Source organism: Nomia melanderi, chromosome 2 (genome assembly GCF_051020985.1).
Source record: "Nomia melanderi isolate GNS246 chromosome 2, iyNomMela1, whole genome shotgun sequence".
Taxonomy (NCBI): domain Eukaryota; kingdom Metazoa; phylum Arthropoda; class Insecta; order Hymenoptera; family Halictidae; genus Nomia; species Nomia melanderi.
The window spans coordinates 31,512,591-31,653,996 of record NC_135000.1 but is presented as its reverse complement, the minus strand read 5'-3'; the positions used below and the strand labels follow the sequence as shown (position 1 = coordinate 31,653,996).

Sequence of the window (141,406 nt, the reverse complement as noted above, 5' to 3'; positions counted from 1 at the left end):
GCGTTCTAGAACTCGATATTCGAGTACCGAAATGTCTTTGGTCGATGCGTCATCCCCAGCACCGCGTTATCCTTATCGCGTTCTCGAATCAATCTATTTACGGTCGGGTTTGATCAGATGAAACTTTAATGTGGACCATACGACTTAAACTATACGACGAATACGACGAATCGGGCCCCGCGCGTTACTTGTATCGCCATTACCTTTCAAACAACTTTTCGATCGAATTTATCCAAGACGAAAGAAGGGGCAAGTCGGTCGGTTCGATGATAACGAGCGTACCGTTTCAGCGTTAGCTTTTACAAAGAGAAACAAGAGCTGTGCGTTACGTACGCATCGAAATTTGTATGAATCGTTTGTAATTTGACTCGTTGTTGTAAATACCGTTAATTATCGAGTTTAATAAAGATATTTTTGTGCACTGCTGATCAATACGTAAACTATTTTGCGGCGACGATAGACGGTTTAAGAAAAGTAAGGGAAATTGGACGGGGCGACGACGCGCGGCTCCGTCGCGTAGAATAATTTGCCAAGATTTCATTGTTCGGGAAGAGTGTGTAAACAAGGTAAACGTTTCTTTTTACTTTTGCAGCGGAGAGAAGGGCTCAACTTAATAGAAGTCGTTCGCGAACAGGATTAGTGGGGACCGGCTTACTGGGAAGAGAACTTTCGACGTAAGTATTTCGACGGAATCGCTACTAGGATTACGCGTAACTTCCGCGTGTACCGCGTTATCGGTAGAAAGTCCGAGTAGTCTGTCCAACCGGACAGAAACGGAGCTGCGATACACGGGCTGTAGTGGAGCTCTAGTACCGGCGAGTAGATTCTCGCGTAGAATAATACCTGTGTGTAATCGTGATTGTTGCAGAGAACTTTTAAGCTCGGCATAATCCATGGGATTACCTGTTTCCGTCCTAAACTCGAAACTGTGATGGATCGAATGGTCGTTTATCGTTCGTTCGAAGCGCCTGCGAAACGCGTGCGAAACGATACGCCTGTAGAAAAGAGAATACAGAGACGCGCATACTTTTCCAAGGTGAGAGAAGTCGAGGATCGTTCAGTCTTGTCGGACAAAGTCTTCCCTCTGGCTATTTCAGCGCGAATACTCGAACGACCTTTTAGCGGCACTTTAGCGCCACTTTAGCGTCACTTTAGCGTCATTTTAGCGGCATTGTAGCGATGCGAGACCATTCGACGGACCTTTTCGAAAAGAAAGGTGGCGACAGCAAGTAAGTTTTGTACATTTTGTACATTGTTTAGCAAACGCATCGTTTTCTTCCACCTTCCATCTCTCTCTCTCTCTCTCTCTTTCTGTTAAGACTAGAATCGTTGGTTGGGCGCGATCGCGAAACGATGTATATAGATAAATATATTGATCTAAATTGGTACACGTCTGTATGTACATGCGTATGTATAAATACTAGCACGAATAATCGACGAGACCCGCGAGAGGCGTGGCACGAGTCGCATTTTACATTTTACATTTTACATGGTACGTTTTACGGTACAGCGACTGCGCGCGTTCGATTCGTACGGCTTCTTTTCGACGACGCGTTCGCGCGCCTGCGAATCGATCTCGAACAGGCACGCGCGCACACGCGACAACCTTTCGTCTTCCGAAAGATCCGGATCCGTGTGAAATTCGGAAACGCTCGTACCGATCGGACCACCGAACCGAAGCGTTTGGAATTGCGACTGGAACCAGTGTATCCGAAGAGGTCACGCGGTTCGTTATTTGCGACGGGATCAATTATTCTTTCGATTTTAAAGATCGACGACTGTTTATATTGTATGTAATAACGTTGAGTTTAACAAAGAATTGTATCTATATTGTGAATATGTGATTTTAGATAGCAACAATACATTGCGACCTTTACAATCGACCGTATCGTCTTTCATTTAACAATAGCAAGCCTAAAACTATTATCGGTTCGTACGATCGAATCGAGTTTATTTATTCGTCTTCCTTCCAACCGTTTATCCGTCTATGCATCGTTCGGGGTTTTTCCGAGACGCCCTCGAACTCGAAGAAGCTTCGAGCGATTGAAATACTATGGAAAATTCCATATAGAAAGATGGAATAGGGGGACGCGTTTCGAACAGCCTTCCGTCGAACGTGCCCCGCGGTTCCGATGGAACGGTGCCGGAAGCCGAACGGTTTCGATAATTCCGACGAGACGCGACGCGATACACGGATGCAGACTCGTCGCAAAGATTCCGTTGAAGCGATAGAAAGTTGGCGGATCGATAGGAACGGTCGGCTCGCCGCGCGGCGATCCCGAAGCCCCGCAACGGTTCCATCGATGCCGAGGGGACACGCTCGTTCTGGTTCGTAGCGGCACACCTGCGACGGATCGGCCGACTGGCGCGGAGACAGGCGGGGTCGCGTCGCGCGTCTCTCTCGTATCGTCTCGTATCGTCTCGTATCGTACCGTATCGTACCGTATCGTACCGTATCGTATCGTATCGTATCGTAGCCCGTCGAGTAGAATCGGCTGGTAGTACCTTGCTCGGTGGGACCACCGCGTGTCGCGTGCGTTGGGCGGGCGAGTGCACGGCTATCGGGCAACAGATTTCACGCGCTGGCGACGGTCGTCGAGACACCGTTCGTTCGGAAGGCACGGTGCGCGAGCGTCCGGAACGTCGAAGAGATTTCGGCCGACGAGATCCGTGGAACCGATGGCTCGTCTCACTTATCCGTTGGACTTTGTGCTCGGCAAAGAAAAGGAGTGCACGGTTTTCGAGGAACAACGAGTTCTCGAGCGACTCGGTGCGACGTCGAATCGACGCTGGAATCGCTGGCGGCCGTTGGCGAGGCCGATCGGTCGTATACCCGTGCGATCGTAGTTCGCAGCGAACGATCGGTCGTTGGCGACGTCCACGGTTCGCTGTTCGGTGAACCATCGACGGTACTCTTCGGATGATTTCGCGCACCGACGGTGTCGCGTTCTCGCCGTACGACCGATGCGACGACAACGATACGATGAACGTCCCCATCGTGTCGGGAGACATCGTCGACGAGGATGCCCCGAGACCGCGTTTCATTCGGGTGAGTAATAGCTTGGAACGTTCGCGATCCTCGCGTGGCCCTTGCTTCGCGACGAGTTTCACGGAGGAAAGCGAACGCGTTTCTCGCGAGGACGGTGGTGTACGTAGAATGGTGTGCGACGGAGGTGCGCGCGCGCGCGTGCAGGATCGACGATCGCGTTCGATCCAACGTCGGATCGTCGCGCATCGAGGATTCACCAAACGCCGTTCGAATCTCCGGGTCGCGATCGCGAATCGACCGGTGACCGAACGGACGCGAGATCCCTTCCCTTTCTCGCGAATGGTCGTCGCGCCACGTTACCTTCCGCGCGGCGAATAGCAAAGGTAAACGGATTGGCGATCCGAGTGGACGTGGCCGTTGCGCCGAGCGGACGATCGGATCTCTCTCGGTGGAAGGAAGGCGGCGGCGGCGGCGGCGGCGGCGGCACTCGACTCTCGCTCGCTCGAGCGGGTTCGACGCGAACCGACTCGAACGAGGACGGAGTCGAGCGAGTCGCGACGACGAGAACCGAGGCTCGCCGAGCCGGGGAGAGTGGGGCCCGGTTGGGACGCGAACGATCCGATCGGCCGACCGCGGAGAATCCCCACGGAAGGTGAGCAACCGTTGCGCGATGCTCGGCGTGCGATGCGCACCGATCGACGACACGCTCGACGCTGATCTCTTCGTTCGGCCCGTCCCCCCTGCTCGTCCTCCTCTGCCCCCATCGGTCCTCCGCGGGTCCCTCCTTCGCGCGTTCTCCCTCCTTTCGCGGACGCAACAACACCGTTCCACGGCCCTGGGAATTCCGCTTTCCCGTCGAAAAGAAACGCTCCGCGGAGGAAAGAGGAAACGTCGAACGCCGTGTGCACGGCTGCCGCTCATCCGCGAGGTTCGCGAGGTTCGCGAGGATTCTCAGTGCGAGCAGTGAAACGCGCGACTCGCGTCTTCGGATCGAACTATGCAACCCGAATCGGAACGATGAACCGATCGTCGTGCTCGTCGTCGTGCTCGTCGTCGTCGTCGTGGTCGTCTAGGTCGTGTCGCGAGTGCGATCGCGAGGCCGCGGTCGCTTCGGGTCGCTGGCTCTAACGAATGTCGTTCTTCGAAGCGGTCGGTTTCGAAGACGCGTCCCAGGATTTTGGAGTTTGCCCGCGGCGGACGCAGTTTGCGGAGAGCACGGGAGATCCTCGCGGAAACGGGGCGAACGGCGAACGGTTTATGCGCGTTGACGAGTCCAACGGTAACGTTTCGCCGATCGAATCCACGACGATGTTGATCCTGCCGGATTTAAAATTGCAGGTAAATCGCAAGTAAACGCGTGTCGCGCAGACGTCGCTCGGCGTAGCTTCTTCTGGGACGCGTCGCGCGACCTTTCCAGAACTCGAGGTTCTCGAGATCGCGAGTGCGAGGAAGACGGTGCGCGGCCGTATCCGATGTATCGCTGCGAATTCGGTTGGTAATTCGGTTGGTAATTCGGTTGGTAATTCGGTTGGTAATTCGGTTGGTAATTCGGTTGGTAATTCGGTTGGCAATTCGGTTGGCAATTCGGTTGGTAATTCGGTTGGTAGATCGGAGCGCAGATCGGAGCGCAGATCGGACCGTTTCCTGTTGCAACGCGAGCGTAAGCGGCGTGCCTCGAGCTCGGTAGAGCGTGCCCGGTGCTCTGCTCGATTCGCGAGCACCCCTGGCCGCGCAGCGAACCGACGGTTCCGAATGCGAATACGAAAACCGCGACGCTAGAAGCATTCTATAAGCACGCTAGAAGCACGCTCGATACGCGCTCGATCCCGTTAGGAGGTGCTATCTCGGCGTTCGCTTAAAACTCGGTCTCTCGGATGATCTCGTTCGGCCGCGGGATACGAGTTGCTCGCGCGAAGGTCTTCGACCGCGTTTCCCGCCTGTTCTCGACGCACCGCGGTTCCGCTTCCGTCCCGGCGTCTCGTTCTCGCGCTTCTCCGTCCGCGCGCATCCCGTCGCCTATTCCTTTCGTTTCTCCGGCGAAACGCGCGGCCGCCTCGACGCGGGGATCGAGCGGAGAGTACGGCGCTGCCGGTCAAACTAGAGTCGACCTTCGAATTTCCTGGATACGAGCGCGATACCGACGCGTCGTGCCCAACCGAATAAAGCGGCTCCACGTCCTTCTCCCCACCGCAGGCCGAAACGTTTCCCTCCTTTCACCGAGAGCAAGTTGGCTCCGCAGAATCGGTCCAACTCGCCGCTCGAAGCTTCCTCTCTCTCTCCCTTCCTCCGACTGCGCTAGAGCGGCGTTGCGCGAGAAACATTTCTCATGGTTGTCGATCGCCGAACGGTAATTTCGAAAACTGTCGGCTATATTACGGCCGTTGACCGTTCGGCCGTTCGGCCGTGCGGCCTTAATTATTCGACGAGCGAAAGGTGTCGAATAGTTGGACTCGATAATTTCTAAGCGTCGAAATCGAATCCCTGGGAACCGCGAAGACGCCGCGAAGACGCCGCGAAGACGCCGCGAAGACGCCGCGAAGACGCCGCGCATCCACTCGAAGCGGAACGCGTTTCCCCTGATGCGCCGTGCGTCGGAAAACCGCGAATCCTGTGAGTCGGAACACGGTTACGGTGCGTTCCCGTTTTCCCATTTTCCTATTTTCTCGTCTCACGTCCCTGCTGCCGTCTCGGAAAGCCCGTTAGTCAATCGCCTTCGGTCAACGAAAAAGCGACTTTCCGATTCGCAGCTTCGAGCGGACACGCCGTAGAGAGTGATCGAAGGCGAACGATGCGGCTACGAGACCGAATACTATGTTGAAGTGGACCTGTTACACGCCTCTGACCAAGAATCGCGCATCTCCGTCGAATCCGTCGCTGGACGACCGGGAGAAGAGGACGGACTTTGAAAATGGGACGTCGTCGTCGCCGACGTCGCCGCTGAAGCCGCCGCCATCGCGATTTCCGCGCATAGGAAAAACTTCTCCTTCTCGATCGGAGGACGTAGACGTTATCCGAGAATCCTCGTCGTCGAGAAAATCTCTGGGGGTGAGGAAAACACGAGACACAGTGTGTGCGTATGCTTCCGACTTGTGGACCGGCCCACTGGGGTTGCCAATTCGCCGAGTCGCCAATTCCAAAGAGATCGCCGAATCGCGTCGCGTATTCGTCACCGCGCGGCGTCTCCGTCTTCTCCGCCTCCGGTCGCGTTCCTGTCGCTCTCCAACTTTTCTCTCACGTTTCCTCGTTCCGTCGTGCATCTCGATAAAACAAGTATTCCTACCAGAATCGTTTTACGTGCAGGGCTCCGATCCACGGGTTGCCACTTGCCGGGGCAAGCTGCAGAACAAGCGAAGCAAACTCAACCAAGAGATCAACAAGGAGCTGCGGCTTCGAGCTGGCGCGGAGAATCTGTTCAAGTAAGCGACGCGAACGAACCCCAACACACATTCCCCTTCTTTACGATCGTTTGCCTTTCAGGGCGACCACGAACAGGAAACTACGGGAAACGGTTGCCTTGGAGCTAAGCTTCGTCAACTCGAACTTGCAACTGCTCAAGGAACAGCTCGCCGAGTTGAACAGTTCGGTGGAACTTTACCAGAACGTCGACAGGTCGGTGGTCAAAGGTTAAACCAGCGAAATAACCAAAGAATCGGTTCACGACTCGGCGCCTCTTTCTTTTCAGCGTGGAACCGGCGATGCCGATGATACCCCTGGGATTAAAGGAAACCAAAGATATCGACTTTCGAGATCCATTCAAGGTGAGCGTAACAAGGTCGCCACCGCGCGCCCGTTATTCCAACGCCGGAATCTCCGAATCGTTCCAATGTTCGTCTGGCCGGTGCTCTTCGCCGTACCCGGATCGCTCGGCGATCGTTCTCGAGAAATCCGGATGCTCCGCGGCTGGACCGATCTCCAAGTATTGTCGCATCGTCGTCGAGAATCGTTCTCTGGTCCTCGAGCCACGTTTATCCTCCGCGCCGATCAACTTGCCGCTACGCTCGGAATCTCTCTGGCCGAGAATCGGCAACGGACTCAGCCGCGGCATGGTTATCGCCAACTTACCGTTTATCGCGTTTCTCCGGGCTTCGCTGGCTTCCACCGATACCTCGCAGGGTAAAGTCAGCTGCAATATCTTTCCTTTGATCGCGACCCGAACGTAATCGGGATGCACGTCTACGTGGACGTAATCGGTGTCCAGGTACTTGTACACCGAAACCTCTAAAACCACGACATCGCGTTCCTCGTCGTTCAGCTTGAAGGGCACCTTCGGTTGGTTCACGTTATACGGTTTCCCCTCGGAATTGAACAATTTCGGCTCGTGGACGGTTCGCGGTTCCTTTCTCCGTTCGTTTGCTCGCTCCTCTCTTCGCAAAGCCCGCTCGGCGATCGCTACGCGCTCTTCCGGTGTGTGACGACTAACTCGTTTCCAAAACTGTTCGTTTTCTTGTTCGCCCTCGCTTGTATTCTCCTCCACGTTCCCATCCGAATTGAAAACCTCTGTTCCCGTGTTTCCAGCGCCGATTTCCTTTTCCCTCGTTCTCCTGTACTCGCCGTAACTTCTGACGATCTCTCCCTCGGTCGCCGAGTAAATCTGCAACGCTTTGATGCGATCGGATCTCTCGATGGGCAATCCATCCAGTTCTCTCAACTGCGTCAACGTGGCTATCGCGTAATCCCTGTACCCTGTGTAGTCTGCGCATGGATTCCCCATCAAAAACAGTTGTTCCAAATTCTCGTTGCATCTGTCAGGGAAGAAAGGACGCGATTCAGGCGTGGATGCGAGCGGATTCAAGTGTGAAATTAGCAAACGCAAACGTTCATCGTTTACCTCAACTTCTGGATGCCCCGTAGATCGCCGATAAAGTTCACCGTCAGGTCTAGCTTCTTCAAACTCTCCAGTTGTTCGAGGTTCTCGATATGTTCGATGTTGTTCAATGCTAGATTCAGATACTCGAGACTCTTCAGTCTGCTCAGATTCTCGAGCTTCGCGATCAGGTTGTTTTGCAGCAGCAAAATCTTCAAATCCTTACAGACGCGACCCAGCAGTTCGATTTTCTCGATGTTCTCTTGGTGTAGAGCAATCTCTTCGAGCGTCGCGATGTCGCCTTCGTTGTGCTCGGACCGTTTTCGTATGAGATCGAGCGTGATTCTGGTCATGTCCTCGATATCTTGAAAAATCGTCTCTCGTAGCTCGCGGCAAACGCGAGCGATTCTCCTAGCAAAGTTCTCCCCTAGGTTTACGGTTGCCAAGCAGCGACGATTATCGACTTAACGCGTCGTTCAGTTTCTAAAGCGTTGTTCCGCCATCGTGTTCCGCAGGACTTCATTCTCGAACACTACAGCGAAGATGGAGGAAGATACGAGGAAGCTATCGCGGATCTGATGGAAACCAGACAGGTGAGCGGACTTGGATGCTCGCGCGCGAGCAACGGTGGAGGAATCTTTGGTTATTCGCGAGAACGACGCTTACCTTTCCAGGCGACTCGGACGCCGACCAGAGACGCGGCTGGCATCGCGCTGTTGCTGCGCTACTACAATCAGCTGTACTTTGTCGAGCGTCGATTCTTCCCCCCCGATCGCAGCCTTGGCATCTACTTCGAGTGGTTCGACTCGTTAACGGGAGTGCCAAGCTGCCAGCGAACGGTCGCGTTCGAGAAGGCTTCGGTGCTGTTCAACGCCGGAGCGCTGTACACGCAGTTGGCCGCGAAGCAGGATCGCCGGTCCGCGCGAGGACTGGATCAGGCGATCGACGCGTTCCTCAGAGCCGCCGGTACATTTCGTTACATACACGAAAACTTTACGAACGCGCCAAGCATGGATCTCGGTCCGGACATGCTCGAGATGCTCGTCCAACTGATGCTGGTAACCGCGTCGTCCAATTTCTTAGCAATTTCTCTGCAACTTCTTTGCAATTTCTTCGAACGATTCGAGTTTGCGCCAACGACGAAAACGAAACGATCGATACGCGACCATTGGTGGTTTTCAGGCCCAAGCGAGAGAATGTCTGTTCGAGAAGCTGGAACTTCAGTCGGCCGAGGGGAGAAACGTCGACGTGTCCCTGGATCTAGCGCAGGAAGCATCGCAAGTAAGCGCAGATCGTCGTCGTCGAACGATAGGCGCGCAGCCATCGATCGTTTAACAAGTAAATCCGTCGAGAGTAAAAGTATTTTTATCCGAGACGCTTTCCGATCGCCTAGGTGGCAGCGGTTTACAACGAGGTTCACGGACTGATCTCGCGCGAGCCGGTCCGGGATTACGTTCCGGAGACGTGGATTTCGCTGATTCTGGTGAAACGCGAACATCACTTGGCTCTGGCGCACAAGCACCTCGCGCTCGGTTTGTTCGAGCGTCCGATCGGCGAATGGCGCGCAGAGACCAAGCTCGCGCTCGAGCATGCCCAAAAGAGCGACGGTAAAACGCAGCTGGACGCGAGCGTGCCGCGCGACGAGAACGAGAAGAAAATGTTGGGTGTGTATCGGCGTACAACGCTCGGCGTCTTTCGTTCCGCGTTCGTTCGATAATCGACCGTTTACACAGGAAAAGCGCATCTCAGAGAGGCGCTGGTCCTTCACGAGGAGAGCCAGAGGCTGCAACGGATGTGCAGGGACTTGAAAGCCAAGCAACCGCTGGCCAAGGTCCTGAAAGGTGTACAAGACTCTACCGTTGACAGCTACAACGCCATCGGCGACGAGGAGGATTTCCGAGGGCTGCTGGATCCTCCGGATATCGTTGGTAAGAAGGATCGATCCGAAACTACTGTCCCGAGAATTCCTCGATTCTGTCCCCGCTACTCGCAACGTCGTTCTCTTCGGAAGCAGCTTCCACCAAGTTTCAACTGAACATCACGCATCCGGACTTCGGGCAGCACGGTGTGGACGATCTGTTCAGGTCGTTGGGCCCGGTAGCTATATTCTCGGCCAAAAGACACTGGACCGCGCCACGGCTGATACAGCTCCAGAGGGGTCCCGACGGCGAGGGGTTCGGTTTCAGCGTCCGCGGTGACGCTCCCGTGATCGTCGCGGCGGTGGATCACAACTCGTTGGCCGACGTAAGCAACTCCGCCCCTCCGGTCCCGTCTAATTCCGTAACGTAAGATCGCGTTTCTTTCATTCTGCCGCGTTTCGCCGCTCTTTCAGTTGGGTGGGATGAAGGAAGGCGATTTCATAGTCGGCATCGGCGACAAAGACGTAAAGTGGGCTTCTCACGAACAGGTGGTGCGCCTGATAAAACAATCCGGAGACTTTATCAACTTGAAACTCGTCACGCCGATGGACAGAAATTACTTGAAGGTGAGCGCGACAGCGAGAACGGCGAGACCACGATCGTTCGACTAACGAGATTTACTCGTTCCAGAGGCCGGGCAAGGCCAATCAACAGGATAAAGGAAGCGTCTCCGCGAGCAGCTCTTCCGGCGTCTCCTCCGGCCAGCCGAGTCCCGCCGGGTCCGTCACGACCGCTCACGTGACCAAAAAGTTACCTTGGAATCCGTTCAAGAAATCGACTGCGCAGCGCGACAGCAGGGACCTGACGTTCGATAATGTTATCCTCAGATGATTCGACGACCGTTCGAGACGCGCGCTCTTCTCGGTTCTCCCCTTCTCGGAGAACGAAACGGGACGACGAAAAACGGAAGAGGCAGCTGGGAGGCTCTCCCCCCTTTCTCTCCTTTTTCTCCTTTCTCTCCTTTCGCGTGCGGCCCCAGGCGAGTCCGTTCAACGCGCATCCGCGAAAATCCCCGCGGTACACCCACCGTGTACGGAAAGGATCACGCGTTTTCTTCCGAGACCGACACCGGATTCGACGCATCGCGTTTCGTCGAACGAATGCCAATGAGATACCACGTATATTTACACGTTCGCCGATCGAGTCCGGAAAATCGCCCCCGTTCCGATTCCATTTTCTCCAACTCGATCAACGTTATTCTCCCCGAGTATGCATATGCGTATCCGTATACGCATCTACGCGTAAGTTGTATGCTAATTACATGTTGTTCGAAACGAAACGAAATGTCTCGATTCTTTTCTCGTCGCCCATCCTCCTTGCATCTGAACGATTTTCAAACGAATCGTTCGTTCGATCGACACGCGCGGAGACTGCTCGAGAAAGCGCGGAAGGGTACGGAACATATATCTCTAGTGCAGCCGAAGCGCAACTTTCACCTAGACCGGGAACGTCGCGACACACGATCGATTGCGCAATCGAGCGTATGCAAAGAAACGCTGTAACGCGTAACGCGTAACGCGTAACGCGCGCGACCGTACTGTAGTCCGCAGAGCATATACCGTACACCGTAGACCGTAGCGGAAGCGTTTACAACGTTCGAAAAGTGTGACGAGTACCGAGGTAAGTAAAAGCAAGTCGATCGAGCGGCAATTGCTGGAAGTATCGTGGAAATTTCAGAAAAATCCCGAGTAGACCGTGCAAGGGAAACGATTTTACTCGATTGCACGATCCTTGGGGTAGTCCGAGAGAAGGAGCTGCAGGACGCGCCGCGCAGCCCACCGATTCTCCACCGAAATTCAAGGTCCGAGGTCCTTTCCATTCGGAAGATAGTGAAAAAAACGGGGTACAGCCTCGATAGTCATCGAACCGATCAAAAGTGGAGCCACGGTGAAAGTAACCTGTAAGATTACGAGAAGAAAGTGAATCTTCGATTGGTCGCTGGTTCGTTTCTCGGCCAACCTTTTCGCCCGTATGAAAATCCGAGGATTTCGATCGCGAGCACGATCGTCGCGCGACAGATACGGCCGATTCCTCGAACGAACCGAAAGGCAGAGACCGATAGTTTTCGAAATTGGAATAGTCGCGGTTCGCATCGGGAAAACGATATCGATTCGACGCCAGAAACGGAAGAAAAACGCAAGACACGAGGGGAAGAGTTCTTCCTGCTGCGCGAGCTGTGCAACGAGGCGGTAACACCGGTAAGAGCGACGCGTTAAATTAATTGACCGAGCAAACGAGCTCAAGTTACTTTGCTCAAAGTCGGTCTAGCAGGAGCTCCAGGTTTGTCGACTTGGCCGTATATACGTACGCGTGTACTCGCATGTACGTGTCTGTAGATCCTATACAACGAACATCTTATTCGTTTTCTTCCGACGCGATCCCGATCGAAATTGTGTCAGCTTCGTTCGTGGAGTAAGTAGAACGATCCGAAGGAATGCTCGTTTAAACGAATTCTGTGATTAGACGCGGTTCCGCGAAGTGTGCCGAACGAAGGAAAATCCTGATATTTAGAAGAGAAATGTGAATTTCGAGAATCGCTCGAAACTAACGGGACCCGAAAGGAGACGACCGGCTACACGCGAACAGTGCGAGGCGAAGGAGTGCGCGCGCGCGCGAGTTCGCTCGCCCGCTCGTTCCCTCGCTCGTAATAGAAAGCGCGGCGAAGAATCGCGAGGACAACTGTTCTCTGGCGCGTGCATCGGTGCCGGACTTTCTCTTGGACGACGAATCGTAGAATGGCGTAAGAGAACTCGTCGGGTCTCGTAACCGTCCAGAACTCGCGTGAAATTCGAACGAGCAAAACGAGGACGCGACGTCGATAAAAAGGGAAGAGGGGTCTGAAAACGCGGGCCGCGTCGGCTCCCGGAGAAATTCGAACGACAGTGATCGGTGGTGTTTCGAGGAAGGCGACGGGGCGACGGACCGACGGCCGGCCGAACGGAGAGACGAAGAGGGGCAAATAGGGCAAAGGAACGAGGCACTGCGAGGATGGCCAACTCGGTGGAAGAACACGACTACGGCTGTTCCTTGTCGGAATCGACGAAACTGATCGCTCGGGAAGAGCTGCGGGAGGACGACGCGATCAAGAAACAGGCGTTGGATCAGTTTAGACAGTGGATCGGCAAGCATCCGAATATAAAACGGTGCAGAACCGATGCACCTTTCCTCCTGAGATTTCTCCGAACGAAGAAATTCAGTTTGCCGCTGGCGCAAGAAATGCTCGAACGATATCTGACCATTAGGCAAGTGTACCCGAACTGGTTCCAGAATCTGGACATCGAAGACCCGGATATCGAAGCTATCGTGGACGCCGGCTATTTGATACCGTTGCCTCGGCGAGATCGCCACGGTCGACGCGTGATACTCTCTTGCGCAGGTAAGTATCGGCAGCTACATAGAGACCTTTCGATAGAAATACCCTGCTGACTCGTACACCTTTCCGCTCTGTTTAAGGCCGTTTCGATCCGTACAGATACACTTCCGCGCAAATGGCTCGGGCCCACAGTCTCGTGGTGGAGGCTCTAATGGACGACGAGGAGAATCAGATTCGCGGATACACGCACGTCAACGACGAATCCGGACTGACGATGGGTCATTTGAGCGCCTGGTCTCTCACCGATATACGTAACATGTTGCGATGCATTCAGAACAGTACGCCCATGAGGCACAAGGAAACGCATTTCGTCAATATTCCAAGTTGCGCGAACAAAATCATCGAATTTGCTATCTCGCTGCTAAACGACAAGCTGAAAGCCCGGATCTCGGTACGTCCCTACGTATATTTCCTTCAATCCTTCTTCCGCTATTCGCGTTCGCAAACCGTCTCGAACTTCTCCAATCCGAATAATTTCGTTCTGTTCTCGATCAGGTGCACAAATGCCTCGAAGAATTAAAGGATGCGATCGATCCAACGATTTTACCAAAAGAATACGGCGGAGAAGTTCCGCTCTCCGAAATGATCGGTACGTACATTCTCGTTTCCGCGATATCGTTCGGACTCGCGAGAAACCTATTCACGTCTCGTTCTTACATTTTTTCAGCCGAGTTCAAGAAGAACTTGAGAGCCCAAAGAGACGGAATAAAGGCGCTCGACGACATGTACATAGAAATATCCTCGGACGATTGTCGGTTTTCCTCCAACGACGATTTGAGCGGCATCCCTGGATCGTTTCGAAAATTGGAAGTCGACTGACGGTCTTTCCTTTCGGCGCGTGAATCGATTTCCGTATTCTTCTGTATCCAACGGATCCCCTTCAGTTCCGATTTATCCTAGACACTATAGTCGAACGCGTATCGCGTATTTTCAAGCGATGCACCCGGGATATCTCGTTGCGAGCTACGAGGCCAAAGTTTCCTCTTCTTAAGAATCTTTCGCATCGCGTTCTTTAGGCTACGCACACGCGCGCGTACCAAAAGTATCGGACGTTTCTTCTGCCGGTGGTATTAGTTACCTACGATTCAATAGAAACTTTTACGCTATTTAATCACGCGTATTACCTTAATTACATGTATCTCTGTAAAGTGTAAAGCAGCAACGTGAAAAGAGGTAAAAGAGGTAAAAGAGGTAAAAGAGGTAAAAGAGGTAAAAGAGGTAAAAGAGCGAGTGAAATTTCGACGAAGATGACGACGATCGACAATGTGCTACGAGATAGGGAAGAACACTGCCTGTGAACGGTTTCTAATGATATTATTTCTTTTGAAATCTATACAGAATTCCCTCGGCAACATGAAACGCAGCAACCACACAACACTCTACCGAGATTATTCGCTTCATTGAAATTCGTGGAGACTCACGAAATCGTAATCGCGCAGTAACTCCCTCAAAAGAGCCGTACTCGCTGGCGCTGTAGTGTAGAGACTTCCTGCAATGTACAGAGTGAATTGTCGCTCCATCTTAATCGAGAGTTTAACGAGAGCCGGTGATTCGTTTTGCAATCTTTCCAATATAAACCGTACATCTCCCTACTCACCTATGAAATTTTTTTCGTTATCCTCGTGTAATATCACTTTACAATTCTTCCTATGTACTATTTTAAATCCTAAGCAACGAAAACGCTCATCCGTCTCGTACAAAGTGCTATTCTTTTGCAAGTTCAAGTGCGGCTGCCCACTGAACGGATTGATGAAATCGGCCCAATATCCGATCATCTTTAACTTGGAGCAAATATCGTGCGCCGCCAACACAAACTACCGAGAACAAAGGGAAAGCTGGTTCAACGATTCCGACTGCTCGTCGTCGATTAGAATTAATCGATGAACACTCACGTATTTTGCGACTCTTTCTATTTCCATTTCTCTGCTCCACCTAGACGCTCTACAACCGATTCTCTGACAAATAGTAATTATGGTGAGCTGAGGCGAGCCAGCGTCCAGACATCCAGGAAATAATTCCTCTGTACCTTTTCTCAATAACAATGGACATTCCTGAACGGTGCATTGTAGCTTTGGCCACTTGTCGTTAGCTGTCGACCTACCGGTCCGGCGGGCTGGTCGTTTTTCCAAATAGTCTGTACAAACCCGTTGTTGTTCGTCGTTGTTGGAAAAGTTAAGCATCTGGGTTCTCACCTGAGCTGTGGTGGTTACATCGGACCAGCCAGGTCCGACGCTTCCAGGTAGGTAAAATCGGAATCCTCTAGGAGTTAGCAATTCCCAGTTGGAGTTCATACCAAGTACGGACCCATCCATATCTAAAATCAGCAAGCAAAACGCGAAGGTGTTTCGAACTGTTTGCCGAACCGTATACGGCGTAAGCATTCAAGCCATCTCCTCGATTAGTAACAATATACCATCCAAATTCTCGCCATCCGCTTTCACCATTTTCTGCGTGTTCGTATTTTTATCGCTACGTCGGGAATAACAATTCCTCGACAGGAGATTCAATAATGGATAGTGCTTGACGCTTCTTACACATTTCACAGAAAACATCTGAAAAGAATCACAACACGGAGGTTATGATTGACAAGTTTTTCCAGTACGAACGCCAAACGACTGCTCGTTAGCTTGTTTACTTTCCCATTCGTCGTTACCGTTCAAACGCGATTCACATGCTACACCCAGAATTTCTTTATCGTAAATACTCGTTTTCCGTAGGTTATCTAACTTTTATGTTCCTCCAAAAATCACTCGTACACATATCAAACAATTTGCAATGATACTGATGCAACGTTAACTCTCCGATCTCCAATTGGATTTTAATGCAAACACAGACTTAAGAGACACGCACAGACGTTGCGTCTCGTGGAAATTTTTGGTTAGGGCTTCGGGCTCTCGAGACCCCCGTACCATTTCGGTGTCCCGTTCGATCCTATCGACAGTGCCGACAATACTATATTTTAGGTTTCCCAGTGGATTGGAAGTTACTTTCTCTAACGATTCGTCGATACAAATCTTATTTTATACGATTTATACGTGCGATCATGATTATTAGTTGAGTAGTTTTATAAATGAACAGAGGGTATAGTAGAACAGTGGACAGCGAAATACATTGTACGCACAGTCTGTATGTATCTTGAGTCTGTGCACAAGATATCCAATCTACCTTATCCGCGGTCGGTGCGGTACCCAGAGTATTATCTCTTTAGTCATTCTCTATTTTACCTTCGGTAGGTAAGGTAAGTTAGTTTCAACTATTCTGGATATATTCGTATTGCAAAATTAGAAAAGTTTTCATTTATTTACCATTCACTGTAAAATCTTACGTATCACATTCATAGTACATTAATCGAAAAATGAAAAATGAAAAATGAAAAATGAAAAATTCAAAAACTTTGAACTGTCCGGGAAATACTGTTCGTTTGGTTATTCGTTAATTACGCGGGTAAATGCATGCAGCTTGAATTATTCTCGAGAACGAGAAATAATGATGGACGAAGGACGGTTATCTGTAGCCTCTAGGAACGAACGATTCAAGGGCCGAGGAATCGCGCTAGAAACGAAGGGAGTTTGTTGACACAAGGTTCCAGTAAGGTAATTCAAGGATGGGAATTATCTTCAAGTGCTGCCATAGACACGCTTTCCTTTTTTTCCCACAGAAAGAAACGGGCCGGAGCGTGTCTTCGTTCGACGTGAAATTTATTAATGGGCCTTCGCTGTTCCGGCCTCTTGAAAATTACAGATTTTTTCCAAGAACTCTGGAAATAGTACCGACTCGTAGTCGGTGTACGTACATTGCACTGATTTCTCAATTGCGGTGTTTAACCCTTTTCAATTGCAACAAAGGATTATACTAAAAAATAGTGAAGAAGAGAATCGAATAGATTCGGAATATATCTGTCTTTGAACCGTTTCATTTTATTCTCCTTACACGATGAGTATCTTTTCTCTCACTTAATTATTAATCGAAGTAACATTGTAATAAGATTGCTGAAACTGAATTGACATTTTACAAGACCAACTTTCCACCGATAAATTACGAGTTAATTGGACGTCGCGGTTAATCGACGAGAATGTAAACGATCGAAGGGAAGCTGTCAGAGAACATATTACCGCATAGATTATTTGTTTATTTTCTCGTTCGAGCGTTTCAGGAGAGGCACGGTGAAAAGAAGCGTCGCGTCGCGTCGTCGTAAATTGTGTCGCGTTAAGAACAATGGCGGTAGCTCGGTTCCCGCGTGGTCAGCGTCGAAGATACGTCGAGGCCGCGACGTGATGTTTACCAGAACACACGGATCATCCCTGTCTCAGTATTTAAGTTTTGAACAACAAATAGAAGACGTCGGATAGCGATCCAATTACCCGGTTGTTCGCTACCGATGCCTGCAGCGTTCGTACCCACGGTTATAAATAAGTTGACGCGTAACGCGTTCCATTCTCGCGCAATTAACTCTTCGAATGACTCGTTCTTCTTTCCATTTACATCGTTTCCCCAGCTTCGTTTCGATTTTAGAAAGAAATCTGTTGCATCGATCTAGATACTTTTACGCGAAAATGAATAGAAAACTGTCGCGACCCCTCCTGTCTATTTGGGAAGAGAATCGAGACAGATATTCCCTTTCGCGTAATCGTTTATCGACCGTCGTCCGACAATCGCGATCGCGCCAAAACTTCTTTATTCCGTTAAAAGATCGAAGAATTTCCAGTGATTCCTTTACATGTACCTATACAAGGTAGAAGAAAAATGTATAGATTGCAGGCGTCCCACTGTCCCAGCGACAGGAAAGCGACGCAATACCGTCGAAGAGGGTGGTGCGGTATGGAAGTGAAAAAAATAGTTCCCAGGAAGAAAGCGGACGACCTTATCGAAAACGCGGGCGAAGTTTCTGGCAAATGTGTCTGCGTTTTCGGTTGCAACGTAGGAAATAAAAGGAGGGATGCGCCCGTCTAGACATCCAGATCCACGCAATTGTCTGGGCCCACTCGTGAGAAAACGACGAAAGTCTTCCCAACGCTGTGCGCTCTGCCTACATAAGTGCAGAAACGTTCTGTCGGGCTTGTCTTCTTTCGACACAATGGCCGCACGGTCCCCTGTCGAACACTTGTACGCCTTGTAATTCGCCCGACCCTCGACCCCCGACTTTCCCATTCCTCTTTTTTTCTCCGTCGAGCACGTTTACATTTTACATTTTTTACAGCGCAACGTCGTTGTTGTAAAACATTTGTCGTCGTAACGCGCACTAATCGACGGAGCTTTTGCATTGTTGCCGAATCGGGAACAGGAAGAGGAAGCAATATTTTGAGTCTCGAGTCTTTTGTTCCGGTAGAATGATGTCGATTATCGTGTTTCCGGTTCTGCGGACCAGAACCCGCAGAGATCCAGATGCTTCGATTAGCGTACCCTGCTGTACTTTACAACGATTCTACCTATTTTTTTACGTGACTTAGCGACACCGTTTCATCGGCTGATTTATTATTTCACCGAGACCACAGTGCACAGCATTGAAATCTATTAGGGTAGAATCGAGCAAACGAATACAACGAGGACACTATTTCATGATTACGGGTATACAACTTCTCCGAGTATTCGACTGCCGCGAATGCCACGGATAGATTTTCTCTTCGAAGCGATAAAAGCGAATAACTCGGAACAGTGGACTATTAAGAAACGAAGGGAACGTTGGAAAGCTGCAACCGGGTCGCGTATCGCCGATTCCGTGCAAATTATATGCAACCCGGCGTCTCGGAGTCCGATGACGCGGTGCCCGAGAAAAGGGGGGCAAGAGAGGGAACGGGGAGAAGTCGGAAGACTCCTTCCGGTCGAATCGATACCCGTCGCTCGTCTGTCGGTCCATTGTCCGATCGTTGGTCACGTAGCGAACGGTATAAGCGGTGACAGGGCGCAGATCCTGGAAAAGAGCGCAGAGCCAGCCACCGTGGACGCCATGGGCGGCATTTGACCCCCCACGAGCCTGAAGCAGAAGATACGCCACCGTTGCCACGGGATTTTTCTATAAACTTGTACATGGATAGGCCATCCGACTCCACATGCGGCTATTTAGACGCGAGGCGACGGCACAAAGGGTCCTTTTGTGCCGGGCCAGCGTCGACGGACCCGTGCCTGCAACTGGACACCACATTGCACAACTCGATTCTAATGAAAGTTTCGACTATAACGATATTCCTGTCGCACCTAGGTATGCGCGTACGTACGCGTCTGCGCGAATCCTCGCAGTGGCGCGAAATCGAAAACGGCCACGGAAATAGTGGAAAGGCTGGGCTTTTCTAAAACAGCGCTTTCGGAAATTCTCCAGAAAGACGGAAAGTGCCGGTGCAACGATCCCTAAACGAAGAATTTGTTTAAAAATTGGTCGGCCGTGGACCGCGGCGGCTTCACACGACGCTGGGTCCTCCAGACGCCGGCGGCGCTTTCCCACAATTAAGAAGGCGCCTCGGTATCTCTTGGCGCCTACCATGCACCACACCGTACCCTCGCGGTTCACGCACGCGCCGCTTCTCTGTGATTGTACGTACGTTCAATGAGACTCGCCACGAAATAATAAACACGCGTATCAACCGTGAACGGATTAATCGTGGTTTTCATTCATCCCGATAGCGAGAATTCCCATTCCCAGTGTTTGCCATCCTAAAAAGATGAGCCGTAGAACACCTTCCTCCGCGATGAAATTTTCAAACTATTTCGTCACTTCTATTAATAATATTCTATCATTGAACGATACGTCTATAAAAATAACAAGATCGTTCGCGCAATATGGAGGAGAACGTCGACGAAGAGAAGATAAGAAAACGACGATGGTCGATTGTAAACTTTGTTTCGATTCTTCGCGAACGGTATAAAGATAGTTGTTAGCTGTTGGATTACGTTTATTACCGTGATTAATTTACGAGATCAATGAAACGGCACGTTAGAAGTGCAACATAATGCTGGAGTGTGTCGTAAATGTAAATTGGAAACCTTTGAGTGTCTACTGTAAAAAGACTCTTGGGCTACTAGGGTTAATCGGAGTACCAAAAGAGCGAATGAGTAACTCACTGGTTTTTTACACGGTGGTTATACGATTTACATTCTAAATATCTTCTCGAGATTCTGCTCGACGGCGAGCAACGGTAAAATCTGATTACACATTATTACAACTTTAATAAAACGAGATTTCCTCTTCCATTCGAGATAATTGAAATTAATATTGTAGGGCATGCGTTTTTCATGCGGTGCGAACGATTAGATTAGGGGCGACGAGTCGTGCGAAAAGAAATAGCTGCGCAATCTAGAGAGCGATCGAAAAACTGTCACCTATTATTAAACGGCCTAGCGTAATATGACGTAGCGTGTTGTCCAAATAGTAGATAGGCGCGAAATAGATCGCAAGAGCGCGCATAGAGAACGAGAGAAATATGAAACAGAAGAATTCTGTTCGAAAAGAATGAATCGTCGGCGAGCCGAAAATTTCTGCAAAAATTGAAGCGGAGAGGGCAGGATGCTACCACTTAAAGGAGGCGATTTTTCGAATTCCAACCACAGGCGTCAAGGGTTCCCGGCGCGGCAGTTCAAAATGCGCGTCTGGAGAATGTTACTTTCGACTCGCCGATGTTGCAGAGTAGGAAAAAGGGCCCCCGAGGAACTCGTCCTGGTGCTTTTCACTGAGAAAAATGGATTGTTTTGTTTTCCTTAACGTTCCCGTTCTACGAGCGATCCAGCTCCGAAATCGAAACCCTTCACCGATTCGTGACTGCTGTCGATTCGTATGTATAAAGTCTATTAAAAACGATAAAATAGTAGAAAGTTCGATGGGCGGATCGAGCAGAAGGTTGCGAGTTTGCAGACAGAATAGTCGAAAATACCAGAGAATCGGCAACTGGAGGGGCACAGAAAACTCTGCGATTAAAAGATCAATCGAAGGGATTGCGAATTGATTTGAAGAACGATGTTCGTTAACGATCAAATCCGAGATAATTGAAAGTTAATGCGACGAAGATACGGCCGCGTAAGCTCCACCCTTGCGCTGTACCATTTTCGTCGAGCCAGGAACGAGAGCAGGCTAATAAAATGATAGAAGGCGGTAATCGAGCGGATCACGATTTAATCGCCGGTTTTAGAAGCGTCGTTCGCGGTATGTCTGGATTGGTTCGGTTGTACAGGCATAGGCGGGCCTTCGGTCTCCTCCTCCGCCCCAACGTTAGTCACCGCGTTATGGCCGTCCCAACCTAAAGGCAAAAACCGATTTGCCATCCCGTTAATCGCCTCCTGCTGCACTTCCGATCCTCCTAATTATTACGCGTCGCGAGCTTGCATTCTACTTTTCTCTTTCTTTTTTTCCTCGAGAGCCCGAATCATCCGTCGTATTTCACCCCTTCGCTGCTCTTTTCGAGAACCAACGAACAGAACGTTCCGAATCAAAGACACTTTATCATTTTTCCCTTTTGTTTCTTTGCAGGATAATTAAGAGAAAAACTAGGAATAACTTTGATCGATAGTACATATTCTTGTTAAAGGAAGAAGGTGTTGTGAACCGGATCGGTTCGCGATCAAATGCAAATCGCTACTGCTTCGAGTGTAGATACGTATTTGAAACTTAATAGATTCTGTATCATCTTGTAAAGAGCGGTCTCTACCGAAAACCACGTTTTAGCCGCAAGATTTGCTTGGTCTTAACACAGAGATTCGAAGATTCATCCCCCAGGTTCCCAAAAAATCCCCGAAAAGTCCGAAATCCGTCTCGTCACCACACCTACCAGTGGTCCCAACGAATCCCAAAAGTGACATAGGTCGCGTGGGGGTGAATCAAAGTCTCCAATCAGGCAACCTCGAGCCTCGACCACCCCGTGGAGAGTTGGGTGAGCTGGTAAAAATGTTGGTTCGAAGACGCAGCCAGTGGGCAACGCACAGACACGCGCGCACACGGACGTGGACCGGCCGCGGCGGTGCTCCAGCACCATGAGACCAACACTTGACTCCCTCGGAAGAGCAAGTCACATTACACGTCTGCCCTCCGGCCTGATCGTTCAACCGTGACCATCCCCCAGTTTGACGTTTAACTGTCACGCGGACTTGCCGAAACTAGTCCGAGCGAGTGTCAACGGGGCCGTAACGAGCTCGGTACGGGGTTTTATTGTTCCGACGATACGCGTCCCCCGCGTTTATTACGTTTCGAGTGCGATTCAAGGGCTCGACGAAAAAGATCGTTCAGAATCGATGGAAACTTGAACCGCGACATCGATGGTACTTACCGATGGTGTTTCTGTCAAGTGTTCGTAGAGGTTTTGTGAACTTTCAGGTCATTCGGATTATTTTCAGTTGAATCGCAACACGAGGCTCTGCGAGAGACACTTCGATGTTGCGATTGGAACTTTTTGGCAATTTCAATTTGAATTTGAGAGAGGCCACTTGATCCGAACTGTCCAGGAATCGGTGGACTAAAGAACTACGCGAGTGAATCGAACGAGCGCGGATATTGCTGTCGGATATTTCGAGGACTCCTTGGCTCGTCGACGTTTCAGTAGTTTGATCGTTTATGAAAGTTTCAGTGGACTTTATTGTTCGGAAGATTCGAAAATTATGAGAATGTATTAGAATGTTGCCTTCCTCGATCTCTGGAACGCCGTTCAGCGTCCGCGACATTCTCAGCGAGGATCAGCAGCTAGGCGTCATGGATTCCTACCCCGTCGCTCATCATCAGCACCAGCTGCAACAGCAACACGTTTCTCAAGATTATTACAACTACATTGTACCAGAGAATCAATGGGAATTTGAGAAGTTCAAGGAACAGTCGATGCAGTCTTATCCACATTATCCGGATTTGAATCATGTTCACCAGTTGAATCACGTCGCTCCGCCGTATCAGGAGCCTCCTGTCATAGAGGATGGTAAATAGAGTTATTCTTTAAATTCTCTTGCAGTGGTGTCACGATTGTACGATGATTTTACAGGCAACGTTGTCACATCGAGCAAGACGGAGTTGAGGAAAAGTCAGTCGGGCAAGAGGACGAAGCGGAAGCCAAGGGTGCTCTTCTCTCAGGTAATTTACCAACTATTTCGATGATAATTGTTCAGAGAACAATTATTTGACAGCTTTTTGTCGGTCATTGGAAAATTGGGATTACTTGTTCGAATTGACATTCGTGTAACTACACTTCTAAACGAAACCTCTGTGTTCCAGAGAAATAAAGTATCCTTCTTTTTTTTTCAAAGATTTTCAAATAGAACTATCGACGCGATCTCAAGAGATTCGAATGATTTTTCCAGACGCAAGTCTTCGAACTGGAGCAAAGATTCAAACAGCAAAGATACCTTAGCGCCCCGGAGAGAGAGCTTTTGGCTCAAACGCTGAAGCTCACCAGCACACAGGTGAAAATCTGGTTTCAGAACCGACGATACAAGAACAAACGGGCGAGAATCGAGGACGCGGAGAAACTGCAAGCTCAAAACATGAAGAACCAATCGTTGAAAAAGATCTCTGTCCCCGTGTTGATCAAGGATGGGAAACTAAACCTGCAAGACACTTACAATCCAGCGATGAACCCTTACTGGTCGAACATGAGGCCCGAATTAACGGTAACGATGCAACCCGACTTCCGGATGAACGAAATGCGCGTCAGCCCCGAATTCCGACCAAACAATGGCGACGTGCGAATCGACTCCAACATCAGCCCCGAGTTTAAAGCGGACATCGGTTCGGACATGAGCGGAAAATCGAGTTTAAACGGCGATCTGCAGCCCAGACAGCACATCATCGGCACAGCAGACTACAGGAACAATCTGCCGATCGACTGTCAAAGACAAATCAAAACGGAGTACAAAGACAACGAAGTTTCGCCGTTTCCAGAGATGAAGAACCTCGCGACGGACATGAAACCGATCACCAGCGACGGCAGATCGGTGATGGACGTCTCGAGCAGCGACTACAGCTTCGGCAACTACTTGGCACCGGCTAATTATCAGATGCAGTACGTCAATTACATGGAGCAGGTGCCAATGGAGCAGAATCTTCAACGATTGTGGTAAAATTCACGGAGAAGAGCATCTTGAGACCGACGTATTTAGTGCTTCGAAATTGTGAAGTTGAGTTCGGGGGGTTGTAGACGATAGGGTACGCGGATAGAGAAATCGTTTCAGAGTTGCTGTACAAATCGTTCGGAGAGTTCCGAAAACGTTATTTTTTTTTAATTAACCGACAAGTGTTTTGCTATGTTACCAAATAGATAGCCAAAGAGTAAAGAATAGAATAGCTTTAAGTTAGGCGTAATTACGTAGGTTTAAGGCCGTGCTTTTGGCAGCTGTATTTTCTCTTCTCTCTTTCTCTTTCCCTTTCTCTTTCTTTTTTTAGTTAGGCAAGGTATTCCCTTCGAAATAGCGCCGCTCAAGAGGCCTAGACGGAAATCGCTTCAAGTGGCTTTTGCGGAAACATCGGTCGCCTCGTATATTCCGCAGACCTTGTGTTTCTCATAATTCACTGGCGCCTTTTTTCCGTCGCTCGAAATCTGCTCGGGACGTTCAAGTTGTATTCGGTGCGGTCCGGCGGAAATTACAGCAGATTATTGCGGGTTTATTTCGGAGTGATCGGAAGGATGCGATCTCAGGTGTGAATTTGTATTGTCTTCGACGAACGAGACGGCGCCATTGGTTGCGCCAATGAAACAAATGACAATAAAGTATTAAGTTTACGTGATTTCGAGCCGATTCTTCTTCATGCTTCCGGTAATCGGTGCTTCCTTCCTTTATCACACTTTCTTCTTTTCAAGTTATTTCGTTAGAATTTAACAAGCATCCACTAGATTCGAGGGTGATACCAACAAATTGATTATATACAATTGGAGATCTTCACTTGAGATTTGAGTCTGAAGTATTGATAATTTGAACATCTATTTCATTATTCGAACACGCTTGATCTCGTAACTACACTATAAACTGTATCTCGTAACTAACCGAATAGTGCACCGGTGAGACGTCCAATTGATAAATAAAATGCCGAAAAATCCGCGTCCGAAAGTTCAAGGTGAGGATTTTTCCGCGGTGTCGCGAGAGATAATTCACCGGCGGCGATCCAGATCGATAAAACAAAAATATGGCGAAATGGCATTTATAAATAGGTGAGTTCTGACAGCTTGAGCGAAGCCATGGACGCCTTTTAGGTTATCGCGCGAGCACGACGGGTCATCTGGCAGTCAAGTGCCTTCACATAGACGATCCGCGTCGGTGTAATCGTTGTTCATGGTGCTACTGGTGCCATAAAGGGCCATGGGAACAAGCTGATAAAAATGTCGAAGCCGATATTAGCCCCGGCTCACGTGGTAGTTTCCCATACACACCTTCGAGCAGGCCACCCTCGCGGAGGGAACGGTGTGCACCTGTACGCGTCTGCACGCACCTGCACCCGTGTGCACTTGTTGCTCCGAATCTGTTTCGTTTCTCTGGACGTAATCCAGAAGCTGCACCGCGACGCGCGGTACGCCTTGGAACCGTCGCGTCAATTCTAATCTCGTTTCAGGAAACACCGGAGACTCGATTCTCGGGGAGAGTTTAACAATAATATCATTACCAACCAACCGTTTATCCTTCTGGGAAAACTACAGCGACGATAATCATTTTAGAATGCACAGCCGTGACAAATATCGAAGATCGAAGGGTTCATTTAAATATTCATTACACTACAATTGACAGGGAATTTTCGAGTAACTTGTGAAACGCGCGATTCGCAATGTTAGAGAAGAGGGTAGAATATTTTGGATAAATCGGTTGGATAATCACAGATCCGAATAAACACACCTTGTCGTTCGGCTTAAGAATCGCATCGGTACTCGTGTCGTTGCACCACGCTAAATTCCTTCCAACATCCGGACGTAAGGACGTGTCCTGAAAGCCCCATTAAGGATATCGTGTATTCGCATAATCAATCACGAGGCATTCAACGTTGAAATTCGATCCTATTTGGCTACGAGCGAAAGGGAACTTTATAGGGGCTAGGTGAATCCCCGGAAGGTTGATGCTGTTCAAATAGACACACGCGTGCATATGCATATGCCTTTCTTTTTCATCGCGAGGTTCATTAATCGCGTTGCTTCCATCAGATTTCTTTGGTAACAGTCCTCGAGAAGGTCTTTAAAGGTCTTGCTGGTCAAACGAATCGGAGAAATTGGCGAGTACTTCGAACAACCGTTTCAAATATGCTCGGCGCCTACCGTTATCGATGAAACGTGCCTGTTAGTGGACAATGAATTATGTAACGCCAATTAGAAGAGTATTTATGGTAGGTGCTCCGCGTTCGACGACTGCAAATGAGTTTACTCGACAAACAACCTCTATCCAAGTTGGAGCATGACGTAGTAATGCATGAATGCATGTCAAAGACGTACAGTGTAACGCGTCATAAAGGGGCTAAATATACGCTGATCTTGATGCCGCTGATAATTTCTAAATCTATTTTCAATGCAAACTTTTATCGACTATTTCTTTTTGTAAGAATGTTATACGCATTCTCAAATATTCGTCCAGATCCGTTTGGACATTTTTGCGTGAGTTTGAAAATATTTTAATACTATCGGTGATCGGTAAGACAGTTTCCGGCGATACCGCGCAAAAGGAATCTACATTGTCGAACGACGAGGCGACAGGAGTAAGGGACGCGATATCTACTTTACCCACTGTAGATCCGCCGACGTCTTTATCGACTTTGCGAGATCATCCCCTAACGCACTCTAGGATTAAAATCTAAAGGGAGGACCTCCGCTTCTCGCTTACGTTTGAATTGATCTATTTGTCGCAAGTGTTGCTTTAATTCCGAATATTCCGAATAATCTTGCTTAGATCTACCACTCGATTATTCTCATCGATAGTTCTGAATTGGAATGATTCAGTCGAAGAAAGTCACCCTCCGAAATATCTTCGCTGAACTTGTAAAATGTCGATTGTATAATTTAACCTCCGGAAACGAAAGATGAAACGGATCTTGAATAATCAGAAATAGTAGCACTGTCGTTCACCTTCCGAATCGTCATTACTGCTAGAGCTCGCGGCTACAAACGTCTGAAAATAGTTTCTAATAAACCAGCGAATCCACAAACTACCGGCATCGCGGCAGCACTAAAAGAACAGGAACTCCTGATGTCATTTCTAAACCGCATCAACTTGAATACACTGGAAATTATAGGGGCGACCAATGAAACCCGATAAAGCTTCGCAATCGAGTGCGGAATAAATCGTATACACCACCACGATTTCGATAGGAAATCTTTTTATATTTATTACAATGGACGAAATGAAATAGTTGATCGCTCTTTCGACAAATTAGTCTATAAGAACAATTAAATGTCAACGGCGCGATTACGATTTACTCGTTGAAATAACACAGGAAGCTTTTCAATTAATCTTACAACGAGAATTACAAGGAGATTCATTGAAACGTCGAAGGAACGAACGGCAAAGGAGAAGGTAAACGAAGAGAGGATGAAAGCAGCGATAGAAGAGAGGGAGGAGCAAGAAGAAGAAGAAGAAGAAGTAAATGAGCGAGAGCGGTGGTGGCAGCGTATACTAAGCACTAATATTACATCTCTGGACTGACAGACGTGCGGACTTTAAAACCCAAGACTAACAAACAGTTAGCAGTCATCCGGTCTTCTTGTTTTTATATTCTTATGCCCGCCCATAGAGCACACGCACCGCTCCCGGCTCCTTCGTTACTTTCGTTGTCGTCGTACGCCAGTTCACGAATTTCCTGTCGATCTTCGAGGAACCGGCGGACTAATTTTTACCCTTTGATTCGTGTTCTCGCTCCACGTGACACCGGCAAAAGAACCATCGTTCGAAACGAACGATGCGCGAGTAATATTTCTTCAAGATTCCGAACAGAAGATTTATCGTTTCGAATAAATCTTTCGACCGAATCGCATCCTATCCGTTTCAGAGGTCCGAAACATCGAATACCTCTTCGTTTGGAAATCTAAATATTTCTTTTACGCTACTTTCTATTGCACTTTTGAAATTTTGCAAGTTTGCAATTTCTTCGAAATGAAAGTGATCGACGCACCATCCACAGAAATACCGTAACTCGTTGGTCATCCCTGAAAAGCATTAAAGAAGACGCGCAGGATCGCCAGAGGCAGCGCCCAAACGATCGGAGTAAAAGCCACCGAGTGTTTGGGGAATTTTCTCTGCTCGCGTGTGGAAAAGAGTCGAGGCCCGCCGCAACCGGCCCGTCTATTTATAAAACCGGCTCGCGAAAGAACGATTTTCGTGCGATTATTGTTACGAGGCAGCCCCGTCGAAAGTGGCCGGACGATCGCGGCAGCGAAAGGCCATCGATATTTCCAGCGATTGCTCAGTCCCCCGGCGAAGGGGGTGGGGACGAGAAAAGAAATATCCGAGTGGCGGAATCGAACTCGTAAGAAAGCGAATCGTCGGACCAAGTGCAGCTGAATGAGACGATAAAGCTGCTGGATGCTCGGCGGAGGGGGCGGCTGGTGCGCGGGGCGGTCTCCGGTCTCGTTCGAGGGTAACTGAAATAAGGTATAATTTTCCGCGCCAATTAAGGTCTTTAAGAATTGCGACCAATTGAGCGGGAGGGTCAGGGCTTAGCTTTAGGGGAGAGATGTACCGACATCCCCCTATAATTTATTATTGATTAGATCGAATCGAAGAAAAAGAGGCAGCCGGTAAGACGGGATCGGTGTGGCCGTCTTGAACGTTGCACCCCGTACCGGGCGAGTCTCTCCTTCTTTCCTCTTTCTTCCTCTTTCCGCGGAGCAGCTCGAGCAGTAGGGAAATGGCGGAGGTTTTTCCGGTTCGATTACCCGTCATCCGCTAATTGTCTTCTTCTCGACTGCCGGGGACGCCGAGGAAAGAATCGCCGGTACGCTGCCACTCTGGCAAGAAAAAGAATATTCGAGGTGATTTATCTTCCGGTTGGGTTTCAGCAAATTAAAAGTTTAAAGTTGGAAAATTTGAAGCGATGGGAGGAAATGTGTCGTTTATCGTTTGCTTCCCGAAAAAATGCCAGCTACTGGGTCGCTTGGGCCCAAGAATATCGAGGATTGTCAAGGAACATCGACAGACGACGACGGAGAATAATTTCCACGTCGATATCCGGAACGCGCGAGGCCATCATCGGGTCAAGTGAGGCGCGAGGATCCACGCTCCTGTGGTTCACACTTAATTAAACCGCCATAGGAACTCGGCCGGCAGCACGTGGCGGACAATGCTGCGAGTCTTTAGCGTCGATTGTTATGTAAAGCACACCCTATATATGCACCACGGCAGTTTCCTCTCGACTCGGATACGAGACGAAGTACGTAGAAACTGCTGCCTGCGTCTACGTACCTACCTCACGGCCGGAGCAACTTTTTGAAAGCATTAGACGACGATTCAGAGGGAGCCCGAAAATCGCGATTTTAACTCCTCCCAAAGACCACCCTCGGGCGAACAAGTAGCTCCAAGTAGTCGGAAAGTAAGGGAAACGAGGGAAACGTGTCGCGGGGATGCCGAGTTCTTGCCTTCCTTGACAATGGTGCTGTTGACGCGGAACAACTTTGATTGGTTCGCTGGAAACTTTTAGCTGAGATTGTATCTTGAAACGATAAGCATTGTTTTCGAAGAAGATTATTGATCAATGTTCCTCCCTAATTAGCGTTTCTCGAACACTCTTCTCTTATTCACGATCTTTTGGTAGATTCGAATTGCAAAGCTTTAAACTAGGAATCGTTTCCTGTATCGAAGTTACTTTCGTTCAATAAGTTTGCCCCGGCTACCATTGATCCCCGATACCATTCTTAATTGTTCGATCGAAAATTTCGTCCGAGCCGCAAATCGGGAGTAAATACTTGATCGAAGTAGCACTCCCTGGTGGAAAGGACGCGACGCGTCACGCGCGATACCTGGAAGACGTCTCCTCGCACCCCTTCGCGCGCCCCTTCGAAAAACGCTGAAAGATTCCCACTCCCAGCGGCCGTCGCTCATCGCCTCGACGCGGAAAGCTCCGCTGAACCGTCTATTGGCTCGGTCCGGAAAGCACAGTCGCGGAGAGAGGCGTGGATTGGTCGTAGGGCGAGGCTTGCGTCGTGACGGAAACGTCGCCGGGCGTCGCGGCTCCGACCTGGAGCTCGCGCAAAGCTCCACCTACGCCGCGACCCGCGAAACACGAATTCCTCGCTGATCAACGCTCCCCTCGGACTGCTGGAGGATTCTTCAACGATTCACCGTTTGCGCTAGACGGTTATTTACAGCGGATATTGAACATTTACCGATCAGATGCAGACGCGATTCTTCGAAACTATCCGATAAGAATACATACGTGAATTAAGTATTCAACGGATTTCGATGTATGAAATCGAGTCGCGCGACCAACAGTCGGGTATCTCTTCCGTGCAAACGGAAGGTAAAAAGGACCGCGAAGCGGAAAACGATGAAAATATAGCGATAAACTTGATACGTGTTACGATAGGACTTCGAAGGAGTTAAAAGTGTATAATCGCATGGGTCGAAAGTAGCGTTCCAGAGGACCGGTGGCGCGCCTCGAGCAAGGAGGTCCGTAGGAGACGCGTAACAAACCGCGTCGCGGCCGGCGTGGAAGGAAAGATCGCGGATCGCGGATCGCGACTCGCCGCGACTCGCCGCGACTCGCCGGTTAGTGGAGGGATGTTTCTGGTGGGGGTGGGCCGGCATAGAAGGGGAAGACCACCGGCGCGGAGGGGGTCGGGGGCGGCGAGAGAGGCCACGGTTCAAGTGGCCGCGGGGCCAATTCGAAAAATAAGTCTCCGCGCGCGACAAGCACACTTCACCGAAGCACGCTCGTCGCGGAAGGGCGCGGGCCTCCTCGAGTGCTCGCGGATGACAATTAATAACGGCGGACGGTGCCGGTGTTTCTGCACCGGGCGTAGATTACGCGTACGCGGAAGTTCGCGGCGCGAGTCAGTCGCGCGGTGACTCTGTCGGGACGTGGTTGATCGTGGACCAAACCTTCGGAACTGTTCTGTGTCAAGGATTAAGAGAAACTCGAAGAAACTCGAAGAAACTCGAAGCTGAGCGAGTATCGGTGATACCGTAAGCTTCGAACATGTTCGAGAATCGTGACCGCCCGTTGGTGTAGATCATTGGCAATTGCTCGAGAGGATGGAAGACAGAGTATCGCCGGAGCTGTGAACGTTCAAAGAGTGTAACGGAGATTGTACGCTTCGTCGACGGACTGTTCGCGGTTAGGGTTTCACAGTGTTTCGCGAAGGACATGTCGGGTAGAGACGAGACGATGGAGGACGAGAAGCGCAGCGAAGCCTCGCCGAAGCCCTCTCAGCTGACTCCTTTCAGCATTGCCGATATTTTGAGTCGGAGAACCTTTAGTCAGGAACAACGTTCCTCGGACCTCGAGGAATCGCGAGGGGTGTCTTTCGTCAAGAAATCCCATCGAGAGTACGAGTGTTCGGAGAGCGATCCGAGGGAAGGACACTCGGAGCAGGATCGGAGCCAGTTGCCAAGATTCTCCAGGCTACCGTCACCCGATCTCAGCGTGGCCAGGGAGCTGGATATCTTGACGAGGAATCTCGTCCACGCGAATATCTCGAACTTTCCTACTATTCCACACCTGGCGCAGGGAACCTTCAAACACCTCGAGAGCCTGGGCAACATGGCTGCCTATCAGCCGGCGAAGGACACGAGGGAAGCTTCTCAGAGGCAGCAGGATCAAGCACTGGACATGAGCAAAAATAAATATCTGGGTAAGTCGAGAAATCCTAGTAAACCATTCCGCACCAGTGCTTGGTCCTCGATGTTTCTGCATTCTTGCGAATTACGAAACAGAGAAATCTGACGAAATATCAAGTATAGTTGACGCTAGAACCACCAGACTTCTCGAGACCGATCAACGAAAGTTCAATGATGATTCTCCGACGATCATCCACGAATACGAAAGGTGCGAATGAATCAGCTAAGAATACGCGATGAATCAGTTTCTTTTGGAAAACAGATTGTACGTCTGTCGAGACAGTGCGTCTTATCGGGTGAAACTTGCCCTTTTTTCCACTCTATTAAATTCCTGATTGTATAGTACAATGGCAACATGTAATTAGAACGGTCTCGATTAGATTGATGCCAGTAGATAAGGATGCATTGCCATATAGGTGGTAGATATTAACAGGAATGACTTACTTTTCTTTGGTATCTGAACAGAAACCACTTAGTTCAGATAAGTAACCACTTACGTAGCTCTAGAATTTTTTCATCGGATGTTTACCCAGCTTTTCGCGGGTCGTGCGTACAAATAGCTAGGAAAAAGAATCTTTATTGTATGGCGAGAGTAACGTCATCGAACCTATCGTCTCCGATAGAATTCCCATGTATTTCCTTGGAATTCGCGCGAGTGGTTCGACGACAAGGATTCCCTCTGAAGAGCCTAATTCGCGTTCATACGAGGCACCGGTACCGCACAGACCGAACGGGCAGCAGAACCTAGTCGCGCAACGACGAGAGCCTCGAGATAAGAAGTCTAACTATCGCAAACGATAACTAACCGAAAGCCGACGAGTTAAGCGAGTGACCAGGGCCACTTAGAGCGAAGAATCCGGCCGCTGGACGGCCGAGAGACAGCCTCCCTTCTGGAAGATCGTGTGTCTGCCACGAGGATGTACGCTTAAGAGATCATTTAGGCCCGCTTTCCGTTCCAACAGGCGAGCTTTTCAAGGGTGGGGGGAGTTTTTTTCCAGTTAACCCGAGCGCAGATAACGTGATCGAATGTAATTTTAGTAGCATAAGTGGTGCTCGACCCGGCAGACGTCACAAGTGGCCGGCACTCTACTTCTTGCACTTGTTCCGATCCCCGGGGCCACACTGTTGCGCACTGTCTCGAGCCGGTCGAGGATCCACGGATCGGAAGCAAAAACAAATTTAGATCAAGGCTACGACGGGCACCGATTCCGTGGAAACGCGTCTTTTTCTCCGGCGTCGCGATCGATTCGATTCGGGGATTCTTTCGGATCCGACGGTCGCGGAGGATTTCGGGGTTGAAGCTGGCTGACGAGTCGTATCCGAGAGTGATCGAGTTACCATTAGATTTCACCTTGTTTTCAAGCAATCGATCGCGTTTCGACGAACAATTATTATTACCGATCGAAACCTGTGTACCTTCGATGGCAGATCTTGAAAATTTCACGAACAAGTACATTAAAAATGGTGGGAAAAATAGTTGCTCGAAAACAGCCGGTTACCGGTTGTACGAGAATCGAAAGATTGGAATTTTTCGATTTGAACGTGCAATTTTGTCGGAGAATGGCGGACCTTCGAAAAGGAAAGCACGATTTCCACCCTCTTAACGGGGATGATGATTAGGTCAGTGTCAGATTCGTGAGAGAATCCTGGCGAACCCACAATTAAGCGACTCCCTTGGTACCTTGAACTGGTTCGTCCGCGACAATTTTTCATCGCTCGAGGGTGAGCAGGAGTGGGCACGAGCTGGCACCGTTTCAAGGCTGGCTCGCCGAGCTACGAACCCCCTTTAGCGGCCATCGTTCCTGGGAATATCACTTAATACGGTAATGGACAGGATACCCGGAGCAGCGCGTAATCGGGGCACCACTAGAGTCCCGATGTTTCCTGTTGCCATTAATCTTCAGTCACTTAGAATAGATTTTTCGGGGTTCGTACCTTTCCTAGCTTCCTTCAACATCATTAGGTGTGTACCGGCAGGTATCATCGATTCGAAAGAATCCTTAATTGTATTCAATTGTATTACAATTGTACTGCAATGAGAACTTTCGTCTATGGAAATGATAGAATTGGCTCTAATACGCGTCGCAATTAATAATACTTGACACGTGTACAAAGAATTACCGTGATCTCCTGGAGCAAAGCCGCGGGGTTCGACGATTCGACAAACAACGATTATATTTCATTCGGCCAGTGGTTAAGGCCCATATCAATTTATTTGAGAATCGACGAGCGTCGCTTCAGAAGGTACGAAGGGTCATCTCGGTGTAATCGGAGTGCGGGCAAACGGCACTTGCTCCTCTCGAACACTCTCGATGTAGGACGCGTAGGTTGTTTGACGAGCGTCAGAGGAGGGACGCATTAGCCGGACGAGATGGCATGGAGTTGACGTCGAAAGTGATCAAATATAGATCTCTCTAAATGCTTCGAGCCCCCCCATCAGCTGCTGCCGATAAACATTGACGCAGGACCATGTACGAAATAATTATGATCTCAGCCGGGATCTTCGAAATTCATATTTTTTCCTCGCTGTGTCCCTTCACTTTGAAATCTCTGGGGCTAACTTTGAGATTCTCGAACAAGAGATTTCCTTCGAACAATGACACACCTCATACGACTATCCCGAGGCAATCGTCATAATATTTGAAAGTATTCAACAATCAGCCGTCGTCACCTTGGTATTTCAAACTTTTTCTCTAGACTCTTTCGATCGGCCAGCTCTCGTTCCATTCGATATTCTCAGTTTTCGCATACAAGCGTCGATATTTCCATCGATACTGCTCACTCTCGATGCTATTAAAACGTATTTGAACTTTGGCCGCAAGATTTCTCGATGAAAACCGATTGACCAAAGAACGAAAGGATACCCCGGAATCATTCGAGACACCGATATCTCTCGAACCCGTCGTTTCAGGTCGGACTTGAAATCGCCGAGAGAAACGATTAGCCCAACAACGTTCGCCGAAAGTATTCGCGATTCGCGTAACAATATCGCGTCCCGATTGACGAGGCGGGCAACTTTCGGACGTATCGATGCGTCGAGGAACAAAGTCGCCGGCCGCCAGGCGACCAAGTAGAAAATTTTCGGTCGGATGGGTGGCGCAGGATTGCACTCCGGTGCGACCGGTTAAACTTAGAGAGGAGAATTACCGTGGAACAGGAGCGTAAACATGTCGGAGTAGCGAGTGCACGTGTTAATGTTTGAACGAGACATCAAACGCAGCCGGATCACTCCCTCTCTCTCTCTCTCTCTCTCTTTCTCTCTGCCTCTGCCTCTCTCGTTGTTTCTCTCGGTCGGAGCGCTCGCCGCTTCTATGGCTGTCCGAGGATGGTTACTAGCTCGTTGGTCCACCTCTGGCTGCAATCCCTCTCCGCGAGGCAGCCTAAAACGTTTGATTTACGATCGCGGTAGATCATCGGCTTCCGATCAGGCGGTTTGTTTGCTCGGGAAATTTCGAAAACCGCCAACTTTGCAGCCTCTTTGCGACTCGGGTTTCGAGTGTAAGCTTTCGATAGCCCATAGGCGATCCTGGAGCAACCTTGTACGCGCCGTTTCACCGAAACCTGCGAATTATTATTATTATTAGATCGGTTAGTCGTTTACCTGCGCTTACTAGATTCGAGTTTCCATACAGTATAATAGAATTAATAGATTGCTTTTTGGTTGGGATCGCTGACATTCGCAGAGGACACGGAAGAAGACATGTTCGAGGCGCAGAGCCACGGGCAAAATCTCCAGAGCAGGAAGAAACGGAGCAGAGCAGCGTTTTCCCACGCGCAGGTGTACGAGCTCGAGAGAAGATTCGCGGCGCAGAAATATCTGTCAGGTCCGGAAAGGGCAGATCTCGCTCGAGGGTTGAAGCTGACGGAGACTCAAGTGAAGATTTGGTTTCAAAATAGACGGTAAGACGAACGACAGAGCTCTGAATACCGTGCGACGTCGCTTTTCGAACGATCTGTACCTAGTGATCTAGATTGGAACTCGAATACTTGTTTGAATTCGAATCGTTCAATTTGAATATCTACTCTATTCCATTGTTGATTTGTTAATCGAACGCGAAAGGTTTAATTAAAATGCGAAATCCCCGACTTCGACGAGACTCGATGAGATCCCGATAGCCGCTGCTTCAAGATCGAGTAGCCGAACAAAATTCGATTAACCAGGACGATCTGATTGCAGATACAAGACCAAGAGACGACAGCAGCAGGAGCTCGGCGCGCTGGTTAATTCCGGAAACGCGAGGCGCGTGGCGGTTCGCGTTCTCGTGCATCCGGACGAGCATTTGAGGGGATTGCCACTTCGTGGTTCCGGGCAACTTCCCGGGCAAATGTCGAGCCCGCAGATTCATCCCGCGAACAAAGCGCTCGGCGGTTTCCCGTACTACTGCCTCCCCTATCATCCCCTGCTCTGCCCTCCCCTTCACTCCGGTCATATTCAGGTGCAAAACACGATCGCGCCGGACCTCGATCCCAGCCAGCTCGCGAAGATCAACGACGAGAAATAGACCGTCGAATTTCACCGTACACCCGATAAATACCGGTGATCGAGACACCATTTCTCATCGATCGTTGTTCCGTTCAACGGACCTTCGGATTTTTCTTCTTTTCAAAGGGGCTATAGTTTGCTTTCTTCCCGTTCACTCGAACAATCAAACTTCGTTTCCGCGTTCTTTCCGAACAAACGTTCGGGGAGAATAAGGGAATTAGCAAAATCAAATGTACTCCGTAACAATTAGTCTCGTCGGCTTTTCGTTAAGCGTCATGGTGTAACGAGGGAATGTAAAACCATGCGACATACCTAATCCCTCTTACACCCGACAAACTGTTTAATTGGCCAGGATACCCGATAAGAGAGTATGCGTTACTTACCGTTAGAACCGTTATACTTGCATCGAAGCGACAGTTTCCAACGACATTTTGGCCAATTTAATAAAACGCTCCGTTAAGTTTCTGTTGGATACCTAAGATTAAACTAGTCCATTCGTCCATTTTCGTTTGAATTATCGTTCGTTCGCAGTAGAACGAGATCGAATGGTATCGGAGTGGTTCGGAAGATTACGATCGTTGTTACCGTTCTTCGAGATTGTTTTAGCTAGCGTTGCGATCGAGTACTTACCGGTAACTTCTAGTTGACTACATCTAGCTGCTAGTAATTGTGAAACAATTATTTTCATCCTCTACCGCTTTCGTTTCTTGAACCGAAGAGAAAACTACGCCAGTTCGGGTGACCAGTGTGTGTATTTAATGAAACGCATTCACTGCCAAGGATCTATTGAAATCCCTCTGAATAATGTACTTTGTTCGAATGAAAATTTCGTTGGATCTCGTAAACTGTATGGAAAATTTGGTTGATCGAGAAGCTAGGTAACTCGTTTGTGGCAGTGGATGCGAAGCTAGTCCATTGTAACTCTAGAGCGTATAGAGTCTACACCGTTCGTTTGCCGCAGCCAAAGAACAAACATTATACAAAGTTCGATTTTCGTGTGAAAAATCTAAAAGTTCCAGTCCTCGCATCGAGCATTTGGCGCATAGATGCGCAACCGACGACGACGATGATGCCGTTGTTATCGTAATTAACAGCTATTAATCACTTTTAATCGCACAGCCACTCGGAAATAACGATTCAAAGATCACGGTTATCGATTGTTCTGTCGACGTAGCGTGTCCGGACAACTCGACACCGTCAGCGTATACGTTCGCAATAAAGTTACTTATAAACGTTATCGTAAACTAGGAAGAGGATCGTGTAAATTAGCGTGTAAATAACTGTATAAAATGCAATACGAGTATCGGTGGACGGTCTTCGCTTATTTATTATCGGCCGTGGAATCGCGTCGACGCTATTATCGAGAAATTACCACTGGAACTACCGGACGGATATCGAAACGATCCGTACGAGCATGTTTATTTTGCAATTTATCGCAATCGGTAAATCCATTTGTAAAATTCACTGTTGCGAATTGTAAAAAGTTTCTGAGAAATTCTAAGCAAGTTGGACGAATGAGTTGGTGGTAGTTCCCGTGTCGATAGAAATTGTTTTCCTTTATCAGCGATCGTTAAAAAGAAATCGAAGCGTTCCAGCGCGGCCGCCGTCAACGATCGATCGCGGCGCACGTGCAATAGAAATCAGAGTGCACCGATACTGTTGTACGATTAAGCGTTATTACACTTTTATTATAAGCGAGCGCGCCCGACAGCGATTGTTCCCGCGCGCCCATGTGATGTGAATACAGATCTATGCGATTATGTCAAGTGGTTCATTGAAAAGGGAAATGCGGAATAAATAAAGGAGGGGAAAAAGTCTGGCAAAAAAGAAACAGAAAAAGAAAAGGGAAAAGAAAATGAAAAAGAAAGAGAAAAAGAAAACGCACGCTGTTGTCTTCCTTTTTACCCTTCTCGACGAACGTCTGCGTCACGGCTACGGGGGACCGTAAAAAACTTGACGCGCTTGACCCGGGACATCGCGACGAACAAGTAGTCCTCGTTTTTTTTAGCGTGCGCTCGTGAACGCTATCGCGCGTGAACGACTTATTTCGAACGATTGGAAATTATTTTGAATCGAGTTCTTACGTTAGATTAACGATTAGTTAATTAGTCGAAAGAAGAGATTAGCGATTATTTGGAAGAAACGATTCACGGAAGACGGATGTTGTTTGGATTGCAATTCATAAGAGATAAATCGATTCGAGTGACTCTAAATGGCTCGGTGCCGGGTTTAAAGTGAGTGCATTGGAAGCGTCCATCGAAGATCGCGATCGGTTCAATCGACGTTCCATCAGTCACGATGTGGAACCGACTTTCCCATAAGGGTTTTAATAGCTCCGTCTGGGTGGGCCCGGCAGACATCGGATCTGTTTATTCAGACGCGGAGACGAGCAGACTTAACCGAGGCTCGGGGAAAAAAGGAAAAAGGCTAGATCCGACACTCATCTGTTATAAACAAAGGAGTTACATTATCCTCCGCGGAAGGGTCTTTACGCCTCCACCGCGGTGCACCGGCCCGATCTGCATAAAAAGAAGGGCGCGAAGCGAAGCAAAGCGAAGCGAAGCGAAGCAAAGCGACGCCGACGGAATATCACCCCGCGCACCCTCGACGAAATATCTTACTTCAATTTTACTGCGCTCCACTCTTCTTATCCACGCGGGAAATATCGTTTTTATTCATCTGTTTAGTTTACAGACTCGACGTCTGCATGTTGTTTCACTTGGAAAACCATTTTTTTTTTCTCGAATAGACACATTGAACGAACAACTTGTCCGAAAGATTAATTGTTTTACAGTTTTCATCCCTGTTCGTCCCTTTCCCTGAAATCTTTCAATTACATCTTGATGGACCGGATTATAATCTACAGAGGATAATATGTCGTTCGAACAGCGAATAAATAGAAATTCGAGGGAATCTGGATGCCGGTGTAAATTGCTGGAGCTTCTTTTCTTAAACCGCGTCGATCGATCACCTGGACTTTTCGTTAAGAATGTCCTTTTCGCGAGGAAAACGGAGGCGAAACGGTCGAAGGAAAATATAACTTTCTAATTCTTCCTCTCCTTAAAGTGAACGCTGGCCGCAATTGCCGCGGCGTATTGTTGTTTCAGCAATGAAACGTCGGAGCCAGCGCCGGCAAGAATTCCGGGCAGGATTGGATCGTTCGCCGTTCGTTCTCCCCGCGATCATCAATGACAAAGTTGACTCGCGCGGAACGAGCCGGGATCGGTCGGAAGATGGATTTTATAGTCGTTTCTGCAGTCCATTACTGCTACGTTTATATCATGCTCTAAACATTCGAAAGCCATAATGCTCTCGCGTTAAACGAAGCCTTGTGCTGACAGGCGGTCGTTACTAGTTTCGGGACTAGCAGGGATTACTTGCGGCATCCATTAAGAAATTAACACGGCCCATTGTGCGCGAAGAATAATCAGCCTTCGGTGCGGTGCGAATCGGGTGACCTATTTTTGATGTTCCGCCGTCGCGAATCTTTCGAAATTCTGCACCATTTTCATCTATTTTAATCGCAACGCACGCTATTTCGACCCTACCGCGAACAATAATCCGACATTCTATTTCCCAATAGAAACTAACAACAACTTTCCGATTAACGATTGGGTTTATCGAGAAACAACGATCCACGGATCGACGCGAATAAAGATTATCGCTTCGTCGATATTTCCTTCTTTGACGTCGATTAATGTAATCGACAAATTACACGGTTTTACGCGATCGTAATCTCCTTCCATAGACTATTCCCAGTTGAAGCAACCAGAGGAAATTGCTAATTACTCTCTCGAGCCGCTAACGAACCGTCTCGACAGTATTTTCGAAACGGTTTCGGTCTTTCCGAATTAACATCTGGCCCGGAGAGGGCTCGTCTACTCGCTCCGCGGAGCAGCGCGGCGGGAAACGGTGCGGAGGGGCGAGGACGGGGCCGAACGAGAGGGTTGGACGGGAGGAAGACCCGTTCAGCGCTATTAACAGCTAATGAAAATTAGCTTTCGTCGGTTGATTGAGCGTCAAATCGTCCCTTTCTTGTTTCGGGAGAGAAGTCCGCCACCGGTGTCGTTAGACCGACGTACTCCCGCTCCGAATTGCACTGTCCTCCTCCTCCTCCTCCTCCTCCTACTCTTCCCGTTCCCCTGTTTCCGTCTTTTCCCTTCGCCCTTCTTTTTCCTTTTTCTTTGCTCGGCCATCGTTCCACTGATGGGAAATTCCGGGGGCAAGTGCTCGTCTCTTCGTTCGAAATTGTCCGGGATTTCGTGGCACCGTGGGATTTGCATAAACGCGTGCTTCATCGAAAATGTTCGGCTACCGTTTCCCATTGTCGACGTCCCTCTTCCATAATACGAATTCGATAGAGTTTCGTTCTAATCGACGCGGAAGTATCTATGAAATATCGTCTCTCTTCTTCCAATCGTTCCCTCCTCATTTATTTATTATTTTCGATTTTACTACAACATTCTTTTATATTTCATCATGAAAACTCTCGTGTTATTTTGTACGAGCTTCCTGGGAATTTTCGTTCGTCGCCTCGAAATCGCGGGAGGTACGATTCAGGCACGTTCGAAAGGTTCTCGCCAGGTCGCGGGAAACCGTAACCAGAGGAGAATCTATTTGGCTAGTGGCTGCATACGGGCTATTATCAATTTCGCACGAGCCATTTCCCTTGGCGAATAAAAAAAATTCCCATTTTTCCCCGCGGGGGTGCGCGCCGCCTCTTACAATGGCCGCGAAAAGAGAATTTAAAAGTATAATCCGTCCTGGTCCCTGGCAAATACTTTTTCACCGTCCAACGGTTTCTATCTGTCGAATAGTTTCGTGAAATTTCTACGGAAAAATGGAGACGAAAACTTTACTATAACTCTACGTTAACCACGTAGAAACGCGAAAATCAATAAATTCACGCTTCTTCTTTACCAGCTATAGTTTACGATAAATTAATATCGCAGCGCTATTTCAATGGAGCGCGTCAATGAACTAGAGTTCCAATTTCATCGGAAAATCAAACTTTAAGGACCGATCGACCAGTAATTTTCGGATGTTTCGCAGCTTTTTATTGAAGAACCGAGTGTGCACCGATGGCGATAGAAAGAATCCATCGACGAGAAACCGTATCGCCTCCGAATTCCTAGACTCCGGACATCGCTGCTCTAAAATAATGTCGTCTCCTCGACAGGTGCGATGAAAAGATAAAAGAAAATGTGTTCTCGCGAATAGATTAACGGTTGCGATCCCGTCAGTTTGCATAGAGAAGAAAACTGGAGAGACCGGCCGGCTTCCCGTTCGCTGTCGAAAGGAATCGCAGTCCCCTTTAACCTCTTCAATAGTCCGTGTGACACTCCGGTTCCTAGGTTTCCCTGGCAACCATCCCAATTGAAACGCGTGTCAGAAGTCGGGAGCACGGTGTATAAGAGAGATAAAAAAAGAACGGAAAGGTGAAGGAGGAAAGAAGGAGGGAAAGGTAAAAGAGGTCGTGGCCGGAGAGACGAAAAGTGGCGGCAGAAAATCTCAAACTTGGAACCGGCAATTCGTGTCCGCCTTATGGGCGACGCGTCGCGCTTCGATAAAAGCTTCAGCTTCTGTTTCCATCCATCGGCAGGACACGCAGACCCTGCACACGCCGCTTGCGAGTGGTAAATTCCCTGTCGAACACTTTTAGGAGCCTACCGGGAGGCGATCTGGCGGCAGGAAAAACGCGGTTCGTTATCACTGGCTGATTAAACCGCTAAGACGCTTCTTAGGTGACTCTTCTACTTAATGCCCGATTTCCGCTTCGGAGGCTCTAGAAACGAGGCACGAAAGTATACAATGGATTTTATTCGACGGAGATACGTCGGACGCAAGTTTGTTCTTTCAATTGTCAAGCAAGTATGTGATTTCTCTCACTTTTTCCCGCGATTGTAGTTAAAGTCGTGTCAAGTTACATTCTACATTCTCTCGAATTTTTCGAGCGAGCTTCGTCCAAGAAAGGTGAAACGCGTGGACGGTTTCGAGAGAGAATGCTTTTTCTGCCAGGCGAAACGTTTCCCTTTCGTCCGAGGAATATAGCTGTAGATCGGAAAAAATTGGAATTTCACAGTGCGAGCGGGCGGACAGATCTTCCGCAAAGGTTTGCGAAAGGGTATTTGGGAGGTCTAAATTTGCGGCCGAGCGAGAGGGAATCAGCCGGAGAGCGTACGGATGATCAGGCAAGCAACGATGCTTATCTGCGCGAAGAACTCGCCGGGAACGAACTACGGAGGAAACCATTTCCTCCGCTTTTCCGGCATTTCAAAGAAGCAATTTGCCGATTTTTCGCGGCGAAGCGACGTCGGGGAAAATTGGCGCACGACCGACCAATCAGCGGCGTTTCATGCAGCTCCGCGAGCACGAGTTCAGAAAATTCTTTCGCTCGAATTTCATTTCCTTTTTCCACCGCGCGTCCTTCCGAAAGTCTCCACTTCGCCCCTAATTTCGGCGAATTAAGTGTCGTTCGTTACGGCAATAATCTTTTCACGGTTTCTATAGAGTCAATTAAAAACCAATGCCACCGCCGGACTTCTCCGAGTTCCTTGAACTTTCTTCGAAATACATTCGCTTTGAAATAAATCGAGTTTTCCGTTAGATTCCACCTTGACGAATAAAAACCCGACCAACAATGATCCGACGCACGCGACGTCTCGTACAATTCGCAAAGGAATCGTAATCGAGTCGATCGTAACAGAGAAAAGTTCGATCGACGAGCCGAACGAAGGGGGTCCGTTGGTCGTTCCGGTATCGAGACGAAACCCGATTACGCTTACGATTAGTCGGTGAAAAATCATTCGCCGATAGGTTTCGGTAGGTGGACCGCCTATAAATAGCTCCGAAATTACGGGCCGCGAGGGCTCGCGCGTTCGTTAGACGGTGGCGGTGTTTTAGCGGCCATTTTGGAAAAATAAACGACACCGCGCCGCGTACGAAACAGATGACTCCGGCGGGGCTGCGGATGCCAACTCGTCGGCCGCTGGAGTGACAGCCGCCGCTCACACGATTGTTTTTCAGTTTACGTTAACGTTTCGTTTTCCTTTCGATACGGTCGTTGAACGAGCCACCGTGCTCTCGCCCTTTTACCGCCGAAGCGCGGTTATATCGGGCGCCCGGGGCCCGGGGCCGCTTCCCGCGGAATTATTTGATTTTATGAGAGATCTCCGCTCCTCGCCGCTCAGACGGCGGCCAGACGAGCCAGGCACGCGCGTTTTTGCCACCCCCGGGGGCCGTCCGCCCGGCTAATGCGACAAACGAAATCGCGCGCGACGGACGCGACAACTCGCTGACAGCCGACTTCATTTTCGCTCAACGAGTCGGCGTTTATTGATTCCCGCCTTTTTGCGGCATTAACTCGTCCGACTTGGGAGACAAGTTAACTCGTCGCCCACCCGCGTATTCTTCTCCGCCCTCCGATCATTCCTCATTTTTTCCAGGCATCTCTAGAACCGCGCGTCCCAGATGTACAACGCGTTACAGAGTTTCTCTTTAATTTGACAAAATTTCTTTTCCAATCTTCAATTTCAATTCGGTCATATGCATTTTACGAGACACGTTCATTCGGGAGGTATAGAGAATTACGTTGACCAACCGTGAGATCGAGTAACGTTTGTTGTAACGTAACATGTCACAGCGATACCATTCTTATCGTGTGAGAATATTCAAGTTATTACTTTGCAACGAATAATCGTATATCTTTACGATTGTAACTCTGCGAACTGATTTGAAAATCAAGAACACCATTGCACCAACGGTGGACAACGATCTCGGAGGTTCCTATAATATCAGGTACGGGAGAGGAAGATGTCCGCAACTGTTTTACCATCTGACGATTAGTTCTGACGTACCAACGCTGCGCGTCGAAAGCGATCGAGCCCGGAATCGAACACGGGCCGACTTTTAAACGAATTGACTGCAAGTTCCGATCTTATTCGCGATCATGGGAAAATTTCCAACGTTGCGATTACGAGCTCCCTAATTTTCCAGCCGTCGGTAAGCCGAGTCGCCGTCTTCTTTGGATTTTAAGCATGGTAACCGACTGTTACCGACATCGAAGCGCAAGCCACGTTGGCGGAACGAACCATAGATGGCGAAATAATTACGGCTGATTCTCACCCCTTCGCCCTTGCTACTGGAACGAATCGTAATGGCTCGTAAATCGCAACTTTTTCGTAGACAAACGGTTCTTTTTCTCATTCCCGAACAAGCCAGTGTGAATAATAGAATAATTACCTCCGTGTCCGACAATTAGGCCATCGTGCGGCCATCTTTTTTTCGTTGAAAATATTATTCAGCACAGGGGTCGCTCCGTCCCCGAGCGATCTTTCGCGTAATAATTGCTGTAATAACTAATAACTACTGACGCTTGTAAACTGATTACCATTTTTTCATCGGAACACTGAATCCTCTCGTCGTAAAGTCGAATCTTCATCAACTCGAGCACGCAACGCGGAGGTACAAATTATTTCATTACTGGCCGAAATTTCGCGTTCCGGGATTAACGTTTTAGCGCGTCGCAGCTGTATCGTGTGTCTCCGGCAAAACGAAGAAGAATCACCGGTCACATGTCCATCGTAACGGACGCAAAAAAGGTAACACGCACTTGCCGGTAACTTTTATTTCACGACACGACGAAAAAGCGTACGAAAATTCAGAATTTAGAAGGCCCTGATTTAAAATATCGGATTACGCGTACGATAAAAGCTTGAGATTCAATTTAATAAATAGTCCTTTAATATCCTCGATACTCTTTAATGTTCTTCAAATATTCTTCGGTCTACATGAAAATCGGAATTAAATACTGTTCGTTCGTACATAAATGAATTTTTATCGCGAACGTACACCTACACTCCGTACAAACTCCCTCCCTCCCTTCCAATCGAAAGTGACTCTTACTATCCGAAAAAATAAATTGCGGAGCAACGACTCGACGCTGAAGCTGTCGAGCAATCGTACCAACTTGCATTTCGCTCGACAAGCGACGAAACAATTTCTTTCCTAATCCGCCGGAAATCATCGTCCATCTCTCGGCAATCATATAAGAACCGCTTCGGAAAGCCTCGTATCCAGCGATCCAGAAATTCCACCGTTGAAACAAGAGTGTCCGGGGGACACTCGCGTTCAACTCGCGTTCAACTCGCGTTCAACTCGCGTTCAGCTCGCGTTCAACTCGCAATCGCGAAACTCCCTGTTCGACTGTCACGGAAGATCGATCGAAGGACCGATTCGGGGGAATTATCAAGATATCAATGTCACTTAGAGCTGTAACGAAGACAAAGAACGAAATTAAGAGTCGAGAGAACGAACAGCGTCCGCGAAACCCGCGGGGACAGGAGAACCGGGGAAAGAACGGTGCTGAAGCGAGCCCGGCGAGCGGGGCGGGAGGGCGGGCAATTAAATAATGACCGGTTAGGCGAATTAGCCGGTCGAGGATTAACAAAAAGGTTTCACGCGAGGGCGATCGATCTTGTCACTGTGAATGAGAAGAAGCTGTCCGACTCTCCCGGTAATTACTTCCTTTCGTTAAGCCGCCCCCCGGCCCCCTTGCCGCGCGTCGGTATCCGCGCTGAATCTGCCGCGGTTGAACCGGATCATCGATACGGCCCCGTTCCTCGCCGGCGAGCGGGGCAGCGGGGGGAAGGGGCCCTGTTCGCTCGCACCTCCGGTCCAGGCCACTTCTCGTGCAACCCGCTAATTTTCCTAATAGATTAAGCATCGGAAAGAGGTTGTCATTTCGCTGGCACGCTAAGTGAGCCCGGGCACCGTGCACCATTGTTTCACAAACAAAAGACGGCCGCTTTGCGAGTCATGGCGGCGCTCTTTGAACGCCCCTCGACCAATCGCTGGGAGCCTTTAGCCGAGCGCCGAGTACAAAAGAAACCGGCCCCGGAGATGATTGAGATTTTCTGTCTGGGCCGAACGAGGCCCGTGCGTGTTCCACTTCCTACGGCGCGGAGGGAAACTAGGCGCAGCCTTCGGCAGCATTGGGAAATTTCCAAACTTCGCTTCTACAGTGATTAGGAGATTTTCCAATTTGCAAAATTCTCCAATTTTAACGTTCCATCGAGCTTCTTAATCTTCTCTAAGAGACTCTGAAAGATGTCTCAAAGACTTTGAAATTTCTAATTATCCCATAGGAGGAGTCGACTAGAAACCGAAAGTATAATTTCGAAGGAAAGTGGAGATTCTTCAAGTCCATCGAAGAAGCGTGCCGTCACCTTTTTAAGAGCGCGCAAATACCCAGCGTCCGGATGACGCTCCGTCGCGCCGGATTTTTTTCATGATTTTCATTCGAACGATCGCGGGGAGCTCGTTTTCCGAAGAGCGCGCGATCATCGCCGCCGCAGACCACCCGAAAGAGCAATTCCATCGGCAGCTGGTAAACTTACCGTTCGAAGTGATACACCGGCGGCGCAAAAACCGCGGCACCAACGCGAATCGCGAAAGAAACACAAAGTGAGCGTATTCCAAGCGTGAACCACTTCTTAGCCGTCGGATTAATTAAATACAAAGGGAACGGGCGGCGGTTCCATTCGGTGTCGCAAAAACAGATTCGTTACTCATTCCTGGGAAATGCGGGGAGACAGGAAACCGAGGAGTCGGCAGGCTGAATTTTCGCAGTTTCCTGCGGTGAAGCTTAGTCCGCTAAAAATCATTGCATTCGTAATCGGTCGACGGAGCAAGCGATTACGATATCTGATTTACTGTGCAATAGTGATCGGTACATGTATGTACCTTGTCACACTTCCGACCACCATTTTTACTTTCTTCTCTGCACTGTACAACTGCGCCATCTACCTACATAAACGTAATCTCTTGGAAAATTCGTCAACAAGATATCTCGAGAACTTGTTTCCTTATCCGTATTATTAAAGTCGCGTCAACTATGGAACCAAGGGGAAGAGATTATTCTATGCTCGACGAATAAATTCCGTGAGAATTCCCGGGGACAATTTCAATTAGCTTCATTCCTGGAAGAACCACTGGCCGATTCAATCAAAGCGTTTCTTCGATTCATCCCCTGCCGCGATTCGATCGCCTAAATCTTTCCAGAAATTTGTTGACAATGTCCGAGCAAGAATTGGGCAGCGTCATTGTCGGCCCCTTTGCTCGTCCAGTTTTTCGATCCGGGCCAACGTAGACTTTAAGCGATCTCGGGATTGCTAATTGATTAATCATGATGGCCTGGTCGGCCATTCCCTTTTTTATTCCGTTTTCCCCTTTTCCCTCGGTTCCTATGCCCCCCGTCCCCCACCCCCCCAGGAACCCCTACGCGGACTGCTTCTCGAGAGGGGGCAGTCGAGGACGTCCGAGTAAAAAAGCAGCAACGTGACCGGCGCTTCTCCGCGACGACTCCCTTTTCCTTTTTACCTTCTAATCCACCTCGGAGTTGGTAACCGGATGACGAATTCATGGGATTAACGCGCTCGTCGCCATGACGGTCGATGGTAACCAACTCGGAGCTTTTTTATTCGCGTTCCATCGATCCGCTGGCGTTTTTAATTACGGTTCCTTCTAATAACGCGTCGGAAGATGTTCGTGACTTTCGTCATTTTCGTCGTTTTCTAGGCACGGAATAATTGTTAACGGCAAAGTGGTCGAAACGGTTCGACGATTATGGAATGTGTTTTTTGTATTAGAGAGTTTGTTTGTTCAGCCAAGTATCTTTCACCAAGGGTGGTATTATCAATCATATACTCGCATTCCGCGTAATAATTAACCCCTCACCTTTCTGCAAACTCCTTACGCAACGCCTCGGAGCAGCCTCGCGATTAATAATTTGCTGGACGAAGGAGGATTTCTACGTTCATTAGATGTTTCCGTTCTTGCTCCAGATATTAAATATTAATAGCGGATAAATGGTACTTCCTTTCGACGTACGTACGAAAAAAAAGAAGAAAGTAAACTGTATTCGTATTTATTGAAATCAGTCCGGAATGTCGAGCACGTGTCCGAGTCGGCGCTATAAAAGCTGACGTTAAGAGGTAAAGGAAAGCGATTTCGTTTTATTAAATATCGAGAAAAATTCGATGCATCGAAACGTAGCTGCACGCGCGTTGCATAAAACGCGAATAGAAAAATAAAGATAAACAGGAATCTGGGGAAAATGGTGTATATTCGCGAAACGAGTTGCCGCAGCGGACTGGTTAATACGCGAGAAGAGAATGCGACGCGTCTCTCCTACGAGATTGAATTTTCAATCGGTCGACGAATTTCAACCTGGACGGACAAAGCGGGGCCAACTGAAAAATATTTGGCCCGCGATAAAGAAGGCCGGGCTACCGGGCACGGTTAGCAATAAAACGGCCGGGAACGTGTTAATAGAGGACCGGTCTGGCTCCGCGAGGTAACCGAGAAGAATGGAGGAAATCCGGGTACAAAGGGGCCCGGCGCGGGACCTCCGTGCTCGCAATTTCGCGGTCATCGAGATATACGATTGAATTTCCATCATCGCGGCCCTATTATCGTCTGTTTCACGGGGCCGCGTGTACGCGGGGCGCGAGCTGGTGGCAAACCGAACCCATTTGCATTTTAAATCGGCGCCGAATGCGCGCGAACCCGCCACTCTGCAATTAACTCGATAAGATTTACAACTTCATGCGGCGCGGCTGGGCCTCGCCACCGGTAACCCGTTCGTCCGTCCGTCCATTTCTCCGTTCCTCCGTTCCTCCGTTCCTCCGTTCGTAAGACAAGCTCAAAAACACGGCGTAAAAGCCGATTTCGTCCGTTTGTCATTGAATTTTCGTGGGAGGCGATGTTTAGCGAATATACCAGTCGAATGTGTAAATCGGTGATCGAAAATACACGATCGGAGGGTCGTCTCGGGCAGTCTAGGAGTCGAGGTAATTCCGAGTGAAATCTCGTTAAACTTGTCAAATATTCTACGCGAGCCCCTTTTAATTAATTTTCCTAAATATACTTTAGTTCGTTGTCGGGTATATCGTACGATGCAACGCTTACTCTACGAGTGTATCTCTGTAGAGTTCTGGCGCGAGTGGAATCTTAGAAGAATCGGGGGTGGGAAGAGCAACGCGGAGCGGGCGCGCGCTGATTTATTCCGGCGGTTATTAAAATACAATGTGATCCACCGCGGGATGTTAACGCGACGATGAAAAAGAAGGGGAACGGTTTTCGTGTGTTACGACCGGCGGGGAAGAAGTTTGACGACCGGCTTCGCTGACTCCGACGAGACGGCCGTCTAAAGGGGCGGTGAATTTACGGATGCATAAATCTGACTCCGGCTTCCAAACACGGCTCGACCGTTCCAGCCTCCACTGTTTAGCCCCGCTGGCTACCGTATTCCCATATTATTGGAACTTTATGGTCTATGGAAGATTGTCTATTTGTTTCGAAATCGGCCTCGTACGCGTCCGCGCCGAGGAGGCGGCAGAGGGACAGTGGAACGGGGCCACAGGGGAGCGAAAGGTGGAAGGTGTGCGCGATCATCGGGTTGAGGGACGAATAAAAATCCCGTACAGGTGTCAAAGGGTTCGCGATTCTTCGACTTTGTCATTTCGGATGTGCACCTACTGTTACGGTACACCTGCGACTCGGTCACCGATTTCCTCGCCGATTTCCTCGCCGATTTCCTCGCCGATTTCCTCGCCGATTTCGCAACAGATTCAACCGAATCGCTTTAGCTTTACTTAAGAAGCGAACCTGGCAACTTTTGGTTCAGAGGAGTCGAGAAGATGTAATTTTCTTGAAAATTTCTATTCTATCGATGTTCCGCGAGAAATGCTCTGAAACGGTACAACGTTCGTGGCTGTTGGCATCGAAACAAAGGAACAAGGTGAAACACAATGAAGAAAACGACTGGTTTCGAAATAACGTTGCGACACGGAAACAAAAAAGGTAATCTCCACGCAACACCGATTGCTCCGAACAGCGAACTAATTTAATCCCGTAATAAACACAGAATATAATCCACAGCGTGGTGCGTTAAACATTCAAATACAAAGAAGGAGATATTTAATTTTGACGCCTCGCAAAAAGGACTAATTTATTCGGTTGCGGAGCTCGCAGCGCCGAACGATTTCGCCTTAAGTTTCGTCCGTAATTGGTGGACAGTCGATAAGATTATTCTAAAAAGAATCCCCCCTAACAAAGAATAATTAATCACCAGCGGCGATACCGCGCTGCTTGGATCGCCACGAGGGTGCGGTGCGGTGCGGTGCGGCGCGGTGCGGTGCGGTGCGGTGCGGCGCGGCGAGGCGCGGCGGCGGGGCTAGGGCGCAACAAGAGAAAAATGTTATTTATCGTCTGTATTGATTGGCAAAGATAAAATTCAAATTGAAAATATAATGAAGACGATAATATAAATAATCGCGCAGAGTATAATTTTACAGAGGATGATAATAACTGTCAGCCACTCAGTATAAACTCATTGATGGCTCTTTAATCGAATTAAGAGAAGCGAAAGTTTCGAGAACTCGCTGTTTAAGGAACGATTTGTGCAGATGATCGAGCGTCGTCTGCCACAGAAACCACCGGGTCCCCGACGTGTCGACCGTCCGGTCGGCCGAAAAATCGAGGCGGTAACGGGCAAAGTAACAGCTTCAAGAGCTAATTAAATCAAAGGTTGCCGACGGGGCCCGGTAATAAAAGTAAGAACACGGCTAGGGATATATGCATTATAGGAGGATGCGGCAATCAAATAAAAAGCTTTCAGAACGGAGATAAACACAATAGCCCCGTGGCCCGGTGTTCTTCGACCTGACGGTCTTCCGACCTGTCGTAAAAGAAAAGAGACGAAAAACGAAAGAAAGAAAGCGACCAAGAGAAAAGGAAAGAAAGCGAGGAAGAGAGAAGAAGGAAAAAGGAGGAGATTCGTTTAATTAACGTTGAAAGGGAGGACTCGTGGAATTGATGCGGGATCGGCGCGCGTGATGGAAAAGAAGAAAAATCGCGGGGCCCCGCGTAAGACGGAAATCGATGGGAACCGCGTCGCGGTGACAAAGATGCTCGCCAACGAGCCGCTGTCCCGTGCAATTTCGGTGGCATCGAAATCCCCGGCGGGGCTATTTAGCGATCGTCGCGCTCGTATGCGAAATCGTTTCGATCGTCGCCCCCCGTTCCGCGCGATTGGTCGCCGTTCATTTCGCGAAGCGTCCGGCAACGAGTTCTTAAATTCAATGACGGCGATCCCGCCAAGATTGAACGAGACTTTTGACCCATTCGGGACTAATTCCCTGCGGCCCAACTTTGCGATAATTAGTTTCAAAATTGAATACAGACGACGAACCAACACGATAATACCGTCGACCTATGCGGGGCTCGTCTTCGGCGCGGCGAAAATGAAATTACGACGACGGAATGAAATTTCTAAACATTCGTTGGGCACCTATTGCTTCGTTAATGCTCGGAAGACCAACTTTTCTTTCTACATTCGTGCTTTGAGATTTCTTCGATCGACTGAAAGTTTTTTCTACGGTTTCCCGTGCTTCGCGCACCAGTTGCGAAGCGAACGTGTACGTAGCATTTCCAGTGGTCGACAGCTCTCCCCGCGGGAAAAAAGGGGATAGAAAACTATTGTGACGAAAGGATGGAGAGATCGTGTAGGCGACGCGACGCGAGGCGACGCGAGGCGACGCGACGCGACGGACGGACGAGCCTCGAGAAACTGTCAGGAAGTGTGTCACGGGTTTCGTAAAAACTGTAGAATCTGCTAACGACTTCGGAAGATAGACCCTAATGACAGAAAGCCGGTGAGTTTTAAAGTCCCGCCGAGGACAGAAGAAACCGAATAGGAGTCGCGATCAACGGATCGTCTTCGCGGCCGTTCTCGACGATCGCCGAAAGCGTCTTACGGTCGTTTACCCTCTGCAAACCATTTCCTCGCGCGATCAATCGACTAACCCCTTCGAAACTATCATCAGGGAACCTGTCGATCGTAGGCTACCGAGATTTTTGCGTCCAAGCAGCTCGAAGGAATATCCTCGCTCCGAACACTCGATATTCCGTTTGCACGGTTGTTCGGACAGAGAATGTACGAGACCGTGTAATAATTTTCCGATTAACCTTTTTCTCGATACGCGCATTCGTATTAGTCTTTGAGCTATTTCAGTGAAAATGCTAATTGACAGTGTAATCATCGTAACATAAAGGGTCGTAGAATAATTTCTGTTTGCTGCAAAATAAATTAGATCTGTCGGGGTACGCAGATTTCCAATCACGATAGGAAAAACGGGGATAATTGAAAATCGGCAGGAATGAAAATTACGATCGGAAAACGGTCTTTCCGTCGATCGAAAATGTAATAGTCGCGGTGTAGATTGTTTAAAAAAGGAACAACCAGCGAGGAGGGAGGAGCTGTGCGTCAGAAAAAAATATTTTTTTGCAATGTTGCCATTCTGCTTGGACACTCCCAACGCGCTGCGCCGTTCGCAGGGCCGCACCTGGTGGAGGACGATGGCGCCTGGACGTGGCGGTTCGCGGAACGGAGCTCTTTGCGCGCGTACAGCTTCCAGAATTCCCGTCTCGACCATTTCCGCAGAATCTCGTAGGGGAGCAACGACAAAGCGCCGACCTCCCCGCCAGGCTGGGATCATTTTTGCTCCCCTAAAATTTACTTTAGAGAGTAAAGACCCATCGAACGTCTCAATCGAGTTACGCCATTGAAATTAATATTAAACCTTGAAAAGTATCCTCGAAAACGATTAAAGGAACGTCCAATTTTATAACATGGAAATTACTCGAGGAGTTATTAAAGTTACAGTATTCCCAGTGGTGGGTATTTTCTTTATTTAACGTTGTACCTTGAAACAGGATTCTCGTATTTTATCCCGCACGAGTGACTTTGTAAATTTCGAAAAATATTCAACGCGAGGAAATGAGGATACGTCGTCGAGAGGTGTGTTATATGCAAAGTAGCGATGTTCTAGACGGCGAAAGTGTCGGAGAAGGATCGGGTCAATAGACGATAATTAACCGAGCTCCCAAAAGGAAGCTGATTATACAAATGGCGTTGTTTCCGAAGAAAAGGGCCCTCCCTCGTTCTCTCTCCTACGGAGGCCCGGCCGTCGTCGAGCCTTTTCAACGGGGAATCTGCGACGCTTCGTGGCGCGTATCGACGCCGACAGCAACGTCACGACGTATCTTCTTCGGTCTTCCTGCTTGTTGAACGAGTCCGACGATTACGGGTTCGCCGCGCCCATGTCAAAATACGTCTTCGGTTTCGCCCCGACTAAAAAAAACGACGGGGCAAAAAGCGACGCTTTAACAGTCCGGGGGATCCTCGGATTCCGACACGAGCACCGACAGTTCCACTACACGACCGGACCGCTCTTTCCAAACGTTCCTGTATCATAATACTTTGCGGACATTCTTTGAAATTTTGATTGTAACTTTGCGATACATCGCGGTAAAATGCAACGTCCAATGATAAAAATGACGAGTCCTTCCTGCCGAACCGACTATCAACAAGCCGTCTATCGGCTTTCCATTGGCGTTATTTCGAAATTCTAAATAGCCGACGGTGATCGCAGCCGGTGAAGCAATCGATCAGTCAAAAAACAAACGTGTTAAAGAGGTGTAACCCGGAGAAACGAGAGAGAGTCAGGGGTCAAAGGCTAACGTAGACGCGAGTAGTAGAGGTGGCCAGTGTGAAAGCCGAGGCGAAGAAACGCGAATAAAGACACGCGAGGACGAGGAGAGAGGGAGAGAGAGGGAGAGAGAGAGGGAAAAGAGGATGCCACTCGCGGACTTACGACCCCTCGGCTGACTGCGCGGCACCGGACTAATGATCGAAGAAAGGAGCCGCCTAAACGACCCGTGTCCTCGGGTGTTAGGCACTCCTTTCGGATGGGCCCTCGGATCCACCGGCAGAGTCCAGGGGGTTCCCTCGTTACCGGCTGCCAAAGACGGCCGCGTTTCGCAGGGATGGCTGCAGAACTTCGATCCGCAGATACTCGCGAATCAACTTCTCTTCGAACGGCAATTCTTCCTTGTACTTCTTATCCGTGTACATTGTTCTTCGCGTACTGTTATTTTCTTAGTAAATTCCAAGATTTAGTAATTTAGTTGTTTAATATCGAAAATATTTACCGGTGTTATTCGAAAGTTGTACAGGGTCGATCTCAGCCCGAACGCGTTAAAGGAATCGAAGCGTTGCAACTATTGTCGGGTGACGCCACACAGGTTTCAAAGAACACAGTTCTTCCCGTGGTGCCAAGATGAATTTTGAAAGACCGCAGGTTCTCGATCCCACACCGGTGGGTCCGTCGGAATAAGCCATCGGCTTTCCAGCCGGGTCGGCCACAAAAATTCCCCACCCGTCGCGATTAACCGACACATAAAATAATAGACGCATAATTTTTCATCAAGCTCGTCCTCCTCCCTCGCCCTTCCTTCCTTCCGAGATCAACGCGATCGCCTCGAATTCGAAGTATCCACCTTAATGGCCGAAAATCTGTTCGCCGTTGAGCATAGAAAGTTGCATCGGCGTAATGGTCGTATTATAAATATTTGTAGTAGAAATGAGTAAAACAGCGATCGGATCGGAAAGAATACAGGGCTTCCCATGGAACCGCACAAATCACGAATCGTTAGGACGCGCGGTGACTGGTCGAAGGGTTGCGCGGCTCGCGTTCGAGGGTGGCCGAGGAGGGGGTGAGCAGAGAATAAAGCGGGAGCTCGAGCGGTACAGGTGTATGTATTTACAGGCATACGTCGAACGATTAACCAAACGAGACAAGGGTCTCCCGTATCGAACACTATCTACCCAATATCGAAACATCGCTGAGCGATTTCGTCCGGCGTGTTCGTCTCTCACCTCCGCGGGTCTCTGTCGTCTGAACCCGAAGCCCTACTCCCTCGGTCTTCGTCTTCGCTTCAACGAGACAGGCGTCGAGCGTCCTTCTCCAGCGAACGGTCGACTCTCGGCTCCTCGTCCGGCCAATAGCGGCGACGCATGCGTATTACCAGGGACTGGTCCTCTCCACGGGTTCCATCCCTCCCAGGCCCCCACCACCATTAACTCACGATTACCTCTGTCCTCGTCCGACCCGCGTCTCGCGCATGGCGCGTGTAATTTTCACGTAGCCTCCTCTTCGTCGCTCCGGACTGTCCTCGTCCAGCCGGCCCGGCATCGAATAAGCCCGTCTCCGTCGAGGAGGAACGGCAGCTAAAGGTTCGAGAGAGCGAGCGAGGGAACGCCGGTGCTCCGTCGCGCCAGTGTCGGCGCGGATGAAGGAGAGCGGCACCCTTTGATGTCCAGTTGGGAGCCAATTACACGAGTCACACAGGGCCGCACGCACCGCGTCTCTACCGCACCGAAAATATTATTGCGCCCGCGCCTCATAGATCGATTAAAACCGAGAATTATGATTGTGGCCGCGCGGAACGAAAGCTGGAAAAAAGGAGGGCCGCCGCGGCTATGGGCGCTCCCTCCGGCCCCCTCCGGCCCCCTCCGGCCCACTACGCGGGGAGGGGATTAAGCGCTTAAATTAATTAACGATCGGAGAGTCCCGAGGCCGGCACGGAAGCAGATGGAAGTCGGAATCGATTCGTGGATTACCGCTCGGGTACAGACGCGACCGTCGGATTCGAACTCTGGATTCGGCGTCGGGTCTCGTCGACCGTGGGCCCGGTTAACCCGCTCGTTTCGCCCGTTCGCCCGTTCGCCCGGTCGCCCGGTTGTTTTCGAATGTTTTATCGGCCCCGTTGAGATCCGTGACCGAGTAACGCGGGGAGGCGTATTATAACGACGTTTATGTACGCCCGGTCTCATTAGTTAATTATATTTGACGATATTTTTCTTCCGTGCCAGTGGCTGGCCAGAACTGGAGAGCCAGCGAGTAGGAGGGGGTAGCTAGCCGTTCGTTCCCCCGTGATTTTCTCCCTCTCGGGGCTGTCGATTAATCTCCCCGACGCGACGCGAGATTCGAGTCGATGCGTGGCCTGCCTTGTCGCTTTGGCGACCGCGACCAGTTGGATCGATCGGACGCCAACGGCGACGCGTTCTACTCCATTTTGGATAGCTGCGATTCGCGGATCAATGTTGGCCTACAGCTCGATTGCTTTCAGCTCCGCGATCATTTTCATTTTCCTTCCCTTTCCTTTCCTTTCCTTTCCTTTCGTTGCTTTAGAACGCTTTCTCACGGAATGCTTTAAAGTAGACCGAAAGAAACGTCACAAGCTGGAACGACAGAAACTAAACTGATCCGATATTATCACGCTCGCAAATCACAAGGCACGATTCGCTGTGTCATTCGACGGATAACGTTACTGCATTTTCTAGGATGGGTATTCACTCCTAAATTCCCCGTAAACGCGTAAACGCGTAAACGCGTAAAAATCCGCAGCCTACTCGCTCGAAAAGGCGTCAACTGGTCCTCTACTCGTGTTCCACCCGCAACAAGCTCCGCAAAGTAACCCCGGCGTGGCCGGGTTGCCATCAGTGTCGCACCGAATCAATTAGCGGGTCTGGTGCGCGCCGTTTTTGCAACCCTCCCAAGCTCCCCGTCGCGCTCGCTGGCTAGCTCGCTGGCTCGCTCGCTCGGTCGGTTGGTCGGTCGGTCGGTCGGTCGGTCGGTCGCTTTCGCGGTGTCCGAGCCCGGGAGGCCGCTTTGCATTACAAATTTAATTGCGTATCGTCACGTAATTCCGACAATTAATAGCCCTAATTAATTAGCGCCGGCCGCAGCGGCCGCTTAAGCGACAAATGTACTTGAGTGGAACAACGAGCGGCGGAACATGAATCGATCATAACCCCCGATAACGTTTTCTCGCGTAATTGGACCGTGGAATCGCTCCGCGGATAAGAGAGGGCGCAACCGGGTAAACCTCCGCAAACGCGGATCCACGAGCATCTTCGGGGCCCGCTTAGGCCCGATACACGATATCGACCGGATCTCGATTAGCCTTCGATGCGTGTTCGCGCCGCGAATCTCGATCCGTACCTGGTTCGATCAAATTTCATGTCGGAAACGGTAAGCGCAGAAAAAATGAAGGGTTCCTCTAGGAAACGCTGCAAATTCGAGAACTGGAAGCTCCTTTTCTTTTATTATTATTATTATTATTATTATTAGTTTTCGTTTCGTAAGCAATCATCGGATAAGATTGCAGACATGCGACTGAAATATCGAGCGGACCGGTAGCGCGTATCGGGCGTTATCGTAGGTCGCCGCGGCGTAGAGCGGATCGCATTCGAACGTTTCATTAAATCATTGACTCGTCTTAATTAAGGCCCGCGTTTGCTCACGGCACCCTCGACGACAGGAAATGAAGCGTATTTGCATTGTTGCTTTTCCGTCTACGCGTGGACAGTCCCGGACGGGGGACGGTCCCTTATATACGCGTTTCATTACGCCGAGACGCGTATAATCCCTCCCCCTGCTCCGCTGTCCCTTCGATAAGAGCCGAGGAAGGATAACACCGGGGATATTTATGGGTTTCCCGGGCGCACCGCCGTAAACACGAATTAATTATGCGTTATTCGCAAGCGGAAATAAAATCAGCGCGAGGAACGGGGGTGCCCCTCCCGCGCACGCTGAAAATCTTTCTTCCCTCGCCGCTTCTCCCCTGTCATCTGATTCATTCCCGGTTGTCATGCAACATTGTGATCCGTCCTGCCGAGCGGTGCATTCCTCGCGAGCGTTACCGTTTCCGTGAAAAAGAGCAACCGTCATTATTCTCGCACGCCGCTTTTAGACGCCGCTTTTAGACGCCTCTTTCAGAGGCGAGCCGCGCAGCGCTATGCGTTCTCCACGCGCCATTTTCGTCGTTGCCTCGTTCTGCGCCGCGTTGACCATCGAATCGGTAATCGTCGAGTCGCTCGTACGATCGATGCGGCGTCATTTTCTTTGCCAATTCGTTGTTTGTACGACGCATCGCCTTTCAGCTTTCTCGAAGAAGATTCGAAATTCGAAATTCGAAAATTCCAGTGGGCTCTAACTTTCGTAAAGTGCAATTTCAACCGTGGAAGCGACTGAAAACGTCGAGAGGATTTCCAGGGAGGCCGAGTAGAACGCGAATCTCGGTAGGTGAATTTTTCTCGCGAGACGCGTCGCGCCGGAAACGCCACGAAAGCACGAACGACACTCGGAGCTGTTCACCCGCGGAATAATTCCAATTCCGGAGCACCGAATCTCTTCGGGTTTACGCGGAACGACAGCAACAAGTAAGAGGGACTGGCCGGGCAAAGAGAGGCCGCGCGTTTTACGAGCGCCGCTCGTGGAAAGCCGCGTCAACGATCACGCGGGAGAAACGGCACGCGGTTCCGATGTCATGCACGCTCTAATTTTGAATTATATACGTTCGTGGAAGGAATCTTTCACGGTAGGCCGGCATTTGGCACGGGTCAAGCCGCGTCGCGCGGACACGTCGGCCCCGCCGATCGTAATCAATGGGAAATATCGCGCTCGTATATCCATTAGTTTTACTAACCCGATAATGCTCGCCGGTTCCATCTTCGAACGTAAAGCCGTGTACACACTGGAGCGGGCTGCATACTTTCCTCGGCTTTTGTCCCTGCTTTATCCATTAATTCAATAGTCTATTGCATTTTCGATTCTATCGGAATCGCGTTGCCACGCTACTGTCCATTCGGTCGATCAGTCTTCTAACGATACTTGTGGTATATATCGGACTTATCTTAGTTTATCGCGTAATAAACTGTAAGGATATTATCTTGGAAATATCTTGTTCCAACAGGTATAACCGTGCTGATTAATCAGCTACGCCAAAGTACACGGTCGGTCGTTGTTCGTGTTTCAGTTGGCAGCGATAAATATCGTGGCGTGTCTCCACGAAAGAAAGCAAAGATCAAAGGAAAGTAGGCAACGCATTGCGAGGAACATTCGGGAACGAGTAATTTGTTTAAACTCGATACGCAGGTAGGAAACCCGAAGGAAATGTTGCTCGTTGTTTGCTCGGAATCGGTGAGGACATGGCTTTACGCGGCGTAGAAAGCGGCCGAATGACTGAAACCGACGACAAGTTAAGGACGTCGCGACGATAATTTAGGAGGAAATTCTGCCCTCGATAATCCGAACGGCTCGTTGCTCCGGCGGCTTTCATAACTCAAAACATTTTTCGGCGGAACGGCGCGGCGCGATCGTCACGCGTTCCAGTGGATCTTCAATGTTGCAGCGGTCTCTTCTTCCCTCGGGTAGAAAACGACGATAACTGGTCGCTTTAAATTACAAATGTAGAAATTAGCGCGTCGCGCCTATATCTCAGTCGACGAGATCGTAACGATCCACAAAGTGCCGGGAATATGCCCCATAAAATGGCACCCGTTCCATTTCAAACGAGTTATTTGCAAACGGAGTACTCTGTCGTGAGCTCGCAACTTTGCTCTCATTGTAACACGCGGAATATTCTCTTTAATAAATTTCTATTCGATCCGCCCGGAGGATCTTTATTAACGCCTTCCACTGTCGGCAGTTTATTAAGCTTGTACTACATCGGAGGTATTTATTCGATGAAGTTTCAATTGAAAAATATCAATTTATAGCGGTTACATCCACTTGATTCTTCGAAACCTCGAAGTCTGGAAAGAGAATCGTTTTGGGGTCTACGCTAAATGAAACTAAACTAAAGTAAAACGAAAATTCCGATAAAATTCAACTGGTGTTACGGAAACGCGTTAGAAAACGATACCCGAATGTCCTCCAACAGTCAACGACTCGAACGATGGCAAGGAAAGTCGAGTATGCGAGCTGGCCCAATAATTTCGTAGCCCATCCGAAATAAACGCATACCACCACCCACCAACGGCACGTTCGAGCATTGACAGAAACGTCGGCCGAACGGCTAATTAAAATCGCCAACCAGCCCCGTAACGTCCGGAGGGGTTGCGTGGGATCGGGAAGAAGGATACGTGGACCGAATATAAATCGGTGAAAGTGGTGGGTGGCTCGGAGTTCGATCGCGTATCCATTGTACCAGGGTCCACCGGGAGACGTACGACGTATAAACTGTTGTCCGCCAGCCTTCGCATCCCTTTCTTCGAGTAGCTCTCACCCCCTCGGTAATATTCTCTGCGTTTCGCCGGGGAGACGGTTCCAGGTCAGGCCTCGGCGTTCGCCTCTTCCTCTCGCGGGGCCCCGTGGTCCCGGGAAGGACCACCCACACAACCTATACTTAGCGAGGTGTCGGCAAATTGAGCTATAGATGCCGAGGGTAATGCAACGCAGGGGTGTCGGAGGAGGGTGGGGCGAGTCGATACCGTCCGGCGCGCGAGGTTATTAGGGACCTTGAGGGGCCCTCGCGTCCGGCACCGTCAACCACCACACTGCCGCTACTAATTTCCGATGGCACCTGGCCCCGATCTTCCGCCGCAAACGCCCCGTGCCCGAGTTGCCCCCTTTCACGGGATTTCGGTCCCGGAATCGAACCTTCCACCATCCGGGAGGACGATACCTGTCGTCGTTACGACTTTCGGGGCAGTTGCTCCTTTCCGCCTCCGTTCTTCGGCCCGGTGGCCACCTACGACAATGGACCCGTGCGGGCATTTTTAATCGGTTCAACAGAGACTTCGATCAGTCGGGAGTTGGGCATTTAGGGACGAGGGATATACTCGACTACATCACTTTTCCGCTGTATCGTATTGCTTAGGTGCAGCCATCGAGTTGGAATTTCGAATCTTTCCAAGCGGAGAACTTGGAAATTTGAAATGTTTTCGCTCTGCCAAAAATCGTGGTAACTTCCACGAAGAGCGAGACACAAGCGTGGAGACTCGGCGCGGAGAAGCGTTGCTCGAGCCATCGAACGCTCCAGGAATGGTACCAGACTGCGTGCCCGTAACGGCGTAGAAATGAAATGCAAGCAGAATTCGTGGAAAACGCGACTCTCGAGGCCTGTCGTGCACGACCAGCCGAAGAAAGAGATTCGCCCGGCACGATTAGCGTGGATAATGTTTGCGGTCTCCCGACCGCAACACTTTTCCGGCATCGGGGGAGCCGTGTCGGCTCTCGTCGCCGATGTTTGTACGATAATGGCGAAGGTGTGGAGAAACGAGAGGTACTTGGGGTGAAACCGTGGAAGAACGAGCGGTCGCGAGTAAACTTAGGAAGGCACGACTTAGACGTCTCTCGACGAGGAACGAGAGAGAAAGGGAACAGGTTCGAGTAGGCGAGAAGAGAAAGGGTGAACAACTACGAGGAAGAGACTGACGGAGAGAGAGGGTAGAGCTGGAACGAGCACCGAGCGAGCAAGAGGGAGAGAGGGAAAGGGAAAGGGAAAGGGAAAGGGAAAGGGAAAGGGAATGGCGATGGTAAAAGGATTGAGACGAAGGAGGAGGGAAGAAAAGCGGTCCTTTTGATGGAGCCTTTGTCGGGTCTCGCGGCGCTCTGCGATTTGCAACTAAAATCGCCCCCCTTCGCCTCGCAATCCTCACCCGTGATTTGCTGCGAATTTATTAATGTGACGATCGGATCGTGTGTCGCTCTGCACGTGCACTCTCGCGTACGAACTCGAGCGACGATGCCTTTTTATTCCGGTATCCCTTCCCTCCGCCCGTCTTCTTTCTCATTCGCCGCGGGGCCGGTGGGTACCCTTTTGTTTTCTGCATTTTTACCAAGCGGAATTGGTTAATTGTAATTGGATTCGTTAGCTTGACGAGCCGCGGAATTTTTAGTACGCTAAGTGGAAAGTATTACGCTCGCCAAGTAGTTTTTGAGATTCGTTCTGGCGTAATTCTACGCTGTCGGGTAATAGTTCGGAGCGACTTGCGAATTTCTCAGGAAATTACATGACGCGGTGCGTTCTCCGTTGGTATGCAAGTAGTCGATGCCTTTGGAAACGGCTACGGGGAATCTTCGAATAATGGAAATTAGTATTCTAGTAATGTACATACTTACGTACGAAGAGATACGATCAGTGGAATAAGACCTCGGTGTCAGACCGTTCGACGCGCGCTCCGCTTTACGTTTCACTCTGCCGCGGTCCTTCGTTCCGTTCCTCGGGACATTCGAGACGCCATCGAAATCCTTGGAACGTCGGCGACGATTCGTTTCCGCTTCCCTGAAATTTCAAAAAGACCGCGATACCGGCAACCGCGGAGCAGAGCCAGCCGAAAGCACTGGATTCCCGGACGAAAGATCGATCCGCCGATGATCCCGTCCCGGCGATCCGAAAGCCCGTCGGTCGATCCTCCGCGCCGTGATTCGTCGTCGTTAGCCTGTCACGGGGTCGTCCCACGGAGACGCAGCCGCGGCATCGATGGCAAATTGCGGCCGGTCGCCGGGGCTCTGTAATAAGCCGGCGCGATCCGGGAATCCCGGGATTTGGTAGTTCCAGGGTCTGTTCTCGGTCGGCGTTGAGGGGTCCGGCAGGCCGGCCGGATCCAACATGCGAAGTTTCCTCCGACAATGTTGCCGGCGCACCGCGGGCCCCGAGGAGATTGCTCGAGCGGGGTCGAGACCGAAGCCTTTCCGCGCGCGCGAGCCAGCTCGCGGCTCCACGCAACGCGTGGAGCGTTCAACGGAAAGGGGCCCAGAAAGAGAGGGATACGAACAGAGTCAATCCGTGGATCGTCGAAGCGCATAGTCGAGCTCCGGCAACGAACAGCGGGAGGAAGAGAGCCGCTCGAGAGAACGACGGAGACGGACGGAGAGCGAGAGAGAGAGAGAGGAACGCGAGCGTGGAAATATGAATAATATAGAGGCGAAACAGGGACGAAGCGAGACGGAGAGGGTTGAAAAAGGGCGAGCGAGAGGGACCGACGGGAGAAAAAGGTGGAGGAGCTGGTAGGCAGAGGCGAAGGAAGAAGGGAAGGAAGAAGCGGCAAAGGAGCGCGGGTAGAGACCACCCCGTGGCTTGTCGGCTCGTTTGATCTTCTCCCACTCCGTCCATCCTACATCTCTCCCCCTCCCCCTAGCTCCGCACCTTTCTCTACATCTCACCGCCTGATTCTCTCTTTTCCTCGCGGTGCGTTGCTCCAGGTTCGCCTGTTCATCCGGTACGATCTCGTTCCTCGTCTCCTTCTCTTCGGTTCTGCCGGCTCGGCCAACCCGCGATTCATCCCCCTCGCGTCCCAACCGAGTCGGTTCTCCCCCCCTGCCCCTGCCCCCACCGGCCTGCCGACGCGGTCCCCGTCGTTCGAGGTGGGTTTCGCTCGGTCTCCTTCTAGCTCTCCGCTCGCAACGGGTTGTTCCAGCCGGTGCGCGCCCGTGGTGTATCTCTCACCTGCGGAGAAGAGGCGTCCGACACGTCAGAATCACACCTTCCACGACTACCCGCTCACTAATAATCCGAACCCCCGTGCGCTCGGGCTGCTCTCTTCTCGGGATCTCTCTGGAATCCCTGCTTTTGTCTCCGAGAGACGCGCCCCACGCGATTCCGACACGCGATCGCTGTCCGGTGTCCTCCGGTGTCCGAGCGATAGGCGCGATTCGGCCGGATTCAGCGGTTTTCGGGAGTTTCGGGATGGATCCAGTGGAACGGGAGAGTATTACAATTTCTCCTTCGACTTGGTAGAATCGATGTTCGCGCGATAGAAAGGTTGTTTCGGTCGAGCAACGCGGATACCGAAGAATCGAATGTTCGCAGCGGAATGGATGCTTCTCTTCGAAGGAGCTAAAGAGCTTATCTAAACGATAAATGGAAGTTTCTACGGAAGCGCAAAGATAGCCGAGTGGTCGGTATCGATTACGATCAAACGCGGGAACGCAACGCGCGAGCGTTTCATCGGCCGAGGTGCCGTGCCGCGCCGCGCCGCGCCGTTCGAGCACGCGATCTTCCCAGCGTGGCAAAGGTTGTTCCGTTAATAAAGGAAAATTGGCGAATCCCGGTAAGAAACCAGAGTCGCGGTTGCTCGCGGAGTCGGCGGCTGAGTATCATTTTTCAGCGCTAATTGGATTGGCCGTTCAAATACGGCGAATCAAGATGTCGGTACCGAGGTATAGAGCCGCGCGGCGGAGCCTCTCCGAGGGAAATCCGAGGCACGAATATCGGATATCGTTCCGTACTATAGCCCGGGCGTTATTCGAAGGCGCTACTTAATTATCTCGCGGCCTCTAATCTGCCTGCGCCGACACACACGCCACGCTGCGCGCCTACTAGACACCGGCCAGCCCGAAAGACCAGCGCCTCCGAACCGAAATGCTCGTCTCTCGGCGGAAGGAACGAGCCAAGCATGTTCCTGCCTGGATTATGACATTTTTCTCGATGTACCACGATCGATCAGCCGGCATACATTCTGTTCACCGATCGTCTCCCTCCGTTGAAACCTCGTTTTTTCGTCCTTCTCGTTTTCTTCTCTTTTCACCGTTGGTACCGGTGTTGAGATTCATCCGATACCGAAGGTACTCCGACCAACTCCGATGTCCGTTGAATAATTCAATACTTCTGGTCCAAGTGAAAATGGCGTATCTCGAAAGAGCTTACTCAAAGATATTCCCTCGAAATAGGCGAAGAACATCGACGCTTGTACAGCTAACGGGCAATTTAAATATTCCAGATACGTAAGAATCATCTGTCGAGTGCGAAGGGTTAAAGCCTTTTCCCTGGAACGAAGAGAAGCGAAGCGAAGCGAAGCGAAGCGAAGGAACTGGGGCACAGACAGATCCCCGTGCGTCGGTAGGAACGCCTCGGCCGTGATCGCCGCCGCGAATGGGACAGCTGATGAGCCGGTGTCCCCGAGGGCGATCGGCCGAGACCAATCAGCGTCCGTCCGTCCGTCCGTCCCGCGGCCTAATGACACCTGCAGGCTAAAAAGCCATGATATTCAGCAGTCGGCCGCTAACGAACTCTCGCGGCGCGTGATCCTCGCCGGGGCTGTCGATCGAGGACGAGGTGGGCCTCGCGTCGGATCCTCGCGGTTCCACGGGCTCCGCCGTGGCGAGCGTCCGCCGAGGAAAATCCTATAATTCCCCGGCAAATTGGCTGTCCGGCGAAACGGGGCTGGCCGGAGGATGGGGCAGAGGGGATGCGTGCAATGTATAATTCCGCGAGGATCCTCGAAGCGTAAACGAGCCTGGGAGAAGCGTGCTACACGCGGGATTCGTGGCTATCGAAACGGACGATAAGCTCCGAGGGAACTCGGTTAACGGTCACCGATCAGCCGAGCTTCGAACGCGTCGAATTCGCTCCGCGGAACAGGTTTTTTTCTCTTTCGCGTTCGTTTCGGCGAGTGTGGAATAAAATCGATTCCACGTACTTGCCCGGTTTCGTTCGACAGCGCGAGGGAAAGGGTTGGGCGGTACGAGCCAGCGCAACGAACGGAACAGCAAATTCTACAGCGACAGAGAATAATCGGTAATAAATTTTGAGCGACGTACCGCGCGTGGATACTTATGAAGTTGCTCGACGCGAACAAGTTTTCAGGAAGGTTCGCTAATAAATATTGCATGAACATTTCGTAGCAGTGGTTTCCACGGATAATTTACGTTGGCCTGTATCATCCTTGATTACCCTGTAAGCGGAGGGTAGAGATGACAGGTGCGGCCGCAGGAAAAGGCCGGCTACGGTAGCGTAAATGATAATGCGGTATCGGTCGCGCGAGCGTTAATAGGTCGGACGATTCGATCGGTTCAACAGTTTCTACCGGGTCACCCGTTTAACCGAGCAACCGTTCACTCGATTAGTCATTGTTTGACAGTGAAATGAACGGCTCGCCGGGAAATTAGCTTCCACCGTTCGCCGTACGATTAGGATCTCGAGCTATCCTTGGTTAGGCGCGTAAACGTTTCATAAAAATTCTCAAGTGTACTACCAAGGTAAAACACGTTTGCTTCTCGAAGAGAAACCGCGATATGAAAGGTTCGTTCCTAAAGGGTGAACACGCTTTAAAAGCGTATCATCGAACGCACACCGTAGAGATGAAACAGGAGAATCTGGTTCACCTGAAAACATCAAATCCATCGACGGTATCAAGGTTAAACGGTCTCGAAACCAGAACGATCGAGTTTGTTTTCGAGGCGAACGCGACTTCGCTACCGTATAATATTCACCGTGACATTAATGGCTGTTAATTCGCAAGTAGATTGCGAATTAAGTCGATCGGTAATCATACACGTATGTACGATGGGTGGGAGTCTCTCGTCCGATATTCCTGAACCGCTAACCAGCTCTGTCGAATGGTTATCAATCGATTTATGCCGCGTTACAGGAAGGGTGGAAAGTCGCGAGACACCGAACGTTGGGGCCGGAGGGGAGACGGGAAATAGCTATACTCTCGAAATCGTGGAAAAGTATACGGCCTACGCGGATAATAACAGGGAAAGCCGGTAGCCTGGAATAATAAATGAAAACGTGCGCGCCGGCGGAAATCTGACAGCTATTTCATTGGGCCTGAAAGCCCTGTAAACGTCGAAATCCGACCCGTCAATCAATCATCCTGATTACCCCCTCGAGTTAGATCCCCGTTCACGGTAACTAGTCTGTTGGTCGGACGAGCCCGGAACGATCGCTAATTACGGCGACATTGCCCGAACGAACGGTATTTACCGTAACGTTGGACCCGGGTACGCGACGGCAGCCCGTCGAATGCGCCTCCACGCGACTATCGACGAACCGAGCCCTCGCTCAGCGTCGACTATTTTACACTGTCGCTCTCTTTTCGTCGAGTTTTCGGAAGTGACGGGAAGAAGTTCGTTTCTCCGTTACTCGAAAAGAATCGACGCGGCGGACCGGAACGGGATCGCGTCGCTCGTGTGCACAGGCCGTTGGGTTACTGGTAGTTGGCCAAGATGCGAGAGTTGACCGATTCAAAAGCGCGCCCACTCGGGCCCCATTCACCGACGCGGCCGCGTGCGGCCGAATTAATACCCCTTCTTCTCCGTTCTTCGTATTCTTCTTCTTCCGCGCGAACTTCACGGGTTCGCCTCGATCGCCTGAAAAGGGAGGACCATTAATTCACGAACGAACCACGATTCAAGGATCCAAAACGGACCCCGGCTGATCCAGCGCGGTGAAAGAGAAAGAGAGAGGAACGACGACGCGATACGGCTTCACGCTTCGAGCGGTTCCAGCCGACACCTCTTCGTCGACGTTCGACGAGTCGGATGAAATAATCGTTAAGGGGTCTTCTTGGTTTCGAGGATGGAATTTTCGGGGAATTTTTACCGTGCAGATAAATTTCCGATGATTTATGTTTCGCTGGGAGATGCGCTGGGAGAGTCGGCGATTATCGATATTTCCACGCTGGCAAAAGTAAAATTCTACGAAAAGGAATATCCACGCCGCTCCGCGGAAAATGCGAAAGGACTTGCTCGGCGAAAGAAAGAATTCTTATTAACCGATTACGTTAGCAGTTACCATCGGATAAACCTTAAACGGAAGGCGAGCCGGGTTCTCGTTAATCGATCAACCCACATAATTATTCCGCGCGAGATAAGGACGTATCGTTAGCCTTATTGCTCGCAAAAAATCGCCCTCCATAATTCATCGTTACCATCTTTCATCACTCTATCACGCGAAACGAATCCCGCATAAAATTTCGAGAACGATCGAAGATTATCCGGGGAATCCCGAAGTGCCCTTTAAGGATCGTCAACGTTAAAAGGATTAAACGCGCGGATCGAGCGTGGAATCGTACCCAGAGACGTTTCCGCGGCGGCTCGATGCGTGCGTATAAAATGATCACGGATCACGATGACGTCAGGTTGACGGAACGGAACGGAACGGAACGGAACGGGACGGGACGGGACGGGACGGGTACTCGGATAGGTTAATGGTAAGGAGGCCCAGGACCGAGGCATGGGTCTGCCAGCGGCTCGGCTCCTGATTACAGGCCACCGGATCCCCTACACTCTCGCTCTCACCTCGGTTATTGTACCGGGCCAGGCCCGGCATCACTATAGATCACCGGCCGGCCGGCAGTTTGTCCGATCAGCGCGGCCAGAAGTGTTGCAACCCGTGAGCGTTGGAGGTGGTCCCGAGCATTCCAGTTTCTAGAGAAATTTATCGGTGGCGTTTCGCGGCTCCCACTTCTCCCCGAGCACGAATTTGGTCAAGGTATCCCCTCGCTCGGCGAACATGGCGGACGGAGCTCTGATTTACCGTCCACGAGACCCCGAGACCTTGTACGGGGAAAGATACTGCTGCGGGGTTAATTAAACAGCAAATTTAAGGGATAATCGCGTTGCGGTTCATCGAATTAGAATCGACGGGGCTCTCGTCGACGAGTTATCGCCCGACGAATCGGTTCTCGTTCGGCGCGAGCGATCGAACGACGACGCCGAATCTTCTGTCGCCGACGCGTTGCGCTCTTCGAGCGGTGTCCCCCCCCTCCGCGCGGTAGCGTTCCAACGGAATCTAACCGACTTTAGGATTTTCTGACTCGACGACTCGAAGCGTACGGCAGATTTCACGAAAGCGAGGACCGAATATGGAGATTGCAGATCACCAATTCTGCCCGTTTGTTATTTCGAAAGCGAGCAAACGGCCGCTCGGCTCTGCTCGTCAATCACTATTACCTCCGCGAGATTGAAGAGCAAATTAATTTCAAAACAAGCGCGTTTTACAATATTTCAAGACTGATTCGAGCCTGCCTCTGTTTAATCGACGGCCAGCCGCGATACTATGAATTTATCGGTGCAACTATATAATCCGCGATAAGAATGTTCCTTTTACCCTGCGTTCCCTTCCTGTTCACGGTATCTAAATTTTCATTTGCGCCCGCTCGCGCGCGATCTAAATTAATGCTGATTTAATACTGTACAATTAAGTGGACAGGGGACGTTAAAGTCAATCAGGCAGGCCGCGGAATCGAGATGTGGTTGTACAGGGTGTAACAGAATAGGCGAGACTCTCGAAATGGAAAAAGCAACGAGCGGAATTCCTATCGACAACCTATTACAACCTTACTTCAAAGTTGTATTTTGTACAGCTACTATCACCGTGCGATCCATCAAAACGTATTCGAATGTATAAACGAGATACCTTACGCGGACTGTTTGTACGGCAACCGAAATTCCAGTACTCTCCCTTTCGTACAGAGGGTGAGCGAGCATGTTCGGACCGTTGCGCGAAAGTAAATAACGTCGAGTAGATTGCAGCTCACCCGACGAGTCGTCAAAGCGAAAAAGCGACTAGAAATTGAAGACGAGATTAAAGGAGACATCTTGTATTCCTGACGCGCGTTCTGTTGCACCCCGTAGAAAGGCACGAAGCTCGAACGCGCGGTCCCGTAGGTTTTTGCGACAGCCGATCGAGACCGAACCGCGGCTGATGGATGAGACTCCGAAACCGCCCCGGAAACGAGAAAGCTATCTCGCACTCGTGGATAAAGTCCGGCTACCCGGTGAAGAATAGAGGTGGCCAGGTTTTAATTACCGGCCGGGACAGACCGTTGATCGGCGCTGCCGCCGCGAGTTATGAAGTGTTCCCTCGCGATCAAACAATAAGCGAAGCTTTATTGCGAGCAATTGGAACGCTCGGAAGTCACCGCGAGGAGGAGCTTGACGAGCCTCGGTCACGCGACCTGTCCCGCTCGGGGGGAGGGGAATAGAAGAATTCTATTGGAATATCGTCGGTCGTTCGTCGTGTACGAAACGATGTATGGCCTTTGTCCTTGATCCGATCGAGGAGGCGGCAGATTTATCGCAGAAAATTGTCCGGGGAGATGTTCGAGGTCGAAAACTTTGCAGGGGCGTTTCGAGCGGTTAGAGGTGAACTACCGACGACGGATTCTTTGCCTATATTCTTCAAGGTGAAAGTACTCGCACCGAGATCCACGATGGATACTCGAGTGTTCGAAATTAGCGGAAAATGCGGCTTGCGAAAAGACGGAGAGAGGTCGAGAAAACTGTCGTAAGTTGAAACGGTAGTGGTAGTAGCGCAGCCGTAGTAGCCGATGGACGTAAGCGGTGGGGGATTACTTACGGGCAGTCGCAATAAAACGATACCCGAGAAGCCTGGCCGGCCGTTAATAGAAATCGATGCGCCGCTGTCCAGAATTCAGGTAGCGAAAACGATTTCCATCCGGGCATCGATATCGCGCGCGCGCGTTCCCACGTCCACGGAGACTATTAACATCTAGTTAGCCGGAGCAACACCCACGGGTAGCCACCGTGAACGCGTCCGAGGTCGCAAGCTCTCGTTAGCGGAGGCATCACGGCCGAAAAGAAGTCCACCTCCTCCCGTGTAAATGAATCCCGTTGGCGGGAGGAGGATCAAAGACCCCGGCAGGTAGGGCGCGAAACTGTAGTCGGTCTGCGTGGAATCGAAAAAACGCCGGCAGCCCGGCAGGCCTGCCGCGGGTAGAACCACGTCGAACGAGAAACGCGCTGGAGTGGGCGAACCGGAGAAAGGAGATGCGAGAAAAAGCCACGGGGGGAGAGAGACGGGAACAGTGAAACACCAAGGAGAAGAGAAAAAAGGGAACTAGGGAGGGAAACGCGAAGAAAGGGAAAGAAAGGAAAGAAAGGAAAAATTCAAGACGGAGAACGCGATGGAGTGGCAAGGGAAGGAACGCCGAGGAAAGGAAAGGTGCTATTTAGAAAGAGACCGACGAAGGCGGGCCACAGCGGAGAGACCGTACGAGCGAACGGAGAGAGAGTGAGGCAAGGGAGAAAAGGAGGAGGAGGAAACGACACGGGCAAGGGGCAGGAAGAGAGAGAGAGAGAGAGAGAGAGAGAGAGAGAGAAACGAGCGGTCAACCGAGATATCGTATTAACGAGGGCGGCTGATGGGTCCGGGCTAGATTCGCCAGTGTCTAATTACATTGTGGACCGAGGGAAACTCGTTTCTCGCGTGCTCGAGCGAAGAGATCCCGTCGAAATTATGGATCTGCCGCACGGGGCCACGCAGCTGACTGACGCATGACTGGCTGCGGGTTAAACGAGTCAACGAGTAAATGAGTCCGAATTACGGGGGCGTGTCAATGCCAGGAAAATGATCTGGCCGAGCCGTTATTGAGGAATCTCCTCTGCTCGGCATTATGCAAAGGGGCCCCTCTCCCTGGCCTGCGCCGCGCGTCGTTAACGACTATCGAAAACGCTGTTGCGCATCATCACCGTTGCGTCACCGACAACGTCGAATATTCGAAAAAACCGATCGGCCGCTCCGTCCGTCGAGAGCCATCGAATTAAACGCCATTTTAGATTACGCGATGGTACTCTTGTTACGGATCGAATGCTCAAGGTCAATCGAAGGACACCCGCCGCAACGTCATTTCCTTTTCGTCTTTCTCTCCGATGTCCGACGTTCTCCTTCTTCGCGAAATCGGACCGAAAGTAATTTCCGCTCGTCCCTTCGTTTCTTCCTCGATCGGAAATGTTGCGCAAACGCGCGCGGGATCCTTTGGAAAAGTTCGAAGAACGTCTCGTTTATAAAATCGCCATCCGCGATGGAACTCTCTGTATCGACGAACGCTACTCCGTCGAGTATACGAGTCTCGTGATAGAAGCCGTTGTTCGGCGATGTTATGTGGAACCGAGGAAGGGTGAGTCGGCAGGGGTGGGAATCGGCGGTCGCATGACACGACCGATTAACTCCGACCCGTCCGTTTTCGATGGAGAAGAGTCGCTTCGCGTGAAGAAGAATCGTCGCGAAGTACAATATCGATCATCGGCGTCCGTGGACCGCAATCCCCCGAGCCGCGCCTTTTATTTTCATAGGATGTCATTCTCGTTTCGCGGAGATCCGAGGGACAATAAGCGAAATTACGCCGACGTACCGGCTGGATATCGGTTGAGTTATTGGTGTATCGGCTATATCGAGAAAATTGGCGGTGGTCATCATCGCCATTATGAATTCTTTATTTGGACGTTGCGGCGACTGAATTACAGGGCGGCGCGGGCTACCTTGCTTACTGCTTCATATATGGACCCGTCGGTGTCGGCGATGGCGGCGAACCAACCTCGAGTCCGAACAAGCGAGCGACGATCCGCACCGGCGAACGCTCGTAGATCGAAGATCGATCGATGAATTACAGGGCCGCGCGATGCGTTTATCCTCCACCCGATCATTTGACCCATCGTCACCTCGCGCGCGGTCGCCTCTCGATATTTATGCACAGTGACACATCGGTGCCTCCTAACTACCATGCAAATTACTCGCTTTCTAAAAGTTACGGCGAACCCGCTGGAAAGCTGGCTTCTCCGCTCGGCAATCGTTCGAGTGTTCGTCGAGCCTCGGAAACCGCGTTCGTATTTTAATCGTTTTACCGCGCGTCGTGGAAACCTCCAATTTCACCGAAATCGAACGAACGAACGAACGACATTCCCGCGAAGAAAATCAATGAGAGAACGAGACACCGAAAAGGCGCCTTTCGATTCACGGAGAGGAATACGTCGGTTCTATGAAACCGACGCGTCCAGCTGGACTGTTGCCGGTCCCCTGTAAGTGCACCCTATCGGGATCATCGACGCCGTAGGAGAAACGTCGTCTTACATAATCTGGCCGGCTCGAGCAATAAAAGCGAATCATCGGTGGAAGTGTTCGGGTAGCTGACGCGTGACATCATTTATTCATTTTTCCCGCATGGTTTTCGCCGTGATCGTATCGTGTCGTATCGGGCGCGGCGCATCTTATCACCGGCGTCTCGTGTGGCGTCGGTGAACACCAGACGAACCGTAAAACGTGTAATCAACGTGCATGCTCGCCAGGCGTAATCACGCTTCTAATAGACATCCTAGATTCAGCGACGATTAATCGATCAACGGGGGCCGGTAACGACGCGTGTTTTATATCGAGATAATGGGCGACAGGCTAACGACGGGCTCATTAACGAGACTCGATATAAAATGGTTCCGTTTAGCATCAGATATTCCGCTAACAGGAAGTAGGTCGGTAATATGCTCGGGGTATCTTCTTCGCGCATCTCTGATTGCGCGAGGAGAGACTGGTCACCGATGCCTGGTTAGCATTTCTATTTACGAGTATACCCAACCCAGCCCGGGAAACCCAGGACGCGACGCCATTAAAACTTCTTCGCGCTCGCAGTTCCCCGCTAATCGCATTATCTCCGGCGAACGATAAGTCTGCGGGAAGCTCGGGAGTTGCTTCTAATTTGCTCTTGCAAGACTATCGGTCCGATTGCCTTTTCCTTTCTTTCCGTTCGTCGACTGTACCATCGAACAATTAGGCATTTCGTTGAAATGTTTCTTCGGACTCTTCGAGTGCTACAGGCTCGGTCCTAGAGGACCGGAATAAACCGAATCGTCCGATCGGCTGAAAAGCGAATTTATTTATTATTCGGTTTCGTAACAGCCCGCCGGAAAATTTGGTGCGCAATCGCAATGTTGTTGCAACTGCGCCATCCAAAGGACTAGACGAACCTCGAGGTGACTGGTTATGACGAGTGGCAGAGTTCGCGCGAACAGACGGACCGGGAAAGGCTTAATCGTTAACAAACATCTGAATAAATTACTGCTTCGGGTAAACCGTGCAAACGACTTCAAAAACGTTCCGAGAAGGGCCGCGCGCATCTATTCTTAGAGAATAATTCCACTGGCGCACGCCACCGAGAGCCTATTACCACCCTAAAAATCCGTGTCCAGCAGCTGCGCGCTCTAGATTTCTCGCGAATAATAGGAATAATAGGAATAATAGGAATAATAGGAATAATAAGAATAATAAGAGTAAAACAATCTGTTCGCATCCGTTACACTACATAGATACATTATCCTCTAATTCGCTCGTGTAATTTTCAGAAGCGTTACTCCGTACTCCTGCAAAACGATCGAAATGGTAACCGTGCAGGCATAAAACCGGTGAACCCTGTCCCCTCAGAATTTCAATTGAAATTCCGCGCGTTGGTGATTTTGTTCGGCAACTTTCTATCCACACCGGTAGATCGATTCAGCGTGGATAAACGGTTTAGATTTCGTCGAAGGGGCCAGCGCACGCTCCGAGCGTTTCCGTATTAAATGCTCGCTAATCCCGAAAGAAGTCTCGCCGTTTGGAAAAAGACAGAAACCGTGGCACGGTTCCAAGTTGGTCCGGTCTCGGACCGTTGACACCTTCTAATGAATCGAAATGACAACGATATATATGTCGGGCAGTCGGTGGAGCCGCGCGATTATAAACGTCATAACAAACCCCTTGGCCTAGCCGCTTATCTCGTATCTTGTATCTCGTATCGGTTGTCCAGCGGCCGAACGACTTACCTCGCCATTTAAATCCTTCGCCGGCCGGATCGTTAGGGGGATGAGGGTGCAGGGAAAATGTCAATTATTCCGCGCGTTTATTTTAAATGTCTCCATTTATTTAGACTCACTGTACAACAGTACCAAGTCCGTTTCACACACGCACTCTCGGGCTTCCCTTTCACGCGTCTATCACCTCGTAAACCATTAAGCGGTGTACGCGATACGGATTTACATCTTATAACGCGGTCGTAAAGCTCACTAATTAAACTGATGATCAGGTATATTGCAGTGTCCCATCTATCGTTTATAATTCATCTCGATTTTTATTCTAATCGTGTCCGACGACTCTATCTCTTCGTTTATACGTAAATATTATTCGAGGGAGAGGGGGATTGGTAAAGGGCAGGGATAAATGTTGGGGGCTCAGGAAGGAGGAACGAGGAATCGGGAGAACGAGACGTATATACAGCTTATGTACACGGGCCGAGGCTCGAGCCTCCATTTTTGTTTCTCTTCATAATTTATAATGCGCTAGAATATTTACTTAATAACTTATTCACCGATGCTTTCTCTCCCTCTCTCTCTCTCTCTCTCTCTCTCTCTCTCTCTCTCTCTCTCTCTCTCCGGATCATTTGGCTTTTTCTTTCACCATACTCCTCTCGCTACGCAATAAATACAATATAATACAGGATGTCCGCCGGCGCGCGGACCCATTTTTCTCGCTAAACATGAAACAGAAATTAGGCCCGCTCGGTTTTTCCGTTTCTTCCCTTTCCGGCGCGTAGACACTGGGCAACGGAGGTGCTTCGTTCGAATTCTTCTCGACTCTCTATAGATACCTGTGCACGAGAGATTTTCGTTACCGATCGAAACGGCAAATTAACACACTGGAACGTACCAGTGAAACGCGTTCAACTAAATCAAGTGAAATTTAACTGGGCATCTCGATTTAAAACAATACCGGTAGGCGAATTGATTGTAAATTCTGCACGCGTGTCGACTAGACGTCTCAAGTGCGATTTCTTTTCACTTGTTCCAGTTGAAACGACCGACTCGCACGAATTCAGCGCAATTACATCCCCGACTTGGAAAATTCGCTCGTGGAAAGATTACTGGACAAATTACGGTTCGTGCGACTGCGTTCTGTCGTTGCTGGCTTCGTTAACAGTGCCCTGTTACGCCTCGCTTGTCGATGGTACAGTTACATTTTTCCAACGGCGCGTTACGGTTCAAACTACGACAGCGCGAATACGGAAGAATCAAAATCAGGTAATATATTCGATCGTTCCAAAGTTTTCTTTATCTTATGAAAAATCTGCGATACAATGCCAATAGAAAGACGGACGTGATTTTTGCGGTGAGAATCGATCCCGGATCGATTTCTTCGGTTTCTCGACGCCGTTGATCGTTCCGTCGATAAAATTCTTTCGAAATAATCGCGTGCCATCCGGCCGGGGATGGTTTCTATAAATTAATGAAGTGTCTGTATACACAGGTGTGCGAGAGTTCCCTTGTTCAAACAGAATTCCATGGATGCTCGGTTTTCCCCGTGTCTACGTCGCGTAACGCGGATTCTATCTGCTCCTTTAATGCCTCTCGTAAATACCTGCGCCTTCGTCGAAAAGTTTATATCCTCCGCACAGGTGAAATGGTATCTCGGAAATGCTCGGCGAGAAGGCCTCGCCTCCGTCGACGCGTTAAAACGGAAGAGGTCTCTAAGATATCGAAAATATTATCTGTCGCAAGAGGCGGGTTTCGAGAGTCAGCTGGGACCGTGATTATTTGGCAGTTTTTCATTTGACAAAACCTTTACGATACATTCGGTTGCACCGGAAATCTCTAACGAAGCTTTTCATCTGATCGGTGGTAATCGGTAGTTATCGTAATTCTAACAGAACATTCGAATCGGATGAAAGTTACTCTTTTCTTCGGTTAAACTAGAAAATCCGACGATAGCTTGTACAAGAAAGAAGAGCTACCCGATAGCGTGTAACATCGAAGAATGGTAAAGTAAAAGTATTCTCTTGCGAAACAAGTGGTACAGATTTGCGAGACAACCGAAGATTAGCTTCGAAAGAACAGCTACGTTAATTTCCTCCGCTTTCCCCGTTCGTTCCCGTTCGCCAGACTCTCAGTCTTTGCTCTTTCGATAGAAAAAGAAAAAAAGGTTCGAAAATTTCTCAGCCTTGTTCGATCCATTCCCGTTTCACCGTCGTCGCGTGAATCGCCGACACAAACGCCGTTCTTCTTTGTACTATACCATCCCCGACTACGCGTGTTCATCTCTTCGACGAACGATCGATCCATGATCTACGATCCCAACATTCGGATTACTCATCCTTACACCCGATCCGTGACGAGGGTAGCCTTGAATCTGGTCCTCGTCGATTTCAACGGAATTACAATACCAGTTTTCCGCGTAGAGAACAGAACACGTTCGGATAGGACCAAAATGATTTATTCCTGATGCGTTCTTTTTGCAATTATTATTGAAAGTGCGCAAAGACAATGGTAAATGAACGGAAATCTCGATAGAAAAATTTCAAAAGGGGAAATCTCGATAAAAGCAGAGATTTGTATCCGATCAGGAAGAAGTCCAGAGATTCTAGACACCCGTTGCACGCCGAGAGACAATGATCGTTCGGAGGATCAACGGGAAAAGAATGCAGCCAACTGTTCGGCAACGTTGAAAGAAAACGTTCCCGAGACGCGAATGGTGAAGAATGAGATTTAACGAGACACACACCGATCGACAGGGTAGATCAGCAATCCGAGACGCAGAGCTGTTGGTCCGAGAACTCGGTCTGGCTCGAGGGGCTTTCGTTTCTCGCCGCGGCACCGGCAACATGGCCAAGGTGGCCAACGTGGCGTCGGTAGCCTACGACTTCTCGTCCATCGAGCTGGGCAGGGGTCTCTTTTTCAGGATGCCCAGGTCCTGGACGTTCTCCAGGAAGGTCTTGTGGTGCTGGGCGACCAGGAGCGGGTTCACCGTCTGCACGTCCTTCTTCAGCTCCTCCATGTCCCGCTTGAGCTTCGCCCTTCGGTTCTGGAACCACGTGATCACCTGCGCGTTGCTCAGTCCCAGCTGAGCGGCGATCTCGTCCCTGTCCGCCGGGCTCAAGTACTTTTGGTAGAGGAACCGCTTCTCCAGCTCGAAGATCTGTTGGTTCGTGAACGCGGTCCTGCTCTTGCGCTTCTTCTTCGGCTGCTGACGGTTGTTGAACAGGTTCAGGTGATTGGCTTGCTCTGGAACAGTAACGGTAACCGAGGAGATTAGAACGTGGCCGCGGACAACGCTCGCTAATGAGATTCACGCGTCGCTCGACGGACTCTGGGCTGATGAAGGTTTGCCCGAGGATTAATCTGATTTCAGGATCTACTCGTGGGAAGGCCGAGGGCCTTTCGGATAGCTCCTTTGCCGCGACCGATGCGCATTTCGTATCGTTCGAGTTCGATTTCGTTCTCTGGAATAGATAGAACGGTTACAGCCGTTGAAAATCTAGTTTCTGTCTCGAGGGGATTTTCAAAATGTCACGCATAGTTGTTCCCCGCGCTGTTGCGGTTGCCGCTGCGAGGCCGTGTTTATCGCTATCCGAAAAAGCCGCCCGAAGAAAATGATTATGCGGGATTAATAAAGAAAGGAGAACTCGGCGAGAAGCCGAGTCGGACAACGCCGGGGCAATAAAGTGGAACAGCTGGAAATAAAAGATAGCGGCACAAACGTAATTTCTGAGTCATTGTAGTGATATCCCACTTTCCCAAATTCCTCGGCGAAGCTAGAAGCTAGAAACGCCGTTGATCGCGCGGTAACTTCCATAAATACGCCTTAGATCTGCCGGCGGGCCGATTCTAATATCGAAATTTCTTAATCTCCGAACGAGAGGGGATAGAAGAGGAGAAATGCAAAACGAATCGGACATCCCCGGGCGTCTTTGAATAACCCGGGGCCCTGGACGGTCCCCTCCGCCGACACGGCCAGCTCCGAGCCACAAATCAGATGCATTTTCGAGCGACGGAAGGGATCTCTCCATAAAAATCGTATTACCTATTCGTTACGGTGCTCGGCCCGTGGAATTCCGGGACAGCTTCTTGCCCTAGGGACGCCAAAAGACCCGGTTTTGTTTTCGACGGGCCGCGAACCAATTAGAGGATAAGAGTATCGCGGGTATCGTCGCTGAATAATTAATCCGTTCGAGACCGAGCGCATACCCGAAAACACCGCGAAAACACCGCGAAAACACCGCGAAAACACCGCAGTTACACTGTACCGAGGAACTACTGTTACTTTACTAGCCGATGGATAACATTCTCGAAGGAGTAACCTAGAATTAAGATTATCGGTATTACAAAAAAATGTCAACGGTAACGGTGAAAGTGATGATTTCCGGTGTTGGCTCCTGGGGACCGTCGTTCAAAGAAATCTTACTCTCGAATGAGTTGACGGTAAAACTACCGAGCTGGAAAATTGGCTATTTTGTCTTGTCTCCTCGTGGCTTTACCCTCGCTCGGTTGTACACGAGTCGATTTCTCGATCGACTTCTCGGGAGATGATCCGTTTTCGATAATCGCGAACGAAGAGATTCGGAACGGCTCGCTTCGACCTGTTTGGTAGTTCTAGCGTCCAATTTCTACTCGGACACGTGTTTACGAAACAAGTTATTCCTCGAAGAGGAATCAGTTTTCAATAAGAAAGAAAGGTTTCTTCCGAAGCTTCTCGAATGAAAAGGAATTGCTCGAGGGAGAAAATGTGGGTTAAGAAGAACGACTCGAACGGTCCGTAACTCGGAACGGCGAGTGCTCGACTGCCTAATGCTCGATCGGTGTCCGCGCGCGATCATTGTAAGAAAACTTTAATTGGACGACAGCTTCTTGCCACGGGACACTGGAGCCCGTTCGTTCCCAGATCCTCGAAGGTTCGTCGTGGCAATTAGCCCGATCGTGTGTCGTTGAATAATTAAGCGGAATCCGAAGATTCTGCGCGAGAGAGGCTACTGTTACACGCGTTCGGATCTGTAATTAATGTCGAACAAGCATCGTCGCGACAAAAAAGAAGCTAATGGGATTACGGATCCGCGTTTTAAAGACCCGAAGACCTCGCGTGTTTCGAAGCAATTAGGAGATCGCGCCGCGGAGTAATTAAGAAGAATGATTCGAACCCGCCGCGTATGCCTGTCGCTCGCATCCAGGACTTTTCTAATGCACAATCGAAGCTCGTTTTCTAATGGTTTCCTGCGCGGAGCCGAGCGCCGAGCAATACGGAATCATCGCGAGAGAAATCTCGCGTGTAATTGGAGGACAGTTTGTTGCGTCGGGGTCTCCGTAGAGAACGGTAGCTCGCCGCGTTCAACGTAATTAAGCGGTCGCGCGGCCTGATCGATCAGGGAGAACGGTTCGACTCTCGGATCGCGATCGTCGGCACTATTTCCGCGCAGAGGTTTACGGAAGTTTCTTCGAATCGTTTCATCGAACTTTTCTATTATTCTTATGGCTAACTTATTATGAAATCGATAGACAACTACCTCGAGAGTTCTATCCACCGCGTCAAAGTTCCCACCTATTTGTATCCACGTTGCATTCGCGGTTGATTATCGTCGGAATAAATAACAAGAATCGAAGGGAATTATTAAGAACGTGGAAACGCGGCGGACGCTCGCATGGTCGATTTCATTGACGATTCAGCGATGCCGTCGACCGATTGTTATCAATGATTGTTCCCGAGCGGCGGAAAGCTAATTGGAGGACGTCGCGCCAACGACAAGAAGCATCCCGGAAAACGGAGGCGGAATTCGCGATGGCGTTAGCCATTAGGAAATAATCGAGCCGAATGACGAAAAAGAGAGGCGGTCGATGAGTCGGGGACAAGGTAGCCGAGGGAGTCCCTCCAGGATCAAAGAGCGCCGCCATCGGTCACACCTGCGCAACCCGAGTGTACAGTCCCGGTCGAAAGCTAGCCACCGCCGGCGAACAATCAGCCTTACGTAGCGAACGTAGCTCCTTCTCACGTTCCGACCCATTGAACGCACTGATCGAAACGTCTTTCTTTCGCGTTTAGTTACAAAGTGCTCTACCAGGCTCGTCGAGATTTTCAGCCGATACTAACGCATCCGACAGGTTGTACTGTTTCACTGTTGCACTGGCAATCTCGCGATCTTTCAAATCTGAAATGAACTTGTACGTTTCGTATCTTTGTATTATAGAGAAACGTTCAATGTATCGACTACTATGTATTCAAGTTGAAAACGATCGACTACTCGATCGTTAAAGCTATACAAGAAAAACGGAGGCAGCTATATACCTGTGAACTACGATAGCGACGATGATTTATACATAACCAGACAGCGGAAGTTCGCGGGGGCAGGCGTTTTCCCCGAGAGGCTGAAATTACCAATTAATTTTCCTGCCGAACGGTTTCCGCAAATTCAAAGTAAAATGGAACAGTATTGAGCATGATTACAAGTTTACGTTGCATTAATATCTCGACGATTCTTATACCCCATAAATGATTCAATTTCCGCACTCGATACACACGTGGATACGCGTACGTAGATGGGCGTAGATTGCAAACGCGTCGTTATCGTGCCGATAGAACGCTGGCCAGGGACCGATGGGAGAGAAAAATGGCCGAAGATTCGCATAGGATGAATCGGTAATAACTCAAAGAGGAAATCGAGGAACGGTCCCGATCCCGAGCCGCTTAATTCTATGTAAATTAGACCCCGAATGAAGCCAACCTCGATAAATCGTTGGGCGATTTCCGTGGTCGAAAGAAGGACGCTCTATCCACGGAGAAGATGGAAGATGGAGGATGGGAAGGTTTAATTAAATCCTCCGTGGCGCGTTCTGCCAGGCGAAACCCGGAACGGGACGTCTCGCGATTCGGAAAAGAGACACCTAGGAATTATCGTCGTCCCGGCGGAATTTTGCTCGTATAGCGGAATATGGAGAACCCTTTAATTACAAATTGCATCGCTCTCGCGTCCTCAAGCCCAGCCGCGATTTCATCGTCACTGGGTACGTTACGTGTTCTAGGAAGTTTCGCAGACAGCGTCGACACCTGTCGGTCGAGTCGCGTTCGTTAGCATTGCTATTGCTGATCGGTCGCGAATGTCGATTAACGTAACGCTTCCTCTGGTGCAAGCCGATTCTCGAGGTTGCCGTTGCCAAGTTGGATTCCCGGATGGATCGCTCGTATCGAACAAACGCTTGTCGCTCGATATAAATAGACGGCGTAGTTATTTCGATGATGGACGAGCGATCCGGGCTTAAACAAATTTCATTCTCGTCCCTCGATTTACGACGCAACAAGACTAGACGCTCGAGTCCGAGGGTAACGATTCTAACCGCATTTTCGCCGGTAGTTCCGACAGCTATCGGCCGGATAATATCTATTACGATCTATTACGGCGACGAAGATTGCTCCGCTAACGGTTCCACGGTGGCGCGCCGGTGAGACGCGAGAGGCGGTCGCGGCAGGCAACGCGGGCAACGCGGGCAACGCGGGCAACGCGGACGGCAGATTTACGCCGAAGCTTGCACCTCGTTCGCATTTCCCGGGCGGCGGCCGTTTTTCGCGGTGGACACACGTTCGGAACGGCTTTCTAAACCGCGCCGGAAACGACTTAATTACCGGCCGGGGGAAATTTAATGCCCGTCGAAAGCGCTATTACGTCGCCGTAAAACACGCGGATCCATCGTCCATCCCGGCTGTTTATATCTCCGGCGATCCCGATTATTTTTTGCCCGGCCACGGAACCGTCTAATTGTACGCGGGTTTTAGCCGGCGCACCGCTCGGGACAAGTGTCAGCTCTAATTACGACCGTCCCAGCTCGTTTACCTCGGAAATTACATCTTCCCGGTGCCACTTGATCGTCCATGGATCGGAAAAACCTCGGAGAGGAATCGGAGAAAAATCGGACGCGCGGATCCTACGACCGCCAAAGTCGCGGACGGTTCCCAGGCTGAGGATTAAAACGAATTCGAGGTATGCGCATGCTACGTCCGGGAAGATGGCCCGTTCCTTTATAACCTTTTCGCTCTTTCGGGCCCACCATTTTCCGCTAACTGTACCGCCACTTTTCCCCTTGCAACCGGTCAAATAATTGGCTAGAAAATAGAGGTAAGCAAGTTAGACGATGCATACTTCGAGTGGAAACGGATTAATCGAACTGCGTAGTTTCAGTTCGGTCATTTGACGACGTATGGTTTAATGATTTTTTCTGTTTCGTCGAGCCATAACGCCTTCCGCGCAAGAATCAGCTGTGTCATCGAAAGACCGACACCCGACGATCGACGCGTTAAGCAATTCTAATCTCCGCCGAGATTATTTTGCACGAGCAACCGAGTCGAATGATCGTAATTCATTCGACTAACCGATAATTAGTTGTAAATGTTTTTACATTGCATGTAGCATGAAATAAATCGGTAACATTCAGCAAGATAAACGCGCAAAGAGCGATATCTCGCTGGTCGATTAAGTAGTTTGATAGTCTATTTTCTGCTTTACGTGCGGCTCGCCTCGCGAAATCGTTAAACGCGTTAAACGCTTCGAGCCGGGGGAAAAAAGGAGTTGGGTGCCTGAGAAATTGATTGTTTTTAATCGGTTCTAAACGCGCTTTGTCCCGTTGCAATCGCGTTGTCCTCGCCGCGCCGTTTGCACGCACTAGCCTTTCAGTTCGCGCGCGAACCTAACTGCGAACGGCTCGCGCGAGGCTCGATTAGCGATCGGCGGAATGCGGATGTTCGTGCACACCAATATTTTTCCAGATAGTAATGATTATGGAGGAATTACAGTTAAATGAAATAGGTAATGTTTTCTGTGTTAATTGTTTCGGTGAGTTAAGAATAATCTGACACTGTATTAAATTCTATGGAGTCGTGCGTTTCACTGATTTCCCCGGACTTTTACGAGCTATAAATGCGTAATGATTCGCAATCTAAGTAATTGGAGACGCGTCTGCTTTGTACATTTTTCCCACAGCACATTTTCATGCTACAACAGTATCCTCGGATTAACGGCGGCACCGTCTATGTGATATATCCTACGCCGGACGTATCTATTTGCCACGAAATCTAACGAGTCGTTGAAACGCTCTTCGCGAAATCTTCCCATTCGAACGGAAGGAAAGATCCGAGTAATTTCGAGCAAGTGTATCGTATCGTAAACTGCCGTATAGAATTCCCTTTCCTTGTGCTTTCCTTCGATCGTTCGGTTGCACAGGAAGAGAGTTGTTTTCGTGGAGCAAGATATTGTGTCGAAAGTTCTCGGTCGATTCCAGTGAGAAAATGTCGTTCCTCGTGCCGCATTCTTTCGGCGAATCTAATTCGGTCGAGAAAAGTGGGCAACAATTTTGTCGTCGGCCGTCCATTTTGCCGGCCAGAAATACGGTGGTGGCGGTCGAGGAAGGAGAAGCAGCGGAACGCGACGCAGAAACGACGAACGGAAGGAGCTCTCGGCGGAGGAGCCTCGCCGAGATATTAGTTTCTGCGGTCGGCTCTCCGCGGAGATTTAATTCGTTTGATGTTCACGAATTCGCCGCTTCGGCTGTCCTTTCGCAACCCCTTCCCGGGCTGGCGGGCTCTCGGGCTCTCGGGCTCCCGGCCGCTCGTCTCGGCAGCGTCTCCGCCGGCAGTCGTCGATCTCTCCGACTCGCGGATTTTCTCACCTTTCTTTGTGATTATACGGGGCCCCTCGCGTTTAGCCGCGATCCACTCTTCTCGCCTCCCCGTTCGCCCCTCTCGGCACCGGTCCCTTTCGAGGCGAGAGGGGCGAGCACGCTGCTGGCTTTTCAGACGGCGCAGCGAATGCGAAAGCTGCTTAATGACTGCGCGCTGCCTCGGAGATTCTGCACGGTTTCGAGCTTCGGTTTTCGGATACCTTTCGCTCCTCTACCTGCTTGGATTTCGATTGGGTTTATTGCAGCGGCCATCTTTCTTCGGGTTTTAGCTTAGGTTTCGGGGAAGAACGAATGGGAGGATAGGTCGGAATGCTGCGACAGGCTGCTGAATCTTCGAGAATTTTCAATTTCAATAGTTCGTAGCCATTTCGAGCTTTCGAGTTCTGCTCGATCGACGAACGTGGACGTCTGCTACCTTATCGATCACTCGTTTACATATTTATAGATGTAAAACAATTACCACGGACGATAATACCACCAATTCTTCCTCGGCAACCCGACAAACCGAATGACTTATTGTTGGAACACCGTGAAATCTACATTTCTTCCCATACAACTCGCGTTGGAAAGTACCGCTTCATCATTAGCAGCGGGGTCTCGAGCAGAAAATTCCGGATGTTCGGGACAGGGTTCACGTGTTCCGCCGCGGTATCGACCCTTGACACAGAAGCTCGACCTGGCGATCGTTGCGCGATGAAGCAACGGCGTTCCATCCTCGTTCGAACGGTCAAGTCGACACGCGAGGACCGAGAACCGTCGAAAAGAACCAGCGGGAAGAAGGATCCGCGAAAAGAAAGAAAGGAAGGGAGAAAGGAAGGAAGGAAGGAAGGAAGGAAGGAAGGAAGGAAGGAAAGAAAGGAGAGAGAAAGAAGAGAGAAAAAGGAAGAAACGGTAAGAGGTGAAATTCCAAGTGCACCGGTTGCGCCTAGGCACGTATCAATTGCGAGCCGACACGCCAATTGGCGTGCGGAAACGCGGCTGCCGGCGCGCCGCTTCGAGTGCCAACGCGGTGACTTCCGCTTAAAGGACGTCGTACGTCTGCGGATTAACGCGTTAAAATGTGATTTACGTTGATGCGACCGTAGATGGTGCATTCGAGGACGACGACGACGACGACGACGACGACGACGACGACGACGGCAACACTCGGCGACGAATGACGACGCCGCGTTTAATGTATTCGCGGTCGTAATCTCGGAGCTGGGAGGCTGCTACCAGTAGACGACTACAGGCCGCCTCAGCTTAACGAAGTTAATGAGCCACGACCACCTCGATCTCGCTACTTTGATACAGCTGTCGCGATACAAGCGAATTGTCGGTCCATTTTTAGAGCCAACCAAAGGGGAGGGAACTTGCTAGAGTTCTCCGATAAAACCGTGTAACGTTAATGAAGGATCTTGGAGGCTTGCTAATAGCCTATATGAAATTCGAAGCAAGTGGGTTTGCCTTTTCAATGTTTCTTAACCGGTTGTCGTTCGTCCTCGATACGAAAGAATCGAGAAATAAATGCGATGTTTTCAAACTAATTAGGATTTCTTTATTTTACAGATTTATCGAGCAACTGTTGTACGATATCGGGTAGATCCTTGGAAAGATTTTGTACGCGGACGTGCTGCCAACGAGTTGCCGCGAACCAGGTAGAACCGGACAGGCTCTGTAACCGAGTAACATTTCGGCAGAGTCACCCTATAAAGTTAATCGAAACGTTGCTCGTGGTTGCTTACGCGGAGAGTTCTCGGGATGTGAAAGGAGAGGGTTCGTTTCTTTGGCTGCAGCGGGTGGTCCGCGCCCTCTGCTGCTAGAATTCAGGGTTTAACGCGTAAAGATCGGATCTTGCCGTTTCAAATGCATTCCAAAGGATATTATTCGTTCTAATGACGAATGAATAGGCGTACACGTATAAAATGCACCGTTTCCCATTAAGTAGATTCATAACTCATCGGCATTCAGTACCTTAAGAGGATTAAACAAAACGTCTTAATAAAGCTTCAACGTAAACGCAAAGTTTTCATAATAAAGCGCGGACAACTATTGGAGCGTTTAATGTACACAATTTGAGGATAAATCCTCTTGAGAGAACAGTGTAGAAAAATTCCTATAGAACTGCAACGTTCGAACGTTGTATTAACGGACACCAGTTATATTAACGGAAAAAAGGGTGTTAAAGGTATGTTAATGTAAGCACCAATGAAAATATCGAACGCGTCGTTCACGTAAAAAATGAATTAGAATTTCAATCGGTCCATGAGCACTGATTAATCGAAGTCGGTCGGACGACAGCGCGCGGCGCATAGGAGAAGCGAGCAGTTGGCGGCGGCCATTTTGGTTCCGCTCGGGCAGAAATCACTCGAGTATAGTAGCGTCGGAGTTAAGAGCCGCGACGATCTTGAAACGATGCGACGAGCCGCAGGTTTAATGGATTATTTGGTAACAGTTTCTTGTTAGCCGGCTCTGATACGGTCAGAATGATATCTTGTTGCAACCGCAGGCCTTTGACGGTTCGTTAACGCGCCGAGGAACAGATCCGCTTCGATATTTATAGATCGATCGAAATTCGAACCGTTTCTCTCGAACGAGACGGAATAAAACTGGAAAATCGGGCCGCAGCTTGGTCCGCGATCATAACCGCAAGTGTCCACCGAAAAGATCGATCGACAGAAAAACCGCTTCGTTTATCCGCCGATCGAATTCCGCAAGGACAAGGATGCCGATCGCTCGAAAGTGCAAACAAGTACTTAGGTATTGACTTATCGGAAAACACAAAAGCTTCCGGCGTTTCTTGCATCCCGTTTCTTTCCCGAACAAACGACCGAGATCTTCTTACGTCACCGAGCCGCTAACGCGGAAGTATTTTGGCTAACAATGTTTCACAATTCACCGAGCAACCGGCCATTTGGTTCACGGAAAAAGAATCGATTTCTTTCGGCGTGTTTCTTTAATCGAACAAAGAGGCGTGACTTCGCGTTAATGGCGACACGGTAAAATCGACTTTGTAAAATAACGCTCTCACCGTAACAGTCTAAAGTAACGATCGAGCGATTCGATTCTATGTAAATCGATCGTCAAGTGTTTTTAATACGTTCCTTTTTATTCAAGGAAAGAGGAATTGTATTGTGACGCAACACGATTATGCTTGACAGCAGAGTTATTTCAGTGGAAAACTAGCAATTAAAAATCATCCTCCACGATATTCTTCGATCGATAAGCCGTTAAACGCTTCGACTGATTTGCCGGTATTTATTGTACATTGTAATGCGAATCGATTGAAATGTTAATGGACAGGCTCGTGTACCGATTTGCAAAGATCAAGCGAGTCGGTTGCTCGACGATTCTAATGCGAAAACCGGCGAGAGTCGCAAAGATGTTCGAGGAACGTCGAGCGACAGTGCGCGTGATTTTTGGAGCGAGACGGAGACCGAGCGAAATCGAAGGAGGACCGGGATCAAGACGAAAGGGAACGAAAGAGGGAAAACGTTGGTGTCCAATAAAGCCCGGCCCGCGGTCGATCGAGTCGAGTGGCTCCGCGTTCCCATAAATCCATTGTACCGTGATAAGTGGGAAATTCGAAGGCATCTTAATCGCGCAGCCGGACGATTTATTCGCGTGTTATCGCGGATAAGGCGATGCATTGGTTGCCACGTGAAACGTTGAAGCGCTTTAATGCTCTTCGGTTTCAGCTCGGCAGCTTTCATTGGCGTTTAAGAACAGCATCCCCGACTGTATTGCGCCGACCGTTTCGCCTTTGGAAAAGCAAAAGGATCTTTTAGAGGTAGTCATCGACGATATCTGCGTTTCAACGTTTCAATCGTCTGAATCGTTTCGAAAGGGAGAGAAACCTTTCAATATTGTCCCGAAAGGTACCGTTAAATCTGTACTGACTACCGTGAAACAATATTCCGCTCACTGGATTTTTCTATTCTCTACCGTCGCGGTAGAACCACTCTCAGAAAGACGATGAAAAGCCTCGCCAGGAAAATTCCTTAATTTCCATATTCGAACTTTCAACGATCCGTCAAAGAAAATCCAAGAGTCTTCCTGGAAGGCGACAGTCGCGACATCCGCTATCAGAGGCGCTCGTTAGAAAATCCGGCGGCGGCGGCACGCGTCGCCGGTTCCACGAATATTTGGCTAATAGGTCGTTCGCTCGCGACGAGCCGTCCAACGAAGGAATATACGAAGGGACACGTAAAAAGAGGCGGGACAAGCGACACCGTGGAGCAATTTGGAAGTGTCTTCCGTCGGTCGACGGTCATTTGTCTCCCGGGGGCAACCATGCGCGCCGCTCGTTCCCTTTCTCGTTCTCGTTCTCTTTCTCTTTCTCTTTCCGTTGCTCCTGCTCCGTCTCTTTCTCTGTCCGTTTCTCGTTCCCTTTGCGCCTTTCCATCGGCGTTTCTCGGTCTGTCCCGGTCTCGGCGACCCTCTTTTTCCATCCCGCGGCCTGCTCCCGGGAACTCTCGCCCCTCGCTCCCCTCCGGCGAGCCCGAGGGGCTTTGCCCACATGTCAACGATATATTTTCTGCCGGGCCACAAATCGTTTAGCGGGTAATTTTGAAATTGGAACACTTATTTAGTCGTTTAGGCCCAAGGGCACGACTGGTCGGTCCCGCTCACGAAGATTTATCGTTTGGTTTTTCGCCGCTTCGCGATTGTTCACGAATTTTCGGGCCGGTGTGTTTCGTCGACGGTTCGACAACAAAGTGGAACGAGAATAATAATATCGTCCGACTGTGAATTAGTTTTTAGTTTTTTCGTTGCGGGCACGCCGAGCACGCAGTTTTCGCGAGTCGAAAGGTAACGCCTCGTCGAGAGACACGGAGATCCATTCCATTCGCGTTGATAACGTCTTAACCGCCGGTGTATTTTATTACGACTAAGTGGCGTGTCAAATGTTTAATATCGGTCTTCGGATCGATAAAACAGAGCACCTATATCCCTGCTCTACCTATGGCACCTATTGTCCAGTTTGTTATATAATTACGAACAACTAATGGCACGTTCGCGGCAGCGGCGATTTTCTCTTGCGTTCCGTCGTTGTTTTACTCTTCTCGTCAGTAACTGACCTTTTCTGATTGCTGTTATCGAGGGAAAGTGGTTCAATATGAAAACCGAGGAAAATGTTGGGCCACTGTAGCTTGGCGACACGGATGTGTCTATGATAAATGGGAAATCCGACGTGGCGAGCGTGCTTCTTACCACGATGCAAATTGATACGTCGAAAGGGTTATTCGTGCCAGTGGTAGCGGATCAATTTATCGATCCCTTTGCTATATCCCTTTGCTTATACACGTTCGTCAATATTCATCGCTTTTGAGCGTTGCATTGATGCAGGAAGTCGCGATGAAATGCTCCTCTACCCACATACGCTAGTATCGTGACCGTCTTTCGCTCGGTGACTCGGAACATTGCTTCGGACCGTTGAAAAATGAATTTGGTTCCTCTTAATAGAAACGATATCTATGATTATTCTTCGAGGAAATTATTCACAAGAAAAATACCAATTCAAAATGAGTCTCTAGAATATCGGTTTACTATTACCGTCGTTAATTATAATTCTTGTTTACATATTTGAAAGAAAGAATTCTCTCGGAAGGACAATTACAAGTGCCCAATGTACCGGAAAAAAAGGATTATCATTCGAAAGCGATTGATCCGACAAAGAATACAAAAACGCATGCATATTCAAGGATCCTTGGCTCGGAAATTAATCTGATTACGAGCTCGCATAAGTAGCCTGTTGAAAAGGGTAATGGAATGGTTGCCCCGATGGTGAATCGACCAATCACCGGCTAGACTGATACGAAATTACCGGTTGGCAGGGTTCGGTAGGGTCCTATGATTCTTTTTTACTCGGCTATTTGTTTCCATAGCATGCGCGACACGTGACGCGATCGATAAAATAACTCTCTCTCTCTCTCTCTCTCTCCGTCTGTCTCTTTTTCCCGGTGTTTTCTAGCCTCGATCCAGTTGCGGCGCGGCGCGGCTCACAGGTGCGTGTGCACACTCGGCGGTCGCTGATGCACGTAAATATTCCGGTTCACATAATTATCCGGCCGGGATAGCCGGGCGTTTTCAACCCGTGCCCGCCGGGTAATGTTCCCGTCAACTGTAGCCTCGCTTTTCCGTCCGTGTCGGGCGAATCGTTAACGCGTAAACAACGCCGCGGCGACCGACGCCATTTCTGTTCCCGCTGCTCATTACTCAGGCGCCCCGTGAATTCTTTCAGCTTTTAGAAAATCGCGCGCCGACGCCCCCCGGTTCACTGGTCCGTCATTTTTGATTGGCTTTCGCGCAGGATTCGTTCACCGAACGCTGACATTTTACAAATATTTTCATCATGGAAACGCAAAATGTAGAATAAAATAGTTCGAGGTTGATAATCAGCTGTTTTGGAGTCGTCGAGCAGGTCGAACGACAATCGAATCCATCTTGCGGATGTTCGTAGCGCGCTGTTGACTAACGATTCCGTCAAATATTCATGATCCTATGCGGTTCTCCGTCGAGAGTACAAGGAACGGCAAGCCAAAGAACTATGTATACTTAATTCAGCGAGAAGAGTAGAGGAAACGATAGGAAAGTTCCATGCTAGTCCGCAGGCGAAGTAGTACACGTCCAGCGCTCGCAATACGAAACGCTGATTAAATGAAAAATTTCGATTCAGCTTGCAAAGCCAGCCGATTCTTAGCGAGAGGCGGTACTCGGCATAAAATACTCGCGAAACGCGTTGGCACCGGTAATATCACTCGCAGCTGGCTTCTGCGTCGAGCAACAGACACGGTACGCGCGGTTGGTCTACGCGTTGTCTCGATTCTGGATGATCCGGATAGTTATCGCGAAGTAGGTCGATGCAAGGGACCGGGGAATTAGTCGCACGCGGTTGCACGCGTACCGCGATTGTAGACGATCGAGACGTTCGACGCACGCGGCATCGATGGACGATCACGCGGGACGTCTGTCGCGAGAGATTAATGAAATTTCCCGTGGAACGGCGTCAAATTGATTCGTGGCGTGGCGAGACCAAGCGCAGGGACAATGGCTGCGGAACGGTAAGAGAAAAGGGATGGGCGGAGCAGGAAATAAGTCTGGCCGCCATTTTGGGTGAGATTTGTCTTCATTAGGACTTCCCGCGGCGCCGTTAACGTCCCACCTGGTGCTACGAGGTGTTGAACCACTCGAAGCAGTGATATTAGCGACTGATGAAACGATATTGCTCCTGATGGGTGGTCCCCCAAGCCCGACCGCGCTGATGAAGACGCGAACAGTTGGCTCTCCTTCGTCTTCCGCGCTACGGATTACGACCCGGACCGACCCCGACACCTCGTCGCTTCGCCTACCGTGTCGATCGCATTTTATCGCGCGTGCCTTGCCTGCGAATCGGATTATTCCGATTATTCTATCGATTCACTTTTATTCGAGCGAATTACAGAGTAAACCGACAGTTCGAGTACCGACCGATAATGCTGAATGTTTTCGAATGGTTTCGCAAAATATGGGGCCGCGTCGCGAGCGATGTAGCGAGGAATGTAACAGCCGCTAAGACGCCTCGTTCCTCGTCTCTTGAAATAACAGGGACTTCAAGAGCCGTTTGACCGCTGGCGTAGTGATCCTATTAAGCCGGACTTCTTTCTCAGATTTCCATCTTGCTCCATCCTCATCCCCTTTCCGCCCCGTTGCGGGCTTCTATTTCCAGCGGCCGTCGCCTTTCACTCGCTTTTAGTAGCTTTGAGCCCGTCGAAAGACAGTTGCCCGATTCACGTGCCGCTGATTAGCGTAATTATCAGAGAAGGCTCGCGAGACTTTTTCGTCCGCGGAAATTAGCAAAGATGGCGCTTCGTCGGCCCTCCGCGACCTCGTTCCCTTTGAACCGGCCAATTTTCTTTCGATCCTCGACTCTTACTTCGGCGCAATTAATGGAACTGTATTTACAGTCGGATGCTATCCGACAAGTAAACGGCGGAGTCTTGTCACTTTCGAACGTAATTTATTCCATTGTGCTCCGTCTTGCGACACAACGGCCGATTCCTTTTGCGGAAAATATTAATTAATCCGTGGCTCAGCTGCCGGCCGGTTAAGCAGAGAATTATGGTCCGACGTACTTCCGATTGCGTTGTCACATCAATTGTACGCGGCACTTATTTTTGCGCGTAAATCAAGGATCACGGCGAATAGGTAGCAATTTTCGTTGGAACTTTCACTTTCGATTGATTTACAGTAGTTTTAGCGCGCGATATGTTTGTCAACCGACGGAATAAACGGCAACGAGTTCGGTCAAAGTCAAAACTACCGTATACATGCGTGTGTGCGTGTATATATATATATATATATATATATATATATATATAGACCGGACGATTGAACCGGTCGATTCGCAGGGTATTAACGCAAAAGGGAGGTTGACGAGCGCAACAGCGGCAGAATTCGCGGAGACAGGATACGGCCGTCTGTCGGCTGCGCGCAAGAACGACCGGCAGCCGTTCACCCTCATTTGATATGAATACATTCATGCATAAGCGTGTATGGTCGCTACCTACGGCCGCGCGAGGCGAATCCTCTTGGGGAGCCGGCGGTATTGACTCACGCCGGTAGCGGGCCCATAAAGACGCGCCACGGAAGAGACACACACGCGCGCCTATCGGACGAGAGGCGAGACCGGCGAGAGAAACGGGGGGCCGGGGACCGGGGGGCAAAAAGAATATGGTTAGTGGCTTCTAATTGCAGAAGTGACGACGCCGTAACTAATGACCGGGAGACGACGTCCTGTCAGTAGACGCCGCGAGACGAGCGTCCTTCTACGAGGTGCGGACGAGCGCGCATTTTAAATACACCAATGAAAACTGTACCTCTCCGGCGAGCCCGGAAGTCGTTGACCGATCGCTCCGTCGAGTGACGAGCTTTTTTACGGAATTCCTTTTCTCGGAGATCGACCAAGCGCTGGAGTCTCGATTGTTTCATCGATTTCGCTCTCCGACGGTATGGAACTGTTTGAAACCAACTAATTCCGCCTCGGAAAGACCTCCCCTCTTTTCGAGCCTGTATTCGTTTGTAAAATTTAGTAGATCGGCAACTTCCAATTTAAACCGGATAGAGATAAGATTCAACTATTTTCTTTAGAGTTGATTTCCCGAGCTTCGACGACTCGAATTCCTGACCGCATGGACATAATTTAGGTATCGTAACTTGTAATTCGCGACAGATATACTAATGATAATTGCAACATTAAACCAACCGTCTTCCCATGAAATGAAAATAATGAAAGGAATGTCCGTGTCGATCGACGCGAAAGATCGCATTGGGACAACACGTGCGGTTGCGTTCGAGGCGACGTCATTTCCCGCGGGTTTAACCCCGGAAACCCGGGAACGAAGATTCCCCTGGGTGCAATATCCCGTCGGAGGGGTCACGGTTCACCGTATCGAGTAACAGAACCGCGGGGTGGCAAGTCGATGGTTCTCGGAAAACAATTTCGGTCCTCGGGATAGGACATTCCAACAGTTCCTCGAACGTGTCGTCGCGGTTGGTTTGTCAGGACTATAGCCTGAGAGAGTTTCGGGCATGTAAATCAGTGCTCGTACAGGGCCGAAATTTCTCGAGAAACAGTGGTTCCCGGAGTTTCAGCGATTCGCCAGGGGCTCAATAAGAAGAGCGGCGCCAGCCTTCTTTTCCTCATTAAAGAATCTCTCCATTTTGAAAGGCAGCCGACGATACTCTCGCGTCGAGAGGTAGTACTATCGTTGCTATACTACTAATGATCGATGCGAAGTTACGAGGATTACAGAGAATCGAGTAATTTGGACTGTTCCGCTAGATAATTTATTTCTATTTGGCAGAGCGCGATCGCCGGTGGTCGTAGACGGTGCGCAGAGGTGAAACGAACGGTCGAAGGGCGGAAGGTGGCGCGACGCGCGGCAAAGGGCGGTGGCTATCGACTAGACAAATGACGGAGCGGCGTCCTCTGGCCGCGCAGGGACTCGCCGGGAGACGACGGTCCAAGTACGAACGAAACAATTTCCTCCTCCGTTGATGTATTAATTGCACGCAACAGTCGGCCCGGAAAATGAAAACTAGCCGATTGCTCGTTTCTATTATCTTTCCATTATCTCCGAGATGAAAAGCATTCCGATAATTAGCAATAATCACTTTTCTTCTGGGAAGCTTCTCAACGTTTATTTCAAGTTACGTCTTTTAATGGTCGTCCAACGATCAGTCGGATCAAAACTAAACGTACATTTGGATTTTCAATTACAGCTTTTCATTTCAAGACACATAGATTACTTTAATAGTAGTTTATACGTACCATCAATTTTCCTCGTCGGGACGTTAGGTTTAATTCACAATTCTTGCAATTCACAAAGTATTAACCTTTTATACCCTGAATCATCTTTTTTATCGAGACAGTTTGAATAACACGCGAGCTAGGTAGAACGATGTTTTCGCAATAATTGGGTGTATAAATGCGCGCGATGCCACTTCAGATTAAATTCAATTAAATCGAAAATAAAAATCTAATCGCGCTACGATGTTCGCTCGTCGAAAATGGCGCGTTCCAAGCATCTTCGGGATATAAACGGTTAATGTAACAATTAGCTTAATTAAAGGAACAAGAGACTGTTTCTCTCCTTCTCTTTCCTGGGAGGAAATAGAGGTTCGTAACAATCCGAAACGCGAACCGAACGAGACCCTAATGAATTAAAGGATTTATTAATCTTTCGGAGAGAACGAGCAAAAAGAGGGAAGAGAAAAAGCCGATGGGACTGAAAAAGTTCAAGGAGACCATCGTTGGATCGGCTACAAAGTGCCGATCTCGCGAAATACTGATTCAGGTTGTAAACTCGCTCCGCTTATTCCTCGAGTGTCGTTTAGGCCGGGACTGCGAAAGGTCACGCAGAAGAAACGATTGAAAACGAGAAAAAGGAGAGAGAAGAAAAAAAGGCGCAGTCTGACAGCCATATAATTAGCATTTATAACGCGGTCGCGCAGCGGCGGCGGTGTTGGTGGCGGAGAATCACCTCGAATCGCTTCGACCCTTAGCTGCTAATGTGCGTCAACATTACGATCTTACGAAACATCGAACACCGAAATTTGGAAACTCGAGGGATTCGAGCATTCTCGAGTAGGAAAATCTCAAGATTTTGTTGGATCGAATCGACGCAACCCACAGCTTTCGGTCGCGTTTCCGGAAAGAAAACTCGGAGAACCGGCCGCAATTGAGGGGTTAATGAAATGACGAATTAAAAGGCGCGCTAATCGAACAACCAGCGAGCAGTTGCGAAGAGCTGCGAGGAGATTCGCGAGTTACAGCAAGTATGCCAAGTATCGCAGAAAGTTCGAATCGGACCCGGCTCTCGAGTCCTCGTTAACGTGTCGTTGCCCGTGAAATTCCCTGGAACGACGGCCCGACCGTCTTTCCATTTAATTTTCTTAATGCGATCGCTGCCGGCCAATGACTCTCCCCCGATAATTCTCTCGTTCATTCCGTTCCGTCGAATTGTCAGTCCCCTCTTGACTCGTGGTCAGTACGTAGTTAGTCGCCGTCGTCGATGGAACGTCAGACGCGGCGGCCATCTTTATCGCTCGAGCCCAGAAACCAGGCCTATTCCGCGGCACCCGGGGAAAAACCGCGAGGAATCGCTCGTTCCCGGTGTCGTTCCCGGTGTCGTTCCGACGTCTACATCTTTCTGGCGGTTCCCTCCTGTGCGCTGATGAACATGTCGATTCCCCGAACACTTTATCTACACAGGGAAACCTGTTAATATCTTTCTCAACGGGCAGGATTCCCGAGGTGAACTTTCCCGATCGACGTCAGTCCACCACTCTGTAATCCCTGTTTATGCGGCATCGATGAAACCACGCATACGTATCGCTTCGAAACCAGTTGAATTATTTCCACTGGAATGCGTACCGTGTTCTTTCCTCTCTTTTCCAGTATTCTCTTTGACGGAGGAAAAGACGATGTTTCCGATTGTTCGACCGCGGCGAGTTAACCGAGAAAACCGTACGCGACAAACGGCAGTCGTCGCGTCGAGGCTCGAAATCGCGAGAGTAGCTTGAGCGATTCGGCTGTCGAATTTCGCGAAAGAAAGTAGGTTCGTGGATCTTTTTGGATTCCACCTTTGTAAATTTCCCCGCGGAATACGGTGCGAGTAATAAATTGGAATAAAAATACTCGTAAAATCGGACATTTGAAGTTGGAGAAATCCGTTTAATTCGCCTAGCGATCGCTACTGGTTGCTGTCGCCGGTAATCCGAATATTTGCGTTACTTCGCGAAGAGCCACCATAATTTCGCTGCAAACGATAATCTCGAGAGAAGTTGTTAACGAACCTCGCGTTCGTTTTCATAGATCATTTGGCGAAGATCAGTTGCCGTATTGTGCAGATTACACATACCACGACTTCATAAAGAGCCGATAAGCGATTCCATTATTAGATTACGCGAGTCGTGACGACTTGTTTGCTCACGATTGTAATTGCTATTGATATTGCGAGATTTATTAAGGAATCCGGTAGCGTTTAATCGTTGATTTTCGAACGACCGTCGAACAACCGTCGAGTTTTAATGGCTTTCCGCGAAGATGGAATGCCGCTCGCCGGAATTCCCTGAGCGATCCACCGTGAAATGATCCGACTCGCGTGCACGTGTAATACCCGACGACGCTTCGGTCACCGAGGCGACGCGAAGCGACGCGAAGCGACGCGAAGCGACGGATGGCTCTGTGCACATCGTCGATAACGGCAGCGTGTTCGCGTCACGCCGCTGAAAAACCTGATCGATTTCGCTGTTACGAGCCATCGACGGTGCGAAGCGGTTATTCTACGGCTGGTTTTCACAAAAGGATTCCCGACAACCAATGCTTGCTCGTGAAAATCCACAACGAGTGTCGGTTTTCGTGATTTATCGGGTCGAAGGGATTACACACCTTTTCGAGCTGGAGCCTCGAATTTCTCCAATTTCTCGAAGCAGAGCCGAGTTTCAACGAGTTCGCCGTGTACGAGTTTCTTATGAATTCGAAACGCTTCAGACGCGGTGATTTGAATGACTGGTTCGTCCAGATATCTGGAAAATGTTCGTCTCGATTCGAAGACTTTTGGCTGATTAGAGTTTCTCGACAAAGTCCGCGGAAGATGAACAGTCTGAAAAATCTGGCAAGCGCATTGCTGGTTCGACGAATGAAATTCCTGTACGCAAAAGTGGCGCGCCGCGTCGAGACTTCCCGCTTCCTCCGCTCGGCCGGGCGAATGCAAATCAGGGGATCGGCACGGCGTGCGGCTCGCGGCTCGCGGCTCGCGGCTCGCGGTGCGCTGCGCGCAAAGGCTCGAGCATTCGGGAGTGGCGGTGAAAGGATCAAAGCGTCCCGAAGAGGCAACAACTCGCATTATTCATTCGGTAATACACGCGTGCTCGATAGCTAACCCCTCGGTGGATACTGATAGCCGGTTCGACGCGGCCTTATTAATAACGCCGGCCGATCTAGGAGGCGCCTGTCGGCCAATGAAAACCCCGCGACGGACAAATGATTCTATTAATGAATCCGCGCTCGCCATTAACGCACCTGCGTGATCGAATCGCGAAGGCAAAAAGAACCGTAGCCTTTCAGGACGATAAAACAGAGAGACGATCGTGGAACGAGCCGAGAAAGGGGGGTAAGAACGGAACGCCGGGCCAGAGCCGATACAGCGACAGAAAATCAATCAATTACGGATTCGTGGCTCTTAATAACGCGCCTTTAATGCCGCGACGCGGACGGACGACGCGGACGGACGACGCGGTCGGTAAGTACTCGGGTGATTAATCGACGATATTATTGTTAATTACCATTCTAATAAGTGATTGATCGAGGGAACGACGACGCCCGCGATTAGTTATACACCGGGGCAATTAATTACGGAGAGAGAGAAAGTTGCGACGCGTTCCGCCCCGTCATTCCTCGCCGTTTCTCGAGACGATGATGACTCGGACTCGACGATTCTCCACCCCGTCCGTCCGACCGTCTGTCCCACCGGCCCCGTCCATCGGCAGATCGTATCGGGAGGAATACTTTTTCTCTCGCGCGTGGGTAAACGTCTTTCGGACGGATCAAAAGAGGACAAATAACACGCGGAGGAAGCATAGTAATAAAGAAAAAGGGTCGAAAGTGCTCGGATGCAACGAGGTGACGTCCAACGGGCCGATCCTACGTGACCGCGGCAGATACATCGTTCGACACGCTTCGTTCAGAGAAAAGGAAACGGGACAATGGCGGCCGATCTCTGATCACGTTCTTAATTTCCTGTCCGAATCGATTGTCGCGGGCCGCTCGCTCTTTTGCGTCTTTGTGCCGGACCGAACCCGGCCAACTCTCTCGTCCGGATTAATTGCCACTGTAAAAACAGTTGCACGCCGGTCGCACCTTCGTCAGGCGGCGCGCGAAAAAGTTTACCGGAATCCTGGCCAAGGATGCTGCGGGTTTCGGCAGTCGAGTCTTCGCGGTGCCTATTTTTTCGTCAGCTCTCATTTCTCTTCGGAAGGTTCTCGTGCATAATCGACGGGGCAGCTCTTAGCGTATCGTGTCCTTTTCTCGGTTTTCCAAATTTTACGGCTCCTCTTCGTCCGGTCGCTTATCGCGAACCTCGAGCATTTCGAGGGTTTTCCATATAATTACCTAGCTCCCTCAACCGTAACATTCGTTTCGTGTAAAGTAACCGCGAGCACAGGATCTACGATCTATCATAGATAACGATCAAAAACTTCAGGGAAGACAGCAACGAAGAATGGGAGCAGTAGGAAACGATAAAGAGTTAGTCGGATGACAGGCCTTCTTTCAGTTTCTCGTTTATCATCCGGCTCAACTGTTTTCACACTTTTCTAATTATTCTGCAGCAATCGGACCAAGAAGCGCCAAGTTTCTCGAGCGTGACCAAGTCCATTTAGCATTCGTTTCGAGGGACAACAAGTCAAAGCTCCAGTCGCTTTCGAAATCTTTGCCAAAAGAGGCGCTTTATAAATCTTCGATGAGTCCGTAATCAGCAATTTAGATGACGGTCAGCAATCTCGGGCAGACATCGGTAGAAAAGTAAAAAAGAACAGGGACAAGATCCTGGCTGACGTCTCTCTTCTTGTCTGGTCGAATGACAGTTTCCTCGGTACTTAATTACCATAATGTGATCGGATTAAGAAGCAGCACATTCCACAATTAGAAAACTGATTAACCGGGGGAGGAACGCGAAGACCCGTGTGCTTAATAAAGAGATCAATCAAAGAACGACTCGCCTGCATCTGCAATTCGAAATGGCACGGTACCATTTTTAATTAGCATATACTAAGCAGATTAAAAAGCGAGATTCCTTCGGTCGCGAAACTCATTAACGGCCGGAGGAATACGCGCATCGTTGTGTCTAATAAAGAGATCAATCAGTGATCGCGCAGCAGTAGACAGCGAGTGGAAGATGATCTTAAGGGAAGACAGGTTCCAGCTACTCGCGAACTCTCCTCTCTCTCTCTCTCTCTCTCTCTCTCTCTGTTCCTCTGGCACGTTCGTTGTACGATCTTCTATTTAGTTTTGTCGCTGCGCGCGCGCGGCAAAAGGCCGCGACCAGCGAAGCACGACAAGCGGAGTATCCTAATTAGCAGCCGTCTAATGCGGTCCGGTTGCCGTGTAAATTTACCGGGAGCCTAATCGCCGACAAGTAATGACACCGCGCTTACCCGCGCTTCTGTATCGCGGCGATCAGAAGAAACGTCGGCCAGATTAAAGCTTGATCGTGACGCGCCGACCTTTTTCTCATCGGGTCCCGATTATCAGCCCCGGCCCGGCCCGGCCCGTTTCGTCGTGTTCGCTTTAACGCGTTCGCCGGGGATGGGAAATGCAGTTCCCCCTCAGCGAATCCTGCCTAGCAGTTGCCAACTCTAACGTCGCTTTGGAAACTTTCGAAACGACGCGTTGCCTTGGGAATTGCGGTATCGCCCAGGGAACTAGGAAACTGCAGTATCGCTTTGAAAATGACCGCATTGCCTTGGGAACCGTTCTATCGCTCGGGGAATCGCGCTATAGCCTACGCAACTACTACTACGGTATCGCCTCGGTAACTGTATCGTCGGCGGGGAAACTGCGCTATCGCGTTCGCGACTAGAATATTGCCTTGAAAACTACAACATTTCCCTCGAAAGTGCAGCGTCACTTTGAAAGCCGGAGTGCACCGCCTCGAGGACGAGAGTAGCAGAGAAAAATTGAGCAATTTAAAGGTCGGGAAGCAGTGCCGAGAGACCAGCGGAGAAATGAAATGCAGCCAGTCTGGCAACTGTAGACGGTTTTCCTCTGTCGGTCTTTCTCGTTCGCCGAGCAGCATAAAAATGGCTCCCGTAGGAGAGACAGCTGCGCCAACAGATCTTAAACGAAGGTTAACGCTTGTCGCGCTATTTCGCCTCTTCCTTTGTTCGGCGTTCCGGAAGGCTGCGCAAGGGCTCCCCATAGGTCCCGCGAACACTGCTAATCCAGCGTTTCCCCCGCCGGGGGGCACCCTGCCGGCTCTATTCGCGACATTAAAATCCATGTTTTTCTAATAAACAGAGTCTAATTAGCCGGTCGATCGCCTGGATACGCGGCTTAATGTCTCGCGAAGGCGAGTAACAAGATCGCAGACGTCGTTACTCCGGTGAGCCGTTGCCCCGCCATTACGACTTGTAATTAACTGTGGTTGCTTTATGAAATTTTGTAGCCAAGCTAAGTGGTCGTTATCTTTGATATCAATCTGTGGCGATGCCTATTCTTCGCGGATGCCCGGCCGTCTTGTCGAGGACTATTAACTGCGTACTTGCTGGATAATGGGAGGCGGTATATCATCACGGCGGTCTGCGATAGACCCCGGCCAGCCAACCAACTGAGCAAATTGGAAAACTATCTTGTTACTCTCCGATAGGGACGCGGATGGGGTATTAAGCATTATATTTAGACCGTGTTCCGCGTTAACTCTTATTTAGATCGGATTTCTCGGATCCCGAGTCGAACGAGCACTAATGTGCTTCTCGACGACGACCAACTTTCGAAAATCTTCACTTTCTCGGCAGAATCCACCGCGAGAATTGATTAGCGGTAGCAAATCAGTGCTCGCCTCTATCGCGGTCGATCCGATTGATTCAGCCGATCGAGGCGCGTTCGGCGTTAAATACTTTTTGGTCTGGTCACCGATCGAGTAGAATAATTGATGGTTACCAGGCAGTAAGTCTAGATGTTTGAGTCGATTGATTCTTGTTTATCGCCTAAGAGAATTATGCGATTTCATCGTGATTCAATCAAGAAGAAATTGTTGAAAAGTCACTTTGAAGCTCGTTTCCGTTTCGCGACGAAAAAACCTGCGCGACAATCTGGCCGTGATTAATCGTCGCCGGAGTATCTCCAGCTTTCGAGAAAAATCATCGCGTTCTTCGAGTTCATTCGATGCGTATGAACAGCCAATCAGACGTAATTGTAGGTGTCGGGTCTGCGCCTTCTTCGCCGGATAGCGGTGGGATCAAGATCAATCCGTATCGAGGAATATCGATCAACCGATTCAGGACTCGTTTCGTTAGTGTGCTTGTTAACTAGCCGGTGGTAGTCGATCAAGGAAACGGAAATCGTTCAGAGCGTTGCCTCTATAAATAAGTTAAACCGAACTCTGAACTGAATTCTCTTTCGCTTATTAAATCCTCCTCGTTTCAAACGGAACACCGAAGACATTCGAAAAGAGTGGGAAATTTTCGAAACGCCTCAACGTTCGAAGCAATCTTGAGTCGAATTGCAAGATTTCGCAACAACGATACGTTCGGAATTGGAATGTCGACACTTCGTAGCAACGAGAAGTAGCGAAAATCGAAAATTACATCGACCCAAGGCTACGCTCTCCGTCGTTAGTTTCGATTGTTTGCGTTCGAGCGGAATTTGGCGGCGACGGTACTCGCGATATGCTCGCAGCCATCGCTGTTGCCGGATATTTGAAGGAACGCGCATTAAAATAATAGCGAATACATTATGGCGAAGCGTTTTCGTACATCGTTAATGCTATCGGACCGAGGGCCCGCTTGCAAATGCAATTTTCCCGAAACATTACCGCTCACTCTTTTCGGGAAGAAGTAATCGCGCTGCGTCGTTCGTCCCGGAATAACCGACGAGCAGTCGCCATTAACCGTAATTGGAGGGATCCTTCGATCAATCAATTTTGCTTGCACGGTGCACACGGGATGGCTTCGGCTCAGCACGCGCGTGCGTTTCGAAGCGCAGATCGCTTCGACGCCCTGCTGCCCGGTAATATCGTTTACCTACGGTATCGACGCGATATCGGCGTGTATCATTAAGCTCGACCCACAATGGCGAGCAACCGACGGCCGTTCATTTTGGAGTCTAAATAGGATTGTAAAGAAAAAAATCGATTGAAGGTATCTCTTCGTATCCGATAATAAATTTCAGCTACGACTTCGCCAAGGGGACGAAAGCAGAACGGTTAGGCGAAACCTCCGCCTCTTCCCGATACGATGGATACTCGTCGATGGATCGAGAATGATTAACCGAAACGTACAATGCATCGTCCATCAGAGCTCGCGATCCATCCGCGCGTTTAATGCCGACGCGGAACGAGCCTCGATACTTAACGGCAACAGAGCTCGCCGGGGCGCACGAATCCTCGAGCAGAACGACGAAAAAGGTCAGAGTCCCGGCGCAACGGAAAATCCTGCCGATTCGGCTGACCGAGGCTGATTAGCATGTTGCGCAATGACCCGACGTCGAACGGTAATTGGAAGGCTCGATCGATCGGGGTAATCGATAGAAGAACGGAGACGGATGGTCGCGGAGAAAGAGAGAATGGCGGAGGAAGGAAGGGGGCCGCGGCGAACGTGCCGGTGCACCGTGTCAAACGTCGCCACCTGTACCCATACCGTGGCTAAACCGATTGCGTTTCCGTCGCCGCTTTCCCCGGGCTTTCCACTAGATTCAGTCCCGCGGCAGTAATTGGATGCTCCGGCCCGCTCGTGGGAATAATCCGCGACTAATCGGGGACGCAGATGCTGCCGCGTGGAAATCGATATTGTTGCACCCAGAGCCGAGGCTCGCGGGCAGGTGTTCCGGCAGCCTTTCTGGCTGGTGATGGCCTACCAGCCAATCGGACGAATCATCGTGACCGTCTTTTCGATCTTGTTCTCGAAACTCGACTATACAGAACTCATTATACTTCTGTTCTGAATTTTCTTCGCTTTCCCATTAGAAGGTTTCCACGAAATCATCCGTCTGTAGGTAATTATAGCAATTTTGTCTAGTTTTTCATTCGAACGATTAAACCTTCCGATTGTTGGAGACTGTGCTGCGTAGAGGCACAAAACGCAAACAGCTTGGCAAAGTAGCCAAGGTGTTCTGCAAGGACAATCAATTTTACGAAACTAAATGTATGGTTCCATAAGTAATTGGAACGCGCACGCTGTCACTTCTCCGGTTGTCACCATCAGTCAGAAATAACCAGTTCCGTAAATGGCGAGGCAGAGGGAGACTATCATGCGGCAGGCAAGATCCCGGCGTGGCGCGGCTCAACAATGCTTCCTCAGTGTAAAACGCTTCGTACCGTTGTGCCTAACGCCTCGAACGCTTCGGTCCTAACGCGACACAATGTCTCATTATCTTCGGTACACTGTAATTCATAAAATAACAAGTAGCCATTCTAATTTCTTTGCTCGTGCTTCTGGATTCGGCGGTCTCGTTGAACATCGCGACTCGCGCGCTCGAACATTTTAATTGCTAATCGGTCGCACGCGAGAGAGACGATTCGCTATCCAAACTTGGAAGTTCATTTCTATCCTAATAGATTATTCAAATTCGAGTGTTCTCGTTCGAAATTAATTTTTACGCCAACGTACCGTTCACCTCGAACGTTCCCTATTAGTAACGATAACACGGACCGAATTCTCGAAAAGGTTAAGCAAAACGATCGGTAATTGTCGGATGAATATCTATTTTTTAGTCTGCCGAGACCTTCGGACCGTCCGAACTTGATTAAACTCGGAAAAGGAAGGTGCTGCGAGCTGTCACCCGCGGAACGATGTTTGTCTTGGAATAATGGGGCGTTGAAGCACACAAATCGGGCGCGCTACCGCTGGACGAAGAAGCGCGAAAGGTTTCAATGCAACTCGGTAATTTGACGACACGACGATGGTCCGGCGTGTCCTTGCGGCTCGACGCGCGCGCGCAAGGTTGCACCGGTGCCACAATGTTGTCGTCGTTTCCCATCGATTCGCCCGTTCACCGAGATCCGCAACCGATGGAGCGCCGATTTCGTTGCGCCGAGGCTCGCACGAGGTCACGACGACGCGTCGCGTCCCGGAGAATATGCGATGCTTCGCGCGCACCTCAATTATTGTCACGCAACACTACGCTCAAGTATTTTTCCATTACGAAGGTCGTGCTCTCGAGTGGCCTGTCATTATTGCTTTTATCCAGGAAAATGGTACAACTGTTGAAAAGTTGATGGAGATGTCCGTTGGTTTGTAGTTTGTAGTTTGTGCTTTTTCGAGATGACGCGTTCAAAGTTTTCTCCTTTTCATTTCAAGCTTTTCCCTCCTCTTCGTTCTTCTCTTCGAAGAAATGGTAATACAAGTATTAAGTGTTCGGTAAAGTTGCTTGTTCGGCAACGAGATTCCATTTGCGAGTATCCCCGAAACGTAGACGAGTGTCGAACGACCGGAAGAACGGTATGCCTTCGGGTCCCTCTCGAAATCCCCGAGTCCCCGTCCCCGCCCACGGGCGTCGATCGATCAACGCCGGTAGCGATGTAATTAAATTCCATGTCGGTCGTTCCGAACGAGCAACGAGAGCGGGCAGGCCGGCTGAATAATCGGCAAAACACACTGGCCGGGTATCGGTGTGTCGAAGCGATTTCGGTGTCGCTCGAGTGGCACCGCGTAAGTAGCGTACTCGGTGTACTTCCACGCGATTAAACGCGGTGCCCGTCCGCGCCGGGTGCAACGGAGACGGAAACAGAGAGAGAGAGAGAGAGAGAGAGAGGACGAGAGAGAAACAAGGGGCTCGGCAAACGAGAAGAAAAGAAAGGAGAATCCGTGGCCAAGAGGAATTGACTAATGGACATTAGCAGGTGTTTATTTCCGACAGAGCGAGCGCGCGGGTTCTAGCTCGTCATGCAGCAGGCGCGCGTGTCCAATTTACATGGAATGTAGTCGAAAGGTTCGACGACGTCGTTTACCCGGCCGCGCTCGAATTACTTTTATTGGCCGTTCGCTCCTTTTCTTTTCTCTTTTTCTTCTCGCCGTCCATCCCCGCCCGCGCCAGCGGCTTCCCAGCGACTTCTCAGCCGCGCGGACGAAAATATTTTCTTGTGCGGGCACCCGAGACGCCGACCTACAAATCTCTCGTCGCGTCGGGACGCCTCCCGCGGGAACAACTCCATTCCAGCCGGGCTCCCGTGGAATGTTAGTTGAAACGTTCGTCGACGATGGGCGCGGGACTCGCGAAACCGTAAAGCACACGACCTCTGTCTCCTTTCCACGGCTCTCGCCTCTTCAAACGGAATCTTTTTGTTCCCGGTGAATCCGTTGACGGGGATTTCTTTCAATTCCGATCGAATGCGTCAAAGGGATTTCATTAGTGATTTCATTGATGAACGCGTCGAGGACTAACGGAGATTCGATTAGGGGCTGCGGGAGGCGAGACGCGCCTTTGGTTGACGTTCGGGTAAACCCCGGTGACGAGGAACCGAATTTTAAGCAGGAAAAGCCACAAGTTCGTAGTTCGGTGAAATTTCCAGTGGCGACATTTAAGAAGACGTCAAAGATACGGTCGAGCTGTAAGGATTAGAGAAGAGTAATGCGGAGAGTCGGTGAAATCACAGGCTGACCCCGTGGATGGTTCATTTCGCTCTCTAGACTTTTCCCACGTCATCGTGGTCTCCTCAAATCGTCCGCGAACGACGAACTCCGACACGTAAGTGTTCATAAAGCGGCGCGGGTAATTAGGTAATGACTCCCGGGAGCATTGGAGCCCCGCCAACTCTCCGCGTCGCGGGCTGATGACACCGACGACACGGTGATAAAAGATTTTCTTGTCCCCCGCATGAATTACGGGCTTTACTTTTCGAAATTATTCCTAATTGCCGGCCGGACTAATGACACCCGCGTGTAACCGCGTCTCACGGTGCGCCCGTTTTACTCCCTTTCTCGTGTACTTGTCCTTGCTGACGGGCGGACAAAACGCACGTCCGATCCACGCTTGGATTCTTGCCACGGGGACTCGAGGCTGATTTCGCGAGGCATACGATGCTTTGAGTTCTGCAAAATAAACACCATTCGTCTGCGGAAGAAACGGTGGAACGGTTCGGAACAGAGGTTCGCAACTTTCGGATTCTCCAATTCGAATCGTTTGGATCGCAGGAACGTAGAAATTCGGAAATTTTCACTCTTTGGAGCTTGCAACGTCCAACTGCTTCGACAGTAGTCGATGTTTCAAGTTCGACAAACTGTACCGTCCAACGTAACGGTGAAGTTTCGAAATCGCAGAATCGGAGGGAAATTTGGAGAAACGATTCGACGGAAATATTGCCGGCCTGCAGTTCTCGAAGGGCAAACTTCTAGAACCCTATATCCTCGAATAAACAGAGGCCGGTACCGTAGGAATGGGCCCGGTGATCGATTAAGGCACCCGTTGCTTTATTTGCACCATTGACGTCTAAATTGGATGCATGAATGGAGGTCGCCCGCGGCGAACAGGCTGAGGGCACCATGTTCGTGCTTATGGGAGGAACGCGGCCCCGTAGACCAGAGCCCGAGATAAGTCCTCAAACACGCCGCCCGCACGAGTATCTGTTCGTGATTCGAAGCAGAAGCCCAAGTTCGCCCGCGGGACACTTCTGCTTATCGTACGGGGGCACGAAAATGGCCGGCAAAGTACGGGCCAATCGTTTATGCATCATTATCCGTTATAAAACGAAACTGAAGCCGAACTACCCAGAAAATCTCAAGAAAAGGAACAACTTTGAAAACGAGGGCGATTCGCTGACATGGAAAACTGACGAATCCCGTGAATCGAAAACAGAGAAACTGTTGCTACAACAGCTCGATAATGCTACGACCGTTCGTGAGACGCAAACACCTCTACTCTATTCGTTTCCATGAACTCGAACGTGTAATTATTATCGTTACGTTCGTGTCGTAACTTACATTGCTTATACAGCCGTTGAAACAGCGCGGGTGTAGTTAAGGGTAGTTTCAGCACCCAATAACCGTTCGGGCAATTGCCACGTTAATATTCCGCGAACTAAACTGGCATTCCCGATCAATTAAGAGAAACTAATTGCGCCTAATAGATTAAAATTAGAATGCGGATCTGTATGCAAATTTACTCGTTCCGAGTCACCCGGCTCGAGTCTAGAGTAAAATCGTTCTGCTCGCACGTGTACGATCTCGCGCGATGCAACAACTAGAATCGACGATCTCTAGAGGAGAACGGAATATTCCGAGATTTTATACTATTGTCATCGTATGCAGCGACCGTTGAATGTGACAGTTTAATGGAACAATATTACAACACAGCCGATAGAACGATATTAACGCTAGAACTGCGGAAAGGTTTCAGTACTAAACTATTGGTTTTCGCGATAAACTGGAACACGAGTCGGTTGAAGAATTATAGTCCCTATAAAAAGATAAAGCAAAGTCGGCTGTACGTTTTCAAATCGATGAGAAACTACACAATTGGAAATACCATTGAATCGCGTCATTTGAAATCGACGTAAACATTTATGAAAAATGGCAAGCGCATGAAATTCGATAGTGTCATCTTGCGTAAATGGAAAGTGAAAAGAGCGAAATATTTGGAAAACCGACCCCCAGGAGTGTCAGCCGTCAGCCGTCAGCCGTCAGGCACCGATCTCTCTCCGTATTATTTTAACGTCAGTCCACCCCAGTCGTTTTCTCGCTCGGTCAACAGATTGCGGACTTAATCGGCCGTGAAAAGAGCAAATCGTTTCGCGCGATTATCCGGCGCATTGTCTCTGTTGCCGTCAACCCCGCCGCCCAGCTTGTTCGCGCTCCCTCTTTCAACGGATCTGCCGCTTCGCCGGCGACTATTTGTCCTCTCGCCCCCTCGTCTTCGCGTTCTTCTGCTCGGCAGCCAGTTTACGGGGGTTGCGACGTTAATCGTTTTCGCGCGGAAAGGTGTAACCGATTCGTAACGGCCGTAAGATCCACGAGAGCGGCAGTAAATCCGGCTGGGGAGGGAAGGTGGACGGCGACGCGACGGGCTCGCGAGGGGTGCGCGTTTAATTATGCCCCGAGAATTCAGCAATTTTCCGTTTTATCGATCTTCTCGGTTCTCCGGGCAGCTCCGCGCGACCACTGTATTTTGGGGAGCGATCTTCTTTCGAAACGTCCGGGATGTCTGTTGATAAAAGCGACGCGGTTTTCGTTGAGCTTTCAGAAAAGTTGGCCACTTGGCGCGTGGAAGAATAAAACTGAGGCTAAATTTTCAATGAATAAAAATGAAGCATTCGAGTCGAGAGAATAATGAAGCACAGCAATTGGCCCGATCGGTCGATATACGAGAAGAAAGCCATTTCTAGTGTCAGCCAGCCACATGATACGGTCTAATGATAATAATAAAGGTCTGAATCGTGCATTTACATAGGTAAGATCGCGAATACCACTGGCAGGGGTAGTTACCGGTATCGTATAAAAGGCGAGGTGCGGTGAAACGACTGCTGCTAGATTAAGACTGAATAGCGCCATTAAAGCGAAATGTACGTAGAGATGGAAGTGCCATTATTAGGTGGTCGACAATGCTCGTTTATGGGAGAGAAAATAATTTTCCAAATTATTATGCTTTCCTGTTCACTTTATCACATAATTCGGAGCACGATAAATCCTTATCAACAATGTCATCGTTATTCGAACCTCTAAAGCCTAAACTGAATAGTAATTGCATGAGGCGTGATATATGTAATCATAATTCACTTTCAACTTGGGAGATTTCCGTAAATTGCGCTTAATAATGTCACTGGATATCTTGGAAATCTCACGTCCTTACGACTTTATCGTCGACTTTTTCCCTTTTTCCCTTTTTCCCTTTTTCCCTTTTTCCCTTTTTCCCTTTTTCTATAAAACCCCAGAAAGAAACCCTACACCCCAACACACACTATCAGAATTTCCCTGTAACACTCCGAAGAACATCACCGTAAAAGTACCATCCAAGGAACAGACACTCAGCCAAGGAATTTTAATAAGAATAGGAAACACTGTTTCCCCCGATCGAGGAAGCTATGTTTAAATATCGTTATCGGGTCTCCGGGACGTTCAGCGGTGCCGGCAAGTGGTGTTCTTTGACGGTGCGGATCGTTCGCCGAATACCCGAGGAAAATGTATCGGCATAGCTGAGATTTTATTAAGCGAACCGGTGGCCGGGCCTCATAAATCGGTCCATTTATTTTACGCGAGCGAGGCGGCTCCGTATTGTCGCGTCCCCTCCGGAAAAACCACTTTTCCGCGCGAGCCGAGAGATGTCTGGAAAAATAACCACTCCTCCTCTTTCCCTTCCCTTCCCTTCCTTACTCTTCCATTCTCGTCCCATCCCTTCTCTTATAGGTTTCAGCGGGATACCACCCCGATCGTTTCCTATTTTCTGAAAGAAACCTTCGGCAATACCGTGCGCCGATAAACCCGGTAATCGTTGAATTCCCGTGGCATAATTAACACCAGGTTTACGGACGTTCATTGTACAGTTTATTCTATTGTTCCCAAAGAAATTGCTATGCGTTCGTTTAGATTTAGATCTTGATTAGACGCGATTGTTTTCGATCATAGCGAAATAAAGTCCGACATTGTACGATGGGATTAGGAAATGACAGCTTCGGTGAACCACCAAGCTGAATGTTTACGAGTTTCCATAGATTAATTGTAATTAATTGTAATGTTGAAAATGAAGCGCGGTAACTTATTTGAAAGTGAACCCCACCGCACCGCACTGCACCGCGGCAGCGGCAGAGGCGGTAAAATGGAAAATTACTAAATTCCTGCAGGATAATTAAACTTCATCCTCGTGAGACCGTATCTCCGCCGGTCTAGTCGTGAACCGGTAGCCAGACGTTGCGCGCTCTTGGGTTCGTCCAATATGAATGACGCCTAAAAATTTGCTGAAACGTTCTGTCGTCGATGCATACTTTATAGTAATTTCCAGTAAATGAATACAATTAACCCCATATGTCGTCGAAGGGTCTCGATGGGTGAAGAGAGCAACCACTGTGCATTAACATGAATTACCAGGTTGCCGCATCACGAACCCTGTTCACGAGGAACATCGACAATTATCGAAACGATCCTCCGATTCGATGTGTTATTTAACTCCGTAGGTCACAAACAAACACTTTCCGAAACAATGCATTTATTTATCAAATCTACGTTAACTGTCTTGCTAATTTTTTTATAAACGCTATTCCAACTGTGGAAAAAAGGATAGATATTTTGCCGATATCGAAATATAGTATGCGATCCGAAGTTTCTTTGAAAGTTTGATAGGTTCGAAGTTGGCATTTTTCCTATCTTAAAGGTGGAACTTGGAAGGTTTGACAGTCGATAAGCCGAGCTTACCGAAAGGAACGTTTGTCAGGCCGATCGTTGATCGGCTAGATTGTTCGAGGGAAGGCTAGCTGTCAGCCGCGGGGTTAGCAGAGCAGCGTCATTCGAACACTTTCTCTAAAGTGCGAGGGTATAAATCAGCCTTCGATGGCGACGCTCACGCGCGGTGTTCGAACGTCGCTCGTCCTTGGCAGCGCCGTTAAATAATTTCAGGATGTGTACACCAGAAACTCCGCGACTATTATCGACTCGCGAATTAAACGGAACAGCGTAATAATGTACATGTCCAGTGGGCGCGGAATCGGCGAACGAAAGCTAAAAATAGGAGAACTAGTAGCATACGCGGCGAGGTTACGAAATTTCAATCGGCGATTATCGCGTCACGCTCGCGCGAGGATCACCGGTGTCGCCGGTTTTACGCGAGCGAAACGATACTGATACCGATATTTTTCCCTAGGCAGTTACGTATTTATAGACACTTGGCGGCGTTGTAACGCGAGCGCAGTAGATTAGCGTTTAACGTTCCGTGGAAATGACAGGCCAAATATTTACGCAGCGAAGACGGATACCCGGTGTATCCAGTGCGCGACCGTTTAAGATGAAAATCATAAAGATCTACCGAGTCAAATATTTGACTTTCAGATCGGCGAGCGGCTCCTTTTTTCCTACCTTTTCGTGTTTACTCGGCGGAATATGAAGCAGTTCCTTGAACTATTCGGACAAGAGGGAATTAATTATTGCATGCACGCGCGACCGACGCAATAATTAATTTCCTGCGAGCCGGAGACCGTGGTGAATACATGAATACAGAATCATCAACGCGCACTTCGGCACTTGTCTAATTTTTCAATCTACGCAGCCATAAATTACACCTTCAGACAGTTGAACGGACCCGCGGAAATACCCGCGGAAATACCCGCGAGTCTCTCTAATTTACCACTGAATCCCGGCTCCGCGCGTTCATCGTTCTACCGTTGCCACTCGTATTTTCAGATCATCTCGTTGCGCATCCTCCATTAATTCCTGTCAAATTATTCGGAGAAGAAAGAACGAGAAGAAATTCAATTTCGAGACATCGATGGATCGCAGTTGGGCTACGCGTTTACAACCTGTGGAATCTGAAATTCGATATACTCCGCTGATCGGAAGTTTCGCGTGTGCGGTATACTCTAATCTCCATGTTATCGAAGACCGAAACTCCCGCAAACTCTCGGCAACTAATTATATCAGCCCTCGCGCGCAACATTCGGAAATTCCATCTCGTCCTCTAAGAATCTTGGAAAAATCGTTTTCGAAAAACTCCGAAAAGCTCGTTAATCCGTAAAAACAACCCCCCCTGAAAAATGCCCATTAAGTTGGTTCATCGCGAAGAGCCACCCTCGGTTGAACCACCAGCCGGTACATGCCGCGGTACGAATTCCCGGGTCCCCCAGAAAATAATGAAAAAGACAGTACACGGAGCGTGCACCGTTTACGAACTTTCTCGTCCACATAGCTCGACGCTCCCGCCCAATGACCGCGACGTATTCACCCCCGGAACGGTCTCGCCCCTGCTGCCCCCACTCCCTGTTCCCTCTTGCCAGGTCCCACCTCCATCCCAAACTCGTCTGAAAGCCAGCCACCGAGGTTCTCCCGCGGTGATCAACCATTTGTCACCGGGCCGCTGGATTTCCCATTTTCCGGCCGATTTCCCCGCAACGACACTGATATCCGCGCCCCTTTCCACGCTTGCCGCCGCCAACCCCTCTCCGAGTCCCCCAACCAACGCGCCGGGGTCGTTTCGCAACGCCTCCGCCCATGGTGTCGCGCGAGTAGTTTTCGGGCGAGTGGCCGGCGATGTGTCCGATCCCTGCTGGCAGGGTTAGCTACCGGTGTTCAGGGTACAGTCTGTCCAACGAATGCACCTCCGAGTGGTCGCTCTTCGTATTTTCTTATCCGACTGTTGGCAGAAATTTCTTATTTGGCGATAGAACAACGAGCTGGCGACGTCTGCTCTGTCCGCTAGCATTAGCTACCACCGTTCCTGGCCGTGGTTACGTACCAGTTGATATCTGTGTCGTCTCGATAGCGATTACAGTCGGATCGTTTGTTCTCCACGCGAACGGCATTGTCATTGCCACTGTTGCATTGGCGAATCGATACGGGAATTGTGCTGGACGCAACACCCGATAAGCCTTCTCGCGTTTGCTTAATTGTTGGCCTGGTGTTGGGACAGCTGCTCTCAATTTCATGGTAAAAGTACATTTCCCTAGACGGGAGATGCTCGTTTTAAAAGCAACTGCTATTACGAGCGCATCTTTGTACGATTGTCGTAATCGCATTTGCATATTATATTTATTTTATCGACATCAATAATATTTACGAATGATATTTTCATCTATCGGGAAAAAGGTCGTTGTCGAAGGCTCGATAATATTCGCTATTCCCTTTGAGCGTTAATTGCGCAATCTCGCGCATCGCGTATCGTGTATCGCGTATCGAGGTACCATTAGAAGTCGAGGATTCCACGTGGATAACATTAATCGACAAGTTTCTGTATTCTCACGGGTCTAAAGAGTACAGCCGCGACGACTGCACTATTCATGCATCACACGCTTCCATTAGCCGATCTGCTTACCGCCGTTCTATAAGCGAAACAATCGAGCGACCCGGCATCAGCGATACACATTGAAATAAATAACGAATGGTTCGTAAGTGACACGCCGGTGGCGCAGCTATACCCGAGACTCGCGAACGAAAGGCGCGACACCGACAAGGGTTATTTGCGCTGCGTGCCGTGCGTTGTGCTTTTAATGTCGAATAATTGCGTCATTTTCTGTGTCGAGGTGCGGTCAGCTGTACGTCTAAACACGTATAACACGGCTATAGTGGTCTTCGCTGGTGTTGTTTAACGAGATTCTCAGTTTTGATCGATACCACAGCTGGTACAAATTTTCCTCCTTTAACGCTTTCAGCAGCTATAACCGAACGCGATTCCAACGAAAGTCTCCGTGGAGGCTTGACCTCTTATACCAGGTTACCTTATAATGTTCTCTCCAGCTCAGGATTTCGAAAGAAAATTAATATTATTCTTCTTGGAGAACGAGCAGAAGATTGCGTTGCTCCTTCTGGTGAGGTTACTATATTATTCGTAACGATGCGGCTCCGACGAATACGACTACGAAAGAGATCGTCGAACAAACGGTCGACTAAATTGGACCGATCGTTAGGGCGAAACTTATTACAGACGACGCGAGATATCTTTAAGCAACGTTAGCCTCGTGCTTCCAATCGATACCTATCAACAATCTATATATATATATTATTCGATAAGAATCAAGCCTAGCCATATTTTAAGTAAGAAATTTCGATCTCCCTACTCTCGATCGCGAATGCAATAAAACGTGTCACAGAGTTCCCGACGTATTTCATCTGAAATTCAAATAGCTCGTTTCGATATCATCCCCTAGGATCAGACGTAACGATCAGCCATTCCATGTCGCGTATCGGAGTGAATTGGATCGGTACCGATGAAATGAACCGTGGGGCAAATTATTATCGGCTCCACGGTCGATCGCGCGAGTGATTTATTCGCGAGCGGCGGCCGGCCACCGAATAATCTGTATTTCATAGAGGGTCGAACGCAATTACGCCGGCGAGTCGTTAGACCCGACCGCGGCCTAAGATAGGGAAAGAAAACTGGAACGGGTGGCTTGTAATTTCAGGTCGTTAAGACCGGCGAAATTTTTAACGATCGGCAGCCCGGACACGCGCGCGCAAACCTAAGCTCTTGCGCTGTCACGTTGCCTTTTAGACACCGAGCGGCTATCGATGTTTCTGTTATCTGCTCGCCGGCGAACCGGCGTGAAAAATTAGCAAACAGGTTGACATCGGAAATTTTCACGTCGCGGTTGTTTCGCTATTTTCCCGGGTAATAATAGCGATCCAACAATAGACACTCGAACGCATCATCTATATTTAAGCGTAAACTCGATCGCACTTTACGCACAATACTCGTTCGTTATCCGTTTAGCTGTTGATGGTATCGCGAGAAATCGTGCTTATCGTTCGTTCAGTTGATAATTAAGTAAATTATTAGTCCGAATAACTGTTAATGTCTGAAACGACTAATAGCATTAACGCGGTGTTACGAATAAATACATAATTTCCTATTGGGAATAAGGAAATAGCGAGGACGCTAATAAGTTCCAACGAACGAATGGGAATAATTCAGAGGTAGGTCCGGAGGGCTCGCAAATCATTCGCGATCAGTGTCACCGAGTTACGGTAAATCCGATCGAAACTCGTTAGCGGATTACAGCCGGATCGTCGGCGGGGAGGGAGGATGATCGGGAGTAGTTTCTCTTGTGGAAGTTAGGCAAGAAAAAGATCGATGACAGCCAGGCGGCCAGGGCATTTTCTGTTTGAGCAAAACTCGAGCGCGCATTAGGGGGCCGGATACTGTTACATGATCGAACTAGAGCAAGGTTTCTCGGCGGAGGTTAACGAGTGTTAGCTGTTGCCACATTATAACGAGATATCGAACGAACAACCACCGGCGGTGCCGCCGTGGCGCGCGGTATCGCGTTTCACCCTTAAACAGCGGATATTGCAGATTGCAGGAGGCGGAAGGGCGGGGAGGGTAGGACGGTTGCAGAAGACAAGGAAAATGTTGTAGCCGCCGTTCCGTTCCCGACACTCGAGCATCCCGCGCCTAGGCTCACCTCTCGCAGCACACGCGATCCTCATTATAGGGATGCCTGATCGTTACCTCCGCGTATCATGCTTCCGTATCGGTTAACGGCGACTACAACTTTTCCGAGGATCGATCTCCTTTGGGTTTCTTTCAAAGTTCAATCCGTTCTATCGATCACCGACTTGCTGCGACTTTCCGAGTCGTTTAACATCTTCCCAGTGTTCTCCGCGACTGTTCTCTTTGGTTGTTTCACACTAGTCGAACCCAGAGCTCGACTCGATTCGAAAGATTAGAGGAGAAAAGACTCCGTCCATCCCAATCCATCCGATCGAAAACTAACCGAGACCCATAAAACCCTGCTCGAACAATCCCGAAGAAACGTTAGCACGGTTTACGAGTGAAAGAAGCGGCGTTCATCAAGGAATGAATAAAAATAAGCGTGTTCCGGGAGCGGGATTCAAGGAAGGACAATTTCCTCGTCTTCCTCAAAATCCCATCAAACCGCGCTCTCCCGGATAGTGTCTTCAAGGTCCCCCTCGTCCGGCCGTCATTACCTCGGCGCAATCAAGATTGACCAATTAGCGGTAGCCAGGCGATCGGGAGTTAGCCAATTAATGGCTGAATCGGAACGACGGCCGGTCACGGCACGAGGCAAAATCACTTTGAGCGATCTCCCGTAGATCCCTCTCCCTTTCTCTCCCTTTCGCCCTCTCTTTCTCCGTGTGTTTCTCTTTCGCTGACGTTTGAAAAATTAGCTCGGCTGGCAGTTTTCGCGATCGGATTGGTCCGTTTCCGCGTGGCACTTGCACGGCCGGTTCCACGGCCGGTTCCACGGCCGGTTCCACGGCCGGTTCCACGGCCGTCCGATCAAAGAATGCGAAACGGCGCGGCGCGCGTTCGTGTCCGCGGGACATTAATCTAGAACAAACATGGCCGTTCTTAGGCGAGGCGATCATGCCTAATGCGCTAATGACCCGGGAATCGATTAGCTCGCTTGGCACTCTTCGTTCACGGCGCGACGCGTTTCTTCCTCGAGTGTCGCGGATTTCTACCAGCACGCGCGAGTATCTCGATACGCTGGCACGCGTGAAAGCGAACCGACCGACGTTCGAGCGCGGAACGACGAGATCGCGCGGTCACTCGGGTTCGCGATTCAAGTTTCGTTTAGTCGAGACGACAGTTGAGTCGAGTCCTCTTGTTTCTATTTGACAAGTAGTTTTCTTTCTCTTTATTTGCTGGATGAAACGTCGGAAAGTGACGTTTCTTTTGGAGGCCTGTAGTGTCCGAACGGCGGAGTAAAATGTTCGAAGATGCCGCTGACGATCGATCGCGAAGGAGACATCATCCGGTATAGGTAACGATATTGCGCTATAATATTGCAGAAACAAACGAAACGTTCGCAAGGTTACGGCAAGTAATTACGAAATACTTGTCTATTGAACCGTACGTGTTGAACGTACAGCCGTTACCGTTGCCCTGTGCGTACGCAAGTAAATACACAGGAGGGCCGGGGGTACCCTTCGCGAAACAGGAAACACGCGTCTCTCGAACCGATAGCGACGTATGCCACCGTAAAAGTGACGGTGAACAGCCTCGCTGCTCGTTTCGCTGGTAGCTTCCGCGAGAATCGACGCGCAAACGGCTCGTATTTTCGAGGCGAGATTACGCGAAAACCATCCGTTACTTTCAAACATTCACCGGAAACCGTGGGAACCGTCGGTCTGCCGCCTCTTCGCCGAAATTACTCGACGATTGCCCGTGAAAGTATCGCGGCCGTATTTCAATGTTTTTTGGGTGGTCCTTTCGAATCGTATTCGGCGCTCGAATTTTCGAGATTTTGCGAATTTTCAATTTGTCGAACTTGTCGGTTTGAATGTTTCGCGAATACTTTTGAAGATTAAATGGGCATTGGTAACATGGGATGGTAATGTTTGATCGTTTCCAAGCTTAGAAACTAACGACGCTCACCTATTTCTTGGACATTCAAATTAATTCATGTTTTCGACTATTAATAGCTAGAACTGAAGGCAAACGTCACCTACCGACCCGCATAGACTTTCTTTACTTTGTTGCAACAAAGTGTTGGAACAATTCCCAACGTATAAGGTATTTACCTACATACACCCTTCTACTTTGACAAATTTCCAGCAGGCTACGCGTTGCCTTCCAGGAAAGACAGCGATACGACGTTTCAACTTTTACTCATGAATTATACCTATTTAATTCTAGGCGAGCAGAGCTGCCAAGCACACGTTCGATCCAGGTTGCATAGAAATTCTTTGTTGTAATTCTATACGAAATTTCTACGAACAGACATAGAAACTGCTGGCGATTATAGAAAAGACGCATTCTATGATACATTGATCTCGCTAATAGAAACTCCGAACGAAAGGTTGTCGGTTGTCCAAAGTTGCGGAGGTAAAACGTTTATGGAGACAAGAAAGTTCGATAAAAATGTCTGTTCCCATCGATCGATCCGTAGGACCGTAAATTCGTATTAAGATCAGCGGCCGGCTCATTACGTTCAAAAGCTAACTAATGAATGATATCTCGGCCCGGTATCTGCGCGTTTATCGCGATGATTCTAAAAGGAAAAAAAGCTACTTTTATGGCTGACAACTTCAAAGGTAATACTGAAAAGTGGACACGCTTTCAGGAGGCGGGCAATAAATCAACAAATAACGTTACCCTATCCGCTACTGGTGTTACCGTATATCCGATAAGCGATTATCTCGGCGTACAATGGACGCTAATGCTAGGAAATATCGCGATCCCGGTCTGAATGAAATTTCCACGAAATTAAAACGAACGAACCTGGCCAGGAAGTGGTGCGATCTCGGTGCCGATAGGATCGTTTCGCGTCCAAGGAAAAAAAAGAAAGGAGACCGTCGCGCGTTTCTTTATCGATCCGCGGCAAAGAACAACGCCGGGATACGCGCTTTTCGTTTTACTTACTGTTAGCACCTTCGCGTCGGGCAAATTAACACTGCCGTAAAGTTTAGTGGCGGGCAGCGCGAACGTCCGGCCGCGGAGAGACCGATTTGCATGGCGCGAGGCGGGGAGCGGACCGCGCGGTTCCTCGAATCCTCGAGTGGCTTCTAAGACGACCGTCCAATTCTCAGATTTTTACACGCGCAGCCATCTTTAGCCGAGATAAAGAAATATCTGGAATTATTATCCGATGGAAACAACTGTATCGCGGTGCCTTGGTTCGTCGACGTAACCTAATGAAACCGCTGTCGCTGGTTCCCAACAACCTTTTCCCAAAGAAACGTCCATAAAGATCCAAGGACTCGTTTTTATTTCTCTCCGAGCAGCAACGGGGAAGCGAGCAAAACAACCGAAGCACTCACGAGAGCCGAGGAGACTAGCGTGAGTCCGTTTCGAGCAATTTCGCAAAATAGGTGGTATTCGAGGCGAAATTTGTTCCACGGACTCGATGTCCGGTGGTAATCTTTGGCTCGCCTCACGTCTTCATTCTGTCGCGTCTTCGTCCGGCTGTGAAAATTGCTTCGGAGCATCTAACGAGAGGAACCGCGCCGCGCCCTGCGGCCAGTGCGGCCAGTGCGGCCAGTGCGGCCAGTTCGGCCAGTGCAGGCCAGTGCAGGCCAGTGTAGGCCAGAAATGTTCGTCGGCTGGAACGGAAGTCTCGAATCCGAAACAATGAGGCAGCCGCGGTTTGACGCGAGCCTCGAAAAGGCTTTATGGCTCTATTCTTGGTGGACGTGCCTCTCCTCTTCCTTTCGAGTCCGCGTTCTCGCCGCGGCGGCGGCGGCGGCGGCGTTTCTCTCCTTTTCAGCTTTTCTTTTTCTGGCAACCCTTTCCGTTGCACCGGCTTGTCCGCGCGTTGCGGTTCCGTTCCGAGTTCCGGCGGGTTCCTGTCTGCGCGCGGTGCACGCGCGCCAACGGCCCGGCGAAAAAAGGAGCCGACAATCAGCCCGGGCCCCCAGCCGAAAAATACGTGACACGCGAAAATCAATTTCAACGGTGGTTGGACCCACGGTCCTGCCCGGACCTGGGAAGCTATTATATCGGGCCAGTCTTACCCTGCCGCACCGCGTCAACGGTTACACCTCGCCTTCGTTTATGTCGAGCTGGGACCGGACACCGTGCGGTCCACCGTGATAAACGCGATTTCACGTTTGACGGATGACGCGAGGGGACTCGGCTGCGATGGAGTGATTAACTCGAGATCGCGGCAATCTCTTTTCGAGCATTTCTTACTAGGGAATCGCTTTAAGTTTCCGAGCGAACCGAGCACAGTCGTCGTAGAGCGAGCTGATTCGTGAAATCCTCTTCGTCCCTCTCAGTTGAAAATTCAAATAATTCAGCAAACGGTAGGACCGATCTGTTAATCGAATCTTCCATTAGTTTAAATCACGATCGCGCACGCCCCCAATTTCCCCGACAGCCGAAGATCTCGCATTGGCAACAAATCGGTAATCATTGAACGCCGCGTCGAAAGCAAGCAATAAAATCGTAGACTCTCTCCGCGAGAAATCTCGTAAATCCAAAGACCTAACCCAACCCCCGCGTGTAATCCGCGGCGAATTTATTTCTATTTGCGTGGAGGGTCGGCGATAATTCCTTCCGTTTCGCGGCGGGCGATCCCTCGATCATTGATCGCGGGGGAGTGATTTCCCGTGGCACGCGTCTCGATGTTTTGCGGCGGGGCTCCTGTCGCCAAGCCCGAGGTCGGGGGACGCGGCGGCGGAAAAAGGAAAACAGGGGTGGCGGAGGATCGGGACGAGACGATAGGAGACGATAGGAGACGATAGGAGACGAGACGAGACGAGACGAGACGAGACGAAACGGGACGGTCGGACGGTTATTGGACGCGGGGATCCGGCGCGGGCAAACTGAGACGGATCGATCGCATAAATCTCCCGGCGCGGTCTAATATAAAGCCCGGTGTGTCGGGACGGGTTGGACGAGCCACCGCCGACGACTGACATAAATACGACTTAGCCCGCGATCCCCGGCGACTAATTGAGAATTATTCGCCCGCAATGGCGGCCGCGTCCGGGGGCTCCGTGCTCGGCTAATTTCGTTGAGTTATCGCCGTGAATCGCCTGTCGAGAGAGCGACGCGCCGCGAATGGAATTGCTGAAACACGGCGCAACGGCGAGCCACGGTCCCGATGGAATTAGAAAGCGATGCGGGAAACCCGTGTGGATCTTCTCTCGTCGGCTGGAGCCGATTATTGGCCAGCTGCCGATAATGCGAATCGTCGCGTCGATTCCGTTTCGAGAGGAATAGGTGGTACGGCGAGTAAGGATCGACCGGTAAGTCGGTTTTTCCCTCGAAATCCATGCACACGGCGAGAAAACCGAAAGCGAGCCGTCTTTTCAGCGTTTCCAACTTGTAAAGTGTGGTTGGGTTGGCACTGACAAAAACAAGGGTGAAGCGTTTCGAATTTGAAACTTCTCTATAATTTATACTATCATTTTATTGACAGGACGGTGAATTACTAGTGAGCGCACCTAATAATACGTTAGCATAATGGAAGGTTCACCGTACGCATGTGTATGGTTGCTTTATCAATTCTTAATCACGCGAGAACGTTTTGCGCCGCTAGAAAAAAAGAAAGAGAAGCGTAATACGACAAACGGGTAACGGTGGCGGCGGTGGAGGCGGTGGCGGGCGGTTCGCGCATAAAAATTGCATCGCCGCGGAAAAACTGCGAACGGATTGAATAATTTTTCTGCGGCGGCGCGCGGAAAGATGGAAAAAACTATCCTCCTCCGGGGTCTGGCTTTTTATTAAATATTTAATATCGAATTTATACCTCGGCAGAAACGAATAACCACTTCACCTTCATTAATTCACGTTTCCTCGGAACTTGTACCAGTCACAAGCTCTCCTCGGTGTCTATCATTAACGTCTGCGTATGGAAAAAAAGAAACTCAAACACCTCGTAGACTTAACCTTCCCTCGCGCGCAAGTGTATAATAAAAACAAGCAAACATAATATTCCCCGGCAGGCGGACACGCAGTTGTTGAGTCTCAAAATTCATGATTCGAAAACCGCCAACAGAAACAGACTCCGCCGCTTTGAGCGGTGCGACGCTGCAGCGGCGGCGACCGCCACCGACACGAAAATAAAAATGACACGAACGCTTCAATGGTCGCGCGAGCCGATCAAACTTATCTTAATCTTCAAACTTGAATTAATCCAATTAAAAATATTCCCTTCTTGCTAGTCGGCGTTTTACGATTCGGGTTGAAATTTATGCAGAGAAAATGCACAAAATGGAGTTGCCGATGCCAACTATCGGTAAAACAGGTTTTCGATCGCTTCTTTTTATTCCGCGCCCAAGATGGCTGGCAATTTGAGCCATCGAGTCCCGCCGGAGCAACGAACGCGCAGTACAATGTTCTCATCCGTGATATCCCCTCGCGCGGATACTCCGAGGAATAATTGGATTCCGAAAAATATCTCGAGATTCGAAACGAAGCGAAGGTTGCTGTCGCTCGACTCGTCATTTATTCGAATTCTTAATAGGAAGGTATCGTCGCCTGCTCGCGAACTTAAAAGCCGGCGTATGGACGCGTTCTCCAGTGGACGACGTTGAGCAGCTGACACGCGACAAAAAAAAAAAAAAAAACTGTCGCAGAGCCGCGCTGTCGAGGTGACACTGTTTGCGGCGGAGCCGATAGGAAAGGGTTCGAGTGTTACGCCGACCGGGGGTCGGAGCCGCGGAAGTCCCAGCTGCGGGAAAGCGAAAGTTCCGCGTCGCGGGTCGTGCAACGTTGGATCGACACGCTCCAGCATGTCGATAATTAACGTGCCGAGTGTTCCACGCGAGTAACTCGCGCGCGGCAGACGCGTAACGTTGTTTCAATTCGAACCGCGCCCTCGTCCAACTAAAATCATACCATTAATGTCGTTTTACGTCCAATTTCGACTGGCCGTGACGTTTTATTATAACGTGTGCGTCGCACGAACACGCGGCCGCCGCCACCGTCATAATTTTCAGGCCAATCGACTCCTTCTTGCGTGCATTAATAGGCCGCCGCCGTGCAACCGATGCCTCCGGACAGGCGACTCTGCACCGACACACCGATTCAATCCACCCTTGCTCGCTCAACTGCTCCCCGTACCCCGCTGATTGCGTGAAATCGATGCCAGATTATTGTTTCAAGCAGATTCGAATGCCTCTTTGTTCAACGTTCTTGCCGCTTTTCGAAAGCATGCAAGAAATAGGGTCGAGCACTCAATTCTTTTCGCCTGTTTTTGCTCGATTCGATCCCTGTTTCGATCGATCCGCGAGACGAAGCTAGAGGAAAGCAAAAATTCGCGTATTAAACCTGAAACTCGCACTTGAAACAAATAGCTACACAACGATTGTCGAAGTATCTCCTCCCCCGACAATCGGTATTCCCGCAATCTCGCGATGGACGGATGGATGGTTCCGTTCGACGGGAAACCGACGCGACCACCCAAGCAATCCGAAGATCAAGACGGAAAGGCCACTCGACGGTATTTACCGGTAGACAAATGGAAGGTTCCTCGAAGCGGAATAGCGAGGATATGGACCGATGTCGCAACGTGACGCCCCTCGTGTTTCGTGAGCGATTCAGCGAGAAGGGGGTCGCGACAGGGGTGCGTCGGCCGAAGCGGTCGCGTCTCGGGTGTCTTCGGAGTGCCGTGCGTGCCCGGCACTCGTTCGAAAGCCGGACGGTCACTTAACGCAGCGGGGGTGCGTCCGAGCCGAGTAAAAAGTTCCGCCGGCATCCGGGCTTCTCGCGGCGAAACGGGGAAACGGCGAAACGGCGAAACGGCGAAACGGCGAAACGGCGAGGCGGCAAAGAGGCCAACAGGGACCTCGGTGTTTTGTTTGCCCTCGGTCGAAACTGTCACAACAAGTCGAAACATGGCCCGCGGCAACACGGATCCCGGAAATTCGAGTGGCCCTTGAACGAGCGGTCCCCGGCGCGCACAGAGGCCCCGGGCTCGGGGGCCCCGATATCCCGGCGAACAGGAAAAGAAAGCAGGAGCCCCGATACGTCACGTGCTGGAAGAGAGGCGGAAAGTGAACGTCTCTCGGACGGGCCAGCTTATTATCTGGTTAAGAAGCCTGTTATTCGTCGGGCGCACGGAGAAAAAAACCGGAATCACAAAAGGAAACGATGCCGAAGTTGAAATAAGTGGACGGATATCGGAACGATCGTTTAATGGAAAATTTACTTATGGCCGTTCCAGTACGCGAGCTATACGTATCTCTCGAGCACCCTCCTCCCACCCCTCTCGCTCGCGCGCTCGCTCTTTCTCTCTCCCTCGCGCGCGAAACGCTCGCCGGAGGATTAGAATAGTGGATATTGCGTTCGGTGCGTAAGAGTACGATCAAGAATTTATTTCCCCTTCAGAATGATCGGGCCCCGGCGACTAGATTGCGGATGTTTGCGTAAATTCCCGGTTTTATGGATTGTTTTACAAGGATCGGGACCGGGGAGAAAGATATCCTACTAATTAAAGAGTTTATTAAGTTAAGAATCGGGGAGAGACTATATCAATCCTTATTAAATGTTTTTGCTTCACTTTCTTTGGCACTGTTGCGCACAACGCGGACGCGGAGAAACCGCGCCGCGCCACTCCGCGCCGCTCCGCGCCGGTTCTACTATGACGAATAAACGCGGTCTATTTATAAGAATCATGCGAAGAAACCTGGTAATGCTCCTTAGCCTTGTTTCGCGTTTATTTCCCCACTTATTCCCCACCGGCTGGAAATGTCCACCGTTTCTCGTTCGATGTTATTAATTTAATTTTCTTTTCGCTGCCGGGATTAAAGTTTAGTGCGCGTTCTGTCAGAATTAATTCCCCACCGATGCGAGCCCGACAGTGTTCTCACACATTTCTCCCGGATTTCTTGCCTCCCTCGGATCTCGGGCAAGCTTTCGAATCTCTTTTTCAAAATTGCTACTTTTTAAGCGGCCGCGGCAGGAAAAAGGACTCGCGCGCGAACCGTTTCGACGCGGAATGCGACTGGGCCGTGTACAGCTAATTGTCTAACGAGACGACCCAACGAGCATCGATTCGACCGGTTATTTTCACCGAATTTCCAGCTCCTCCGCGACCGCGATTCCTCGAGGATCGGCAGAGAAAATCATTGCGCGTTTTCAGGCTCAAGGCAGTCTTATTTCTTACTCGTGTAGGGAGCCGACCGCGAAAAGACCGCGTAAACAGTCGAGCAACCTGCGGACAAAAAAATAGAAAAGCAACTGCGAGTAGTTAGCACGGGTTTAATCGTCCAGCGACCGTGGGAGAGTCAACGGAACGAAGATCCGAAGCCAAGGAAGCTAAACGGTCAGCCGTCACCTATCATCCGTATGAATGACCGACTCATTGATCGCAGCGCAGATCCTCCGGTGAATCGCGGCTACGCGGCTACGCGGCTCCTAGGAGCGTTACGTAAATTCGTATCCAGTCGGCCGAATGGATTCGTTCAATTACACGCGACGTGCTGCCCGGGACGTTTAATTACGGAATCGTTCCCCGAGCGTAAATATTTTCATCGGTACACTTGTTACGCTGAGCGGGTTACGGCGCGGCTCGTTATTATGACTGATAATGCCGGCCGCGCTACCGGTCGTGTCCTGTAACTATCCGCAGTTGCAAGCGATGTCACACTCGGGCTAATTGCCGGGCTGATCGTTTGTCGTTGTAACGAGCCACCGCGGACACGTATTTACCGGCGTGTCCGTCAGCCGGGGCACGTAATTACGGACGGCCGGGTCAGAAAAATAACAAGGCTAATTAATAGCTGCGCAAAGCTACGCCTAACCTCTCGATCGGAACGATGAAATAATTAAACGGGAACGGATTCCGGCGCGAAGTAGAATTCGTTCTAGCCGCGACTCGACACGGCTGAAACGTGCGCCAAATGAACGTTCGGTTAAATGGACCGGTGCCGCGTGCGCAATTTGTCTGCCGCTAGTAGAGGGATACTCTCTTGTGTAGGCAACGTCTACTCGGTTGCGTGGCTTTCCAAGTTTCTTCCTTGCGATTATGTTTCTTGGGAATATTTCGAACGTCTCGTTTCGCCCGCGTAGTCATAGTACACCTAGATTTCGATGCTTCCGAAACACGTTTAGACGGTTACTAAATTTCCCCATTCAAGAGATTCGCCGAGAGATTCGGTTTTAAGAAACCGATCGTTGCGCAACTCGAGAGCGAAGTAGTTGGCGACATGCTCGAGGAGATCGATCAGCCCTCGGATACGTTTCGTTCGCGCGCCGACGCGATCCGAGGTTCGATCTTCCCTCGTAAAGGTTCGACGATCGCGCTCGCAGCAGGAAAGACAGCGCGAATAAAAAGGGTTTCGTGATTTTTTCGACGGATCGGGACCACAAGCCATTAACACTTTTCACAGCACGCCGAACGATCCATTCATCATGACAATCCATCAAAGTAAATTGGATCGGTCGGACCTCGCCGGCAGAGTCTAGAGCATGCTCCGCATTAACCAAAGGAGAAAAATAGAGTCAACATGCCGTGCCGTTTACGATGCGGTCGCCTTTGCGGCCTTTACGACGCGCACGGACGCAGAGCTCTCTGTGCATCGGCTAGGGCAGGCTAGTCGAGCCTAAGTCGAGCACCGACCACGTAAAAACCAGGTTCGACGGGCGTTACGCGTGTTCCGCCAACGAGAGAAACGCGCTTCGACGTTCGTACGGCGTTTTACGTTGGTGCCTCGCGACGGGGAAAAACGTGAATGCTAACCAATCCGCCAGATGAACATGAAAACGCCAAAGAATCGAGGCACCGCACCGAAAAAACCATTCGCCGATACAATTTGCCGATCGATGCCTCGTTTGCGAGTTAAATCAGCCGGATCGGCGGCGATTTTACGCGGATTATTATCCCTTGTACGCCGCTAGGGTTAACTTGACTTTGAATATTTCGTTTCCACCGTCGTTCTTCGTGTCGTAAGGATTTGTAAGTGAACTTGCCGCAGCTACTTTGTGTGCGGCTCTTTTATTCTTTGTTGCCAGGGGTTAGACCAACTAAATGTCGCCTGTCTTGTCTCGGCTGGAAATCTGAGACAAAAATTCTTTCCAACGGTCATTCGAGCTTATTCGACGGGTATCGATAGTTTTACAAGAAATTCCCTAGGATCGAGGATTCATCGGTGGCACAGATACTCGGCAATCGACATTACCGCTGCTCGGCCAAACTCTCGAAGAAAGCTCGCAACGGCAAGGACTCATTAGTGCTAAGCAAATTCTACCTGCAGCAATAGAGGGTAGCCAAAGAAGTCCTCTATCGTCGAGAATCTAACCATCGGTTACCTCCATAAATCGATACCTGGCTCTCGATTCCGGTCGAGCAGTCCTGCTGCCGAGGATCAGTCCAACCGAGGAGGAAGGAGAAGCGCATGTCCAAGGAAGAAGAAGAACAAGAAGAAGAAGAAGAAGAGGAAGCAGATGAAGAAGAAGGAGAAGAAGGAGAAGAAGAAATCGAAAAAGAAGAGGAGATAAGAATGCCGCGTAAGTATAGAGAGCATAATAATCAGAAGTAAATTGCGGATACGTGAGGCTACCGTGTTGTACGGGGGCCCGGGGCCCCGGGGCCCACTCCGACCGCGTCCGTCTGTTCCTCCGGTTCTTCTGTTATTCTGCGAATGTGTTGCTCCCTTACACACCGCGATCCACTTTCACGTACGATGCATTCTATATATAAATAATGGACGCGCGCGCGCGCGCGCACACATACACGAAGGTGTATAAATATTGGCGAGGAGTCGCGAGCGTGCACGTACGCTAAAGGAGCATAGGACACGGCTGGTATTCGTATGATCCGCTCGGCACAGCCTAACCTAACCCGCCGGTAATCTAATTTGAATCCCGCGAGGCTCTATAGCTCTCCGCTGGTAATGGAACACGTATCGAATAATATTACGAGCGATTCGATTCGATATCATTTGTAATTCCGGCCCCGAGACCGCAACGGCTCCGGGAACAGGCAGCCGCTCGCTCGTCGTCCAGGGCTCGTGTGAACAACACATTTTATGCGTATTCCGGGTGGCGCGGGATAAGGGAACGAATCGCCGGACCCCGATTCTACCGGTCGGCAAAAACTCGGGGAGAACAGCACCGAGCTCGGGCCCCGTGGAAACCCCCAGCAGACTCGCGCCGCGCCGCCGCGCCGCCGACCCGCCGACTGCTGGGAGAATGGTAATGATCGAATTCCTTGGGATAGGGGACGTGGGAAGAGATCTCGCGGAGCCGAGCCGCCCGATCGACGGGATCGAAGGGTATCGGGGAACCTGGCGACACGCAGTCTTTGGATCAAGTTTCTCGGTGTGTCAGCGTCATCGACGTGTGCCAAGATTTTCGATTTTCTTGGAGAGCGTCGGGAACGATTACAAGTTTGAATGTCGGATGTTTCAATGGAGAATAGATTTCCTGGAATTCTTAATTCGTCTCTTGTCGATCTTGGTGCTCCAAGTTTGATCCCCTGTACCTTACAGTCAAAGAGTGGGAACTCTCGGTACCTGGCATTTAGATGTCCCGGGTTAAGATTGAAGCGGATTTCAGGAATATCGGGCAGCTTTGAATAGGCGTGCGGCCAATCGCGAGCTTTATAATGTTCCCGTAAGCCGATGCCTCTTCGCCCAATGTTAGCCCGTTTAAAGAACGTATCATAAATTGCGTAAAGCGAAGGCGCACCGGATTTTATGCCACGCTGCCTGGGGCAACACGTTCCCCTTCTGGTCTCCCGCCTTTCTCTACGCTCCTTCGTACTCCGACCGAACGGTCAACCCTTAAAGACCGACGAATATTGGGTCAACCGCGAGACTGCGAAATTCTACGTGATTTTTCCATCGACGAAGCTGCGCGACAAATTCATTTTCTGCGAATCAAACGGCGATGCGACGAACCTATTTCCAGTGATACATGTATTTTTCATTCAACGAGATTCCGAGAAATATTTTTCCGTAATTCCCGAAGAAATTTGCTTTTCAATGCATCTCGATTTCCAGCTTTATACCTGCTTTCGCAAGCAGATAGATTAAAGCTACTCCATCGTTAATAATTTGACAGAGGGAAAAGGAAATCTACATAATATATACGCTGCAAGCCAGCAGTTGCTCTAAAGGTTAAATATGAATAAGAAAAAAAGGACGAGAAGCCGGTATCCCATTCCGATTTAGCAAGGCAAAAAAAGGAAACGAATAATATTGATATTTATTTGTTTCTGTATAAGCCAAGGAATTAAATGAGCCTTTAATGGACACGAGTGTGTATCTACTACTACTCGTTCGACGTAGAACTAAATCGTAATATTATTTTTCCGTCATTAATATTTAATCTCCACGAGACGCATAGACACGTGCACCGTGCAAGTGTAAAGTATTCGTGCTGAAGTAATACGGTGGCGAGCCGCACTCGTTCCAAAATGATAAAGCGAGGAGTTAAATCTACCGATCGCGAATAAAACGAACGGTTATCCGTTAAATATAATACCACCGAATAAAAATACGACAAATCACACCAGCCGAATAGAAAATTATATGTATACCTATATATATACATATACGGGAGTATATGAGATACGAAATACGGAAAGATAATATAACCGTATTGGCGAATGTGTTTGGAAAAAAGGCAACTGGGCCCAACTGTTTCTGCGTGAATCACGCGACCGGTCCAAGTGTTAATAAACTCGTTCCGTGTCTCTGGAACCGAGACACTGATCGCGTTAAAGGCTGACTATGCTATAATAATAACATCACGTGGCAGAATTCACGGATCATTCTGGAATCGCAGGAAACGCCAAGTGTCTGTAACCCCTTCTCATGCTAAATACATATGCATTGATATAGGCTAAGCGACTCAATATTCCGTGCGACAGTATTATTCCCGTCCCCACTCGGTACCTACTACTTTCGCCTACTATTTTCGTTAATTTTCACATTATTCTCTCTAACGATGCAATTATTTCATTTTATAAACCGAAAGTGTATAATTTTCTAGCGAAACTAGAAAAAGATGCCACTTTGGCGCCTACCTGGACAAGGTATGTGTCGACAAGTATGCGTAGATGATTATACCATAGAAAGAGTTAACGAGTTCCATCCAGATTTCCGATCAATCGAGTCGGATCGTACCACCCGAAGATGCCGAATCGCCTTTTGTTGAAATGTTCCGCGCCGTCGGAAGCCACGGCTCGCGTTTTCTGTATCACGCTATATGCAAATGAGACATATGCTCTCGCCGCGGCACATAACAAACTACTCTCACGTAGAAATCGACGGTTGTATAGGTGGGCCTGAAATTACGATCGTATAGGTGCTAGGCCCCGGCCCGGCACAGGCGCACGCAGACTTCTTCTTCCGTTTCTCCGTTTCTCCGTTCCGTCGTTCCTTCGTTCCTTCGTCTGGACGCGAATGGCGTTCGCGTGCCCATCGTGGGCCCGTGTCTGGCCCATCTCGCGGAATAAACCCCTTTCCGGCCCGAAGTCGAGCCCTCTTTTATTTCCCTTTGGGAGCTCAGAGTTTCGATTATTTTTTTATCGCCACATTAGGCTAAAGTGTTTAGGAGACTCGACAAATTTTCTTTTTTCTTAAAAGGGATTCGTAGAAAACACTATTCGAGTTTTCTCCGACCCCTATATTACACAGGGGTTGAATGCTATTCGGAGGGGGAACGTTTCCAAGTTTGCAGTGCGCTTATAATCCTTTATAGATTGCTCTTCGCAAGGTAATCCTTCGTTCGGTTAACACCTACGTTTTGTTTCCAATGAATATCCATTAAAATAGACAGCCGGTTACTCGAATCTTACGTAGACGGAATTCATTAAAGTATTTTCGATTCTTTTGCTCTCGTTTTCGAATCGACGGCAAATAGGCTAAGAAGAAAGGAGGAAGAAACAACCAGTCGATCCGCTTGGTCACGTTCCGCGATCGTTCCTCTTCGTTCTTACTCGTGCGGATAATTGAACGGAAGTACGAAAATGATGAATAACGTGTCCCGCTGCTCGGACAATCCGTGTCCACCTAAAGCCGAGTACTTTTCGCTCGTCATTATCCTGCCAACGTTGTGCAAAGAGATTATATTAAATTATCCAAGTTACACGCGGTCCCTGAATCGATACCCACCGCGACGCGTTATTAAACGTTTCATTCCCGCTCGATCGTCGCTGGGTCTTTTTAGACCCTCCAACGCCATTCACATTTTTTTGATCCATTTATGGCGTAGCTATCTAAGCGAATATATTAATTATAAGATCATTAAAATCATTACGGGTGGTCGGATGAATTCCTAAACGAAACCGGTAAATTCTCAGTTGACTCTAATCGCTGGCACAGAGGCTCAGGAAATGGAAATTTTCCTAAGAAACTAGATTAACCAATAGATTTTCTAATAGATTTCTCTTGCGCGACATCGTTTGTCAGCGGTATTTTTCAAACACGGATCCTGGATGAAATGTTGTTTTGTCGAAACTAATAAAATATATTTACGTGGACAGTATTGGAACAGACTTGTACGCAACGCGAGGAACGCTAATTGGAAAATTGTAGGAAAACTGCAATTGTTTGTGAAACAAGACCTTAGATTCTAACCTCTCGCAGTTACCGAAGTTTTCGGACGACCCAACATTTCGGTGGTAGCTAAACGAAACAACAATGCTGGGAACCCGGTAAACTTGTCCCGCGTTGTTCCTGTTTCCCATAGCACCACGAGAAAGATCTAACGTTCAAGGATGCGTGACACGAGTGATCCCTGGCTGGTTGAACAATGTTAACACCGATGCGAATACCTCGGATAGTTTCAGCGGACATTTTCCCGGCAGACGGTTGTCGAGTAGCAAAATATACACTGCTGTCGGGCATCAAAGTTGCATCGATAGGACGAATCAAATGGAATAGGATCGGCTATCGTCGCGTGTGCAATAACATAGAGCGGAACAGCGGTCGCTAGAGTACCCTTTCATAGACAGTGTTTCGGTAAATATGTAATATCGGTTTCCCAGCGCAAACGCGAGCTCCACCCCTTCCACTTTACTTTCTTTCGTTGGTGAAATTTTCATGAACCACGGCTCGTTCGTTCTTCAATTCTTGTCTCCTTGATCGAATATTAAAATGCATGCTTCATGGATGCGAAAGATCCGAGTACCTAGAGCTGTCGTTAAGTGCTTTAAAGATGCAATTGATTGTTCGAAGCAATAACGATATTAACGATCGTTAGAATGCCCTGTGTTCCAGACAATTCCAGACAATTCCAGAGACAGGACTTTTGGAAAGCCTGTGAAACAACCTTTTAGTTTATCTAATTTCTTTCGGTTTGAATACGAATTAGGGTGCAGAATAGAATTAGGTAGTTTATGTATTTAACTATATACTCGGTTTTCGCTCAAACTCCAGTGCAAACAGCGCTCGATCCAATCTTTAAATCCTATAGATTCCAGTGCACCCAAGAATTCTTCCTTAATGGCATAAATGATGACCTCAACAAACGGATTCTTCGGAAAACCGATAACGTTCCTCGGAATCCGGTTTACACCACCGTAAAAACACGTCGGTATTTACATGTACGAGCAACCGTTTCCCTTTCTCGCAAACAAACGCAAACCTTAAGGGGTTGTAAAACAATTTGCCTGGGCCGTTGGCAAACAATGGACGATCACGAGGTCGGGGAAAGAGCGTTCGGAGGGAACCCTCGGGGCATCCTCTCACCCCCGGGAGCCTTCCGCGATTCTCCTTTTCAACGAACCCTTAATTTCACGATGATTATTGCGGGTACACCGGCATACGCGTCCATCTCTTCGGGTCTACTCTCCGCCTTGCAGTTTTCGGGGATATTGGATGTTGCGTTAGCAACCGGAATGCTTGTATTTCTTCGAACCTGAGCAGGAGAATATTTGTCCGGTAAATAATTTCAAGCAGCAATCGGCGCAAGAGTGTTCCAAGTATGGAAACCTTGAGTAAACAGCAGACGAATTGGAGCAGTTGCAGGGTTAATCCACTAGACAGCAAGGAAGGAACCGAAATTCCCTTGGTCCCGGAGACGCAGAGCGGCGGAGTTACGGAAAACTGTGTTTACGGGAGAGAACCGGGCCGACGAGGAAAACGGCCACCCTTCCTCTGTGTGGTCCTTGCGGCGCGTCTTCCACCCCAGCCGGGGTTTTTACTGCTCGGGTAATTGGATTAAAGAAACGGGAGAAAGATCGACAGAGCGAGGCAGCCAGAGCGGGGAGCAGAGGGTGGGGAAGACACCCGGTCTGTTTGCGCGTCCGTTTTAAGAGGAACATCATCGGCAAATCCAATTTTTTAGAGTTATCCAGCCGGCCTCTCCACCGCGCGGACGGCTTGGTCCCGTCCATCGGCAACGCTTCGGGGAACCCGACGAGAGACGGAGGGAAAGACGGATTGAGAGAGACTGAGAGAGAAGGAGGATTTTTAGTTTTATTGCGCGCGTCCCCGTCCGGCGGACCCAGCGCTCGCGCAAAATTATAATTCCATTAGGACAGGGAACGTTTCAATAAAGGATACTGGCAATTAACCGCAGGACGGGGCCGTTTACAACCGGCAATTTCGGTCGGGGAGCCTCTCGGAGATCGGCCGGATCGAGTCGCGGCACTCGATACTTCCCTCTGTCCCCGTCCGGAACCGCCGGACTATTGTCTGCTAATTTTTTAGAGTACATGCCCGGAACAATGGCCGAGGAACCGTTCCCGATCGGGACCCGCTTCGCGCGGTTACGCGCCGCGATCGGGATTTCGCGATAGGAATATCGGTAACACTGGAAAACGACGGTTCGTTGGTTGGCCGTTGGCTCTTTGCGGATGATGGATGGTGTTCGGGAGGATTTTCTATCGGGACTATGGATGCAGCTGGACACGGGATTAATGGATTCGATATCGAGTCGATATCGAAAGGTGAAGTTCGCTTATTGCCAGATCGAATCTGTGTGCTTGCCGTGTTCGTGTGTCGTTGGTGGATGTACCTGTAGCCACTGCAAAGTATTTGATAATTTTGCTGAAATTACGAGTAATGGAGTTGTTGGCTGCTTTAGTAGAGGGAACGTGAATGGATGCTCGAGGTTTTCAATAGTCGGAGTTTACAGTCGAGGGAAAGGTTGAAACAACGGTTATAAAGGCGAGCTTACGCGGCAACCGACGTATCCTTGAGCTTAAACGCACAGGTGCCACTTTCAAAGTTAACGTCGTCGAACGATATATTTAGTAAACCTGATTTTCGCGAGGTTTCCGAGGCATTGGAAATCCACTCCAGACATTTCAATCCGACACACCGACTAATAGGCCTTTTAACAAAAGTTGCTGAACCATGCGACAAGTTAAATAGTCAAAGGCAGTTTGTTCCCGCATACTACTAGCATATGCCCATACATGCAAATCAAACAGAATTTCAGATCGAACGATACAGAATCACAGATAGGCGCCTTACCTAAAGTAAACAACGAACACGCTTCCGAACAATAGACTTGAATAACAAAAGAGGAAGCAAGTATCAGCGCATTATCTGGTAAATCAATGTTCGCTCTGGAATAAGGTGATCAAGCACCGATCTGTTCCATTGAAAAATCAATCGGATACGAGCAACAAACGTCACTTTCCATCCGCCCTGCAACGACAGGACGTTAACGATCCCGGCGATGATACATAAATCGCCGGGCACGTTTTCATTGACTGGAAAACGGAGTGAACGCCGACCGATATTCCCGTGAATGGCCGTTGTCGCCAGTGTGTATCCCTAATAAGCTTGTCGCGTAATCGCGCCACTCGTACCTCGTGCGATACCGATCGTTCATCGCGATATTCGAGTAGCCTGGCATATCGACGAGAACCGATTTCAAGACGGACTCTCGGAGAAGGATAGACGTTGAAGGGTTGTAACGAGAAAGACACGAGAGCGAACAAATTTATATCGAATATCGACAGAGACGAAAGAGACGCCAAAGACAAATCTATATAGAATGTTGGAACAGATCGATACTCGATTGTCCCGATAACAGCAAAGGAGATTGAAAAGGAAGAAAAAAGAGGGGGAGAGAGAGAGAGAGAGAGAGAATCGAGAAGAAGTCGAAAGATTGCGGCGAGAGAGACGCGAAAGAAAAAAAAATGGAAATGTCATCCTCGTTCAATTACGGTGTACCTCGTAACAGCCACGCGGCTACTAATATTAGTAGCGTTCGTGGAAGCGTGCTTCTGGAAAGTAGCACTTGGAACGTGCCCGACGACGATGCTACCAGCGTTTCTTGCCACCGAGCATCGTAACCGATTCCTCTGCGAAGCGTTCGTTACCGCAAGAACGACGAGGCTGATGCTTCTGACGGAAAACTCTTGCCAACTATTGATCTGTATTTCCCTACGAGCTTCGTATAATCTTTCTTCGATTTGTTTAACAATCTTCAGAGTTTGAAACCGGTTGAAGATGAAATAATTGTCCTTTGGTATGCAATTGTTGGCAACTTTAGATTACAACAAAGTATCGGTAGTCGTTGAAATTGTACGGGGAGAAAGACAAAGTAAACAGCTTTTTAGAGTGAATGATTGATATTTGAGAAGTCCTTTGTATCTTGGGCCGGAAGCGATAGTAATTCAATAACACGTACGGTTCTGTAGCAACAGTCGAGCCGAAGGCAAATAAAATATAATCACTCCTTTTTGGAGGGTCTTCTGACAACCCTTCCGGGGCCAGAAATCCAGTTTCGGTTGCATGTAATTTGAGCTCGACTTGCTTCCGAGTGATTGTATCGAAATAACGGAGGTCAATTGCAGCGTGGCGTCGGCCCGCACGAAAATTGGAGTAAATGGACCCCGGTGGGCCTTTTAGTGTTCATTTCTCACTTCCGAAACGAGGTAAACACGAACGTACGGTGTCACAGATGGGTGACAAACCGATGAATGTTTCACGTCGTACGATCGCACGTACGACACACACCGGAATCGACAAACTGCGCTCTTTTAGCGCGCCTCTATGTATTACTCCATTGTCACTTGATTCTCTTCACGGTTACGTACAATAAAAATATTGGAAAGTAGCAATAATCAAGGCATAAAGTTGTAAATGCCACAGGTTAAAAGCGAAAAATTCGATAATCGGAATAACAGAGAAACGATAGACGACGCACAGAAAAGTTTCTCTCCAGCCTAGAATATTTCCACGAAATTTCCATTGACTCTTTGATAATTAAAGAGAAACTGTTCGAATCTGCATGGATAATGAAACGTAACAAGTCCTGAGCGTAACGAAATAGGAGCGATTCGCGAGCAGCGTCCATCGACGCCCACAAAGAGCATCAATCAAAATTAAGCCCCGCATTCATCGGCGATACTCCCGGCTACAAAGGGGACAGGACCCCGGATCATTGATAAAAACCGTTGACTCGATTCTATTAACTCCCATTCGCACGTGTCGACGGACTCTCTCCTTTCTCGAAATTCGCCGCGTAACTCTTCTCGTCGAGCGTCACCGTTGTTTTCCACCGGGTCACGGAACAACACGTGAACCATTTCCCATCGCGTTCGACGCGAGGCGCGGCGACGCGATGCGACGCGATGCGACGCGACGCGACCCAACGACGTCTCGCGTTCCCCTTCGGCGCAAAGTTCACAACTCGAAGAGTCAGCCAGTGAAAGTGACTCGTTTGCACTTTCTTCCGAAAATTACGGGATCGCATCTGCCGTGATTTCGGCGCGACTTTTATTGGAGCGCGCGCTCGCTCGCTCGTGAAATAAATTAATTCGTTTGATGCTTTCCCACGGGAACGAGCATTTCGGCCGATATTAAAATGAGAAATCTGTAATGGCCGATTTCAACTGGTCCGATAATTGTTGCGTTCGCTCGGAACGCCTCGGGTTTGGCTCCGGCAGATTTAACCCTTGTAATGGTAATCGGATGAACGAGCGCCGACTTCCATTTTGCGTTTAATGCTCTTTTTATGTTCCACTTGAGGAATTGTGAAATTCGTTGGATCATCGTTCTTTAGGTAATATTATATTGTTTTATACTTCCCGTATGAAAGTGTGAGATGAAAGTCTTAGGTGTACGCGGAGCTCGGATTTGTTTGCACGGTCTCGAATGATCGAGCGTATCGAGTGTTCCCGCAACCAACGCGCTATTCTGTTTCGAATTGCTGAATTGCAAGTGCAGTTTGAAAATCAGAACTGTACGTTCAACGGAACCGATCACTGACGCCTCGAGCAACTTTGCTTTGGAGTATCTCGCGCAAGAAAGAAGAGATAGAATCCGACGCACTCACCTTGACTGTGTTCGCCAGCATCAAAGGTCTTGCTCGTCATCTGGAACAAAGCGTCCAAAGGACTCCCCTGACCGGTGGTCCTCTTGCCGTGGTGACCACCTTGTCCACTGTGCTGCTGGGAGGTTTTCCTCTTGAACTGCTGCTGCTGCTGTTGCTGCTGCAGCGCGGGATGGTGGAGTCCGGGGTGCAAACCGTGATGCAAGCTGTGATGATGAGCCAGCGGATCGGGACTGCCCGAATCCGAAACGGAGCTCCTTCCGGACGAGGACGAGCTACTCAGAGGAGGTTCACTGATCGAGCCGGACATGGAGGCCAACGACATACCCATCAAGGATAGATCTCTGGGCGCGGTGGAATGATTGTGATGATGGTGGAGGTGGTGCTGATGGTGCGGCTGCTGCTGCAAGTGGTGCCGATGATGGTGGCTCAGATTGGACTCGACGGTGTCCCATGGCCGGACGATTTTCGCCTTGGGTCTGTGGGAGAGGATGTCCAGGATGCTGAAAGACTTGACTCCTCTCTCGTTGGTGTCCCGATCGCGCTCGTCCTCGTCGTCGGAGTGCTGCACCTGGACCATCTTGAGCCGTTTCAGGGGCTTGAAGTAATCGTCCGTGGCACCGGCCGCTGCCGGCCCGTTACTGCTGGTTCTGCTGTTCACCTCCTCGTCGTCCTCCTCGTCCTCTTCGTCCTCCCTGAGCGTGGTGACCGAGTCCCCGGCGCTGCTCTCGCGCGTACGCAAACTCCTGCCGTTCGACATCCTGTACTCGGTCCTCGAGTAGCTGTCCTCGTCGTCGATCACGGCCTCCCTGGGGTAGCTCCGGCGAGGGCTGAGTCTGTCGTACTCCTCCCTCGACTGGGACAGCCGCTCCTCTTCCTCGACGCTGGGCGCGACGACCACCAGGGGCAGCGGGCTGGGGCAGCCGACAGAGATCTCGTCCTCGTCGTCCTGAGCGTCGCCCCGGCCCGGCGAGCCTCTGCACGGCGTCCGTCGGTGGATGGGCGAGGCCAGGCAGCCCGGCGTGGTCGCGCTGGAAGACACCGTCGTCGACGGTGACATCGTGTACGATTCCGTCATCTCCGTGGTACACATCACTGACCGACGACCCACTGCACCCGCCTCTCCGGCCAGATCGTCGGTAGATCGAGCGTCCCTTGGGGACTTGGTCGTCGAACTGTTCGTCAGCCGCGCGTCTCTCAAACCTCCTGCATCACTGGCTCGTCGTTTATGCGAAAGTTACTACGGCACATTTTCGTTCGGAACTTCACTGACATTCGTCCGGTAGCGAGCACTGTCGGAATTGTCAAATCGACGCGCGAGCGAACAACGTTCAGTCACCCGGTACCGATCGGCTCATCCTCGCGAGCATGTCCACCCGGCACTGTCCACCAGTTCGGCTAGTCCGCTCGTTCTTTTCAGTGGCGCGCCGTCATTCCGTCCGTCGAAATTGTCCTCCGTAGATCATCGTTCCCCGAGTTTACCGCGTTACATCGCCGAAGCCGTTCGAGCCTCCCACCGCGCTGTCCGCGGCGTGCTCGTCATCCTCGGACTCTGCACGTTGGCGCAGGACGCTGGCCGTTCGGAAACCTCCGAAACGGAAACTGGAGCGTCGTCCACGGCGGGAAACTCTCCGTCAAACTCGGCGGAACTCGGCCGAACCGCGTCTAATCCCGTCGAATCCCGTCAGACCACTGGCAACACTGTCGACCCGGCTCCGAGGATCATGGTAGCTTTTTCGGAGTAAACTCTTTCGGCAGCTGTGCTCAACCGAGCCGCTGGAAGCACATGCGAGGCATCGTCGCACGCGTCGCGTGACGGTCAGCGAAATTCGAAAACCCGCACTCGCGCGGAAATCGGTGCAACCCTCGGCCACTGTAACACGCGGACATGTAAGTGTACGGTCACAAGGTTCGAACGAGTCCGATGGTCCCGAGGCCAGCTGGGATCGACGCGGGCATGCGGAACGAGCGGTCGATACGCGGACCGGCCCGAAACGTCAATAAACGTGCGGATGGTGAAACGAGGTACGGTCGTTGGAGAGAGGCTTGGTGTATCAGGCCAGGCCAAGCCAGTGACTCGAAATGGTACGGGGACGGGGATCTCGCGTAGAGCCCCGGTGCTTGTCCGATCAGGAGGGCGGCGCTTCCCTCGTCCACGCCCTCGTCCGTGCCGTAGGTGGGAGCTGGCTCGTTCGGCCCCCCTCCGCCGCGGCCGGCCGGCTGTGCCACCTACCAGCAGACCGGGGGCGAACCTAAGCGGCTTCGTCAAAGCGTATGGGCGGCCTCCGGCCAGGCCACGCCCGCCCCATCCCCACTCGGGCCACTCGACGTAGCCCCTACGACACGGCAAAATGACGCTGCCTCGATGGAATTTTTACGAGACGTACTTAACGTCCTGTGGCGCTGCTCGAGCGGCCTCAACGTACCCCGGCCTTCGACCTTCTCTTCCTTCTTTACTCCCTTGCTCCGACGCGATCCCCTTTCGAGCTGTCTCTCCTCTTCTCGCGCTCCGTTTCCCTTCTCGCTTGTCCTCTCTCTGTCCATCTTCCTTCCATCCTTCGTTCCTTTCTTTCTTTCTTTCTTTCTTTCTTTCTTTGTGTCTGACTGTCTTTGTTTGCGCCTCGATACAGGCGTCTGAAATCTGTTCTCCTGTGGCAGAGCCAGGTCGGAACGTGGGACTTGACCCTCCACGACGAAAACGCCTAACGAGGCCCACCACCGTGATTCCATCCCACCCGGGCCGCCGATTCCTAGGTTCCGCTCCAGCGGGACTTATCGGACCGCCCCGGTGAAAAAAATTGAACGCCGTGTCGCGGTTCCACGAGGCCCTGCCGCGCCTCGGCCCGTGATCGAATCACGACGATCCGATCGAATTGTTCGATCGTTAACGGCCGGACCTCGGCGAGATTGTTCCGTGCGGACGGCTCGATTCGGGGACCGGCGCATCTCGCCGCGGTTTTCGCCGGTAGTGGATCGACTGCGGATTTTTATGTGCTCGTGGATCGCGAGGATACCGGGGGGAATGAGATGGCTCAGTTTTCGAGGATTTCAGCATTTCTTTATATCGTTTTTGGTTTTGCCGGGACTGCTTACTGTTTCGCATTGGACGCATCGTTGAATGGGCAGTGATAAAACGAGAGTGATAAAACGCGCGTCTGAATGGAAGGTGTTTCGCGGAGTAATTTGTTTCGATTGGTTTTTCGTTCGTGCCCTGTAAAGGAACGAAAGTCGAAGATGCGCCGAGACCTTATATCGCTGTGGAACGCAGCTATTCCTGTAACTTCATGGTTCTATACCTTTCACCCTTGCGCAACAAACTTTGCACTATATCGTAACGTTTATGTCAGAGGCGACATAACATTAAAACTTGTAATCCTCTCTGCGCAAAACTCGTGTTCGTACGTGGGTCGCGAACTTTGCGAATAATTTATACACTTGCTCCTCTGCGATAGTTGGTGAACACTATAGACGCGGAGAAAAAAAATCGTACAACACGTGAACGTGTCGGGCTGAATCGCCGACAATAACAGAAGCGATCGCACGTGGAATCCGTCGACGCATGAATACTATACGAAGGTCTCAACTAGCATCGCGCGAGTACCAGTTCAGAAATCATTCCGCAAGCGAGCCTGCTCCGGAATCCCCAACCGCCGTCTCCATCCGCATCTCCAGTGAACCATCATTCCGTCGTCAATCCCATTTCTTCTAAAACCTAAACACACCGATGTAATCTCGGTACAGGATCCCGCCGACATCCCGACGCGATACTAAAAATATAATCGAAGTCGCCTCTAAGAAGCGAAGCTCCGAGCTGAACGCCTCCGAAGAATCATCTCTCGATTCGAGCAGTAAAGTTCATCGCGGTCTGAGTTGCCTGGCCGCCTCGCGTTTCCAGAGTTTTTTTCGCCGAGGTCCGTGGTCGAGTGATCGCGTTTCATCGATGTGATCGATCGGGACAAGCGGAAGTCACCCGTGGTGGCCCGGCGGCTCGAACATGTTTCCGGAATCGCTCGGGAACCGTGGCTCGACCGCGCGGGTAGCGTCCCGAGGGGAAAAATGCCGGTCGAATGACGTCGTTTCGAGCGCCGCTGGCCCGGAACGGGCCTAGAAAGGTATCCGGCGACTATTACATACAGACTATTACGACCGATCGGTCCTGGGAATCGATTCGGCCGTGTAATTGTAGCAATCTGCGCGCGGACGAGTGGCGCGACCGATGTCCCGACACCGCGCGAAGACATATCCATCCCCGTGGTCCGCTCCTCGAAACCATCGGAAATGATCTGAGCGACCCGGAGTCGTTAGAAATTCCGCGGCAGTTCCTCTTCTTGCTCCGGGAACATCGAATTCGAGGTTCTCCGTCCTTGTTCGCCGTTCGCTCTCTCGCTCTTCCTAATTTCCTCCGCAGTTCACCCGGCACCGCGAGAGACCCCGTGATTTTTTGCGCCCCATCTGGCTGACATTCTATCGCCGGAGATGCTCGCGTGACTCCCCGTTTAAACGACAGAGGAACAACGCGTCCTCGCGGCGAACGCCGGAAAGAAAACGACCGACGCGACCGCCGGACTTTTCGCGTGTTACGCCCGAGATCCGTCCAGCCGGTGAATCCCTTTTCGAATTTCGAGTCCTTGCGGTGAGCAGCTAGCTCACTCTCTTTGCGTCTTTCTTTACTTGGCCGTCAGAGTCGGAGTCGGAGTCGGAATCGCTTGGTCCTCTTCGAGACACCCTTCCCACGAGACAATCCATGTCCGCCTGGCTTATATATTCATTTTTCGAAACCAAGTCCAGACCGCAACGGATCGGATGTTACGTGTGCGCTCAGCGTTTGTTCGCGTGTGGCGCGCCTTCGGGATTGAGTCGCAGGATATTGACAACGATGCCGCCATACGGACTGTATTGTGCAGATCGAGTAGTCTTCCGAGTTTCGCCTTTCGGGGGATCCACAAATTTCGCGTTTGTGTGCGAGCGTTTACTCGCGCAACGATTCTATTTTGAAAAAACAGCT

General features: G+C 50.0%; 8 protein-coding genes and 1 long non-coding RNA gene across 14 annotated transcripts in view; 6 read left to right on the top strand and 3 right to left on the bottom strand.

Annotated features, from left to right (window-relative positions):
• Nucleotides 1-1,903, top strand: part of dia (diaphanous related formin 1) — an 11,895-nt gene extending 9,992 nt beyond the window's left edge. For 3 of the 5 annotated variants that reach the window (XM_076365086.1, XM_076365088.1, XM_076365087.1), the window contains one exon: nt 1-428. This exon is cut by the window's left edge and continues 1,638 nt beyond it. Coding sequence is in view for 2 of the 5 variants with exons in the window: in XM_076365089.1 (XP_076221204.1) it covers nt 593-674; nt 869-890 (104 nt within the window). In the remaining 3 variants the exon portion in view is untranslated. Of the gene's footprint in view, nt 429-592; nt 675-868 lie in introns of those variants that run through there. The other 2 variants (XM_076365089.1, XM_076365090.1) reach the window with 2 other exon arrangements.
• A 4,717-nt stretch (nt 1,904-6,620) lies between these two features.
• Nucleotides 6,621-8,417, bottom strand: tilB (touch insensitive larva B). Its single transcript, XM_076365093.1, has 2 exons — nt 7,818-8,417; nt 6,621-7,731 (listed from the first exon to the last, which is right to left on the bottom strand). Exons 1-2 carry the CDS (start codon nt 8,144-8,146, stop codon nt 6,780-6,782), a joined length of 1,281 nt encoding a protein of 426 aa, XP_076221208.1. The 5' UTR covers nt 8,147-8,417; the 3' UTR covers nt 6,621-6,779.
• Rhp (GTP-Rho-binding protein rhophilin) lies at nt 6,815-11,004 on the top strand. Its single transcript, XM_076365092.1, has 9 exons — nt 6,815-7,102; nt 8,309-8,386; nt 8,468-8,851; nt 8,976-9,074; nt 9,187-9,457; nt 9,527-9,721; nt 9,805-10,037; nt 10,126-10,278; nt 10,343-11,004. The coding sequence occupies exons 2-9, from the start codon at nt 8,372-8,374 to the stop codon at nt 10,541-10,543; spliced, it is 1,551 nt and encodes a 516-aa protein (XP_076221207.1). The 5' UTR covers nt 6,815-7,102; nt 8,309-8,371; the 3' UTR covers nt 10,544-11,004.
• A 344-nt stretch (nt 11,005-11,348) lies between these two features.
• LOC116429919 (clavesin-2) lies at nt 11,349-14,279 on the top strand. Its single transcript, XM_031983450.2, has 4 exons — nt 11,349-13,088; nt 13,166-13,476; nt 13,581-13,674; nt 13,753-14,279. The coding sequence occupies exons 1-4, from the start codon at nt 12,701-12,703 to the stop codon at nt 13,902-13,904; spliced, it is 945 nt and encodes a 314-aa protein (XP_031839310.1). The 5' UTR covers nt 11,349-12,700; the 3' UTR covers nt 13,905-14,279.
• A 101-nt stretch (nt 14,280-14,380) lies between these two features.
• Nucleotides 14,381-16,158, bottom strand: LOC116429917 (cobalamin trafficking protein CblD). Of its 2 annotated transcripts, none has more exons than XM_031983447.2 (5): nt 15,721-16,158; nt 15,499-15,637; nt 14,978-15,399; nt 14,683-14,899; nt 14,381-14,574 (listed from the first exon to the last, which is right to left on the bottom strand). In XM_031983447.2, the coding sequence occupies exons 2-5, from the start codon at nt 15,635-15,637 to the stop codon at nt 14,483-14,485; spliced, it is 870 nt and encodes a 289-aa protein (XP_031839307.2). In that variant the 5' UTR covers nt 15,721-16,158; the 3' UTR covers nt 14,381-14,482. The 2 variants fall into 2 exon arrangements, with proteins under 2 accessions (XP_031839307.2, XP_031839306.2); XM_031983446.2 differs by having other exon boundaries at nt 15,739-16,152.
• A 6,375-nt stretch (nt 16,159-22,533) lies between these two features.
• On the top strand, nt 22,534-24,104 carry LOC116429954 (homeobox protein Nkx-2.5). Its single transcript, XM_031983519.2, has 3 exons — nt 22,534-22,966; nt 23,030-23,118; nt 23,346-24,104. The coding sequence occupies exons 1-3, from the start codon at nt 22,675-22,677 to the stop codon at nt 24,102-24,104; spliced, it is 1,140 nt and encodes a 379-aa protein (XP_031839379.1). The 5' UTR covers nt 22,534-22,674.
• A 6,759-nt stretch (nt 24,105-30,863) lies between these two features.
• On the top strand, nt 30,864-38,154 carry LOC116429913 (uncharacterized). The gene is made up of 3 exons (XM_031983438.2): nt 30,864-31,798; nt 35,468-35,684; nt 35,962-38,154. The coding sequence occupies exons 1-3, from the start codon at nt 31,312-31,314 to the stop codon at nt 36,284-36,286; spliced, it is 1,029 nt and encodes a 342-aa protein (XP_031839298.1). The 5' UTR covers nt 30,864-31,311; the 3' UTR covers nt 36,287-38,154.
• Nucleotides 38,155-74,820: 36,666 nt separating this feature from the next.
• LOC116429877 (uncharacterized) lies at nt 74,821-138,505 on the bottom strand. Its single transcript, XM_031983329.2, has 2 exons — nt 136,405-138,505; nt 74,821-77,504 (listed from the first exon to the last, which is right to left on the bottom strand). The coding sequence occupies exons 1-2, from the start codon at nt 137,492-137,494 to the stop codon at nt 77,137-77,139; spliced, it is 1,458 nt and encodes a 485-aa protein (XP_031839189.2). The 5' UTR covers nt 137,495-138,505; the 3' UTR covers nt 74,821-77,136.
• Nucleotides 81,800-85,582, top strand: LOC143174195 (uncharacterized). The gene is made up of 3 exons (XR_012997949.1): nt 81,800-82,240; nt 84,379-84,824; nt 85,482-85,582. It is a non-coding gene; the product is annotated as an uncharacterized LOC143174195 (long non-coding RNA).
• Nucleotides 138,506-141,406: the final 2,901 nt, after the last annotated feature.

What these genes read in the sequence shown, in the direction of transcription:
- tilB (XM_076365093.1), bottom strand. Translation starts at nt 8,146, where the DNA reads ATGACCAGAATCACGCTCGATCTCATACGAAAACGGTCCGAGCACAAC. An exon ending in CGGGGCATCCAGAAGTTGAG is followed by an intron (nt 7,732 to 7,817) that starts GTAAACGATGAA and finishes CTTCCCTGACAG; the next exon opens with ATGCAACGAGAATTTGGAAC.
- Rhp (XM_076365092.1), top strand. An exon ending in TAGCGCAGGAAGCATCGCAA is followed by an intron (nt 9,075 to 9,186) that starts GTAAGCGCAGAT and finishes CCGATCGCCTAG; the next exon opens with GTGGCAGCGGTTTACAACGA. An exon ending in TGGACAGAAATTACTTGAAG is followed by an intron (nt 10,279 to 10,342) that starts GTGAGCGCGACA and finishes TACTCGTTCCAG; the next exon opens with AGGCCGGGCAAGGCCAATCA.
- LOC116429919 (XM_031983450.2), top strand. Translation starts at nt 12,701, where the DNA reads ATGGCCAACTCGGTGGAAGAACACGACTACGGCTGTTCCTTGTCGGAA. An exon ending in CGTGATACTCTCTTGCGCAG is followed by an intron (nt 13,089 to 13,165) that starts GTAAGTATCGGC and finishes GCTCTGTTTAAG; the next exon opens with GCCGTTTCGATCCGTACAGA. An exon ending in TCCGCTCTCCGAAATGATCG is followed by an intron (nt 13,675 to 13,752) that starts GTACGTACATTC and finishes ACATTTTTTCAG; the next exon opens with CCGAGTTCAAGAAGAACTTG.
- LOC116429917 (XM_031983447.2), bottom strand. Translation starts at nt 15,637, where the DNA reads ATGTTTTCTGTGAAATGTGTAAGAAGCGTCAAGCACTATCCATTATTG. An exon ending in GGATGGCGAGAATTTGGATG is followed by an intron (nt 15,400 to 15,498) that starts GTATATTGTTAC and finishes TGCTGATTTTAG; the next exon opens with ATATGGATGGGTCCGTACTT. An exon ending in TAACGAAAAAAATTTCATAG is followed by an intron (nt 14,575 to 14,682) that starts GTGAGTAGGGAG and finishes TGTACATTGCAG; the next exon opens with GAAGTCTCTACACTACAGCG.
- LOC116429954 (XM_031983519.2), top strand. Translation starts at nt 22,675, where the DNA reads ATGTTGCCTTCCTCGATCTCTGGAACGCCGTTCAGCGTCCGCGACATT. An exon ending in GCCTCCTGTCATAGAGGATG is followed by an intron (nt 22,967 to 23,029) that starts GTAAATAGAGTT and finishes ATGATTTTACAG; the next exon opens with GCAACGTTGTCACATCGAGC. An exon ending in CAAGGGTGCTCTTCTCTCAG is followed by an intron (nt 23,119 to 23,345) that starts GTAATTTACCAA and finishes TGATTTTTCCAG; the next exon opens with ACGCAAGTCTTCGAACTGGA.
- LOC116429913 (XM_031983438.2), top strand. Translation starts at nt 31,312, where the DNA reads ATGTCGGGTAGAGACGAGACGATGGAGGACGAGAAGCGCAGCGAAGCC. An exon ending in GAGCAAAAATAAATATCTGG is followed by an intron (nt 31,799 to 35,467) that starts GTAAGTCGAGAA and finishes TGACATTCGCAG; the next exon opens with AGGACACGGAAGAAGACATG. An exon ending in ATTTGGTTTCAAAATAGACG is followed by an intron (nt 35,685 to 35,961) that starts GTAAGACGAACG and finishes ATCTGATTGCAG; the next exon opens with ATACAAGACCAAGAGACGAC.
- LOC116429877 (XM_031983329.2), bottom strand. Translation starts at nt 137,494, where the DNA reads ATGTGTACCACGGAGATGACGGAATCGTACACGATGTCACCGTCGACG. An exon ending in TGCTGGCGAACACAGTCAAG is followed by an intron (nt 77,505 to 136,404) that starts GTGAGTGCGTCG and finishes TTACTGTTCCAG; the next exon opens with AGCAAGCCAATCACCTGAAC.